Source organism: Sturnus vulgaris, chromosome 23 (genome assembly GCF_052056855.1).
Source record: "Sturnus vulgaris isolate bStuVul1 chromosome 23, bStuVul1.hap1, whole genome shotgun sequence".
Lineage (NCBI taxonomy): Eukaryota > Metazoa > Chordata > Aves > Passeriformes > Sturnidae > Sturnus > Sturnus vulgaris.
Genome location: NC_142265.1, coordinates 7,730,302 through 7,870,798, shown reverse-complemented (window position 1 = coordinate 7,870,798; position 140,497 = coordinate 7,730,302). Strand labels below are relative to the sequence as shown.

Here is a 140,497-nt window from a genome sequence, read left to right as displayed (position 1 = left end):
TGAGCCAGTCTTATTGGGTAACGAGAAGGCAAAGAGCAAAGGGAAGGGGTTTTTATGGCTCTGAGTAAAACATAAATCCATCTCAAATAAAAGATGTTTTTACCAAGCAAAAAAGATTCTCACAGCCAAACAAGAAAGCCAATGTTGCAAGTAAAGATCTCAGAATTTTCCACTGCAAGAAAACTGAAAAAACAACTTCTAGCTTAAACTGCAACATACTGACTTTTTGTGATTAAAAATTACTAACATGAATATGGTAATGTTAGTAGTTATGATGGCTATAAAGAATAGTAAAGTATTAATTGGCAATAAAAGGTAATAGGTAATAAAAAGTAATAAGCAATAAAAAGTATTAATTGGTTGTCATGCTTTAAAATGCTCTGCAGTGAAAAGTAAATAATGCATTGTAACCAGAACTGAAGTGGCTTCAGACAATCCCACAGCTGTGGCTAAAACAGCTGAGCTGTCACCCACCACCCGTGAATTCTGTATCATTTAAATACAATAAACACCATTTTAAAGAGCCACCTCTTTAAGGCCCTCGTTTCAGCTCTGACACACCTTGCCCACGTTGCCCTGCAGGACCATCAGGTGCAGCAGGCTCAGGCCGTTCTCCCTGCCCAGCTCCTGGGGCTCCTCGTGGCCGCCGGGCTCCCTGCACGGAGCAGGGACAGGAACCTCCTGCTTGTCCTTCCCTAAAGTCAGCAGCACACACAGAACGGGGCAGAAAGAGTGAAAAACTCCCAGAAGGGAGGGACAGTGATGCACCGTGGTTTTTTATTAATGGTATGTTTCGTTATTCCCCCAGTTAATGGTTTTGTTTAAAATTGTATTTTTTACTTTGTCAATTTATTCTGAATTACTTGTCAATTTTGCTTCGTGCCAGCTTCTTGCTTGGAATTTTTCTTTGGAAATTCCTTAAAACTCGACATCTTGTTAGTCCCTGTGACTCAGTTTTCTTTCTTACTTTTCTTATTGGACAATGCCTTTATAAAACTTATTCTTTACCCTTCCCCTTTACAAATTTGCTAAGCATTTGTACTTTCTCCTTGAAATTTCCCCATATTTAAGTTGTTGCACCTTTGCTGTTTTTGATTTTTGTTCTCTGTTCCCCGGATTCCCCAAAGTAATAAATCCTTTTTTTTTATTTCATGCAGAAGACTGCCCCCTCTTTCTTGCTTCCTTGGAACACAATTTGACAGTCAAAAGCCATGGAGCCATGGCTTGAGTCACACCTAAGGATTTTTGTTCTTGGAGGGTGACCCACTTTAGGCATGGGATGTAATGGCAAGGTGAGAACAGCTTTGGCTGTTGTGTCAGGAGAGCTTGTGACTCTTCATGGCATGACATGAAATAAAGTCATTTGAGAGATAGGGAATGTAAAATAATGAGAGATAAGGCATGTAAAATAACACCAGACATGCCTCTCTCTCTCACAGTACCTATTTCCTGAATAGCTCATTTCCCTTAACTTAAAATGTCACCCACACGGAAAACTCTATGAGCCACATCCTTCTACAACAAAATAAACAACTTTTATAGCATCCTCTTTTATAACTTCCCCTCCTTTAATTTTCAGTTCTAAAGCCAGTCCCCACTTACCCCCACTCCTGGTGTCTCTGGGGAAGGCGAACTCCTCTTTGTCACTCTTGGTTTTCAGAAAGGAGGAAAGAAAAAGGAATAAAACAAGGTGTTCATTTACATTCTGAAATGTTTGCACAAAGTCCTTTGCTGCTGCTCTGCAGCTTTGTGCCATCATTTGAGAGTTTTTCATCCAATCCTGTTTCTGTACCCAAAACTCAGCTAAGCCAGTCCTGACACAGCAGGAATGGGGGAGCCTGAAGACGATCTCTGGATATCCCTGAGCTGTTCCTCCTCGTGTTCATTTGCTCCCAAACACACACAGATTCTGCTTCCTGGCTGCACGGCAGCATCCCAAAATTATTTCCTTTGTTGTTTAGGGACCCCCAAGCCCCCATCTCTTCAGGCCTCTGGTTTCTTGCACAACTTGCCAAAACCCTCTAAATACCAGTAATTCCAGCTCCAATCTCTCCCTGTTTTCTAGGCATAATTACTCCACTAGCTGGGATTACATTGTGACTACCCAGAAGCCTGATTATTTTTTTTCTTAGCCAGAGAAACATGGGGATTTAAAACTTATTTTATTTTAGTTGTTCAAACGGAAACATCTTCAGTTTTGTGGCATGAACAGAGTCTGTGTTTGCGTGAGTTTCTTTCAGTGACTGAAGCCACCATGACAAACCTGAAAAGGGTTTTCCTCTCAGACTATTTATCATTTAGTGCATTTGTTAATGAATCTGCAAGTGTCTTATCCCCATAAATGAATTTCAGAGGCACAACCTGTGCAGACACCTGTGAAGGTGCTGAGGTGCACCTTTGGGAGGGGAAACAGCCTCAAGATCTGCTGAGATCTTGAACCAGGGGAATTTCCTGACTGGCCCAGGGGGGTTCTGCTGCAATAATAAGCAGATGGGACTTAGTCTGTAAATGCAGAAAGGCCATTCTTTATTCACATAACTCATTTTTATACAGGTTTTACAGACCTTGTGTTGAACTGCAATTAGCTAGTAGTTTTCTTGCTGGTAATTGGTATTTTACCTTTCCATTAAATCTCTCTATTCTTGGATTGTTTACATATTTTCTTCACTGGTTCTCATGGGACAGATTCATTGTTTATGCAGATGCAAACTTATTTTTCTCTCCAAGAATAGGTTGCTGTGTTAACAAACTTTTTATTCCTCTGATTCTTTCTTATGGGAACTTCCAAGCTAGCTGAGCTAGACTAGCAGGGCCTAAACCATCTTTTACAAGACTTGGATTTTATAATATCTCTACTTGTCTGCCACAGGGTTCTCCTCACCTGCTGGCTCCTGGAGATGGGTGGTTTGTGGGACATCTTCCTGACCAGGCGCTCGTTCTCCGGGTCCTGCACCAGGCTCTGGATCAGAGCCAGCAGCACATCTGTCTCCACAGGGATATCTGCCAGGGCAGAGCAGCTCGGCTGTGCCAGGCTGTGCCAGGCTGTGCCAGGCTCCAGAGCCAGGCTGGACCCACGTGGGAAGGGAGGGAAGAGGGATGGAGGGGATGTGTGACAGCAGAAAGGGCACCGAGCTGTTAAACCGCGGAGATGTGGCTGGGAAAACTGGGCACAAAACTGGGCACAAAACTGGGCACAAAACTGGGCACAAAACTGGGCACAAGCTTTTCCCCTGCTTGTCAACCCGTGGCTAATCCACAGCCCAGTCCCACCTGCAAAGCTTGGCCTCTGTTTGGGGTCCTGGTCCCAGCACCTCTTCATCAGGTCGAGCATCTGGTGGCACTCCCCGGGCCAGTCGTCCCTGACCAGCTCCAGCCCCGGCCTCTTCCCCGCTGCCACCTTCACGATGATGGCCATCATGTTGGCCCCTGGGAAAAACCAGCACACTCGGGGTGTTTTCCCTGGGAAAAGGGCTGGAATAAACGTTCCACAGGTGCAGGGTTTGTGTTTACCTGTGTAAGGTTTCTTCTGCATGAGGACCTCCCAGATGACGATCCCGAAGCTGCGGGAGAGGGGAGGCTGTGAGCACTTGGACATTAATTGCACTTACTGCTTCTGCCTCCTTGAGAAATGGGGACATCAGGAAGGAAGGTCTTCAGGAGGGAGGGATTTCATCCCCCAGGCCAAAAGGATCAGGCCTTATGATTCTGCCTCATAGATCTTCCCTAAGAGTGGGGTCACTGCCCTGCAAAGGGTCTGTGCAGTGAATGAGGGACTTGGAGCCTTTCCTGTCAAAGTCAGGCTCTCAGGGCCTTTTTTCCACTTTATTCCCAGTGGGGTTTAGTTCCTGTGGCTGTGCAAATCCTCCTTTCCCTCTTGCCTGTTACTCTGTGCTGTAAAGGCCAAGGAGCTGAGGAATTTCCAGACAGGGACATGGAGCTCTTGCTGCAAAGCTCCTTGCCCAAAAAGACTGTCCTGATTTAGGGCAAATTTAGGGAGAAAACCTCTAAAGGGGGATATTGATATTTAACACCAACAGAACAGACAACTGGGGATACAAGCATCATAAAGTCACCCTAAGACATTGACAAAAGCCAAGCTGAAATCTCTTCTCTGCCTGTTCCTGAGCAGGCTTCTGTTGACTGAGGCAAATAAGCCAATATTGGAATTGTTCTAAAATCAATCTCGGCAGCACTGGCTGTTCTGGGCTCTGATCTCACTGGTTTTTATAGGAACAGGTTGTGCTGGCACCTGGGGCAGTGCAGCCTGCAGGATTGGGATGATGATTATCCACAGAGAATCCCCCTCCCTCCCTCCCAGTCTCCACCAGTGAGGGGCACCCCAGTGTGTTCCCCACGTTCTACGAGGCAGAAAACCAAAATTTAAACAAACTGAGGCAGTGTTCCAGCCCCCCCTTGCTGCTGTCAGAGCCCGGGGACACCCCTGGGTCACCCTCACCTGTACACATCGTACTTGATCCCGGGGGGTTTGCTGTTCTGCAGGAACATTTCGGGGGGGATGTAGCTCAGGGTGCCCCTCAGAGCTGAGCTCTCGATGTACTGCATCCTGCTGGATTGCTCCATCCACTTGGACAGCCCAAAGTCAGAGATCTGCAAGCAGAAAGAGGAAAACTGTCCCAAAATGCTCACACTGGACATCCCCCATCCTTGGGGATCAGGGATAGGAGGAGGTGTGAGCAGCTAGAACTTGATAAAAGTTATCTTTATATATATCTTTAAAAGTTCCTGTGGCCACTGGGTCCAGCTGGAGCCTTAAATTCCCAGTGCTGGCCCGGACTCCCTGTCTGATCTTGAGAACAGTGTGTAATTTGCTCACCAGCTGCTTGTTAAACACCCCACAGGTGAATCTTTCATGGAGTGCTCCTGAAGAACCTGATTTTCTGGGATTCTGGACTCGTCTGGCAGAAATAACCTCCCTCTTATTTGACAAACACCAAACCCAGCAGTAAGGCCATACCTTGACGTGCATGTTCCCATCCAGGAGGACATTCCCTGGCTTCAGGTCCAGGTGCAGCAGAGGAGGGCTCATGCTGTGCAGGAAGTTCATGGCCAAGCCCATCTCATGGATCACCCGGAATTTCAGCTGCCAGGACATCCTGTGAGTGGGGAGGATTCTCTCCAAGGAGCCCCTGGCCATGTATTCCATCACAATCCCCAGGGGGCTGTTGCACACTCCATAGATGGTGACAATGTGCTGGAATTTGATTTTCTCCATCTTGCTTGCCTCCTCCATTAGACAGTTCATGCTGGTCCTGGAAAATTGAAAATAAGAAATAAAAAATACAGTGGGAGCAAGACATTTTATCAGTTGATTCACAGGCTCAGTAACTGTAGTAACTTTCTGAGCACTGCCTACCCCAGAAAGACTCATCCCAAATTCCCCCTTGAGCTGATGATAATGCTGCCACACAGTGACCTTTTGCAGACTAAAATCTGACATGGAAGCTGTTGTGACTTCTCAAAATGAGCTGAGGTTCATTTGGGCGAAATCAGGCACCACAGGGAAAGAGAGGAAAAACTTGCACTTATTTGAGTCCTTAGCAGTGATGACAGAGAGCCTGTGCTTGTCACACGGGTGAAATGGCTTTAAACTGCCACAGGGCAGGGCAGGGTGGGACACCGGGCTGGAATCCTTCCCTGGGAGGGGCTGGGATGGAATTCCCAGAGGCTGCCCCATCCCTGGAAGTGTCCAAGGCCAGCTTGGAGCAGCCTGGGACAGTGGAAGGTGCCCCTGGCTGCAGCAGGGATGGAATGAAATGAGCTTTAAGGCTCGTCCCCACCCACACCAGCCTGTGATCCCATGGAATTCCCAGCGTTTCCCTGGCAGCAGGATGCCAGGAGCAGGCACAGCCACGCCTTGGCACCTCCTGTGCCCGCAGCTCCTGGCCCTGGGCACGGTGACTCTGCTGCCAGGGGGGACCCGGGCACGTCTGCTCCTCCCTGCCAGCTCTGGCAGACCTGTTCCTCCAAATTCTCCCAAGTTTCACCTCTCCCGACCTGCTGAACGAGTCTGGGGTGCCCAGGGCGCTCAGGGAGCAGCCAAGCACCAAAATGCCAGCAGTGCCTTTAAAATTCACAGCCTGGGAACGGAGCTGAGCTGCCAGCAATTAGGTCGGGCCATTAATTGGTTTTAAATGGTTCAGCCAAGCAAAATCTTCTGCCAGACTTCCTCTAGCAGGCTCCTCACAGTGAGATCTACCCATGGGTTGAGGAATCTCAGGTATTTTACTGCAATTGATAAGAGACAGAAGTAAAACTGATTATTTGGCTCTTTTTTTCCCACCCAAATGAGAACAGAATGCAAATGTAATATCTGCAGAGCAAACTGAGGACAGTCACTGAACTCAGTTGTTGTCAGTAACAAGAAATCACACAAGAGTGAGATTTTCATCCAGGCAATATCCTCCCAAATTGAAAGAAATAAAATTTTAAATTAAATAACTCCATCAGCTCTGCTGTTTTCCCATCAGCTCTGCCTGTATTGGCTGTGTTAGCAGCAGTGGCTGTGATTACCTGGCCCTGCTCCATCTCCAGACACAAGGAGGGCACCAGAAGAGTCTGTGCAGGTGAGAGACAGAGCAAGGAGCAGAGAGGAGCTGCAGGTGCACCATGGAGAGGAAAGAGATGTCTGGAGGCTACGGGAGCAGGGCAGCAAAGCCAGCTGTCAATCCACACCTTTAAACCTGGTGATTTTGGTGATTAATTCAGTTTGATTGATACACATCAGCCCCCACGTCCAGTGGAAGCTGCAGAAAAGCCACCAGGCTGCTTTTATCCGTGTTTAATGTGCCGAGCCCCAGGTGTGAGCCCTGCTCCACTCCCCGTGTGCACATCCCCACGCGAGTCAGGGCAAGGCAGAAATCCAATCCCCCTCTCCCTTTGGGTACCCAGCCCTCAGCAGCAGCTCCTTCCCGCCGAGTTTTATCCCCAAACCCATCCAGCTGTGCTGCCCAGGGGTTTACCTGTCCGTGCTGGAGTCCTGCAGCAGGTACGGGGAGCACTTCACCGCATAGACCGTCCTCCACCTCCTGTGCTTCACCTGGTACACGTGGCCGAAGCCCCCGCTGGCCACTCGCAGCCACTCATCCTCGAAATCCTCCTTGCTGAACACGGTCAGGCTGCCCAGCTGCCTGGCACCCATGGCACAGCTGGCACAGCTCCTGCCGCTGCCTTGGAGCTGGGGAGGCACAGGAGCTCCTCCTGCCCTGCCCTGCCCTGCCCTGCCCTGCCCGGGGAGGTGGGGATTCACCTGGAGAGAGCCCTGGCAGCATCCAAGAGGTGGATCCTGAGTGTCAGCTCCCACAGGAGCTGCATGGCTCAGCTCCAGCCTGGGAATGTGGCTCTGCTGTCTCATATCCAGCAAAACCTCCAAGAATTCCCAAGGTGGTGCAAGGAGCTGCTCCGTGCTGAGGGTGGGATTCCTCACCTGAGGGGTCGGCACAGCCTGGGGGAAAGGGAGGTGGGGAAGTGGGGCAGGGTGATGCTCCAAGGGAGCAGAATGGTGCATGAGAGACGTGGAAAACATTCCAGAAAGAACAGAGGAAAAGAACCCCAGAAGTAGCTGGAAAGAAAGGTGGAAAACACTCCAGAAAGATAAAAAACTGAGTTAAAAAACTCCTAGAAGTAACTGGAAGGACAGGTGGAAAACACTCCAGAAAGATAAAAAACTGAGTTGAAAAACCCCCCAGAAGTAGCTGGAAGGACAGGAGGAAAACACTCCAGAAATAGGAAAAACTGAATTTAAAACCCCCTCAGACGTAACTGGAAGGACAGGTGGAAAACACTCCAGAAAGATTAAAGAACAAGAAAAACCCCCAACCAACCTGAACTTGCACAGGAGTGCATGAGCCTGAGAAAAAAACCTCAGCAGAAATACCAGAAATGTGGTAAACCAGAGCAGTTCCCTCAGGGATAAAATAAAATCTGCTGTCAAATCCCTGGGAATGGGTGTTTGGAGCAGCAAAGACTGGTCAGAGCAGTTCAACCCTCACCAGGAGCAGCACACACACCTTCAGCTGAAAAGGAGTTTAAAAACTCTTGTCTGAGCCTTGTGTTTTTAATGCCTCAGCTCTCTCTGGAGGTAGCTCGGTGTCAAATACAAGGTGGTGCAGATTTCCTCAGTGCTGCCACAATACAAATAATAATTAGCACTGCTGCAGGTTAATTGTCTCACTGCCAGTAAGCCTTGGACCTGGGATTTTTAGTTCTGTAGCAGAATCTTGAAGAAATCCTTGGAGGAAGCCTGAGCCAGGTGGAAATGTGAGTTACTCGTGATACACTGACGAGGGGCTCTGGCAGGGGATTCCCTTCTTTTCAGGAAAAAAGGAAAAAGAAAAAGGGAAAAAAGCCAACCAGGCTCTGCAGCCTTTTAGGGAGAATAAAACCCGGTTAGAAAGTGATTGTTGCCAATTCCCTGGCACTCCCCAGGAGCGATGCTCTGCTCCCCTCCTGCCAACACAATTCTGGAGCTGAGGACAAGGACAAGGGGCCCCATCTTAGGCACAGACCAGACACAAAGTGCGGTGCTCAGGTTTATTACAGAGCTCGGGAGGAGGGCAGGCACTGGGGGACACTCAGCCCACGGCTGCAGCTGCTGCTTCTCTCCCTCCCCAGCCCTTCCAGGTGCATTTCTGGGCCAGGAGCGTTGCAGCTCTGAGGGCAGGAGCAGCAGGAGGTGAGGAGTCCTGCTGGTCATTCCCAGCACAGGGGAATTAATTCTCTCTCATTATCCCTCCCCAGAGATGCTTTTCCTTGCTCATCTCAGGGGGTTGCAGCTCCCGAGGTCGCTCTGTTCTTCTCCACCGGCAGCAGGTCCTGGGCAGGATGGAGCAGCCCCAGCTCCTCTGGGGCAGGGGGATGTGGGGCTGGAGCCCCACTCTGTCCACAGCACCCCCCTGGCTGTCCTCCCACAGCCACCCCGAAACCCCAGTGTGCCCCAGGAGAGCCCTGGTTGTATCCCCCATCCTCTGGAGGCCTTTCCCCAGCACATTCCAGCAGATTCCAGTCTGCCACTGGAGTTCTCTGACCTTTAGTGGGGACTTGCTGGAGAAAACAGCAACAGGACCAAAGGGAAAGGAGGAAGGGACTTGGCTCCTCAGAGATGAGAAGAGCTGTAAAGCCGAGGGGAACATCTCTGGAGCTCTTGGGTCCTGTCCACGCTCCCAATTCCATCATTTCCCACCATTTCTCCCTGCTGGCAGGCCCTAGTGCACGGTGCTGTATTTCACCTGGCTCTGCTGCCCCCCGATCTCCTCTCTGCTGCCCCGGGCTGGGCTCTCAGCTCTGCTGTCCCTGGAGCACTACGAGGATTCCTTCTCTACCCTGCAGCTTGTGGGGTCGCTGATGCAGAAGGAAAGGAAGGAAGGCGAGGCAGGCTCGGAGCAGAGGTGGCATCTCCTGCTCCCTGGCTCAGCAGAAGCTCTACAGAAGCAAAGCAAATCCAGCTGCCTCTCTGGTGGCTGCGGGAGCTGCAGGAGCAGTTCAGCCGCTCGGGATCACAGCCCCTGGAATTCTCCAAGCTGGCCACAGCGGCTGGGCTTGGCTCTCAGCCGCTGGTGCAGCCACAGCCCCATGAAGGCAGTGCCCAGCACAGCACAGCCAGCGAGGGATGCCAGCAGGATGGGCAGCAGCGTGGCAGGACCAGCACCTGGGCACAGGGAGAGAGGGAATGGAGCAGTGAGAAATGTTCTTGGCACAAACGGATAAAGCCACAAGGAGTTCAAATGGTGCCAGTGAGTTTTGAGAAGTTGCTCGTGCTTTACCAGCTCAGTGTCACTCTTTTCTAATAGCTATAAACATTTTATTAACATTAACCAGCTTCTGTATTTCACCTATGAACGAACACCCCTGACTTATAGCCACCCTCATTCTGCTCCAAAATGCTGCAATTCTTTACACACAGAACATTCTGCCTCATTTTTCTCCCCTTTCCTCCTCCTAAAGCTTCAGCTCCTTCACAGGGTGCCTGTGGCTGTGTGTCCTGGCTGGAGCTCTGTTGGATGTGACACTGATTAACCCCCATGTCTGGGATTTAGGGAGGACAAAGCAAAGGTGAGGAGTTGTTGGGATATAATCTAATCAAGGAAGTTGTTAAAAATGTGCTGGTTTTCCTGCAGCAGGAAAAGCTGAGCAAAAACCTCTGCAAGAGAAACGAAACGAGGAGAGCCCCACCTTGCACTGGTTTGTACAGAAACCTGTTGTTCATCCTCCAAACGGGCCCGAGGGACACCAGGCTGTGCAGGTTCCCGTGGCTGCTCCTGTCACTGGGCTGGGGAAGGGGCTCCACACTTTCCAAGCAGCCCTGGGAAAGACATGGAAAACACCTGGGAGCGTCCTGAACAGAAGCTCCTGCCCCAGGGCCCTGCCTCTGCTCAGACTTTTCCACCTCTGCTGTCATTCCAAACCAGCACAAACGTGAATCTTTATTCCCTAATTTCCTTTTCTCAGGGATTACTGACTATTACCATTCCACAGCATTGACTCCTCTCCCAGACTTTAACCAGGCCATGGTGTGGGACTCTGGCAGCACCCAAACCCTGCTGGGTGGGAGCAGATCCCCCTCTGTACCTGCTCACAGCCCGGCTGGCCTGGCAGGCACACCCTCAGCTCGCAGTGCAGGTAAGCCACGGAGTGGTTCAGCATCTGGAACAGCTGGATGGAGAAGCTGGCGGCTCTGGAGCTGCCCCCCTGCAGCAGCTGGATGTGTCTGCACTCCAAGGGCAGCCTGGCAGGAACAAACAGCAAACAGCTCCAAATCCCAGCTCTCCCCGACCTGCTCTGCTGGCACAGCTCTGCACAAACCACACCACAGCCCTGCATCCTCATCTGAGACACAGGAAAATCCCAAAACATCAGCACTGCCAGCTGCACCTGCCCTGCTCACAGCAGCAGAGCTGTTTTGGGAGATTGGTTTTGCTGCAGCGTGCCAATCAACCCCTGACCTGCCAGGAACACACATTTCACACCTCAGCAGGTTTACAAACCCCGGGTAATGAATCCTCCCGTTCCCCTGGCCTCGGGCAGGCAGGTGAGATACTGAGATGGGAGTGTGGAGAACCCTGGCTGGGATGTGCTGGGACGTTCTGGGGTGTGCTGGGATGTTCCTCCCCAGCAGGAACAGAGTGCTGCACACCTGTGACAGCACCCAGGGGGGAGCAGGGTGGTTTATCTCCATAAATCCCCAAGGAAAGGAAAATTTTCCCCATTCCCACCTGTGGAAGAGGCAGCACTGGGCCCCCGCAGCCCCGGGGCTGGCAGAGGGGGTCACGCAGCACGAGTGGATCTGCAGCAGGGCCTGGCTGCTGTTGCTCTGCAGGGCCACCAGAGCCAAGAAGGTGTCCTGGGAAGGCTCTGGCCCGGGGATCCCGGGGGTTGTGTCCCCGGCACGGCTCAGGCTCAGCCGCACCGAGTGGTTCCCGGAGCCGCAGGAGTCGCGCACGACGGCGAGGCTGGGGGAAAAAAATGGGGAAAAAAGGGAATAAAATAGAACGCAGCCAGGCTGCAACGGCACCACCCAAAGCAGGGAGCCAGGGGTACTTGCCCGTCCAGCACGGGGACATCCGAGCGCAGCCCGCTCCTCTGCTGGGAGCCGCTCCGCAGGGCTCCGGGCTCCAGTGTCACCACTGTCCCCAGCGCTGTCCCCAAGGCTTCAGCTGCTCCGTCTGTCACCTCCCGGGTCCTGCCATCCTCCTCTGCCTCCTCCGTGCTCGGCAGCAGCCCCTGGGCTGGGGCAGTGCCCGCAGCATCCAGCCAGGAGATGCTCCCGGGGGTGATCCCGGGGGTGTTCCCGGGGCTCTCCGGGGCCAGGGGCACCGGGCTGAGGTCCCTGCCTGGGAACAGCTCAGGGCCATCGAGTGCGGGCTCATTAGTGCCAGGATTAACGAGCTCATTAGCGGCGCCAGGAGCTGCTGTGGGTGTGGGGGGCCGGGCAGCAGGGCCAGGGCTGGAGTGACCAGGGTCCAGTTCCATGGCATCCTCCTCCAGAGGGGGAAACACCTCCAGAAGGTGAGATATGTTCTCCAGAGGGTGGGATACATTCTCCAAACGATGGGATACATTCTCCAGAGGGTGGAACACCTCGTCCAGAGGGTGAGATACCTTCTCCAGAGAGTGGGATATGTTCTCCAGGGTGTGGGACACATCCAGAAGGTGGGATAGGTTCTTAAGAGGATTGAACATCTCCTCCAGAGGGTGGAACACCTCATCCAAAGGGTGGGATACGTTCTCCAAATGGTGGGACATCTTCTCCAAAGGGTGGGATACATCCAGAAGGTGGGATACGTTCTCCAGAGGGTGGAACATCTCATCCAAAGGGTGGGATAGGTTCTCCAAAGGGTGGAACACTTCATCCAGAGGGGAAGATATCTCCTCCAGAGTGGGGGACACCTCATCCAGAGGGTGGGATACATTCTCAAAAGGGTAGGATATCTTCTCCAGAGAGTGGGATACGTTCTCCAAATGGTGGGATACTTTCTCCAGAGGGTGGGATATGTTCTCTACAGGGTGAGATACTTTCTCCAAATGGTGGGACATCTTCTCCAAAGGGTGGGATACCTCATCCAGATGATGGGATACGTTTTCCAGAGGCTGGGATATGTTCTTCAGAGAGTGGGACACCTCATCCAGGGGGTGGGACATGTTCTCCACAGGGTGGGACACCTTCTCCAGCAGGAGCCTGGGTGACGCTGGCTGTGCAGCAGACACGGGTGCCTGAGTGAGCAGCTGCCTGCTGGGGGCTGCATCTCCTCCTGCTGCCCCCTCCCCATCCCCCAGCGCTGCAGGGAGTGTCCCTGAAGGCTCCAGCACCACATTTGGGTCAGGCTGCAGGGCTGGGGCTGGCAGGTGGAGCAGCTCTTCACCTTGGGGTGGAGCAGTGACACCGTCACCCCTGGCTGCAGGGACAGGAGTGCCCGCTGCTGCAGCCTGGGCACTGCCCTGGGTGGGTTTGGCATGTCCCAGGGCAGTGCCAGAGTTCGTGGACACAGCTGGCTGGGCTGGAGTGAAGCCCAGCTCAGCCCCCAGGGCTGCTGGGGGGTTCTGTGGTGTCCTGGAGCTGAACATCGCCCATGGAGACGTGCTGCTCCCCAGGGATTTACCAGCTCCTGTTTGTCCTGCCCTGGTGCTGGTTGTGGTTGGCCTCGTGCTTTGTCCCGTGCTGGCCTGGGACAGGAGTTCAGCAGGAGCTGGGGCAGGTGCAGGAGAGCTGGCAGAGATTCCTGCACGGGTCAGCACAGCCACGACCTCCCCAGAAATTGTCGTTTTCCTTTGGACGTGTGTGGCAGACGGAGCCTGCTGTGGCGCTGCTGTTGGTCTCTGTGTGGTTCTGAAGCGCTGAGGCACAGCGGGGCTGAGCTCCAGCTCCAGATGTTGGGTGAGACGAGGATTTCCAGCTGTGCTGGGCGTTTGAGCTGCTGTGGCAGGCACAGGGAGCCCAGACTGGGCTGGGCTGTGCTCATTCCTGGCTGGAAGCACGGCTGAGGATGGGCTGGGGACAGCTGGAGCTGGCAGCAGCTGGGTGCCTGGCAGCCTTGGAGGGCTGGGCTGCAGGGGCTGGGTGCTGGGCAGTGCCCTGGGCAGGGGTCTGGAAGGCAAACAGCCCGTGCAGGGGGCATGGGCTGGGCTGGGGGTGGCCACTGAGCCCACCTGCCCTGGGGTCCCTGTGCTGCTGCCAGGCTCTGGGGAGCCACGGGGCAGGAAAGGAGTTCCAGGTGAGGATTGTGGCCTTTCAGGGGTGAAATACAATTTGGGGGAAGGTTGGAGGCTCTGAGTGATCACCAGCTCTGGTGGCACAGGGGAGGTGCCAGGCTCTGCTGGCAGGGAAAGCAAAGCAGTGCCCGTGGCCTGCTGGGGATGGGGAGCAGGAATCTGCATCTCCTCGGGCAGCCTGGGCACGGTGGGCACTGTGGGGCTCACCCTGGGGTCCAGCTCATGGCCTGGGGCTGAGGTGACAGCTGGGGACAAGCCCCTGAGGGCTGTAGGAACAGGAGTAGCTGGCACTGGCTCCGAAATTCCTTTTGCTCTCTCTGCTTGGTGCTTGGGCACAGTGGACAGAGCAGTTCCAGGTCCCACAGACCTCCCCGTGGGATAAGAGGGACTGGTTTTCACTGGGACATCCTGGCTGCTGCCCGGTGTCCCCACACTCGTGGCCAGCTGGGCCACCCTGTGGTGGCCCTGAGGAGAGGGCTGTGCCCTGTCACTGGGCAGCAGGACAAACACTGGCCTGACCAGGACCACGCTGGAAGGGCTCAGGGGGAAGCTTGCAAGGTCCAGCGCTGAAGAATTGGGTGCTGCCAGGATTTGCTGGATGGAAAGCAGCCCCCCAATACTGGAATTTGGGAATTCTCTGGGGAGGGGGGAATCCTGCATGGGCTGCAGGCAGATCATGCCATCAGTGCTCTTCAGCACAAAGGACAGGTGTGGGGACGAGGGCAGCAGGGTCAGGGGGACACCTATGGCTGTGCTCAGGTTCCTGGCAGCTGCATCCAGGGACATCCTGAACTGGTGCACCAGAGCCTGGGCCAGGGGGGCTGGGAGCTCGCTGGGCACCCCTGGGGCAGGATGGGCTGTGCTGGAGCTGGGGAGGCTTCCCTGGGCAGGGGATGGGAGCAGGAGAGGAGCAGGAGCTCCCAAATTGGTGGGGCTGGGGGGGACAAGGCTGGGGAGGGGAACTGCCTGGTCCCTGTGTGCTCCAGAGGGGCTGGGGACAGGGCTGGCTGCTGGGGACAGGGCTGGGGAACCAGGCTTGGGTTTGGGGACAGGGCTGGCTGCTGGGGACAGTGAGAGAGAATAAATTTTGGGGACGGGGCTGGCTGTTAGGGACAGGGGAGGTGAATCAGTTTTGGGGACAGGGCTGGCGGCTGGGGACAGTGAGACAGAATAAATTTTGGGGACAGGGCTGGCTGCTGGGGACAATGCTGGAGATCCAGGTTTGCTCCTTCTCCCTGTGCTCACCTGTAGCATCCCAGCCAGGGCTCCTCGAGGCACAGGAGGGGCAGAAGTTCCTTGGAGCTGGGACCCAGAGCCAGGAGATGAGGATGAGGATGAGGAGGTCGGGGTGTGGAGGCCCATGGGCTGCACCCCAGCAGGAGCAGGAGCAGAGGCAGCAGGAGGCTGAAGCCGTGCTGGGAGAGAATCCCAGGGCTGGAGATCACCGTTCCCAAAGGTGGGCATTGCTGCAGGGAGGGCAGGTGCTGCTTCTCTGTGCTCTTTAGGAGCTGGGGAAGGTTTTAATGTGGAAATCCACGGCTGGATTGATGAGGATGAGCTGAGAGCAGGCTGTGGGCTCTCAGGGGAGAGAGATTTCCCAGGTGTCACTGTCACTGTCCAGGGAGCAGAATGTCCTTGCAGAGCCATTTCCTGGGAGCTCCTGTTGGTGTCTGGGGGAGAGTGTTTGGTGCAGTTGAGAGCCCTGTGCAGAGAGAGGGGCTGCTGCCCATCACTTGTGCCAGCCTGGAATGGAGATGGAAGGAATTCTTCAGGGGCTGGAGCTTCCATCAAGAATGAAGAATTTCCACTGCCTGGTGGGAGGGTGTGAGGGTCTTGCAGCCGGGCTGGGTGTCCAGAGCTGTTTGGTACAGCTGAGGTTGAATTTCTGCCTTTGCTGTCCGTGGTTTCCTGCTGCAGAGATGGAAGAGGGGAAAACTGAACGGGTCTGGCCTGTGTGGCTCTGGAATAGACTGAGCCAAGGTGCCCCGGAGCTGGCCGTGGTGGGATTGCAGAGGTTGTAACTCCTGGGTCCAAGCTGTGAGGGCTCCTCAGGTGGGCAGGTGTCCGCCCTGCCGCGGGGTCAGGCTGGGCTGCAGGGTTCCTTTTCCCGGTGGGAATCATTCCTGCTCTTCCCACAGAAATCCCAGCTCTGGGGGGAAATGCAGATGCTGCCATTTCTCTCCTTGGTGGAGGAAATCCGAGCGTTGGAGTCAGGAGAGAAGTTTTAGGGCTTGGCACCTCCCTGTGCTCGATGGCAGGAGGGGAAGACAGAGCTGTGAGCTGGGCAGGCTCCTGCTGTGTCCCTGCTCTGGGGAAGGGCTGGGGCAGCCCAGGGCTGAGAGCAGCCCCAGGAGCACCCTGTGGTTCTCTTTGCAGAGCCCGTGGTCCCCGTGTGGAGCTGCTCCAGAGCTGCCCAGGGGATGTGTGTCCATGCTGGGCTTTCCAGGCTGCTGCGTGCCCTGAGGCCCCGGGCAGCAGAGCTGATCTGTCTGAGGAGGCAGAGGCTGTTCCAGTGCTGGGATCAGCTCCTGGGCTCTGGGAATGGGAGGTGTCCTGGCCCCAGCCCCCCTGGGTGACGGGCACAGGGCTCAGGGCCAGCGTCCCACTGCCAGCACGGCCACTCCTGGAGGCACCTGGGAATGAGAACAGCCCTGGGATCAGCTGGGACCAGCCCTAAACTGCTCCAGCAGCACCTCAGGACAGCCCTAAACTGCTCCAGCAGCACCTCAGGACAGCTGAGCTGAGCAGGCACTGCCTGCCCCAGAGCCACACGGGAGCCCTGGCACTGCCAGTGCCATTCTCACTCCCTTTCCCATTCCCAATCCCAGTCCCATCCCCATCCCCATATTCCCATATTCCCACCCCCAGTCCCACTCCCATACTCCCATATTCCCATCCCCAACCCCATATTCCCATATTCCCATCCCCAGTCCCACATTCCCACCTTCCCATCCCCACTCCCATTCCCATCCCCTGCTGCTGACACTCGTGAGGACCCAAGGCCAGAGAGGATCCCCTGATCTCCACTGAAGATGCAGAGAGGGAACCCCTCAGGCTGGCCAGGGCCAGGCTGGGAGCTCTTCCACAGCAAAGATTAAAATAAAGCTGAGTGACAGAAATAAACCTCCCTCCCCTGTGCCCCAGTGCCAGCAGGAGGCTCCTGATCCCGACAGGGTGTCCAGGCAGGTTTGTTTTGACACAGAGCACAGAGAACACAGCAACTCCTCAAGCCCCCAGCAGCCACTTTGGCACTGCAAAAGGCAGACCCTTGCTTTAAAGGGTTATGCTTTTCTCCACACATTTCACTTTCTCTGTCTTCACAACAGAAGGTTGATGTTCCAAATTATACTTTCCACAAGCCACAGATTAAAATGGATTTTCCTCCCCCCAAAAAATTTTAGGCGTTTTTCCTCAGGCACCTGCCAGGAAAGAGAGGAATCTAAAAGCTTAAATGTTACACATTTAAATTGTGGTTTTCGACAAAGGCAAACCAGAGGTTTAGCAGCTGCACAAAACAAAGAAAATTACTGATTAAGTTGAAAATTCTCTGCCATTTCCCAAGTTTATCTTTCCTGAAGAGAATAACCTGCCTGAGGACACAGCACTGCTTCCACCAGCCCAGTTAATAATTTATGTGCCCTCCCAGGGATGCTCACAGGCACCCAGCGAGTGGAAAGCCAAGGCTGGAGCCCTGCTGGGAGTGACAGCAGCACACGCCCAGCACTGGCTTCACGCTGTCAGAAATATTCAGCTGTTCCCAAAGGAGAGGCAGCACAACGTGTGCCTGGAAAAGGGGATTCTGACCAAGCCTTCAGCAGCACCAGCTCCATCCTCAGGGCTGCTTGGAATGCCTCAGGAAAAGGGATTTTAAATTTGTTTTCTCCTAAAGAGAGAATATTTTCTAATATAAATATTTTCTTTGGGGACTGGGCAGCACAGCCCTGTCCTGATGAGGGGCCACTCACAATCCCCCAGATGAAACCATTCCACCCAAACCCTGGGCTGCACAACCAGGCAGAAGCTGCTCCTTCATCCCAGAGCTGCCCACACCCGAGGCTGATGGAACAACACCGAGAACAGAGCAGAGGAGGCAGAAAAGCAGATTTTTGGGACCAGAACACTCCAGACAAATCCAGACTCACCAGACAAATCCAACAGTCCAGCTGCCAGCAGGACAAAGATCCAGGGGAATTTTTCCTGCATCTCCTGAGCCATCCCAATGAAGAACATCCCACCTGGAGGCAGCTCCCTGAGGAGCCACTGCTGCCTCCAGCAATGGGATCGGGTGACTTTATAAGAGCTTAGGCCAGACACCAACCAATAACCTGTCCCAGGAAAAAAAACCCTGCACCAATTGGAATCAATGGGGTTTGAACAAAAGGACAAGAGTTGTGGTCAGGTGGATTTTACATCCAAAAGGTGGAAAATGTGACTGTGAACATGAGAGGGTGCTCGTGCAGCCCTGGGGAAGAGTCCAAAGCGTCCCTGGAGGGGCTTGGATGCACCCAGAGGAGGGAACAGAGCTGGGAGTGCCTCCTGCCAGGATCAGGGCTCAGGGCTGAGCTCCTGGCTCCCTGCAGCTTCCCCAGGGGCACACGGAGGTGTCAGGACAGGGCAGGGGAGGTGCTGAGCTCACACTGGGTATTAGGAGGCATTTTTCAGCCCTGGAGAGGTTTCCTGCAGAGGGGATGTTGTCCAATGCCCTGAACACACCCGGACTGCTGCTCAGCCCTGGAGTGCTCAGGCAGCTGGACTGGGTGCTGCTCTAGGACCTTTTTAACTGAAGTACTCTAAAATTTCGACTTTTTTACCAGTTTGTGCCAATAAAAACATCCACAGGGATCAGCCAGGGAGGAATGGAAACCACAGTGAAACAAACACAGAACCCAAACCTTCCAAAAAGCTCAGGAAGAGCTCAGAGGCTTCTGGGGCACGATCACAGCTACACCATTTTTTTTTTTTTAATAGCCATAAAGTCCCCAAATAACTGCAAATATTCCCCTGCAGGCACCCAGCAGGGATCTCTCAGTGGCAGGCACACAAACACCGAGCCAAAGCTGCAGGGGAGAACAGCCCAGGCTGTGTGAGGGCAGGGAACACCTGAGCAAGAGGCAGATAAAGCCCCGAGTGACAGCTGGGGACAGCAGGGACAGCCAGGGCTGGCTCCTGGGGACAACAATCACCCATTCTGCAGGCTGAGAAGGGAACTGAGCACTGAGGGGCTGTCAGGGGCCAGTGCCAGCCCAGCCCTGCCCTCACCTCCCTGCAGAACCAAGGTCAGGGCACTGCAGCTTTTCCCCCCCTCCCCGGGAAGGGAAATTCCTGGTGCTTGCAGAGCACCTGAACCCTCCAGGTGGGATTGGTCACCTGGCTGTAACCCCCACATCCCCCAGGTGGGTAAAGTGAGATGATCCACTGCATCCTTTCCATCCCAAAAGCTAAAGAAGCTCCAGGGGGAAGCTGGTTCAGCTGATCTTTGGAAAAAATTGGCAGCCCCTGCTCGGAGGGGACAAAGGTTCCCCACAGAACTGACACCCAGGTGTCAAGGAGAGGAGCTGAAGAAACATTTTAGAGTCAAACTGGGCTGGCCTGTGCTTATTCTTCATAGAAATATAATAAATTCCTCAGTTTCCTGTGTTCAAAACCAAGAAAAATAAAGCAAAGCTGCATTTATGGCCATTTATCAAATTTATGCTCATTACTAAAGCAAAGACAGCCTAATGCAAGGTGGGATTTTGGTTGGTAGCTGAAAATAAATTAATTTTTTCCTCCTGATATTGTTTCACTGGCTTCTGTGGGGGACCAAAACCACTCCAAAAAGCCACTGAAAAGTTGATGTGCTTTGAATTAATTTTATTAAAGCAAAGAAAACTCAACAGCAATTGAGGTGAAGGGCACTTGTGGAAGTTTCTGGAGAGTTCAGCTGCTCTGCACGTATTTCATGGAGGAGTTCAGGATGGCCAAGCCATTGAGCTTCCTCAGCTGCTGAATGTGCCTGGAGAGACAACAGGGGCATCAGGTGGCGACTAAAAATTCAAGTTTTAAGCTTTCACTGCTCTGCCCAAACTTTCAGGGGTGTCTAATGCTGCATCCAATAAATTCCTCTTAATATATTTCTAGATAATAACACAGAGTTAATACAGATACTCTTCATACAGAGATTCTAGATTATTATTATTATGTGAAAGGCACATAAGAAATAATGTTCTTCAAATAGGTGGCATTTCAGATTAACAAAACTAAGGAAATAAAGAGTTTCCTTTCTATCTCTGCTGTTTTAGACAAATCATTTCTCCCCACTGCTCATTTGGGATCTACAGATTTCCAACATCACTTCTGCTCTTCCAGCACAGGTCAATGAACTCCTTGAAAGATGTGGGGACAGAATTGACACCCCAGGAGCCCTAAAGCAGCACCTGGGGACAGAGGGAATTCTGGCTGGAAGAAGGAAACAGAATTCATGGAGCATTTCTACAAATTAACCGAATAATCCCAGATTTGACTTACACCAGCTGGTTTTTTTCAGGGATTACCACCTTGTAACAAAAAAAGAGGAATCTAAAGAGGGAGTTTTGAGGGTTTTGGGGCTTACCTCGGCTCGGCCACGCAGAGCCTGCCCAGGGCAATGGCCGAGTTGAGCTGCACTGAGGTTGTGTGAGCGTCTCCCCCAGCGTGCCCGAGCAGCAGCTGCACCACGCTGGAGCCCAGCAGGGCTGAGGCTGCCCCGGGCAGCTGCAGGCACTGGCTGAGGCACAGAGCTGCATTCCCCACCACCAGCTCATCCCCTGCCTCCAGCAGCTGCAGCAGCACCTGCAACCCTGGCAGGAAAGGGTGGGGACAAAAAAATTAAAAAATCTCTGTTAGGCACGCTCAGAGTTGCTCCAGCTCGGAGTTTGGTGCTGTTTTCACCAAAAAAAACCTTGGGGGAACAAGGGAATTTAATGGGAATTTCATGGCCATTTCAGCATCCAGGAGGTTGCCTCAGCTCCACTTGCCCAGGTGTCTCTGTCACAGAGAGCTGCGTGTGCCACGTTAAACCAGAAATGCTGCTGTGGAAAGAACAGCTGGGAAAAGGAACATTAAAAAAAAAAAAAACTCTTTTTGTCCATCCAGAGCTTCCAAAGCTGCTCAGCTCATGTGGGAGCTGCCCCTAAGGACGGCAGAGTTTTGGCTCTGACACCTGAAAGCAGCAGAAACATCTCAGGCCCCAGAATCCTCAACATTTAGAGATCACTGAACACTGCCTGGATAAAACACGGCCAAAACCCGTGAGGTTTCCCCTGGCAAGCAGAGCTGACAAAATAAGAATCAGTGACTTCTCACAGGTGAACACCCAGAGTTTTGGTGCAGAGAACGAGGGTGAAGTGATCTGCTGATGTGGGGCAGTGAGAGCTCTGTCTGCAGCTGACAGTGAGAGGGATCTGGGCTGCACAGGAGGGAGGTGAAGTTCTGAGAGGTTTTTCAAGAGAGGAAATCCTTGGGGTGCAGCTGAACTGCAGGCACTGACAGCTTGTGGACAGGTTCAGCCATTTCAATAAAATCTCTGTATTCTCTGTTTAGTTCCATTAGCTTTGATCTGGGCTGGCTTTTAGAGCAATCCAAGCAGGGCTGCAGCACAGAGCAGAGCAAACAGACCAGAAATACCCAAAAACTGCTCTGGGACCATTCCTCTGCCTCCAGCTCCAGCTGCTTTTAGTGCCAGGCCAATATTATCCCCATGGAGGAACAACCCCAGCCCCTGGAAATGCAAGTTTCACTTACTTTTATCCCACTTCAGCAGCTCTTCCTGAGCTCTCCTGCTGCTCTTGGTGCAGATGGAAAGGGTTTTTATGGCATATCTGCATGTGAGCTGTCCCCCAACCTAGGGGATTAAAGCAGAGGGAACAAACACAGCTCATCCAGAATATTCTGGGTACCAGGGGGACACTCAGGTGTTCCTCAGGCCTGAGCCCAAATATCAAATGAAAACCTTTATCAAAGGGCATTTATCTCAGGGTGAACACGGGCTGAGAATCACAGCAAACTCATTTAATTCCTGCCAGTAATGAACACACAGAATTCCCTGGATTTCTGCAGCCCAATCCTTTTCAAATCAACTCCCCTTGACAAGAGCCCAGTGCCACAGATTTTTTTTTTTCTAGACCAACATAATCCATACCTGCTGGACACAGATATACAGCAAAAAAATTAGAATAAGAATTAAAAAAAAATTAAAAGGCTTAAAATGAAGCTTGGGAGTGCAGTTACAATGGACAAGGATGCAGACACATCCTCCAGGGAAAGGAGGGGGAACACACAGAGTGTCTAGATTTGGACAATGCAGGCAGAAATAAAGAAATTTGGATTTACTTTCAAGAATTTGAGCATTTTCTTCACCACTCCTCCTTTCACCACTTCCTCCACTGCAGAGGGAGAGGCTGGCAGGACACGGCTCAGCACTCCAACAGCTCTCTGAGGGAAAAAAGGACAGAGAAGCAAAAAACAAATGTTTATTGGTGCAGGCAGCTTCATTATTCTGTTTCCTGCACAGTAAGACTGAAGTAATTAAAGTGCTAAAAGGAGAAATTCACAGAAATTAAGGAAATCTCAGAATTAAAGAACCTAACAAAGAACATCTTTAGGATGTGGCTTTTTCTCTTTCTTGGAAACTGAGCACAGGGAGAGATGAACCCAAACCGGGACCAGCACAACTCCCTGGGTGTTCATTCATTAAAAAAAATAAAATAAAATAAAAATACAAATTCCTGGTAGAGAGCAGCCCAGCAGTGCTGGCACTGAGAGAGGAAGAAGAGCTCAGAGGAGTTCCTGAGAGCCCCCGTGTGCCCCTGCCTGGAGGAGCTGCTCTCCCTGCAGCCCCAGCCCATGCCCAGGAGTTGTAATTCCCACACAAGAACTGCAAACAGCTCCTGGACACCCAGACTGCTCTTGCTCCTTTGCTTCTCCACTGATTTTTAAAGGGTTTCATATTGAAGTGGTTTGTAAGAGCTTCCATTAAGCAGATTTCAAGAGAACCTTGAAAACCTCTTGCATCAAACGATATAAAAATAAATATAGAAGTGGTCTATTATTTCTTTATTGCTATTAGGAATGTTTTAGGCTTCAAAGCCTCCTGCACAAGGCAGGAGTTTGCTCTGAAGAGCTCAGGAGAGCCAAGCCCAGCTTTTGTTGGTGACTTACTGTGACAATCTTTCCATCCTGATGGCTGAGCAGAGCCAGGCACCTGCCACTGATGGGCACAGCAAAGTCCTGGAAAACACGGGGAAAACATGGAAAAATAAAGGAGGGAAAACAGAGAGGGGGGGAAAAAACAAAGAGGGGAAACTCAGCTGCAGCTGGGGCAGAACTGAGCTCAAGGCCAAAGGAATGCCCTGGAGATCAGGGACCCCAGTGAGTTACCAGCCCTCCAGCACCCTGGGGGAATTAGGGAATTCTGCCTTGCTGCTGGAATCCTGAGTTTTGGGTAATTTCAGAATGTAACCAGGATCTCAGAACACGGCACAATTGGAGAGTGATTCCAAATAAAACATTTATACCACTATGGAAAGATAATTTATACACTTTGCACTGTTCTTTCCTCATAGCTGTTTATATATTGAAAGTGGTGGTTTTTTGTTTTTTGGTTTTTTTTTTTTTTTTTACTTTTCAGCCTACTTAAATTGTCAACTAGCCTTAAAAATAACCTGCAACACCGTAATTAATTTTTTTTTTTTTTAAATTCCCAGACGTTTCCTACCTGGATGGTGCCATTGGATTCGAGCAGCAGGTTCATCATCAGCCCCAGCACTGCAAACACACAGTGCTGGTAGCCAGGGCTGCTGGCATCAGGGCACCCCTCCTGTGTGACAGCAGGGCAGGCAAATCAGCTCCCAGGGCCAGCACAGCAAGAACAACTGGGGCAGGAAGAAGAACTTTCCCTTCTTCCAGGGGGGAGGAGAAGTTCTGGGGGAAGCAGAGCTGAGGACAGGCCCCTTTGGGACACAAATCCAAACGTGTCTGGCACCCAGGGCTGCACACCCCAAATTTGGGGTGTTGGAGGTGTTACAAAGATCCCTCCCCACCCCCTGAACCTGCAGATTTTGGGGCACAGCACAGCCTCACCTGGAAGGGGCCACTTTTAAGGGACACAGGTGAGGGTGGGCTGCCCCCAGAACCCCAAATGGAATGGAAGGGCTGCGGGGGGAGCAGATAAAATTGGGGGAGAGGGGCTGGGAATTGGGGGCTCCTTTACCAGCAGCTGCAGGCAGGCCTGCCAGCACTCCCTGCTCCGAGCCAGCTGTGCCCTCAGCCCCACATCTGCACACAGGCTGCCCAGCACAGCCACAGCACGGGCCAGGGCTGCCTGGTTCACCTGCCCGGCACACACCTGGCAACACAGCGAGGCAGAGTGAACACCAAACCAACAGCAAAGCCCCCGTGTGTGCCCCCCTCTGCCCAAGGCTCCTTTCCCTCTTTTCCACTGCGGGTTTTGGGCTTTAGGAGCTTTGGGAAAAGTGTGAACATTTCCTGCAGTCACTCCCTCCCTCCCTCCCTCCCTCCGGGCACGGAACAGCTGCTGCAGCTGGAATTCCAGCAGGGAATGTTCACAGAGAAGAGCCACAAACAACGGGGAAGTTCTGCAATCGTTGTCTGGCTGCTCGTTTGGGGAAATGGGAGGATTTTACTGCCCAGCTCTGCAGCAGAACCAATCTTCCCCCTCGCTCGGGACAGGTTTTAAAGTTGCTGTTTAAACCAACACTTTTTAAATCTGCTGTTGGAATAAAGGAAACCAAATTTTGTCCCAATGTCATCTCCTCACCCTGATCCCTCAGATTAGAAGGCAAAAATCACCATCCAAGACAGAACAGGGGATTAAAGTCACATCAAGAAGAGCAAAACCCAAAGCTGAAGGTGAAATTATCAGGGGGAATCTGCAGCCAAGGCTGGAGTTTGGACTGAATATTAAACTAGGGATTTGTAGGACAAAATATTGGAGCAAAAGAACATTTTCCTGACAAAAGTCAGTCTCTTACAACCATAGAGCAGACTCAGGACATGTTACAAAAAATAAACTGGAAATACAAAATCAGATCTTCCCTACCAGCAACTGGCTGAATAAAGGTAAAACATCTGTGGACAGCATTGCCCCACACTGGGTTTGGAACCTGTTGGGGGATAAAAACCCAAAGTCTGAGTCAGAAACCAGAGCTAAAAGCCCCCTCACAGCAAAGGTGCCCAACAGCCTGGCCCTGGCTCGTTTTGTACTCAAAGCACAACTGAGAGAAATGAATGAGGAATTTAAATTACCTTTTCTCCCCAATTAAGTCAGACAGGATGTTCATGGCACTGTCAGCCCTTGCATCAGTGCTCTTGACAAATGCCATCAAAATCTGCAGCCATCTGGTGTTAAAATAATAAAAAACAAAACAAAAATTGGTGTCAGCTTTGGTTTAATCATTAAAGATCAAAATTCTGGTTTGTAGGTTGTTGGTATTTCAAGGCACAGTTAAATCTGCCTTTTTAAAGCACCCTCTGAGATGTGGCTCATTCCTTGAACCTTTCCTCCCCAGGAAAAATGAACAATCTCTGCTGACCACCCAGGATTGCTCCAAACCAGTCCATGGATGTTTCTCAGCATAACTCTGGGAAGAAGCAGCAGGAAAATGAGACAAAGGCAATGGAATGGTGATTCTTTCCCCACTCAGTGAGCCGTGGCAACACTAAATAACCACAAATCCCAATTTTTCCATGAGGAGAGACTCTCAGCTGGAACCCAGGAGATTTCAGAGGCACCAGGGTGAGCTCTGCCTGAGTGCAACACTGGTTCAAAATCACAGCAACTGCTTTGTTTCAGACATCACAGCACATCCAGCTGTGACTTGTGCCAGGCCAGGCGTGGCCCCAGGTCACTGTCAGTGTCACTGTGTCCCCTCCAGGAGGTTCCCCTGGAGCTGGGGCAGCTCTGAGCACTGAGCTCAGCCTTCCAGGACGTTCTCCTGGGGTTGCTCACCTGCTCAGGTCCTGCCTGAGCAGCAGCCTCCGGCCACTCTCGTGCTCTGAGTAGAGAGAAATCAGTGCCAAGGTCTCCCTCTGGATGTGGGGTGTGCCAGAGCAGAGCAGCTCTGCCAGCTGGGCACTCACTCCGGGCTGGGCCAGCAGCAGACGCTGATTTTCTTCTGCAGAGAGAGAGAGAAAAATCTCACAGCAGTGTCACTCGCTGGCATCCTCATTTTATTGAATTTATTTTCAGCATGGATATTTTATTTGGCATCAGCTGAACCCCACAAGTGAACACAGACAGCAATATTCTGCATTTCCACTTTAGCACCCAACCCAGCCCGCTGCTCACCCACCTGGGTATTCCCTAAAAGCAGAGGCAGGTACCTGCCCAAGCACTACTGGTTGTTAACTCTAAAATAATTCAGCCTTCTCTTCTATAAAATCCTGTTTTCTGCTTGAAACAGAGAAAATTGTGCCAAGCTTTATTATCTTAAGAGCAGCAATAACCACAGGGAATTTACTTCCCACCCCTTGGGTGGATTTGAAACGCTCGGAGAGTGGAAATTTCATCCTGCATGCAGCCCCTCCTGTGACCTGCAAAACTGGGGTGACAAGCAGCCAGGTGCTGTGGCAGGGCCACATCAATCACGCAGGGCAGGGCTGAGTGAGGATTCCAGGGCTTTACCATTCCCAGCACAGGCAGCTTGCCACAGCAGGAGAAGGGAAACACACAGCTCCACCTCTGCAGGGCTTTTGCTCTCTGCACACAAGGCCCTGAAGGAGAAAAATCAGCTTGTGAGCAGAGCAAAGGATGGACCCAACCAGCAGGAAACACCCAGGGAATGAAAATCTGTGTGTGCTCCATCCCTCAGGTCTGTTTGCAGCCACCACCCAAAATCTGGATGAAGCCTAAAAGGTTTCAGTGCTGCAGGGCAGAGCTGAGCACCCAAACCCAAAGTGTGCCCAGTCACAGCACCAGGGGCTGCAGCCACAGCCTTCAGAGCTTCTTTCATATTCGGATTTTTTCTGCAGAGCTGCTCTCACCACAGGGATAGGATAACTGGCCAGACACAAAGAGCAATCCATGAATTCTCCTCCCTGCATCTAAGGGAGCACTGTTTGTGTCAGAGTCAGGTACAGGTCCCTCCATTCACTGAAATCCGGGCTTACATCCTCCTCTGATCAGTTCATCTGCATTTCAAGAGGTGATTCTGTTTCTTGCAAACAATATTGCCATTTCCCCAGGCTGGAATCCCCCTCTGGAGAGCTCTTACCCTCTGAGTGTCTCGTTCCTGAGGATACTGAAGCCATTGTTTGTCCTAAAGAATGTTTGCTCAGTGCCTGGAAGAGACAAACGGCTCAGGTGAGTGACAGCCAGGCAGGCTCCTGCTCTTCCTGCACAGTGCTAAAAGAAAAGGTCACTGCAGCAGCAGCTCCGGGGAAAAACATCACTGAAAATGGGGGAAAATTCAAGAATGAACGAAGTAGGAGTGGTTCTGAAACTGAAAATTGCTTTAATTCGTGGTGGTGTTGGCTTGAAGTGAAAGACAATTGAAGGCTGAAACACAAAATTGGCTTTAACAGAGAATTGCAAACATTTATAAACAATGAGACCCAAATCCCTGAGAACTCTCAGCAGCTCAGCCACGACATCAATCTGATCCTAAAAAATGCTGTCAACACCTCGTGGCCACGCTGAAATATCCAACATTGCCAGTTTTGTGTTTTAAACACAGGAACTTTTACTCTGGTCCTTTAAAAACTTCTCCCTTGCCCTCCTCTGCCTGGGTTACAGCTGCCAAAATTAAAACTTTTAATTAAAACTCACAACTGTTCACGACTTCTGCCAGCAGCCTGATGCCCCCAGTGTAGTAGAGGATGTCCTGGCCAGGGCTGCTGATCCTCTGCAGCAATTCCTGGATGGATGAAGCAGCGACATTCCCAGCCTGGGCTTCCCTCTCTGCTCTCTCCTCATCTCTCAGCCTCTTCTCCTCCAGGTTGGCCTCGTTCACACAATCTGGGAGGTCACAAGGAAACCAAAAGCGTGGCAGGGAAATTCTGTTCCACCTCCATCGGGAAAATCAGTGTGAAAATCTGTGTTTTTACCTTTAACCAGGTTTTCCTTTTGGGGATCAATCTGCAGCATCTTCTCATAGCACTGCCTGCACTTAAAGGGGAGAAGAGAAGGGCTCTCAATTTCAGCTGGAAACAAGAAAATGATACCAATGATATCCCCATCAGACCCCAAAAGTTTCCCACAGTCCTTAATAAATATGAAAAGTAAAATTTATGGAGACACGGATGTCAAAACTCTCAAAAAATTCAAATATTCTCAGTCCCTACTGGGCTTCAAATTAAAAGGAAATTTTCCAGTAAAAAGGAGCAAAAATTCAGAGTTGCAGTGAGAAAACAGCAACTGAGGCATGGCATGAAACTTTCTCCCTCTCACCCACCAAAGCTGAACAAAACATTGTCCCAAAGCCCCAAAATTCAGCCAGCTTACCTCAGGGAAGTGCTGCAGTGCCAGGTGAGCTTTCCCCATGAGGAAATAGGCTTTAAGGCAGTTTTTATTGCACTAAGTTCAAAAAAGAAATTATTATGGATTACGTGTTTAGAAAATTTTTTGCCTTTTAATATTTTTTTTTCCAGCGTTCTGATTAATAATTAGAGCTGGCCAAAGTAAAGATTAGGGAATTTATACAATTTCTTAGAGGTGTCTAAAGTTTTTATGCTGAATTATTGCCCCCAAGAAACACAAGCTTGAGGTGAGGGTGGAAAGCAGGGTTTCCAAAAGGTGATTATTTTCCTGCTCGTTTGAGTCAAAAATAAGGATTTCTGTAAATAATTCTGATTTTAGAGGGTTTTTTTTCCACTTGACAATTCTGGAAGTACCTTTAATGCCCACTCACAGTCACTGATGGCTTTCTCATACTCATGGAGCTTCAGGTAGGCCTGAAATAAACCCCCCAAAAAAATCCAGGCAGAAGAATTAGAATCTTTCAAACAATTTCTGCTGTACAAACACTGGCTAATTAAAAAGAATAAAACCAGGCTGCTGATTGTCCTGCCATTGATTTTGCAGGGTAATTTCCATTCTCAACTTGTCTGCCACCTCCCTGGATTTTCTGATTTAGAATCAATTGAATTGAATTCTACACACACACACACAGAGTGTACGAGGCAAACAGAGAATGCAAAGCAAATATTTCACTCTACAGTTATACAAGTGATTCCTGAAAAAGCATTAATTAAAAAAAGAAATTAAAAAATCAGAGTATTTAAATAAAACTGGGAATTGGGAACGATTTTCCTCCACTTGTTCTGAAGGGGTTCAGCACATCTGGAGGGTGTAACAAAATTCTGGGGTTTTATCCTGGCACAGCAACACAAAAAGCAGCCAGAAGTGGCTCCTTCCCTGCCACTGACCTGTGCCCTGTTTGTGTACAGCTCCTGCTTGTCCCTCAGCTTCTGCAGCCCCTGGGAGTACCTGTGGATGGCCAGGGCAAAGTCTCCTCTCCTGAAGGCTTCGTTCCCCTGCTCCTTCAGGGCTGCAGAGCATTGAGAGCATCAATCAGATGTGACCGAGCAAAGAGGGGGCCACGCTGGAACAGCCACCACAATTCCAGCCCAGCCACGACCCCCAGGCTTTCACTGCAACCATTCCCCTTCCAGAAGGAAAAATCGAGATTTTTCTCCGTGCCCAGCCCAAACCCGCAGCACCATGAGGAGGTGATGGATGTGTGGAAGCCCTGTCCCAGTGCTGGGGACGTTTTTGGGCTCAGACAAGCCCAGCTGTGCCCCCCTGGGTCCCTGACACTCATTTCTGCAGGCACCAGCCTCCGGTGCTTTCAGCCATCACCGTTTGCCAGCTGCTCATTCCTCCTCCTTCGCTGGGCTCGTTCCTTGGCATCCTTTTCCAAAGCTGCCAGGAAACCATCTTCCAGCCAGGAGAGTTGGTGGCATTTTAGAGAGGGGGGGAAAAAAAAAGCAAACTTCATTAAAATAGAGAAAGAGCAGCAATTCCTTGGGTATTTCTGAGTCATTTCTTAATAAAAGCGAATACTGAAGGGACATTTGAGCAATCAAAGTGGAAGGTGGCTGACAAGCTGTCACACACAAGGATGATGCCACCCCTGAGGATGTGCACACCTGCCTTGCTGCAGCTCCTCTGCAGGGGCAAACAAACAGGTTTGCTTTTAAATTCACAATAAAATGTGCTCAGATGAGCCAGAACACAACAAGGCTCCTGTGAAAAACACAGCCGTGCTGGCAAGACCCTGAGAGTGGTCCTAGATCTGACCGAATTTTGGTTAAAGACACCAAAAAAAGTCAGCTTGGACTGTGGCAGGGGTGGGATCAGGTCTGGCATGAACTCCATCCCTGCTAAACCTGGTTTTAGAGCTGTGACAGACCGTGAGGAGCACTGTCCTACCTGCATCCACTGCCTCTGCCTTCACCGAGCCCTGCAGAAACAGAAACACAGCACAAATATTTTGGGAAAAGCCACGGCAGCACAGGAAGGCTTGGCTGGGCTGTGCACAGCACCAGGGAATATCTGGCTGCATCTGAAATATCCAGGCTGACACACAGAACGAGCATCAGTTTGACATTTCAACAGAGCACGGCAAGGATTTGATAAATTCTGACGTTCCTGGAAAGTTTCCATTTGTGCCTTTAACGAGGCAAGAGCTGAACCGAGTCCAGCTTTAATTTCAGAGGGAAAAGCCCTTACAGAAGTGTTGATGAGTGTTCTGTTCAGCGTGGTCCTGCTCTCCTCCTCCTCCTCCCTGCTGGCTCCTTGCTCCTGGAGCCTTTTCTCTGTCTCAGCAATGGCTTTTTCCCTGACAGCCGAGTCCGGGGAACTCAGACCTTGCAGCAAATTGGCTAAAAAGGCAAAGAAAATCCCCCCCAAAAATATATATATATAGACACATGCAGATATATATACACTCACACACATATATACAATAGATATATATATATATATTCAATTATATATATATATTCAAACTCGGAAGCAACCAGGAGTTTGCTTTGAAGGCACCGCTGACCAGGATGGCTTTTGCCATAAAATCCCAGAATAGTTTGAGTTGGAAAAAAACCTTAAAACCCACCCAGCCCCATGGGCAGGGACGCCTCCCATGGACCAGGATGCTCCAAACCCCATCCAGCCCAGCGTGGCCTTGGGCACTTTATTTAAACAGAAATAAACTTTCACAGGGTGGATTTCCCGTCACTTTCAGCGGCCACCTGCAGCTTCTGTCGACATTACCGAAATAAACAGGAGGCTCTCAGCATCCCAAATTAAATCACGAGACTCTCAGAGCCTCCCCACGGCCCGGCTCACACCGAAACACGGAATAACCCGAGCCGGAGAGGGGCACAAAGGGGATTTTCCGATTTTCCGTCCATTTTCCGCCCGCCTTGCCCTCTGTCCCCTCCGGCACTCACTGACATCGTCCACACGGCGCAGGAAGCGCTGGAAATCCGCCTCTGTGTCCTCATCGCGCAGCATGGCCGGGGACAGCCAGGGGACAGCCAGGGGACAGCGAAGAGGGGACAGCGAGGAGGGGACAGCCAGGGTGGGGACACCGAGGGGACAGCGGCGCGGCCGGGGCCGGGCTCGAACCCGCGGCGCCGCCGTTGCCGGGGGGACGCGCCTGACGCAGCACGCGCGGGTGGCCGTTGCCATGCAAATGAAGGGGCGGGGATATGCAAATGACACTGGAGATTTGGCGGGAAAGCGGCAGGTGTCACCCGCGGGTTCCCGGTACAGAATCCCGGGATCGCTGCGGGTGCCGCGTCCGGCCCTTCCCGGGACACCAAACGTCCCTGCCAACGTTTAAACCTTCCCACGCGGAAATTCCCGCTGCTTGTCCTGATTTTTATGCCAGATTCGAGTTTTGGTTTTCTTTTAAGACCTCCCTGCAAGGTTTTGCGCATCTCGGAGAGGCGGCGGCGATGGAAGCGGGCGGCCACCGCAGGGAGCCAGAGCATCGCGGAGATTCGGGGATTCGGGGATTGGGGGATTCAGGGATTGGGGAATTCGGGGATTCAGGGATTGGGGGATTCGGGGATTGGGGGATTCGGGGATTGCCTTTCCCGGCACGTTCCGCACAGAGGGAAGCCGGCAGCACAAGGACAACCCTGCGGCGCTGGGGGTGAAGTTAAGAGGAGCCGACACCTCCGCTTCCACATCCCACCCCATCCCCGCGGGATGAAATCCTGAGTGCCAGGGAGGTGCTGAGCTCCATCCCTCCCACCCCCTTGGCTGTAGGAACAGCCAGGATCTCCCTTTTCCTCCCTCAGGAACCGAGCCCAAACAATTCCCTTCCCTCCCCTCACTGCCAGCAGTTCTGCCATCATCCCAAAGGGGTTTTTTTCCCCTCTAATGATGCTGTTCTCAGCCCAGTGTCCAATTAAAAACACCCCCTGGGGCAGTGGGATGCTCAGGAATTTGGGGTTTATTTGTTATCCCACAAAACCTGGGGAATAAAGCAGAGGGAAGAGACACATTTCATCTCTGAATACTTCAAAAATCACCTAAAATGATGCTCTGAAGCTCCTGCACGACATTCCTATACTGATAAAAGGCCACGTAATTGTGATTTCTAGAATAGATGGGAGAAAGAGGCAGCACAAAAATGTTCCTGCACCTCCCTCCAGCCCCCCTGCCCCACTCAGACTTACCCCAAATTCAGCCTGGGGGAAAAGGAGCCACACTCAGCCAAGGTGACACTGCCAGTCGGGTGCCATGGCCTTAACAGAGGGAGAGACGAGGGAAAAATTAAAATTAAATGGAAATTAAAAGGTCTGAGGGTTGAGAAAACGGCTGAAGACACATAAAGATCTAATAGAGGATCTGTCAGTGGTTTTGTCACTGAGCACAGCCCCAGCTCCAGGGGCAGGAAAATCCCTTTTCACTTCTCTGGGAGAAGGGGGAGGAAATTCCTGAGCTCCTCCAGGTCCCAGGGGGGCAGCAGGGACCCAGCAAAGGCAGGGCTCGGGTTCCATGCAGCCGGCACGATGCACAGGGACTGGGGGATTGAGGCACCTCAGAACCCAGACAGGGCAACCCCAGCACCCCCCTCCAACCCCAGCCAGGGACTCGGGCCAGGTGAAGCTGCCTCATTTGAAAGCACTTGGTGTTTTTGACATCAAATGGTCGGGGTGTGACTTTAAAAGCTCTTTTTCAACTAAGTGGAAACTCCTGTGTGAAAATAAACTCTGTTTTACCAGAATTTGTCCCCAAAATCCCCAGAGTAAAAAAATAAAATTAAAGTTGGGCATTTGGTCGATTATTAGCTAGAATTTAGAGAAAAAAAAATCAAGGCTTTAAAATGAATTAATTGAATCAATTAATTACATTCCAACCTCATTAAGTTCAGGCACCCAATTCAGGCTGGGCAGAGGTCACCTCTTAAACCCAACACTCCAGCCCCACTTTCCACAGCCAGGCAACACCAAAGTGCCTTTTTCTGGGGGGGAAAAAGTTTCACAGGAGCTGTGAAACTGCATTTTTGTGTTTGCTATCTCCAGGAAAGAAGTAAATAAATATAGAGGGACAAAGAAAAGAATTTTAAAGGGTTTTTAGTGCCACTCAGTTGGGATGAGGCAGCAGGACCAGGTAGAGCAGCTAAAGAAGGGCAGACTGCAGGCATCAACTTTTTTTTTTTTTTTTTTTTTTTTTTTTTTTTTTTTTTTGTCGTTTTTATTTGAACACAGTATTCTGACAGAATGCAAAGTCAAAATCCTCAGTTAGTATCAGTATTTACACCAGTGAGAATGGGGATAAAGGTGGAGTCGATGTTTCACTCGGTAAAAAGATTTTTTGTTTTTTTGTTTTTTTAACAAGATAGAAGGCCCCCAAAAGTAGGGAATGCTGGGGAAGGATGGCCATGGAGGGGCTGAGAACAACTATCAAAACAGCCTGGTGGTGAAAAATGTGGGGTCTGAAGGCTCCATAGAAAAGTGTGAACAGAAAAGCACTCTGGAAGCCGACGGGCGGGATGCACAATTGTCACCTGTACGAATGGCACAGCACGAGATGGCCCCGCTCCTGTGGCACTGGGGACGGGCACGGCGGGGCCACCGAGCCCAGGGCAGCCCCGGCAGGGCCACCAACCCCGGGGATGGGCACACAGAGCCACGGCAGTGTCACCAACCCCGGGGATGGACACACAGAGCCACGGCAGGGCCACCAACCCCGGGGATGGACACACAGAGCCACGGCAGGGCCACCAACCCCGGGGATGGGCACACAGAGCCACGGCAGGGCCACCAACCCCGGGGATGGACACACAGAGCCACGGCAGTGCCACCAACCCCGGGGATGGACACAGAGCCATGGCAGTGTCACCAACCCCGGGGATGGGCACACAGAGCCATGGCAGGGCCACCAACCCCGGGGATGGACACACAGAGCCATGGCAGTGCCACCAACCCCGGGGATGGACACAGAGCCACGGCAGTGTCACCAACCCCGGGGATGGACACACAGAGCCACGGCAGTGCCACCAACCCCGGGGATGGGCACACAGAGCCATGGCAGGGCCACCAACCCCGGGGATGGACACAGAGCCATGGCAGTGTCACCAACCCCGGGGATGGACACAGAGCCACGGCAGTGCCACCAACCCCGGGGATGGGCACACAGAGCCATGGCAGGGCCACCAACCCCGGGGATGGACACAGAGCCATGGCAGTGTCACCAACCCCGGGGATGGACACAGAGCCACGGCAGTGTCACCAACCCCGGGGATGGACACACAGAGCCACGGCAGTGCCACCAACCCCGGGGATGGGCACACAGAGCCACGGCAGTGCCACCAACCCCGGGGATGGACACAGAGCCATGGCAGTGTCACCAACCCCGGGGATGGACACACAGAGCCATGGCAGGGCCACCAACCCTGGGGATGGACACACAGAGCCATGGCAGGGCCACCAACCCTGGGGATGGACACACAGAGCCACGGCAGGGCCACCAACCCCGGGGATGGACACACAGAGCCACGGCAGTGTCACCAACCCTGGAGCAGCCACGGCAGTGCCACCAACCCCAGGCTGGTCCCTCTCCCAGGGGACAGGTGGAAGCTGTGAGGCTGCAGCTGCCTGGGAACGGGGCACTTGGAAATTGAGTATTAAATGTTTGCTGTAAAGCCACCCCAGCAGTGGGGAGGGGTCCCTGGGAGGGGTCGCTGGACAGAGCTCAGGGTTCCCTCCTGCCTCGCTCCATCCTCCCCAAACCTGAGCTGTGGGACAGAAAGGACCTTAAAGCCACCCCCAAAACTGTCCCTGTGTGCTGGGCTGGGCTCTGACCCCGTCACCTTTTGGGACAAAAACCAATCCAGGTGGGGCAGCCCCCCCCAGCTCCCAGCTGGCAGGTGCTGGTGGAGCTCCCTGGGCAGGGTTTTTTGGGAATGCTGTTGTTTCCTGCCAGCTGCTCAGCTTTGGGGTTACAGCACACACAGGTGACACAAACAGCCAGAACTGGGCACAAAAAGGGACAAACTGTGCTCACCCAGGGGGGTGGAGGCACCACTGCTGCAGCCACAGCTGAGTTGGTTCGATGGGTTCATTTCTTTGGGGAAAAGAAATGGGACCAAGAGCCCAATGTCCCCGGAGTTCAGGGGCACTGCTGTGACAGGTGTGAAACCCCCCGGGTTTGGGAACGAGGCCCCAATCCTGCCCCAAATCCGCCCAGGATGGGCAGGGGAGCCTCAGCCTGCACCTCCATCCCCCTCCCCGTGCACCCCAGGAGCTGAGGAAAACAAAATGCAAGAAACCCCACAGTTAGCAAATGACAAGGCCATTGTTTCTCACAGCTGGAGATGGAGTGATGCCACTGGAACATCTGCATTTCCCAAGGAATACATGGACACAGCCTCCACACCCCCTCATCCTTCAGAGTCACCTCGGGTTGCTTTTCTCATTTAAAGGCTTCTGCTCTTTGTAAGAGTTGTTCTCTTTCTTTTTCTTAAATTATTTTAATTCCTGAATGTTTATTTTTGTTTGTTTCTCAAATCTGAACTAGCGCTACACCTTCCACATCCAAACTATGTTGAAGCTTTTATTATTTCAATACTATGACAAAAAACACGGTTCACACTAAAATAGTCACGCACCCACAGTGCACAAGCTTGCAGATCTAAAGTAGAATTTAAAAAAAAAAACAAAAACAAAAAAACCCCAAAGAAAATAAAAGGGAAAATAAAATAAAATTTAAAAAAAAAAAAAGGAAATAATACCCAAAACCCCAACAGGAGGAACATCTCTATACAATGGGCTGGTCTCTCCCTACACTCTTCTGCCTTCCTTCTGCTCAAAGCTCCTTTTCACCCCCAAATCTCAGTGTTGCTCCATGATTCCTGATAACAAATCCCATTACTCCAAATCTGTGTTGCTCCATGATTCCTAATAATAAAACCCATTATTCCAAATCTGTGTTGCTCCATGATTCCTAATAATAAATCCCATTATTCCAAATCTCAGTGTTGTTCCATGATTCCTGATCATCAATCCCATTACTCAGCTCCCCCATCCAGAATTTAATTGGACCCAGGTTCTGCCCCAGCCCAGCCCTGCCCAGGGATGTCCCTGGCAGGAATTCCAGCCCCTGCTCCTGATTCCAGGGGTTGGACCAGGAGGGTCCCATGGGAGGGACCCCCAAGGATCTCCTGGTGGAGCTGGACCTGCAGGAAGGGTCTGGAATCTGCCCAGCACCTTTGGGGGAAAAAAAAAAAAATAAAAAAAATCTTTGCTTTTGGGGTTTTTTTAATAGGGTCAGAGGACATGGTATTTACTGAAATTGTTTTTTTTCTGAAATTGGTATTTGTCTGAAATTGGGATTTACTGAAATTGTTTTTTTCTGAAATTGGAATTTTCTGAAATTGGTGTTTACTGAAAGTGGTATTTTCTGAAATTGGAATTTACCAAAACTGGTATTTTCTAAAAGTGGAATTTGCTGAAATTGATATTTTCTGCAACTGGTATTTTCTGAAATTGGAATTTATTGAAACTGTTATTTTTTGAAAGTGGTATTTAGCAAAATTGGTATTTGCTGAAACTGGAATTTGCTGAAATTGGAATTTACTGCAATTGGGATTTTCTGCAACTGGAATTTCCTGCCCTGATCAGGAGGGATCCATTTGGTCACACCTGAGCCCAGACCAGCCCAAACTGTCCAACCTCCCTCGAGCTCCTCAGAGCCCTGGGAAGGTTCTGTGAAGGAAAGGGGAGAATGTCCTAAAAAAGCAGAGATGATATTTCTCTTATGCAGTCAGGCCCAGGTCCAGCAAGGGACTTCAAACTAAATTTAAGCACAGAAGGATTTTCTCCAGCAATTCCCTCACCCCAAATTCCTTCACCTTCCCCCAGGATTTGGGGATTGCTGGACAAAGCCCTTGACTGGTGGTGAGTGATTTAAACACCCCCACCCCCCAAAAAAACCCCAAACCAAACCCCAGCATCGCTTTTCTTCTTACTCCAGTAAGAAATAATAATAATAATAATAACAATAATAATAATAATAACAATAATTAAGAAAAGAGAAAAGGGGAAACGACTACTGTAAACATCCATGGTTGAAAATGTCTCCCTTTGCAAAGCAAGCATGCTGCTACCCTAGTGTCTACAGGACTGGATGGACTGAAAAAAAAATGAAAATAAAAATTAAAAAAAAAAAAAAAAAAAAAAGAAAGAAAGAAAAAAGGCAGCTATTTTACACATCCATTTCAACACAACAAAAGTTAAAAAAATATCTGTCAATTGTAAACACTGGAAAGAACCCAAGTTGGCAAAAAAAAAAGAAAAAAATTAAAAAAAATTTAAATTTGAACGTAGAATTGAAAAAGAAATGTAGAGTCTGAATACTGCAAATTGAAATACATCCCCCGAAGCTGCAATTTTGGCATTCTTCCTAAAAAACTGATAATAATAAACCCCAAATAAAAGTCTAACGTGGCGAGCAGGATTCAGTCACAAAGAGCTCGAGACACTTTGCATACTGACCAGATACAAGGTGAACAGAAATTATAACTTATTTATGAGGCTTTACATATTTCAAACTCGACTGAAAAGTATAAAAATAAATTGTGGACTTTGTTCTTTAAGCACCAGCCGTGCCCAGCAGCACAGTGGTTATCTCTGCTATACTAACAAAGGAAACAACAGGGTCTCTTTTCTTTTTTTTTTTTTTTGTCTTTTTTTTTTTTTGTGGTTTTTTTTATGTCTAGGACTACTTGATTTTGAGCTTCCCAACCACATTGCAACCAGCATTGCAATGTTTGCTTGTTTGAATACACACAGGGCCAGCTGAGCCCTGATTTGGTGACGGGTTTAACCCTGTTTTTAACATGTTTTACTTTTTAAAAGCAAGTGCACAACGAATAGAACCTTTCTAGAAATCTCAAAGAAACAAAAAAAAAACAACAGAAATCAAAACAAAAACAACAACAACAACAACAAAAAAAAAACAACAAAAAGAGAAGAAGAGGAAAAAAAAAAAAGAAAATAAAAGGAAATAAGAGACATTCCCTCCCTCCCCCCATTTATGCATTTTTCTGGTAGGTTGGTTTGTTTTTCTTTTTTAAAAAAAGGCAACAGACACTAGAGGAATGAGATGGGTGTGTGGGTTGTGATTTCAATGCTCGGGTGAAGGTTTCTGCCGTCCCCTCTGCCGCTGCTGATCATGCTTTGCTCTCGTTCTCGTTTGTTTGTGTGGCTTCGTTGGGCACCGTCTTCACTTCTGCCGGGGGGCTCTTCCTGTCCTGCACGGCGCCTTTGTCCTCTGCTGGCATTTTCCTGGGGAGAAGCACCAGAGGGACAGAGTTTAGAGACACAGAAACACAGCCTGGCCCGAGCCAGCCACGGGGAAAGAGTGTTTGCCTGGCAATAAATCGCTTTGGGGGAGCAAAACCTGCATTTCCTGATTGCAGGAATAGGGAAAACCGAGCTCAGCTCCCCCACCCTGGTTCATTTAATTCTGCATTAACTTTTTTTTTTTTTTTTTTTTTTTGGTTTTTCCTGCCCTGGCTTGGCTCAGGGTTCAGCTGCAAGGGTGCAAAAGGCAGCAGCAAGGAAAGCTCACACAGCTGCAGGATTTGGCTTCAGCACTCAAACTCCCTGATAATTTAGCAGCAATCCCATTTTTTTTTTTGTGTTCCTGCAGGAAGCCAGTCCTGAAACCCCCAGGCTGCTGGAGCAAAGGGGAACACAGAGGACAGGAATTCTGTCACAGACATTTTCACAAGAGGCCACCACCCTCAGAGGTGACAACTTCCAGCCCAGCCAACATCTGGGCTGCCAGAGCCCAACATCTGCAGCACAGCTGGGACCCTCCCCCTGCCCCCAGGTGCTGTTTGCTCTCTCCTGCCCAGCTCAGGGTGCTGCCCCAGCCTGGGGACAGCTGGGGACATTGCTGTCACCCTGCCCAGCCTGGCCCTGACACTGTCCTGAGGCTCCTGTGCCCTGCAGGAAATGGCATCTGGGGGTTGTGCTCACTGACCTCAGCACTCTTTACACCAAACTGGACTAATCCTGCTCTTCTTTACAAAGGAACAGCCCAGGGTAGCCAAAGCTGCCCAAAGGCCTGGAGAACACCACATTTCCCATCAATTCCCAGCTTCCTCTCCTCTGCCTCCCTGGCACAGCCTACTCCTGCTCTCCTGCTTGGCCCCTTCCAAGCCAAGCCCCGTGGGCTCTCAGGGGAGTTAGTTGGCTCAGGAAACAGTGACATTAGTCAAGAGAACACCCAACAGAGGACACAGCACGAGCACCAGGGCACGAGGGACACAGCACACAACCAACACAAGAGTAAAGGTGGCCGTACTCGGTCTTTGCGGGGGCAGAGCTGTCTGCAGCAGCAGCCTCGGGGGCTTGCCCAGCAGCCCCGCTGGCAGCAGGAGGAGTAGCAGTGCCAAGAGCTGCAAAAACATCCTTGGCAAGGTCAATGTCTGGTGGCTTGAAGGTCCCTTCGTCCATTTTTAAGTCCTCGTTCTGCGAGGGGTTGGCGGCGCTGCCCGAGGCAGCCTCGCTCTTCGCGTTGCTCGGGTTCTTGGGGTTCTCTGCTGGGCTCTTCACCGTGCTGGGCTCCTTCTCGGGGCTCTTGGCCACCTCCTGCTTGGGCTCCGAGGGAGCCGCAGGGCTCGTGAGGTTGGCGGGGCCGGGGGTGGCCGGCTTGCTCCCGGCTTTGGCGGCGTCGGCCGCGGCGGCGCTGGGGCTGAGCACGGCCTGCCCCGGCAGGACACTTGAAGATAAATTATTGGTGGCCGGAGCAGAGCTGGGGGTGTCGCTGAGATCAACCAGAGGGGCCACTCTGGGGGTGGAGGAGGGCGGCGGTGACGACACCGAGGTGGTGGCCGCGCCTTTGGCCGGGGTGGCCTGGCCGGTGGCCGCGGCGCTGGTGTCGGCGGTGGCCGCGGCCGGAGGGGCAATGCTGGAGGTCAGCGTGGTGGTCTCGCTGGTGGGGCTGTTCTGGGCAGTGGCAAAGGTTTCAGTGATAGTGTCAGAGTTAGTGGTGCCCGTGGTGACAGATGGCAGCATGTCCTCCACGGTGGCCGCGGTGTCGGCGGGGTGCCTGCGAGGGGGACACGGGGACGAGAGAGAGAGAGAGAGGGAGAAAGAGAGAGAGAAAGAGAGAGAGAAAGAGACAATGAAGCCCCCAAAGGACAGCAGGGAGAGGGGGCACAGAGGGAGAGTGAGGACAGCACACACAGGTGACACGGAGAGGGACTCAGGAGCAGAGACTGGCAGAGGTCACACATGCAAAGGGATGGGGTGGCTGAGGATCGTCAGGAAGAGGAAAAAAAGCCGAGAGGACGTGACCTGCAGGGATGGCTTGTTCACGTGCAGTGCTTGGGCTGAGGTAAATGGGATCCTGTCAGCTCACAGAGACTCTTCTCTCCTGGCCTAGCACTCTGCTCTCAGCCTCTCGGTCCTGACCTCTCCAGGCAGCCTCTGCCAGCTCCCTGAGCCTGCAGCCCTGTGCCACCTGCCACCAACACAACACGGCCCCAGCCCCTCACCTTGTCCTGTCCCAGTCCCCATCAAACCCCAATTCCTTTTCTCACAGGCACATGATTGCAGACTCAGGCCCCTGTCAGCTCTCAGCCTTGCTGTGACTCCACATCCAGGGCCAGCTCCTGGATCTCTCCCCACGGCTTCAGGCTCTCACCCAGCACTGCTGGGACACTCTTGCTGCCAGCTGGGGCTGATTCTGCTCTGGATCCTTTGCAGTGAGCCTGGGCAGTGCTGGATCTCCACACTGGCAGAGCCTTTCAGGAAACACTGCTTCCTTCCCCTTTCCCTTCCAGTGCTGGAAACAGCAACCACTGCAGCTTGAGAGGAGGCACTTCCTCACTGGCACGTGGAGATTTTACCTTTCTTCCTCTCTTCCTGCCCTAACTCGTGCTGCTGAGGGATTAGGGCAGCTGAGGGCAATGCAGTGACCCTGTGCTAGGGCTGCCTAAGGCCACATACTCTGGCTCTGTCAGCGGGGTGGTCTCGTTGGGCTCCGTGTGCTTCCCCCCATCGTGGTTGGGGGTCCTCTCCTCCTCGGTGCGCACCTCCACGATGGGCTCCTTCGACTCGTCCTTCCTGCAACGAGGGAATGGCACGGCCACTGATGGCTGCTCCTGCAAAAACAGCCTGCAAAGGGCACAGTGAGCACACACACGGGCTGAGGGGGAGCCAGGGCTCCCGGGGCCACTCCTGCTTCCAGCACTGCCCAGCACAGAGCTCCGGGTGCTACCAGAGCTGGGGTGACTGGGATGTCCAGCACTGGGATAATCAGTTTGTCCAGCACTGGGATGACTGGGATGCCTAGCACTGAGGTGTCCAGCACTGGGGTGTTCAGCACTGGGGTGACCAGGATGACCAGCACTGGGATGTCCAGAACTGGGATGATCAGGATGTCCAGTACTGAGATGTTCAGCACTGGGATGACTGGGATGTCCAGTACTGGGATGTCCAGGATGTTCAGCACTGGGATAATCAGTTTGTCCAGCACTGGGATGTTCAGCACTGGGATGATCAGGATGTTCAGCACTGGGATGACTGGGATGCCTAGCACTGAGGTGTCCAGCACTGGGATGATCAGGATGTCCAGTACTGAGATGTTCAGCACTGGGATGTCCAGGATGTTCAGCACACTGGGATGTCCAGCACACTGGGATGTCCAGCACTGGGACACCAATCCGATGGCCACCAACAGGAACAAGACAACAAACCAGGAGAACAACTCCACCAACACCTTCCTGCCAGCACCAACACCACCCCAGCCCCTGCCCAGGGCGACCAGGGCCCCCCAGCCCCCGAGGCAGCTCGTGGCCCGTGGGCTGGGCACACAGGGAGCAGGATTTGGGGGCAGTACTCACGAGAAGGCCGCCTTGCCCTCCTCCATGTCCTTGCCCTTGGCCCCAGGGCCGGATTTGCCGCACAGGTTGACGGCGATGCACATGAGCAGCCCACACTTGTTCAGGAAGTAGCAGGTGACATCCACGGCCACCAGCAGCGCCACGAAGACCACCACGAGGATGCCAATGATGGCAGCAGTGCCCAGGCCCGAGGTAGGGCTAGTGCTGGCTTCAGAGACCAAGGGAGAGAAGAAGAGAAGGTGTTCGGGTTAAAACCTGCGGGTTTAGGGCTCAGATTTGGCTGCATTTAAGTTGTTTTTTTTTTTGGGAAGCCCACCCTCTGCAGCAGCCCTGTGCAATAAGCAGTGCTTTGTCCTACAGACAATCTGCCTGAAAGCACGGATGGACCTGCTGGGGCTTTTCCCATCCCTGTTGGGATAAAGCCTGGGAAGCAAACAGCAGAATCCCCTCCTGCTGTGCACACACCCAGCAGGGCTCCTGCTTCCCTCCTCCTCCTCCTCCTCAAGAGGAAGGCCCAGTGTGGCTCTGGCACTGCCCAAGCCTGGCCCAAGGAGCAGAGGAAGTAAAGCCCAGACTTTTTCCTGAGGGGACACGAATCACTGGGCTGGGGAGACCCAGCTCATGGCTCCCCAGCCTCTCACTATCCCTAGAGCCCCAAACCCTTGGAATCTCTGCTCTGCAGAGCCTCCCAGCAGAGCCCCTTTATCCCCTCAGCCCCACTGCAGCTGACTTTGACAGGTGAGAAAACCGAAAACCCTTCCAGGGCTCCAGGCAGAGCCACGCCCTCTGCCACGCATTTGTTTGCTTAAAAACAGGAGGCACACAGGTGGTGGTTCATTTTGTGACCCCCGAGGTGGATCCAGGAATGCAGATTCCAGCTGTGAGGCACCTGACTGACACTGGGATCCCAAATCCAGCCCCTGGTCAGCAGAACATTGTCCCACAGCCCAGCCCCAGCCAGCAAGCTGCATAATTACATTAATTAATCACCCCCTGGTTCCTGCAGGGAGTGAGGAGGGCAGGGATTTTCCCTGTGCTGGTGTGTTCAGCACCCTTGTGTGGATGATCCAGTAATTAATGGGGCTGGGTCACACCCCCCACCCACACCCCCTTTTTCTGGGAAAGATCTGGGTGCCTCCAGAACTGGAATTTATCCCCTTCTGGAAAATTCCACTCACACCAAAATGCTGCTCTTTGCCTCCTCCCCACCACCCCAAATTCCTGCTGTGATAGGCAGGACCCCTCTGCTCCCCCCAGACCCCCAAGCAGAGCCCTGAGCAGGTGCCAACCTCCCCCCCTGCCCCTGCCCCTGCCCTGCTGCTCTGCCCCAGGAGGAGGAGGAGGAGGAGGAGGAGGAGGAGGATGGAGCTGGGGAGAACCAGGCCGAGCCTGCAGAGGAATGGCCCTGGTTTTGTGCTGTTCCAGGATTTCACACCTCAGACAAGGTCATTGCCTGCAATTTGGGTTTCTAGGCTGGTAAGGGAGCCCTGCAATTTGCAGGAGCTTTCGAACTTTTCCCATTCAGCTGTGGTTTCATAAATCCTAATTCATGGCATGAGTTGAAATTCCAGACCTTCCAGGGACTGGCAGTAAGGAAACACAATAGAAAAATCCTCCACGACCCCATGAGCTTGGGAGGCTCTTGGTGCTGCCTTTCTTTTTCTTTGTAAAGGAATTTTTGCTGTTCCTATAAAATGCAGGATTCATAGTGGAGATTATTCTTTTCACAGATTGTCCCATCTGATTAAATTAAACTGATCTACAAATACTTTCAAGAACCATTCCCTCCATCCTGTAGCTGGATTTATGTTGTACTTAATGAAATGAATATTTAGACATCCCTGAAGGGTTTGCTGGGGCCTAAAACAACTCTGTGTACAAAAGAAATGCATAAAGAAATGGGCTGTGGAGCAGCTGCTCACACTGTGTGTATGAAATAAATGTAATAAATTGATGTTGGACACTTCTGACCTGATCCTCATCCAACCCTTCCATTAATCCCCTTTAGCCATTCTCAGGACTAAGAGGAATAACATTTCCACGGCTTAAATAAGGAAACACAAACCATTGAAGAACTGCTGGAGTCCTTAATTCTAAAGAAGTGAAGAATTTATTAATTACAAATTATGGTTTCCAATGGAAAATGAGCTTCCTGCAAGACTGGCTTTTCTAATCCCCCTCATTTTACAGGAAAACCACCCAGCAGTTTTATTTTCTGTACAAAAACTGCCCTGGCACAGAGAGCTCAGCTGTGTCTTCCTAGGGGGGGGTCTCAGCTACAGAATTTCCAGGCACAGGCAGAGACAAAAAGGCTGGAGAGAAGCAGGTGGGACTCCAGACATTTCAGAGACCCTACAGGATTTGGCAAAAGAAAGAAGAACGGGCAGAACAAATAAAAATCCATTCTGTGCACCCAGAATCGAACTGCAGGGAGAAAAGCTCTGTGCTCCCAGTGGATGCCAACAGCTCCCATTTGCACACAGGTGGGAATTTCCTTTGCAGGAGGGAAGTTTTAGAGAGCTGCTCCCTCAGACACTCCCCAGCTCACCGTGGGGACAGGGACCCCTCTGTGCCAGTGTCCCCAGCCAGTGTCACCATCTGTGACAGCCTGGCCTGGGCCAGGGCACCGGGGACTGCCCAGAGCTGCACTGAATGGGAATATCAGGGGATCATAAAACCCCAGGATTTCAATCCCTTCCATTGCACCCCTGCCATGTGCAGGGACACCTCCCACTGTCCCAGGCTGCCCTAAACCCTGTCCAGCTCTGGGAATTCCATCCCAGCCCCTCCCCACCTTCACACGGAGGAATTCCTTGCCAGGATCCCCCCCTAACCCTGCACTCTGTCAGTCTGAAGCCATTCCCCCTTTTCCTGACCCTCCATCCCTTGGAAAAAATCCCTCTCCACTTTTCCTCTCAGGTCCTGCAAGGGGCAGTCAGGTCACCCTAAAGCTGCTCCTCTCCAGGCTGAACACACAGTGACCCCAAAATCCTCTTTCCTGCAGTGAATCAGACCCTGCCCAACTGCCCACCCCACTCCAGCAGCTCCCAGAGCCAGGAGAAGCTGCTTTAAAAACCTTTTCGATAAAACCTTTTAGGTAAAAACCTCCTTTTTATCCCCCAGAACTCTGGAGGAGACACCTGCAGCTGCTCCTGGTGGAGCAGGACGTTCCCAAACCTCCCTGCCCATGAAAATGTTCTGACAAACAACTCTGAGAAGGTGCAGGGACTTTACCGAACCCTGGGAATCCTGCAAGGCTCTGCAGCCCCTGTGCCACACACACACGGGAACTGCAGGTGCCTGTGCAGTGAAAATCCCAAAGTTTGAGCATCTCCTGCTTCCAGATGTGAACCTCTGCCTCCTCTCTGAGCCGGCTTCTCTAAAAAAATCCATTTAAATTTTATTTTGCTCACATCGAGACCTTGAACGTGACACCTCAAAGGTCTGACAGATCTCTGGTGTGTTACAAATCTGCACAAATTAGTGCTAAAAAAAACCCCCAGCTGTGCTCCTTATTTTATCCAACAGAAAGAAGCACTTCTTGTCCATGTTCCATGCTGGCTGGGTGCCTGATTGCTGGTGAGTTTGGGATTAATTTCAGCCACATTAATGATGTCTCAGCTGCTTGCCAGGGCTCTGCCACAGGGAATCCTCCCCTGCCCTAAACCCCTGGGACAGAACCCCCTCCACAGGTGCTGCTCTCTCTCCACACCACACCACGCAAAGTTAGAGAGAATTTTAATAACTGATGATTTTAAAGTGATGATTTTTAATTAATAACTGGTGATTCTGGCGAGAAAAGAGCCTCAGGCAGTGACCTCCCTCTGTGGGTAAGGGGAAACCCACAAAAAGCTGATCCCAGACCTACAGTGAACTCAATTAATCCAGTTAGAGGGGAAATCACACCATTTTTTAGTATCAGGATTATTTTGCTGCACTTCAGCTAACTCCAAAGCTCTAACAAAGTGTCTACATTCTACAACACTGGAAATGAGGGGGGGGTTTGTAAAAAAAAAAAAAAAAAAAGAAATCCACAGGCTTTGTGTGTGACACCTGCAGCAAGTTTTCATTTACAATGCAGACAGAAAAGTTTGGAACTCATAAAGAACTCATAAAGAACAAGGTCTGAACAAACACAGCAGAGCAGAAAAGGCAGAGTCAGACACGAGTGAGGGCAGGATTTTGTTTGTCCCTGGGAGAATTTTGTCAGGAAGATGAAAACCCACCCAGCTGAGAGGGTCTGAGACATCCTGGACAGACAATTCAAGGGAGAGACCCCTGATTTCAGCAGAGTTACCAGAGGGGATGGATTTCCTATCCCAATGGATTCCCTACCACAAAGAATTTGTTGGGGTTGTTGTGTTGGGTTTTTGGTGATTTTTTTTCATTGTGGTTTTGTGGGTTTTTTTTTAGGGTGGGGAGTTCTGGAGGGTTTTTTTTTTTGTTTTTCTTTTTAAAGAAGCAAAGCAAAAATCATCTGAATTTTATCCAAGGGAATTCCCAGGATTTGATAACAAAGATGCCCAAAGTTTAGCCCATGGATTAATCCTGTCACACACACACAGTTAACCAGGAACACCAGGAAGGATCAGTAACAATAATTCTGCTGCACTGGATCCAAGCTAAGATTTTCCTGTTAGAACAGCAAGGAAAGGGATCCCTGGAAACCCAGGGAGTGTCAGAGAAGCACTGGAAATTGCTGTGTCCATGGGGCTGTGCCTGCCCAGCTGCACTCCAGGGAGGCACAAAGGAAAAGCAGCAGTGCCCCCAGTGTGATCCCAGCAGATGTTTGCAGGCAGAGCAGCACAGCAGGAAAACTTTCCAAACATTGGAATCCACAGGCAAAAGCCCCCAGAGACATCTGGGCAATCAGCAGGATGGTCTCTGACAAATCTTCTCTTTCTTTTTTTACAGTCTGTGGGCCTGGGGTTGTGGATGGGGCCTCCTTTTGCACAAGATCAGCACCAGATGTGCAGAGAAATCAGTCAAAAGCAGGATCTTAAAGGCTTTCAACATTGCACCTTCCTTTGATGAAAACAGCAAGCAAACAACACCAAAAAAAAAAAAATCTTTCTTTACATCCATTTAAAAGGGCAAATTCATTACAAGTAACAAAAAAAAAACTGTTAAAGAGAAAAAACTTGGCTTAAACCTTTTTTCCTTGTTACAAAATACTGACTCTTTCAAATTAAACATTTTTTTTCAAGTGTTCTGTGTTTGTTTCTCTTTTTTTTTTTTTTTTTCTCTGAACTGACACGATCCTCTGAAGCAAAGTTATCTCCTTTCACACCTTGGTGGGACCCAGGCCTTCCCAAGCAAATATTGCTTTATTTGACTCTTTTTTTTGTTTGTTTTTTTTTTTTTTTTAAAGTTTCTAACAGAGCAAAAGCAGAGTCACTGCAGAAAGAAGCAATGAGACAAAGGAGGACGACGTTGATGGACTTCCCAAGGTCGCTGCAGGTGCCAGACAATGGTTCCCAGGAGGGGGGATATGGTTGTTTTAAAAAACAAATTTGGTGCATGTGGCAAGCGTGGATGTTCCCCGTGAGATCCAAGGTGACCATGGATGACAGACATAGGAAAGGAATTGGGGGAAAAGGGAGAGGGGAGGGAAAGAAAGGAAGAGAGGAAGAAAAAAAAGTAAGAAAAAGAGAGAGAGAGAGAGAGAGAGAGAAAGAGAGAGAGAAATAGATAAAAAAAATTAGGTCATAAATACAGAAAACATAAGAATCAAAGGTTTATTTAATCTTGTAAATTAAAATGGCTCAGGGTTCAAGGAGCAGCACATTCTCCACACAAGGGGCAGAAGCTCAGCAAAGCCCAAAGCTGCAGAGCAGGGTCCAAGGCAGGGTGGGAGGGGGTTGCAAGCAAATGAGATTAAAAATGATGGGAGAGAAGGGGCTCAGCGAGAGACAGGGAGATGGTGTCTGGACTTTGAGAGCACAAGGCTGCCCTTAACAGGGGAAAAAAAAAGGAAAACAAGAAAAGCTTTGGTGCAGCAGAGAATCCACCTGCCTGTCCAAGCCCTTCCCCAAAGCCTGGATAAAAAAAATCCACATTATCCTGAAGGAGCACCAAGGTCTCAGGAATCCTCTGACTCTGCCATTCAGCCTCCCACTGAATGGAACCACTCCAATGCCAGTGTGATTATTGTTATTATAATTATTATTACTGAAAACAACACCCTTCTCCTTCCAGCCTTCCTGCACAGGTGAGGGGAACAAAGGACTCCACACAAGAAATGCACATTTTCCTGCAGGGAACCCCTGGTTCTTGCTGTCAGGCACAGCAAAGCCTGCTCCAGCACTGCCTCTGACTCCTGCACAGCTCAAACTGGGATAAAAACACAGAAATGCCACGGAAACAACGAGGAAAGGAAAGGAAAGGAACACACAGAGCCTCTCCCCTGCTGCAGTTTGCCAATAAAACCTGTGGGGCAGAGGAAAAACCAACCTGGCCCTGGAAATATTTTCCCCAGAGTTTTCAGCCTGGGCACCAGGGAACACCTTGGAAAGCCAAAATGACAAAACCCCAGGGGGAAGAGTCACAAAGCCAGCAATGAGAATGTCCCTGCACAAGGACACAGCTGAATTCCAGCTCCTGGGGACCCTGCACACACAAAATCTGCTTTTCCAAGGACAGCATCTGAGTGGCAGCCTCAGACCCCGGCTCCTCCTGTGCTTCACACCAAGCTAAGCAAGGAATGACTGCAGAAAACTCAGAGAAGTTGGGCTCACAAACTGGTTTTTGCCTGGTTTTTTGAGGGTTCCTGCACGTGTTACATGGATGCAAAGGGCTCAGAGGGGTAGCAAGGATTAGAGATGTCGAAAGTGAGAATCACAGAGTGAGTTCATGAGTTACTGAGGGTCCTTCCACCCTAAACTGCACCAGTTCAAACACCCCCAGTGTCTCCTGTGCCCCATCTCCCTCCTCCTCACTGCCAGTCCCACTTTCCCAGCCCGGAGTCACCCACTGTGATGTGGCCCAGCCAAGGGGCACTGCAGCATCCCCACGGTCTGAGCCGTGTCCCTCGGCCACCAACGGGCACAGCCCAGCAGGGACTCCACTCTCACCTCTCAGGTGCCAAGAGAAAACACGAGGCAGAATGAAATCCAGTCAGCCCCTGCAGGATGGGCTGGCAGCACCGACCCTGGCTGGGCACGGAGGGCTTGACTCAGCATCCCTGGCTTTATTTAACCACCACAAATTCGATTTGCAGCCACTCCAGCAATCCCATCCTCAAGTTTTGGTTGCTTTGTGTGGGTTTCCCCCCTCCTTTTTTTTTTCAATGTCCATATGTAGAGAAGAAATCCTAACTGTCCTTTCAACAGATTGCCACCAACTGCTCAATTCCAGTTTCCCAGCTGAGAGTTCTGCTTGGTTTTTGCAGTAATCATCCTTATCCCTCACTTTATGAGCACACTAGTAAGTACAGTCTGTCTTAAGAGCTTCCAGCAGCATCCTAAAGCTTGTATTTTTTTTTTTTTCTAATGTCCTCCTCAACACTGAATCGTTGCTGTTTGAAAATTACTGTCATTTGGTAATTTGAATTGAAAAATGCTCAGAGAGAAATCTTCACTGCCTTCTCATCCAACTGCCAGCAAACTCCTGATGCCTTTATTCCTCCAAAGATGGACAAGCAAGCAGGGAGGGAGATTTGGGGAATCTGCCTGGGGAAAAGCATCACCCTGCACAGGAGAAGGGAAATCTGCCTAGGGAAAATCATCACCCTGCACACCTGAAGGACCTACCTGAGTTCAAAATCCCACTTTCTGCTCTCAGCAAGCTTCCCCTACCCCACACAAGGAGCCAACATTCCCCGGGAAGAGCCAGGCAGGGATTTGCCAAGGGGAGCACTCCCACATACCTGCCACAGGTATGCACACAGCCACAACCCTCAGCTTCACGGCAGGAGAGGTGGGGGGGGAACCAACCATGAGAGAATGGGCTTGAAGCAAGCGAGCTGTGGGGGTTACTGGGGCACATTAGGGCAGCTCGGTGGCATTAATGGGCAGCAGGACCCACGGAGGGGCACAGCAGCAGTACCTGGGATCACGGTGGGCTGTGCTGACGTGCGGAAGGCGTAGTGGGCAGGCTTGGACTTGCCCTGCTGGTTCTCGGCCACCACGTACACCTCGTAGTCAGCGTTCCAGTCCAGGGATTTCAGCATCACATGGTCGCTGCCCGAGGGCAGCCGGATCTCGGGCTTCCACTCCGAGGAGTGCTTCTGCAGGGAAGGGACAGCGACAGCACACCTTCAGTCTGAGCCCCAGGATTTGCCGTGTTCTGCATTAGGCTGTGACTCTGAACTCCATATCAAGTGTTACAAGGTCTCCTCCCCACAGCTCAGTCACACAAAACAATCCTTTCCCAACACCACTGCAGCTTCTGCCCCAAGAGTGCAAAACCCAGCAAACGGAGGAGAGCAAACTGGGAGGGTGGGACTGCAGAACCTGGAGCTGGAATTGGACAATGAACCCCAATGTGGAAATGGGTGAAGTTTACCTCAATGAACCCCAATATGGAAATGGGTGAAGTTAACCACAATGAACCCCAATTAACCCCAATATGGAAATGGGTGAAGTTTACCACAATTAACCCCAATGTGGAAATGGGTGAAGTTAACCACAATTAACTCCAATATGGAAATGGGTGAAGTTAACCACAATTAACTCCAATATGGAAATGGGTGAAGTTAACCACAATTAACTCCAATGTGGAAATGGGTGAAGTTTACCACAATTAACCACAATATGGAAAAAAGTGTGAAAACTCGTGACCCAGAGTTCACCTTGGGTGTATCCATGGCCAGGCTCTTGCACTGTCCAGGGTGAATCCTTTGAACATCTTTTTAATAAATCTCCACTTTATTCCTTTAACCCTGCCCAGCCTCTGTTCCAGGGAGCCTCTTGAGGCATCAGAGAGGGTCAGGGGCTCCCCAGCAGTGCTGTCACCCCACACAGACACCCCCAAAAGGTGTCACAGGATGGGGCCAGGCTCTGTTTGATGTCACAGCACCGGGAGCAGTGGCCAAGAACTAAAACAAAACAAGTTCCACCCCAATTTGAGGAAGAATTCCTCCCCAGGGAGGGTGGCAGAGCTCTGGGACAGGCACCCACGGAAGGTTTCCCTCTCTGGAGACACCCCAAGCCCGGACTGGGTGATCTCCAGAGCTCTCCAACCCCAGCTATTCTGGGATTCAGTGAAACCATCACAGGCTGTGGGGTGGAGAGGGTGAGAGCAGCCTCTCCCCTGCTCACAATCCTCTTTTCTGAGAACAAATCCCTTCCTCCTCTCATTTCCCCCACCACTAAACAATTTTCAGAGGGCAAAAGCTGCAAAACTCTGCACCTCTCCACCCTGCAGAAGTGCTCCTTTATATCTCAGCACATCAGAGTGAAACCACGAGAGTGACAGAGATTCCCGAGTTCAATCCCCGCCTCGCAGAGCCAGGGGAGCTGTGCCACACTTACAGCTTTGTACTTGATCAGGTAGTGCCTGATGGGCGAGCCACCATCGTCCTGCTTGATGACATTCACTTTGATGGAGTTGCCATCCTCTCCTATGTGACCTTCCAGCTTGGGGGCACTGGGTTCCCCTGCAACAACGGGGCATTCAGGGTTATTCGTGGGGGGAAAAAAAAAAAAAAAAAAAAGGCATTATCAAGGAAAAAGTGCTCAGAAAAATCAAAATAATATTATTTATTATACTCAGCTGACCCAGACACAGAGGACACCGTGTGTCTGAGGTAAATATTTGCCACACCCAAGTGCTTCTTGCATTTGAAACGCCAAATTTCCGTTTTTGCATGTGCTGGAATGGAGACAGAGTGAAAAAGATCCCTCCTCCCCCAAGAAAATCCCAAAGCAAGGAGCACTTCAGTGCTTTTGTTGTAAGAACTGCTGTGAAACGCCTGGCAAACACCCAAAATCTCTGTGGCTGCTCCTGTGGGATGGGATAAAAGAGCACCACGGGAAAGGACCTTGTGCCTCTCACACAGACCCAGGGCTGGAATCTGAATTTGTTTTTGGGGGGTTTGAGAGTGGCTGGACCATTTTAATGAATGTGAAAAGCCCTGAGCAGAACCCCAGAGCACATCCCCTCACCCAGCCTGCACTGCTGGAACTCCAGTGGGTCCTGGAGAGAAATTCAGAAATTCACTCCTGTGGAATAACCATTTTTAGGAGAAAAAAGCTCTCATTTCCCCAAGTGGGAATGTCCCTTCCTCCTGCAGGGAACACTGATTTACAACCCACAGCTCCCAAACCGCTTTTCCCACCCAGCTCCTCAATTCCTCCAGGCCACGGGAGGGTCCCAAGCCCACCCTGCACCTCTGCTAAAAAAGGCAAATACAGAAGGTCTGGGTCCAGATTTACACCCCCGGGTTTGTGTCCAGCACAGGAATTCCTGAGTGGCCACAGGAAGGTTCATCTTCCAACATCCTTCCAAAATTCATCTCCAGAAGGAATTTGAAGCCCTTTCCCCTCCCTTCCAAAGGAATATGAGCACAATTTTTTTGTGAAATACCAATGGGAAAACTGCAAGACTTGGGCTGAAACTGTGATTTAAGACGAATTCCCTGTTGTTGCACAGTTCCAAGAAGGGAATCAATCACACTCCAGGAGTGTGGGACACACACATTTGTGTTTAACACCACAGCAACTCCTCTGACTGATGTAAAGAGGCAACACTCCTTTCTTCCACGTTGTGTTTTGCTTTTCCAGGTTATGCTTTGCTTTTCCAAACCCTTTCCTCTGCCTTTATCCCACACCCCCTGGACGTTCCAGACGTGGATTCCACCCTGGGACAGCGTTCTCAGTGTACACTGAACATGAAAAGGTGACACGAGTGTGGTTTAAGGCACGAACGAACGGGAAAACTTCATCCTCACCTGTGCACATCGAACAGATCAGTTAAACCAACAGGGACGTTTTCCCCTCAATCCCAAAAGGCAAACACCAGCACAGAGCCCCTGCTGTGACTGGAGCTGCCTGGCAGGAGCTGTTGTGCAGTCACTGTCCTGGTTAATGATCCCCAGAGCCTGGTTCTGTCACCCTGTGCCCCGGAGCAGCTCCCAGGAGCAGCCAGGGCTGAATTTTCTCACTGTGTTGGTGGCACAGGGACACAAGAGCAGCATCTCCCCGGCCCTGCCCCACTCCCCCAGGCTGTTAGAGATCATCAGAAATGAGCACGCAGGTCTTGGAGTGCTCAGGGAACGCTGCACTGCCTGAATCTGACCTTTCATCTAACACAGGCTGCGTTTTCTTCCCCAGTGACTGAGCACCAGGACTAATAGGAACACCCTTTGAAAAGATGCTTATTCTTGATTTTTAAATGTCACAGATGCTGCTGTGCTTTACATGCAGCCGTTCCCAGGATTAATTACCTGCTCTGCTGAAACTTTTCTTCCTTTTCTTCACTTTGAATTATCTAATTTCTAGCTCCTGATTCACTCTTTCCTCCCCCAACAATTTAAAGTAATTTCTGGTTTGAGAAGCATTTCTCTTCAAAGAAAAGAACACTCCTAAATGCTGAAAACCAACAGGTGGAGCAGTGCAAGCCCCGGTAAAGCACAGTTTTCTCTCCAGAAATACATCTTTATTTCATTTATCTCAAGCAGGTGGATGCAATCCAGACACAAGAGCTGTAAAACGAAAACTGGGTTAGTGTGTCAAACAGAAAAGGAAGAAGTTTAGTGGGAAAAGTTTAGTCCAGCAGAATCAGCAACCCTACAATGAGTGAAAATGTGAGTGGCTGGAGAGAGAAGGTGGTGAGCAGGAGCTCAGGGAAGGACTCATGCTCAGACATGCAGGGGGCTGCAGGGCAGGGCAGGGCAGCAGCTCAGGGGTGGGTGCTCCATGCCAGGGCAGCAATCAGCCTGTCCCAGCCTCCTCACAGCCTTCCCCAGCCCTAAAAACCTTCAAGGACCCCACAGGGCTGCTGGGCTGGGCTGGGTGAGAGCCAGCAGCTCCACAGAGCCCAGATTTCCTGTGTTTAATTATCAAATCTCTGATTAAAATCCTCTCTGGGCAGCAGGGATGCAGGACCTTGTGCTGCTGAGGGACTGAGGCTGAGCCATGCTCCAAATTCCCTCCCAGGACACTCAGCACAGGAGAAAAGGCCCCGAATTTCAGGTGTTTTACCTGTGAGAGCTGTGCCTTCCCCAGCAGCCAGGGTTAGCTTGCAGGAAGCCTTTGCTGGGCTGGGAATCCAGGACAGCCCAAACCTGCAGTGCCCCTGCCAGGGGAGCTCAGCCAGCCCTCCCTGGGCTCCAAATGAGCCAGATCAAGCAAATCAAGAATTTTCTCCAGGCTCCCAAAGCTGCTGGTGGCAGGGGAGCTGAGGGCAGTGCTCTGAGCCATTACATTTCCAATTTATTCTTCAGTGAGGGCACACCAATCACCTGCTGCTGCAGGCAAGCAGGAAACCTTTCCTGGTGTCCTCTCAACACTTTGGATTCTATTCGGGGCTTCCTTGCCCTAACACTGGTCTGTTGGCTTTCAGGAATTCTTGTTTTCATTGTGTTTTTCAGAGGGTGCCACAAGCACCACGAGTGGGTGCAACTTGAGGCGGGGAGAAAAGAGAAAATGGAAAATCACTTTAAACTGAGCTTAAAAACCCTTGCAAGGAAAGGTCCTGCATCCTCCCTGCGCTCAGAGAGCAAAACTGGGAAATTCTGCAGCAGAGGAAGGAGGAAAGGGCTGATTTCTGCAATCTTTGAGCACCACATACACAGGACCAGACACCGGGGCAAAAACACAGAGAAAAGAACAGGCTGGGGCGGGGGTGCACACGGGGGGAGCAAACAGCAGCAGCAGAAAAAAGGAACAAAACCAGAACGTGCAGAAACGAGACAGCCACGTCTGTCCCCGTGCTGGAAAACTCCAGCAGAGAGGGCAGGGACAGGGACAGGGACACGGACAGGGCTCTTCTGTGCATGCAGTCATGTGGGGAGGTTACTGGTGTTAGTTTTGTTTTCCTGGCAAAGCCCAGCCTAAATCCTTTCCTGGGGGTGGTCCCACACCAAAAGGTGATTGCAGAACTCCCGGATTGTAAAAGCCAATTCCTCCCTGCTTCTCACAACTCCTCCTTTGGCTGGGGCAGCAGAAAAGCAGGAGCTTCCCTCCCTCCCCGCGCTGAGATTGTGCACAGAGTGAAGGTGTAAAAAAAAAAAAAATCACAGGAATTGTTCTTCACTACCCCACACTTTGCTGGAGGCTGATTCCACCTCCATCGAGAGCCGGGCTCAGTCATTTGCTTCTTGATTTGCAGGGGATGAGCGGCTCCCGTGGGCTGAGCTCGGCTCAGAGCCTTGCCAGGCTCCCAGGGAGGAGCGAGGGGTCTCTGATGAGAATTGTGAGAGCTGGGGCTCCCACCGTGAACCCTGTGTGTGCTGCTCCACAGCATTTACACGCAGGGTTTTATAACAGCATTTTATAGAGAGGGAGTATTTCATAACGCAGCTCTCATTCTAGCTCTGCTTAAGTTTTACTCACAATAAAATTATTTTTTAAATACTCCAAATAATCAGACTGCAGAGAATTCAGGATTATTTTGGAAGGCTACTGAACATGTACAGTGTGGATGTGTGCACATGTCTCTATATAAATGTGTATTTTATAGGGTCAAAATGCTGCTGAAGCAACAGAAGAGAGGGTGCCCCCAAAATCTGAGCCCTAATTTCCCATCAAATTCGGGTCTGAGAGACAAAAGGATTTTGGCCTTTGATGTTCATTCCACAGGTTTTTTAGCACCTTCCTAGTTCCTTGCTGGACTCTGAGAATGAAGAAGCAAATGACTGAGCCAAGGTGAATTTTTGTTTGGTTTTTTTTTTCCTGTTTTCCCCTCCAAGTTTTTTTCCAGCTCAAGGCAGAGAACTGAAGTCGAGTTCTTCCCATGCAGACAGTGATGAGCAACTCCTCCAAAAAAAGGCTCGGTGGGATTTTTTGGGTTTTTTTTTTTTTTTTGGTTTGGCTTTTTTTTTTTTTTTTTTTTTTTTTTTGGGGGGGGAAATTTGGAGATCCCAGAGGGGAATCCTCACCCCAAAAATCTAGGCAACCAATCAGAACAAAGTATTTTACCTTCTGTTCACCAGCGAGGACGACATCATCAGCACCATGCAAGCCACATGACAAATTCACATGATACGCACGCACATGAGTTTGGTTGAAAGGAAAGTGGAGGAGGTCACATGGAAAATACAAAAAAATTAAAAAACTGATGTAAACAATGGGCAAGGGAAAAAAAATCAACAACAGAATTACAGAGTAAATAAAAATAGGAGCAAAATTAAATTAGCCAGCATATATCAGAAACACTGGGGAGGGGACAGTAAAACTGCCTGGAAAATAAGAATATTAAACCACAGCAAGCACTGAGTTATGGCCTTGTGTTAGGCACAGCTGCATCACTGCTTAGTCATACAAAGAACAAAAGGGACAAAAGTCACTGTAGTGTGTGCCAGGACTGCTGGAGGAATCCACAAAACTGCTGGGGAGAAAAAGGGAATATTGTTATTGCAGGGGAGCCGAGGTGAAAGGGTCAAAAGCAGCCCCAAAGGAGGACAAACCCTGGCACCCCACACTGGGGTGTCCTCCCTGTGCAGCACAAACAGCAACCACTGCCAAAGAGAAAAACCTGCTCGGGTGACCTTCCCCGAGGTCACTTTTCCACCCAGGAGCTGGGGCTCGGTCGGGGTGGGTGACACCGAGGGTTGGGGGGTGCAGGGGGGGCTCTGCCAGCCTGGACAGGGGGTCCAGCAGCAGCAGCAGGGCCCAGGGAAGGCAGCAGAGATGGGGCAGTGCAGGGAATGAGGAGAAGGCAGCCTGGGGCAGAGCCCTGAGCCCAAATTCCCTTCCCAAATTCCCTTCCCAACTCGCATTTCTCACGCCTCTGTCTCATCCTAATGAGGCCACTCCAGTGCTCTGGTAGCTCCCTGTTAATTTGATGTGTAGAGAATTAAACCCTTCATCTTTTGGCTGCTTGTCTCTGACAAGATTAAGGACAGACCATTACCAGGGAAAACAACTGATGGCACAAAATGTAAAATCCATTTGTTCCAGCCGAGCTCTCAATCCATTCTCTTTAAACACAGGCTCACAGAACTCCTCGTGAACACGGGAGGGTTAAAAGAGTTACTGTGAGATTGCCTGGAAGGAAAATCCAAATGTCTTCTGCCCAGAAAGAAACATCTCCCAAACTCCACTGAGCTCAATATAACCTGAGATTTCAAACCAGGCAGGAGAGGCTGCCTGGAGGAACTTTAGGTAAAGATCGATAGCAGAGTTAGCAGCATAAATAGAATAAAATGGTTTGGGTTGGAAGGAACTTTAAAGATTATCCAGTCCTAGGCAGGGGCACTTTTCACTAGACCAGGCTGCTCCAAGCCCCGTCCAACCTGAAAAAAAAAATAAAATCCCTTTTTCAAGTGAGCTCAACCATTGCAAGGCAAAAACAGGTCCCAGAGTGGAGAGAGCTGCAAGAAAAACGTCAGAACTATTTCCTGGAAATTCCTAAAGCTCCTCCGTGCCTACTGACATCTCCCACGAGCTGATCCCACCGAGCCCAAAGCCCCAAAAGGCAGGGAGGAGAACCCTGCAGCCTCATTAATTCCCACCCGTGCCTCTGTGCAGCTCTCATTCCCTAATTGCTGCTGGTTCCATTGCCGGATCCCCCCGGGGGGAGCACAGATCACTCCCAGCAGCAGCAGGAATGAAATGATGCAGAGCTAGAGGAGCATCTGCCCCGTGCCACTGCCCTTTCCCCGCTGCTGAATTTCTCATTTTCACAGGCTGCAGCACAGCCCGGCATACAAATGTGGGCAGGATTTGCATAAACGGAGTGTACACACAAATCTGCTCCTGCTCAGAGCCTGAACTCAACGCAGGTGAAAAGGGAAATTCTCACCCTCCTCCTCCTCGCACATGTTTATCATTCATTAGCTCTTAGCATCTTTTCTGGGTAAAAAAAAAAAATCTTTTTTTTTTTTTTTTTTTAAAGAACAAAGTGTTCTGTAAAACATGAACCCAACGCTTTCCCTCCAAGGGAAGCTGTCTCCAGCCCACACACGAACAGCCACAAGGAGTCTCTGCCTGCTAAGGAATAAAGGATGATCAGACCCTGCCCAGCCCATCCTCCAAGGCTGATGGCAATGAAAAGGCCTCTTCAGCACCCCAGTGCATCAGGGATTGGGGTTTGCCACTTTAGAAATAAAAATCTGGCGCCTTAGAAATAAAAATTACTGCACAAGGAACACGCTGCTCGTGGCCACTGACAGGTAAAGGACATTTAAAGCCACCAAAATGGTGAAAGACCATGAAGCATGCCAGTAATAAATGCAGTATTAATGATAATTAATTATAAATTCCTTTGATTGGCCATACTCTCCTCTCCCTCCATCCCAACCCCCAAAATCATCCCACACTTCATGCTTTTAGTGCTTTCCATTCAGCAAACCATTCCTACAAACCTCAGGTAAATCCCTCCCTTACCTCACATTGCCACAAACACAATTATTATCACAAATCATGATTACAAATCACAATTAAGAGCACCCGGCTTTGCAGAGACCATCAGTTATTCAAAACACACACATGCAGCAGGGAAATCTGAATCTTCACTCAGGGGTTTTCCTCTCCCCTGACCACCCAGCCAACACAGGGGTCTGAACCAGTTCCCATCTCAGACACGGAGATTTTGGAAACATCAGGCTTTTTTTAAGGCAGGCAGGGTCCTGGGATCTCTCCTGCAGGACATTCTACCTCCTCACGGGCATCTTCTTCCAGCATCCAATAGCTCTGATTTTAACACGGATAATTTAAACTGTATCTCTCTATATTCAAAGCAAACAGAGCAAGGAGGGCAGCAAGAAAATTATTTAATCCACATCCCTTTGACAAAGGCAGCTTTAAAGCTAAAACGGGGAATGTGAAAGGAAAACATTCCTTTGGGAAAGGATAATTTTTTTGAAGGCGGGGGGGGTTTATTCCTCTTTCTCTCCCTCTCTGTCCTTTTTCCAAATCTTTTATTCCCATTTTGCAGCCCGTGCTGGGCAGAAGGAGGGCAGCAGTGGCACCATGCTGGGACCTGAACGTGCCAAGTGCACACACCAGGACAGGCAGCAGTGCCCAGGGCCAGGGAATTGCCGGATCCAGGGAATTGCCGGATCCAGGGCAGCAGCTCCCAGGTACTCACTCGGTGCCACGGAGCTCTGGGATGCAGAGGGAGCCGGGGCTGCCATGGAAACAAGGATGGACAGCACAGTCAGGGTGAGGCACTCCGGGCAATCAGGGGTGCAGTGCTTTTACTTGGCTAATTTCAGATTTTTTTTGGCTGATTTACATGCTTTTACTTTGCTAATTTCAGATTTTTTTTTTGTCTCATTTACGTGCTTTTACTTGGCTAATTTCAGATTTTTTTTTGCTAATTTACATGCTTTTAGTTTGCTAATTTCAGATTTTTTTGGCTGATCTACATGCTTTTAGTTTGCTAATTTCAGATTTTTTTTTTTTTTTGCTAATTTACCTGGTTAAATTGTTAGTGTATTTATTAGAAAATATGTTTTTTTGTGAGATAGGGTTAGGAGGAAGGTAAAGTAGGCTTAAACTTTAAAAGGTATAAAGGAAAACTTTATGGATAATTGAAACTAAAAGATAAAATAATAAGAATTAGAATAAAACGTTTAGAACACATTTCCTCTCCCCACACCTTCTTTTCTTTTAGACTGATAATGTATAGAAACAAATTAGTCAGTTGATTATCTCTAAATTAGTCTTTTTTCTAATTTACTTAGGGAATCTCTTTTGTCAGTTTTGAGACTTTTTAATAAGAAAACAGCTTTTTTGTGGCTTTAGTTTTTATGGATAATAGTTGCTTGGGAAATTTGTAATTGGGAGTTTGTGCACAAGCAGCACAACAAGGGGGAAGAGGCAGGGCTGGGGCTGCAGAAATCCTGTCCTGGCAGCCCCAGGGCACAGGGAATGCCCTGCCCTGAGCCTTTCTTCATCTTCTGAAGCCCCAAATCCCCATTTCTGCCTCCTCTTGGCCCCAGCCTGCCCATTAATGGAATATTTGGGAGTCCTGTGGGGGCAATTCCTGAGGAGAACGGAGCTCCTGCTTGTTCCCACCTCCCTGCACGACAGCCAGGAGCACGGGGAGAGGAGGAAAACAGGGCTAAGAACCCCAAAAAACGTGAACACCTCAGGAAATGAATGGGTTTGGAGAAAATCCTGCACACACGGTGCCAGCACTGCCAGGGCAGCAGGACAAGGAATGGCTTTGCTTCCCAAAATCCTGGCAAGATCCTGGCAGCAGGGACCCGAGCGGGGAGCTCTCTGTGAGCCCCCACAAAACCAAAAAAAAAAAGAATTCCCACCGCTGTGCCTCTGACAAAGGTAAACCAGACCCTGCAGAGCAGCTCCAGGGAGAGAGATTTTGGGGAGGAAAAAAAAAATAAAAATCCAGGGGAGCAGGAAAACATTGCAGGGGTGTTAGAGATGCAGAGCACTCGGGGAGGAGACCATGCAGAGCACACAGAAATCCCTCCTGCCATACTCACTGTCTGCTAAACGGGGCCCGGGGGCAGCAGAACTGGCTGAAGGAAGAGAAATCAGGTGAGAGAAAAAGGAGGGGAATCCTGGAAAATGCTGCCAAAAGCCAGGGGATGAGGAGGTTTGGAATGTGGGCGTGATTTCAGTGATGGTTTGTTGGCCTGGGGGGTTTGTGCACTGAGATATTTTGGGAGCAGCCCCGCACACGATCTCAGGGTTTGAAGCCAAAAATCTGAACGCTTTTGGTTCAAACTATCTCCCCCCCCAGGCCTTTGTTTGGCTTCAGATTTGTAAGGAAAAGGAAATGAAGAGAAGCAGCAAATGGTTAAAATGAAAATACAAAGCCAGGTCAACTCAGACACTCTCCCAACCTCCAGAATTCTCATCTGTGCCACTGTAATCCATAATTATCACTAATTACCTCATGGAGAGGCAGCCTAAGATAGACAGAAACTTCTTTTTCTTACTGAGGGAAATTAAATATATTAAAATGACTTCAGAATTATCCCAGCAGGCATTAAAAATTGTGTCAGGTTTTACATTCAGACAGAAACTTTAAAGAATAGGGCAAGGAAAACAAATGGCTTTGGTTAATCTGAGCTGTAAAATTCCTGAAACATCTCTGTGACCTTCAAATCACATTTGAGAGGACAAAAATCTTCCTGCTTGTGACTCTGCTCACAAAGAGGTGATTGGAATTCCAGCAGAGATGGAAAAAAAAGGCATTTTTGTGGTGCCATTTCCTCAGTCAGGATCCGAGCTGGATGATCCCAGCTGCCAAGCCTGGGAGGGCAGGATGGATTTGGAAATGAAAAATGGGTTCAAGGAGGAAGAAGTGGGACTCACCCCGCAGCTGGGGACACGGAGGGACTGACAGCCCATTGCCACATGAAAATTTTTAAAAAAATAATAATAAAAAAATCGTAAGATTCCAAAAGTTCTCCAGTCCAGAAGTGCTGGGATGCTCTGCAAAGCCACCTCACCTGTCCCCAGGTGATGGCCACACCTCTGGGGCTGCACCAGAGCTTTCCATGTTCTTTTTCCTCTCTCCTCAGCTGCCTTTTCCCCCTTTCCCTGCAGCACTGACGTGGATCCCAGCCCTGCTGTCCCTCTGCAGTTCCCGAGCCATTGCTGCTCCTGCAATGAACCATCCCACACTGCACCCATGTTCTGGGAATGCCTCCCTAACTCCAGCAATCTGCAGCCCTGCCTGTCCATCTGTCCATCCATCCTCCCCCTTCCTGCTCCAACAAATCCAAGCTTTTGCCCAGTGCAGTCTTGAAAGGGGAAACGGAGCGAGCGCGATTCAAAATTTGGGGTGAAAATAAAAATATTTTTTAAAATCTTCCCCTGTTTTCCACTTCAGGAATGTCCAAGAATGTGACAGCAGCTTCTTCCAGCTTGTCCTTGTGATCCTGGCAATAACAGCAGCTTCCCCACGAGGACGCAGGGATAAATGGAATCATGCTCAGTGGGATAAAGAGGTTTTTTTAGCTCCATTGATCAGTTTTGATTGGAAAGGCACGAAGCAATGGAGCCATCTCAATGTTTCACTCACAATTACACCAATCCATCCCATTCCTGACTCATTTTGCATGGGGAAGTGGGGAACATGCCATTATTTTTAAATTTAGTATGAGGTTCATTTATTTCTTCACACAATCTACACAAGTGCTGGAAGACTGTCCAGTGGTAAAAATCATTAATGAGAAGAGGGAAAAAAAAATTGAATGTTTTTTTTTCTTCAATTTTGTGCTTTCAAAATTGTGGAGATATTTAAAACTTTGAAGTTTTTGGTCGGCTCTGGTCTAAACCAGATCTGCAATTTAGCTGAACTGATTTCCCTGAATTATCTCAGTATCATTAAAATTGAACAATTTTTAATGGTTTCATAAATATGAAGCCTTCCACTACTCCACTCTGAGTCAACAAGCTAATTATTATTATTTATATTATTATTATTAGATAACCACTACATTAAATATTTCAACTGCATGCTGCAGAGCACAGACAAAGAGTTAACCCTAATTCTGTTCTAAAAAAGAGCAGAGTGGCTACTCCAGGGTCAGTGTTGTTAGGAAATGGACACTACCAGTTACTCCAATCCTAAAGCTCCTGAGAGGAAAAAGGCACTAAAAATTAAAAGCTGAAAGTTCTGGGTGTTAGAGGAACACTCTAAAAACACCAAGAGAGAGTGAAAGAAATGCAGAGAGAACTTACGTGGGTGAGGGATGCCTGCAGTTTATCCATGGATGGGACACAAAAACCAAATAAAAACACGGAGATAGACACACACACACAAAAAAAATAAATGTAGAAGATGAATAAATAAATAAATGAAGAGGAGATAAGAGAATATGGAGCTGGGAAATCACCATCCCAGGTGTGTCCTGCTCAGCAGGGACGGGCAGGTGACAAAGCTGAGCCTGGGCACAGCTCAGGGGGCTCCAGACATGCTTGGGATGGGCTGGGAACAGCAGAGAGAATTCCAGAAAGGGCTGGGAACAGCAGAGAGAATTCCAGAAAGGGCTGGGAACAGCAGCCCAGGGCTGAATGAGAGGGAATCCAGGGCAGGAGGAGAGGAAAGGACCACAGGAGAAGCAGCTCTTTGGGCACATCTCCCCTGCCCACTCCACTTTTTAATCCTTTTTCTCTCCTTCCCACCTCAAAGAGCTCCCTGGGACTGAATTCTTTCCTGGAACAGGAGCACAGTGCTGGGCCACAGCAGAGCAGAGCCTGAGGAATCCACGGGATCCCCTCCAGAGCTGCCATCAGAGCAGGATGTGCAGAACAGAGCAGCCCTCCCTCCCCTCACCTGCCAGCCCTGAGCTCAACACCTGCATGTGGGACACCGACCAGCCTGGTGACAGCGACATCACATCCCCTGCGACCAAAACCCTTCTCAGCTGCTTTTTCTCATTGAAATTCCCCCTCACACAGCCCCTTCTCTTCGGCAACACCGAGGCTGAACTGGAAACACCAACCACTGCAAACGGAACAACTCCTCTGCCTCCTCCCTTCAGAGACGATTTTTTTTCATTCTCAGCGAAATCCACTCCAACCCAAAACCACGGAGAAAACAGAGAGGCGTGTGAGAGAGAAGAGGGGAGATCCATGCATGGCAGAGGGGGCAGGAGAGGGGGCAGAGGGCACAGCAGCCTGGGCTGGGCTGTACTTACGAACTGGCTGCGTCTTGAACTCGGCGGGCACGCTGAGCTCCCCCACGCCCTTGCCATTGACTGCTGACAGCCTCACTGCATAGGTGGTCTCTGGCTTCAGCCCCGTGATGGTCACCATCCCCTCCACGTTGGCTGAGAGGGGAAAAAAAAAGAAAAAAAAGCAAAGAAAAGCTCAGGGTTCAAAGGAAGAAAGAAAGAAACTTTGTTTTTCCCCACGAAAGGAGAAAAGGGACGAATAAACCTGACTCTAGGTGGGATCACATCACTCCAGTGGGGAGCTAAAATAAGAATTTCAGCTCCACATGGGATTGGTGGTGGAAGATTCAGCTCTGGAGTGGAACTCTCCTTTTCACAGCCCTCCCCAAAGCAAAATTCTTTGGCTTTATTTGACTCCAAGATTGATTTTTTTGCAGCGGGCACTGCTATAGATCACTTCAACAAGACGGGTTTGCTGCTGGAATAGCAGAGTTTATTTTTCAGGGGTGACAGATGAGGGTTCAAAAACCTCCTGTGGGAAGCAGCAAGTGAAAACTATTATTCCAAGCACAGGGTTCTTCCCTTGCTCAGACACAGCTCAGAGCAAAGCTCATTTCCAGTTGAAAATTCCACAGCAAATGTTTAAAAACCTGTCTGGGGCCTCCAGCGTGAACCCTCCACCCTCCCTGGCTTTTCCCTACAGAAAAGTGAATTATTTTTTTGGTGCTGGTGGGGAAAGAACGAGGTGTTTGTGTTTTTTTTGTCTCTCCTACCTTCCTTGGCATCGTAGAGCCTGGTGTGCCAGTCCCCCTCGCCCAGGGCTCTCCACTCCGCCTTGTACCTGAGGATGGGCACCCCGCCCGTGGCCTCGGGCTCGTCGAACTCCACCTGGGCACTGCTGGAATAGGGCTCCACCCTGCCGATGGAGGGCGAGGACGGCGTGTCTGGGGACAAGGGACAGCAGCCAGTGAGACACAGCAGCTGGGGACAGAGCCTGGGGACAGCCAGCAGCTCCAGGCTTCGTGCAGCACACGACAAGGGTAGGGCTGGGGCTTGGAGAGTGTTTAGGCAGCTTTTAAAGATGTTAATTAGTGCACAGATCTTAATTTTGTCTCCTCTCCAAGAGGCTGGAGACTCCCGGTCCCTTCTCCAAAAGAAGAGAACCAGGGCAGGGCAGCAAAAGCATCCTGGGTGTCACTGTGTCCCCAGTGTCCCCCGCCCAGGGCACTGCAATGCAGAGCTCGAGCATTCCCGAATGTGCCTCTGGGGCAGCCCTGGAGCCCTCCAGGGGCTGGCACAGCTCTGAGGTTTTGGATCCTGCAGTGCAGCTGCTGCCAGGTGCTCACCTGGGGTGCACAAACCGAAGAGCAGAGCTCTGACAAAGTGAGCACGGAAAAGAACAAGAGCCTTGAGAAAGGAGGGAACAGAGATGCTGAGCAGCTCCCAGCCAGCAGGAAATCCATGAACGGCCTCTCTGGAGGCACCAGGTGCTCTCCTGCTACCCCAGCAGCACAAAGGAGCAAAGCAGGGCCCCTGTGTCCCCTGGTGCCACCCTGCCTGCTCACCTGCCTGCACCAGGATGAACTCGGAGGACTCCTGCCCGATGCGGTTCACAGCCGTGCAGTTGTAGTTCCCAAAGTCATTCTCCGAGTCCGGGGTCACCTGCGGGGGCAAGGAAGGCTCAGGCTGGGATCACAGAACCCTTTTCACTCTGCCAAGGCACCCTGAATTTAGCTGGGGAGAAGCTGCAAGCAAATCCAGCTGTTTGTGCTCCCAGGGCTGTGCATGGGCAGAGAACTGCAGTGGGCAAAGAGCAGAGGCAAGCAGGGGCTGTGTCTTCTGTTACCCGATTTTCTTTATCTTCCATTTCCTTGTTTCCTTTATCCTCTACGACCTGGTTTTGTCAAGAGTTTACATCCTATAAACACCACCCCAACTTCATTTCTACCGAGAGGACAAGACAGAATTCCTTCAGCACCAATTATTTGATGTCACTGAGCCCTCCTGGCCCTTGCTCACCTCCAGGTAACTTGCTGAGGGCGTGTTGTAGATCTTGATGTTGCTGTAGTTGGAGCTGGGGAGGAGCTGCCCATCCCGGAACCAGGAGATGACAGCACTGGGGTAGGCAAACACCTCGCAGGTGATGTTCACCTGGTTTCCTTCCCAGGTGTACACGGCCACGGGGCCCTGGAGCTTGGGGGCATCTGAAAGACACATTTGGGAAGGCAATTGGAGCCAGGCAAGCCCCCAGAGCAGCCTCACTGCAAGGATCCCTTTTGGCTGGAGCCCACCTGAATGCAGGAAAGGGAATCTAATATCGGACATGGGAACTGTCCTCTGTCCAGGGGGGTGGGGATGGCTTCTGCTGAAGGGCACGAGGAGAAAACCTGCTCAGCCCCAGAGCTGCTCCTGTGCAGCGTGGGAGGAGCAGGCAGAGGATGGACCTGGGAGATGATGCCACTAAAGGTGTTCTAGGGGAGAACTCGGACTCCAAACAAAAGGAGTGCAGCACATCCGTGGTGAGGTGCAAAGAGCCAGGCACAGAGAACACCCCAAACTCGCTCACCCCAGCTGCCTCCACACCCTCCCCTTCAGCCCCACACCCATCCCGGGCCACGGGGAGGGAAGAGGGAAGGAGCCGGCCCCGGGAACGGCTCCCCAGGGCACTCACACTGCACTTCCAGGTACATGGCCTGCGAGTCCTGGCCGATGGTGTTGCTGGCCGTGCACACGTACTCGCCCGCGTCCGTGTACTGGATGTCCTTGAGGGTGAGCGAGGAGACGCGAGCGTGGCTGCGCACCACGATCCGCCCGTCCAGCGTCTGCACAGAGCACAGCACGGTCACAGCCCGGCCCTGGGCCAGCACACGGGTGGCACAGCCCCTGCCCCGCCGCCCCTGCCTCGGCGGGAGCCCCCTCACCTGAGCGCAGGTGATGCCCCGGCACGCAGGGCTGGCTGCGGCGCCTCAGAGCGCTCGGGGCAAGGGGAAAACGTGACAGGGAGGACCCAAAGTAGCAGCTGCTATGTGAGAACAAAGTCGAGCTTCTCCCCAGAACGGGAGCTGCAGAGATCCAGCTCTGGTTAAAGAGTTTGGCCAGCATGCAAAGAGGAAAACGAAAAAAAAAAAAAAAAAAAAAAAAAGGAAACCTCCCCAACAGCTTCCACTCAGAATCCAGCCCTTCCTGTCCTCTCAGCAATACTGGTTTTATCTCAGTAACTGGTTTTATCCCAGTCCTCTCAGCAGTACTGGTTTTATCCCAGTAATTCTGGTTTTATCCCAGTCCTCTCAGCAGTACTGGTTTTATCCCAGTGTCCCTGCAATGGTTAAGGAAGAACAGATCCAGAGCTCAGAGCTGAACCAGGCAAAAAGGAAGCTCAGAGCTTTCACCTGAACGTGGCACACCGAGAGTGGGAAGTGCAGTGAAAAGGGCAAGAAAATCTCCAGAGACAGCCCCGCCTGGAGAAAATTCCAGAACCATTTCCCACACTCGAGGGAGTGTGGGGATGCACTGACAGAGAGAAGCAAGGAATGTAAAACCCACGGGGATTGCCAAGGCACTGCACCCACCCAGCCACCCCAGCCCACCCGCATTTCCTCTCCAGTTTGTCACCAAAGCCGCCCTAATCCATGAAAACACGAAGCCATGGGCTCCTCTCTCCCTCCTGGTGCTTCTGCCTCAGCTCCCTGCTCTCGTTCCTGATTTTGCAGCACAAACACGAGGGAGTCAATTTGGCACCCTCGTGGCTGTGCCTGCTGCTGCATCCTGCCACTCTCCAGGAGCATCTGTTTTCTTGGAAGGTACAGGACAAGTGCTGATAAATGAGTAAAACCCTGAGGATTTCCAACAGCCAAGTGCACAAAAAACCATCTCTGCTATCTCAGGTGCCAGACCTCTGGGCCTGAAGCCTCTCTCTGTGCTGAGAGAAAGTCTCAGGCCCCGAGGCTGACAAAGTTTCCACAAATAAATGTCTTTTGTCACTTCAGTTAGTGCCAGTATCAGTCCATGGGCACCAGGCCAGTTTCAAATGCACAAAAATAGAGTTTTCTGATGACACACAAACAACTATGTGTATTTTCCTCCTCTCTTCTTCCCTGCTGCAATCCCTGGCCAGTGCCATGAGCTCCAAACTCCATCCCCCTCTGCTGGGAACAGTCATTCCATGGGCACGTGGTGCTCTGGGCATCCTTTCCTAGAAGCTCCTGTGGTATCACACCACCAAAATCTGCTTTTACCTCACTCCCCTGGCTGAGTGCTCTGCTCTCCTTTTGTCTGGCTTTCCACTCCCCTCCAAACCCCAGCTCACTTCCAGCAGCGTCCATGGGTGCCAGGATTTCAGATCTGGGGGAATATTCTCAATATTCGTCTCTGTGACCTCCCCAGGAGAGTGTAAGGGACGGGACAGCAGTGCAGGATCACCACAGGTGATTCCAGAAAAGGCACCTGCACACCCAAATGTCTCCTGCCTTTCTCCCCCACTTCCTCAAGGTGCAACACCAAGGAGAGTCAGGAAATCGTGGCCAGTGATGATTTCATGAGCAGTGCAACTGATTCTGAAGATGAAGCTCTGGTTTTTTTAATGCAAAAAGGCATAAAGGAAGAAAAAGAGAGATCAGGAAAAACACTCTAAGGAAGAAAGCACATCACAAATTTTCTCTCTCCCTGCTGCAGCCCAGCAGGTGTTCTGGCTATTGGAGACAGGACAGGCAGGAATTTGGGAGCCAGATGTTGACATCTGTAACCCTTTTACTCAATCTCCCTGATTGCAAGGATCTGGGCTAACAAAATGCTGGGGAGAGCAGCTCAGGGCAGTGAATGACTCCTCAGAACAGAGCAGGATGTTCCCTATATTGCCAATTATTGCCATTTTTCCTGAGCTAATGCAGGTGCTGTCCCCCGAATTGTGGCCATGCCCTGGGGCACAGCCACTGTGATCACAGCTGGGCAAGAGCTCAGCAGCTCAGGCCCAAATAAAATGCATTTATTCCCCTTCCCTTCACCTTCTGGAGCTCTCAGGCCTGTCCCAAACAAGCACCCAGGAATAATTCTGCACAGTCCTGTCTCCTCCTCACCCACTGCCCACATCCTCCCAACCCCATGAAAATCCTGGCCCGGGCAGGAATTCCACTGAAGGAACATGAGGGGTCTCTCCCTGCTCTGTGCTTGCAGTGCACTGTTTGATATTTATATTTATGTTTATATTTATATTTATATTTATATTTAACTAAATCTTCCTAAGGCTGCACCCATTCCCAGTTACCAGCTCTGGGTGTGACTGAGGGTACCCCAAGAGGCTGCCAGGACTGATTTCACCCCCTCACCCCAAATTCCTTTAGTGAAAGTGAAATACTTAATGCCAAACATTCCCTGACCTTCATCCTGCTGCTGGAATCCACTGCTAAAAGCTCCCAAGCAACTTTAAAGCAATTTAAAAGCAATTTTAGAGAGATATCCTGCACCCCACTGGGGTATTTTAAGACACAGAGACAGTAAGAAATTTAGAGACAGCAAACTTAATAGTATTAGTGCTTGTATTAATCAAAAGCTGGAGAGAGAGAGCACAGAGGAAAACTGGGGGCAGGGAGGGGACAGCTGTGACAGGAATTCCTGTGAGTCCTGGAGAGATGCAGCCACTCAAATTCCAAATTCTCCAATGCAAACTGCCCTGAGCATCTGATGCCTCCACCTGCCACAATCCAACAGATTATTCTGCAGGAAGAATGGGCAGGATCTCCTCAGCCCCCCCATGGAACACAGCTGGGTGGTGCTCAAGTTCCAGCTTCACTTTGCTCAGTCTCTGGGATTTAAGATGGCTTTAAAATAATTTAGGGAAATCAGGGCCTCCACAAAGTTGATCCTAAAAATACAAATCCAAGTCACCCAGTTCTGACAGCTCATTTTGTTCTCTACCTGACCCCTGTTATTTGCTTGGGAACTTTCCTTCTGGTCCATTTTGAAGCAAGAGTGCTACAAATCAGCTGCATTATTATCATTATTATCATTGTTATTATTATTATTATTATTATTATTGAAGCACAGCACTGAATGTGAAATAAAATCAAACCCCATTTGCACCAACCCCAGTCCCTGCATTATCCCACCTCCCCCTCACTGACCCTTGCAGATCAAAGACAAATAAAAATAATTGAGCAATCTGGAGCATTTTCTGGAGAAATGCCCCTTGTGAAAGGTTTCTCTGCATTGACTTGGAAATGGAACATGATGCAGTTGTCCTTTAAAGAGAAGGTCAAACTGCCAGGGTGCCATGAGCAAACAGGTGAGTTGGCTGGAGCAGAGGAGGCTTTCCTGGGGAAAAATGCTTTTCCCAAAATACAGGTTGGTGTTAATTCTTCCCTCTCTGAAAGAGAGGATGATTCACTCTGGCAGCATAGGAAAAAATGGTGAAAACAGCATTTGACATTTGCTCTTAATTTTAATCACCTTTTCTTTAATTTTGAAGTGAGTTCCTCACTCCCAACACAGCTACTTTGCTCATCCAAAAAAAAAAAAAAAAAAAAAAAAAAAAGCATCACTACATGCCAAGCAATTTCTACCTCTAGAAGCTGCTTCTTTTATGTACTGGTATTTAACCGGGTCAGATTAATGCTCGTTTAGTTGGTTACTGCACTAGAGATTGGTTAATCTGTGATGCTTAGAAGAGAAACCAAAAACCAACAACCTAAGGAGTTTGCTAAAGGTCTGGTAATCTTATACCTCTTGTTTCTCGGGCCGGGTCCACGAAGCCTGGAGAGAACAGATATAGAACACAACAACAACAACAGAAAAAAAGCAATAAAAGTTTATCAAAGGTTGCTTTCAGGTACCAGTGTTTGCAGCACATTGAGCTGTGTGCACATGCAGGCTCCAAGCTGTACAGCTCCTGTGTGAGGGTGGGATCACAGCTTCCCTTCCCCATCAGCTGAGCTTGGCATTCACCATTCCACAGCCTCTAAATCGGCCTTTAAATGCCTAAACAAAGGCTGATGGCACCTCAAGACTGATTTATGACGTATCAGTGACTGTTTCCTTTGTCACAGCTCACCTTTCCTACAGCCAGTGCTCAGGAGTGACTCTGCCCACTGAACTGCAGAGTACAGACCTGGTGCCGTGCCCCTGGTCTGTCTGCCACCCCACCCCAATTAATTAACGCTGATTAAAGTGCTCGTCATGCATTTGGAGCCCTGGTCCCATGCAGGCTGTGCCCCAGGGCTGCAGAGGAGCCCCCAGCTCCAGCTCCCAGTGGTCAGGGATGGCAGCACCCGGCCCTGCTGGGCTGGGGACAGCCCCACAGCAGTGAAACATGCCCACACCTGGCATCAAAGCAAATATTTCCCACTCAGAGAAAGCCACCAGCAGCAGGGACCACGTTCCTGTGCCTCACAAGGAGCCAATTTGCTGCTTTCCATTTCCCCCCCCCCGGAACTGACACTTCAGGAATCTCCTGGTCTCTGTTATTTCCATTGATCCCCTTGAGTCGAGGAGTCAAAAATCACCTGCTAACACGAGAGCCAGGATGGCATCGCTGGCCGGGAGGCACAGTGACACTGTGGGGATGTCACAGCACACACGAGTGACAGGGATGGAGATGGAGGCTCGGGGAATGAGAACCAAGAACAGAGCTCTGCTGCCACGGGGCTCGCAGGGAACGCTGTGAGACTGAAAGAGCAACAGATGGGACACACAGCCTCGCCTGACAACGCCTCTGAGCAAAGCAAATGGTTCGGCTGGGACTGGAAACCTGAGCTGGAGCTCACCGAGCCCTGCAGGGGCTGGGACACCCCCAAGACCTGCCCATTCCTGGTGGATGTGCACAGGGTGCCTGAAAGCTGAACAATAATCCAGAATAATCCCTTGTTCAGTCCCAGTTATGTCCAGGGACCTCCCTTGTGAGTCCCCTGCCACTCCTGCTCTCTGCAGTGTCAGCACAGGGGACACTTTATATCCCTGGTGTCAACCTAAAGGAAGATGAAGGAGGAGAAAATCCCATTCCCAAAGCCTCAGAATTTGCTGTTTCCCTGCAATGGCCCTCGGGAGGGTGGGGAAAGAGGCAGAGGCACCTTCCCCATCCCAGACAATTCCAGACTGACTCTTCCTCACTGACACAGACCAGCCCCGTGCAGGGAATGAGGGGGGAATCCAAAGCCTGGTGCACCCCCAGATTCCTCAGTCATTAAAACTCACCCATTTGCTTTGGCTGCCAACAACACAGAGCTGGGAGAGGCTGCTGGGCAGCAACAGCAACCCAGAAAACGAGAGGAAGGATGGACTGGGCTGATTCACCTGGGACAGACACCTGGAATGGAGCCAAGCAGCTCAGATGCAGGCAGAAATCTGCATTTTCCTGCCTGAGGAACAGAGAGCCTTGAGGGGCAGCCCTGGGGGGAAAAGCCCAGTGCCAGCACAGGGTTAAACCGTGCCTGGGAGGCAGCAGGGAGAAATCAGAGCTGATCCCTTGCTCTGCTCTTTGACTCTTTGGGGAGAAGATGCTCCCTTTGTTCGTGCCCTCCGGGCAGTGGTGAGGGGCTGCAGATGTTCCCCTCCTGCCGGGTGACAAACCCAGCAATGTCCCCACTCCATGCAAGGGTGGCCGGGCACTCAGAGACTGGGACACCCCCAAAAATCTGCCAGGAGAAACAGCTGAACTAAAACTTCCTTTTTCTTCGGGGGTTTGGGTAGGTTTTCCAGAATGTTATGGGAGTTAAGGCATCTCTACATCTCTGAAATTCTACACTGAGGGATGATTACAAGAGCAAACATGAAGCAAGAGAGAAGCATCCAAGTAGCTGGATAATAGAAATATTCAAAAGTAGGCTTGATAATCCTTAAAATAGCACTGTTTGTCCTGCATCAAACACCATCCTCTCCCCTGTGCTGTCCCAGAGAAAGAAAGTGGAGAATGAACTGAATATATGCACTTGTAACAGAATATTTAATAGAATTAAATATTCCAATAGAATTTGTAGTAGAATATTTACAGAGCTATTCTGACCTCAGGATTTTCTGGACATCTGAAACGTTCACCTCAACTTAAGAGCACAAGAGAGAGAATGAGAAAAGTACAAGACAAACCAAAACAAAATGCACACACATACACACAAAATAATCCAGCCTAGAAAGTGCATGGGATATGATAAAATAATGTTTGCCCTGAAGGTTTGAACCAGCCCATGAACTCATGGCAGCACCTCAAACCTTGGCTTTTCCCCCATCTGAAAGTGTCAGAGTATGAACATTTCCCTTGCTACTGATCACCAACCTGAGAGCATCAAGCAGAGTCTCAAAAATCAGCAAAAATTAGTTAGCAGTTTTGCCACTGAGCTCTTGATGGTCTGACTGGGCTCTGGGGGAGGCTCTTCCAGCACTTGGTTTAGATTTTACATTCTCCTCCCTGCCCAGGCTCTGCCCATGGCTGAGATCCAAACTCCTGAGCAGCACTGGAGCCCTTGGCACCTCCCAGGGCTCTCCTAACAGACACAAACCCTTGAATAAATAACCTCCAATCCTGCCCAAACAGGTCCCCCAGTCAGGCTGCAGCTCCTGCAGGCACTGGAAACCTCTCCCTGAACATTGCAGGGATTCACAGCAGCCCTGGGATCCGAAAGATGCTAAGAAAGAACTGAAGCTGGAAAACTTTGGCACCCTGATTAATAAAGTTACACATGAACAACGTGGGGAGGGGCTGACGTCATGGGGGCAATTAAAAAAGCTCATTTAGGAGCTGCACTGCAGGACAGCAGCTGTGGGGACAAGTGACAGTGGACACCTCTGTTGCTGCAGGACTTTCAGAGTGTCACCTGCTGCCTCCACACTGAGCCAGAACCTCTGGCATGGCCAAGGCAGCTGAGCCCTGAAGCATCCTCTTATTAGGAGGTTATTAATTAGCAACAACTCCTCGCTCTTACTTCTGTCTTGGCATTCTCTGGCTCCAAATTCTGCCTCCTGATCATTTATGAAACATCTCCAGCACAGCACACATCCTAACCTCGACTAATTAAAGGAGCTGTCATCAATAACAACACCAGCACTCTTCTTTTTCAAGAAGGAAAAAAAACTGCTAATTATTTTTGCCTTTTAAGAACAAAATGGTATTGATGGCATCAACAAAACAGGTGAGCACAAAAGGCAGCCAGGCTTTTGTGCTTCAGGGATGTGCAGTGTCAGAGGAGGAGGAGGAATGAACAGGCTCATTTTGGATCCTGGAGAGGGATGGACAGCTCTGGCCTCAGGCTGCTCATTCCCACCTGCCAGAAGCTTCCTGCAACTGTAGGAACTCCTCTGGAGAGGGTTCAGGGTCTCTGCAATTTAATTCTCCCCGCAGTGAGTGCAGCAGGAATTACAGAATGTCTCCCCAGCTGTCCCAAGCCGAGGTGGCTCTTCACAGAAGGGACAGCGGGACCTCCACGTGCATCCACATGCAATTCCAGGCCAGGCACAGGCAGGGACGAGCTGTGCTGACCCCACCACCCCGGGGGGCCCCGGGAAGGGCTGTACCTTCTCCTCATTGCTGATGTTCCTCGTGGAGGTTCTCCAGGTGATGGAGGGGATGGGGTCCCCCGAGGCCTCGCAGGTCAGCGTGATCTGATCCTCCAGCTCCATGGCTGTCTTGTTCTCCACGTAGGTGATTTTGGGTTTGGCTGAGGAGGAGGAGAAGAAAAAGGAATTCTTGCTCAGGTGGGGCTCAGGGTGAAGCCTGTCTGGCACCAGCAGTACTGGGGAGAACTGGGACCATTAATGCCAGAGGGGGAAGGAACAGAGTGACTTTTACAAGAAGTAAAAGATCTCAAAATCCTCTCCTGCTCATTCCCACAGCTGAGGCTCCTGAGAGAGGACCCATTTAGGAATGCACAAATGCTCAGCTCCCTCTTCCACCTCCCTGGCCCAAACCAGCCCTTTGCTAAGCAGCTTTGTCAGGGGGCTGCACACCAGGAAGGGAGAATCCCATATTCCTGAATATTTCCAGATTCCTGGGAGGCAGGAAAGCTCCTGAAAAAAATATATTTGCCTTCACAAAAGAGCTGTAGGTTTGCTGATAAATGAAATTGGATATTGAAAGATGAAAGAAGCAATGGGGGAAAACCATGAATTCCATAAGAATTAAAACTTAAAAGGGAGGGTTGTACATGAGAGGGGAATCTCAGGTATCAGGGGTTCTGGGAACTCTGTGCCTCTCAAGTACCTCAGCCAATGGGGAAAGGGAGAGGGAAATTGGGATAAAAAGAGGGAAAAAAAAATTCGAGAGACCCCAGGGGAATGCCCCATGGCCTCTCCCTTTATTGGAATAAAATAACTTAATTGCAATAAAGGAGCAGGACTCCTCTGCCTCCTCTTTGCACATAAACCCCTGGTGTTTGTGGGTGATTTCCTGGCAGTTACCAAAGACTTTGAGGTGGATGGTGGCATCAGCCTCGCCAGCCTTGTTCTCAGCAATGCAGATGTACTCGGCCTCGTCAGCCTTGTCCACGTGCCGGATGAGCAGCTCGGAGCCATCGGAGCTCAGGCTGTACTTGTCCTCATCCTCCAGCTCCTCCACGGGCTCCCCATCCCTGGGGACACAGAGCACACCATCCCAGGCTGCTTCATGCAGTTGTTGCATCCCACTTATTGCTCTCCCCAGGGCTCCAGAGCTCGGCTTTTCCCTATTCCCCTATTCCCAACCTTTCCTGGCTCTTGGCAGCTGAAGCTCTCACCTCCTGGCACACCACAGAGCTGTAACCCCACCAAAGGTGGCTTCTTGCACACCAAGGCACCACTCCAAGCTGCCATCAGCTTTTCCACGTTAATTTGTGCTCTTAATTTTCACCAGAGGCTGCAGAATTCCAACAGCAGCGTCCCTGGAGAGTGAATCTGCCTGCCAGGGAAATGCTGGGAGGGGACACACTGGCCTGGCTGAACTCTGGGGAGCACTGAAGGAACTCCTTGGTCTGCTTTTCTTTATTAAACTGTTTTATCTCAACCAAGAGGATTTTCACCCTCCCTGGCTGGGCTCTGTGCTCCCTGCCCAACCCACAGCAGGAGGTGACTGCAGCCCCACGGTGAGGCCATTCTTGTGAGAAAAACCAACTCATCCCAGCCATTACATTCCCTTCCCTCCTCCAGCCTGGCTCTCCAGGCTTGGGGGGATCCAGCCCAGCCCAGCAGGACCCTGCACACGGCATCTTACTTTGTCCAGGTCACGGTGGGCTCGGGAAAGCCATCGGCATCACAGGCCAGGGTGACAGACTGGCTGAGGTTGGCAGTGGCATTCATGGTGCTCTGCCTGGCACGCACCGAGGGAGGCACTGCAAGAGGAGAAAGCCACTTAATCAACGGGCTTGAGGCATGTCCAGAGTCACCAGCACAGGGGACAAAGGGCAGCGGGTGGGGAGACACAGAAAAGCTCAGGGTGGTGGCCAAAACCACTGGTGAGTGCCACCAGGCTCAGCTCCTCTCTCTTAGCTCCAGGTTTCTCGATGTGTTTTATCCTGTGAACACCTGACAAACACTCACTGCACTCCGTGGACATTTTTATGGGGCACGGCAGAGGAAGAGGATGGTGAGAATGTGAGGCAGCACCTGGGCTGAGGTGCTGCTCTGAGCCCCAGCCCCTCACCGTTCACGATGACCTGGATGTCTTTGAAGTTGATCTCCCCGCGGGCCAGGATCCTCCCCTCACACCTGTAGGTGCCCTCATCCGTCTTCTTGATGCCCCTGATCTGCAGGTAGTTGTTGGACAGGACGATGAACCGCACTGCAAAGCACAAAAGGAACACGAGCTCACTCCTCTTCTCCTCTCCTCGCCCCTTCTGGGCTTGGGGGAATAAAATCTCCCTCCCCACCATGAAACGGAGCTGGATGTGCTTCTGCCAAGGAAGAAACGTGTGTGGAGAGCAGCCAGCTGCTGCTGCTGTGGGGGCTCGGGGAGATGAACACATCAATGCTCCCACAGACTCCTTTCCACTGAGCAGTCTGGGATTTATCCCTGCTGCCCAAGAGCTCCAGCCTCACCTGTGTGCCAGGTGTGGCAAACCTGCTCAGCTGCAGTCAGGGCCTCTGCCAGCCCCTCTGGACACGGCTGTCTGGAGCACTTGGGAAGAAAAGCAAAAGTTCCTGCAAGGAGCTTCCAGCCCCTTTTCCTCTCAAAGGCTGGAGGGTGTCACAACATCGAGCTTTTCTGTCTGATGGCACTTCTCTCATCTGTGTTTTCTTTTCCCCAGCATTCCCTGACAGATTCCAGTTCCAAAGCCTGATGGCCATTTCTGTGGGAACATCACTGACCTGCCACTGGCACACCACAGCAGCCGGGATAACTAAATTCACATCCCATGTGCCAGGCACAAACTGCTTCTCGTGGTGCCCACCAGCACTGTGTGTGTCAGGGGAAAGGACATCTGACCCCAGAATGGACAAAAGCCAAGCCCTTACCATCCTTTTTTAGGATGACATCCCTGCCTTTGTGCTTCCAGATGATGGTGGGGGGCAGTGAGCTGACCACGTCACACACGATCACAGCATCGTCCCCCTCCTTGAATTCCTGAGGGGTGGGAGCGTTCTTGAACATCAGCTTTTCTGGAAACAAGGAAAGGACAAGGTCACTGCAGCTTTCCAGCACACCTGGAGCTGTGCTCCTGCCTCCAGCCTGAGGGAAACAGGGAAACCCCCAAATCCCCAGGAATCTCCTTGTTCCCAGGGGAGGACAAAGGTCTGAGTGAAAGCCTACCATAACTACTGACATCACCATATTCATGTTACTATTCTCCAGTCACAAAAGGTTAGTGGGTTAAGCTTAAGCTAGAAGTTGTTTTTCACTTTTCTTGTAGTGGAAAATGTTGAAATCTTTCTCTCTACTTGCAACATTGGCTTTCTTGTTCGCCTGTGAAAATCTTTTTGCTTGGTAAAAACATCTTTTGTTTGAGGTGGATTTATCTTTTGCTCTGAGCCATAAAAACCCCTTCAACTCATTGCACTCTTTGCTTTCTAGTTCCCCAGTCAGACTGGCTCAGCAATTCTTTTCTTCTACATCAAAACTCGCTCTCATTTCTATTCCTTCTTCAGACTCTACATTCAAAGATCTTTCTGTTACACAATCATATCTGTGAGACCTTCCTGTCAAACCCTTCTCCTCCCCAGCACTCCTCCTTCCCCTGGGAAGGTAACAGACCCTGCCCCATCCAAGGAAGAAGCCTGGGAAGTGCTGCCTTACGGAAAATCTTGACGTTGACGGTGGCCTCAGAGTCGCCCTCCTCAGGGCTGCTGACCACACACTTGTAGATGCCAGCATCGTCGATGTTGGCGTTGTAGATGGTGAGGGTGGAGGAGAAGTCATCGTTCCGCACCACCGAGATGCGCTGCTGGTTCGGGCTCAGCCGCTCCCCGTTCGGGGAGAACCACGAGATGTCCTTGAACTTGGCCTCCCCTGCCACTGCGGGGCGAGAAAACAGCCTGGTGACACAGCCCAGATGTGCAGCGCTGACATAGCCAGATGTGCACCATTGACACAGCCAGCCCTGCAGCACTGACACAGCCAGATGTGCACCACTGACACACCCAGCTGTGCAGCAGTGACACAGCCAGATGTGCAGCGCTGACATAGCCAGATGTGCACCACTGACACACCCAGCCCTGCAGCACTGACACAGCCAGATGTGCAGCGCTGACACAGCCAGATGTGCATCAATGACACAGCCAGATGTGCAGCACTGACACACCCAAATGTGCACCATTGACACACCCAGCTGTGCAGCAGTGACACACCCAGATGTGCAGCGCTGACACAGCCAGATGTGCACCACTGACACACCCAGCCCTGCAGCACTGCCAGGCCCCACAGCAGCAGCACCATCCCAGCAGGATCTGTTTCATTTCTAATTAAATCCCCCCAGGTGCCCTCTGCCACCACACACCTTGACATAAGAAGAATTTGGATTCTCCAACGCTGATCTCCCCCTGGCTCGGAACGATGTCCACTTGGAGAGAGGCTGGGAAGGGAATGAGCACAGTTAGACCAGGGCTCTGGTCTCCAGCAAAAAAACCCTTTCCACCCTTACAATGTCCATGGAGCCCTTATTCAATTCACAGCCCAGGATAACACCTATTTCATGATCTGAGTTGCTGGTTTTAAACATCAGAAGAAGGTTTTAAACAGCAGAAGAAGGTTTTCAATACTCCAGGAAGGTTTTAAGCCACCAGAGGAAGGACAGCACCCCTGCCCTCCCCATTCCCAGTTACCAGCAGCCCCTCCCAGTGCACATCCACGCAGCCCCAGTGCCCTTTTCCCCCAGCAACATCCCTGCTTCCTTCTTCATTGCATAAATTATGACCCATTAGGCAGAAAATGTAATTGGATTCTGGCTCTCCTCCAGCTATAGCTTAATTCCATGGCAGATCTGTGGCCTAACAAGCCCGGTCAAGTTGAATTTGAGGACGCCAAAAATGGTTTTCTTTGGAAAACACCCTCTGTGTTTTCATGTAGTGCATGAAAATGTGAAAATCTCTCTCCCAGAGCAGCTAATTTTACCTCCAGACCACAGAGGCATTATTTCAGCTGCCAAGCACACCTGGGGTTATAAGAAACAGAAATGAAAACCTGGCTGCGTGTGCCAATGGCAACATTCCTTCAAGTGCTGGGGAAACAGATGGGGGGTCAGGCACGAAGTGGGGAGCTCCCACAGCTGAAGGAGCACTGCCTGCCCTCATTAGGAAAGGACAGGAATATCAGGATTTTCCGAGCACATTCCTTTAGCCAACAAGCACCCTGACACAGCACTTCTCTCCAGAAGAAGACTGGGAGCAATAATTGGAGCCAGGATAATCCCAGTGCACTTTCCTGGTTCTCCTGGCTAGAGTTCAGCAGGCTGTCCTGATAAATATTCCAGCCCAAAACACGGGGGAACAGCCCCAAACCCCAAAAACCAGCCAAGACCCAACTGGAAGCAGAGCTTGGGAGCTCTGAGTGCTCCAGTTCTGGCCATGGTCACACGGAGGGGGCTGCACGTCCTGCAGGGATTTCAGGAATTCAGGACATTAAAGCACCCCTGGACCTCCTGAGTCATGGAAAGGAGCTTTGGAAAAGCAACCCAAGGAAGGGATTCCAGAGCAGCCCTCAGCTGCTTCCTGCCAGTTGAGATCTAGCAGGAATCCTGCTCTTCTCCCCACGCTCTAAATGCAGCCCTGGCTCTCTGCTGGGAAGGCAGTGGCCCAGGCTGGGGCTGTTATTGCCTCTCCTTCCATCCTCAGGTGATTTCTGCTGCAGCCAGGAAGGAGAAACGCTCTGGGGAAATCACTGAACTCTCCATCAGCCCCAATTCAGCATCTGGGCTCTACCTCACAGCTTTTGTTACAATCACACAGCCAGGGAATATCTCACTGGAAATACAGGCAGGAGATCTGAGCCCAGGCAGCAACACCCAGCTCTCAGATTTTCCTGCTTTTTGGGTTTTTTTAAAGGCTCAGCTCCTTCTGTGCACTGAACTGCTGGGTGGATTTTCAAGAGAATGAAACCTGGAAACCACCCATGGGAAGGCAAAACTTTTAGAAATGAGAGAAAGAAGGAGATCCCTCCTTGAGTCAGTGCTCCCTCTGCAAAGTTACCACTAAATCCCATCACTGGTGGAATAAGGAACAGCATTTCTGCAAAGGTTGTGCAGAGGGGCAGCAATTCCTTCACTCACCATCAGCACAGCCCCTTCCCAGAGTGAAGGAGGCACAGGGGGAGCCCCCTGGGATTGTTCCTAACTCCAGAAAAGCACTTTTCAAACCCAGGAATTGCCATGAGACAGGAACTGTGACACCCAGGATGAAACAAATGAACTCCAGAGCAGCCTGCAGCGTGCCCAGCCCAGGACCAGGATGCTCAGTGGCCCGAGGCTGATCCCAAGAGCCAATTCCCTCCCTTTCCCATGGGGACTGGGAGCTCCCAGTGCTCACAAACACACCCAGGGGAGTTACTAAAGACACAAAGCTCAGAAATCCCAACATTTCCCTTCTGCCAGAGATGCTGAGGAGCAAAATTCTACCTGGCTTTTTTCCCCTGGTGGCTCTCTGGAGGATTTTGGACAGGCTGGGGAGCCCTGGTTTGCAAACACTTTGTCCTCCACATGCCTGGAGATGGAATTAGGGGACAAAAAGAGCCCAGTTGTGCTTGTCCAGCAGCTCCAGGCACAGAACCTGCAGCAGGAGGAAGCATCCCTGGCAGTGAGTCACTGCCAGCTCACCTGTCCTCATTTCACACCGGGACAGCTCAGCCCCGAGCAGCCTTGGTGGCATTTGTGCCATTGTCACCTGCACAAACGGGTCCCCAAGAACAATGGGCTGTGCCTGGGATGTCACCAACAATCCTCCCCACTCCTCAGCTCCACTGCTCAGCCTGTGATCACACCAACAAAGCCAGCACTGCTGATTTTAATCGCTGCTTAATCGTTAGTTTTGCTTTGCAGTTCAGGGAAATGGGGACTATTTTTTCCACTCTTCATTTAATAGACACTGCGAGCCCATTTGTATTCTGCTTCCAACTTCAAGCAATAAAGGCCTTTTTAGCATCACATAATAACTGCATTAAAAGGCCTCTTCATAATCACACAATAACACTTTTTATAGCTCTTCCCTCCCCCATATCTTTTATCTGCTTATAAAGTTCCCCAGCCCCCAAAAATGCTGAATAATTCCCCATTGATTAAAAAAATAAAAAAGAAAACAACAAATTTGCTAATGCAACTTCCTGTTCATCTGTAGTTCAATATAATTAGTTTTGCATCTCAACAAAAGAAATTAACTCAAATTAAGCTGTGATTTTGGTAATAGGCAGGGAGGCTGTGTCCCTGCTGGGCTAAGGCTGAGTTTTAAGCAGGAGGCTGTACCTGGGCAGTGCCACTGAAAAGTGGGGTAATTGTTGGGCACTGGCTCTGTGGCTGCCCAAACTGCAAAGGTGCCACACCAGGAACAGGAATTTGGATGCTCACACTGCTCTGGCTCCACAAAAGGAACGTCTGGGAGCACTAAATACACTCAGTTATGGATTTACTGGGGGTTCTATTCCCTCAGATAAATGGGAGTTCACCCTTCCCTTCCTAGAGAACCACTGCTCCTTTCCAGCCCCCATCACCTCAGCACTCACCCCAAAAGGTCCCAGTTGGGAAGGAAATAAGGACTGAAATCCTTCTGGCCCCAGCTCACTCCACCCTGGGGTCATCCCAGACTCGGATCCCCAGGGATGTGTCCACACTGCAGCTCCTGGCTCACCTCTGAAAGGCTAAACTCAGTTTTAAGACTCTCCCTGTGAGCCCAGGAGGAATCTGGATGGGCTCAGAACCCCTGTGCTCCTGTCACAGGTAACCCAGGTAACGATGCATTACTGCAACAAAGCCCAGAGAAAACCCAAAATCAAAAAAACCAAACCCATCAATGGATGAATTCAGCTGTGATTGAATCCTTGGCTCCATCCTCACAGGCTGCACCTTTAATTTCTAGCAATGACTCACCAATTAAACTCAATTCCAGAAATAAAAACCATCAGGGAAGAAATCTCTCCTGGATGAAATGGGCACAGCCCGTGGAGTAAGGGCGGGATTTGTAAAGCTCGTGAGCAGAGCAGATTATGGTGAAAGCCCTCGGGATTTAATACACAACAAAGGCTTAACGAGACAAAGACAAGGCTCCTGTACACGGTCACTTTATTAAAAATCCGCTGACTGCTCAGGAGGAGGAGGAGGCAGCAGCTGGGATTGATCCCAGCTGGGCTGCAGATCCAATTCCTCCCCCATCGCCATGGCAACCACTCCCTAAATCTGCCGGGAATCGAGGAGGGCATCGCCGGCTCCTCTGGGGAATGGCTCAGCACACAACGCCCCACACAGGGTCCCAAAGCCCCAAGGAAAGACAGCAAAGTGACCCTGCAAGAGAGGGATGCTCCTCATCCTGCATCCTCAGCAGGGAGCAGCCCCTGCCCTGCACCCCAACCCCAAATCCATAGGGGTCTGGGGAAGGACTGAGCCCAATCCTAAACCCAATCCCAAATCCAATCCCAAACCCAAATCCATAGGGGTTTGGGGAAGGACTCAGCCCAATCCCAAACCCAATCCCAAACCCAAATCTAATCCTAAATCCATAGGGGTCTGGGGAAGGACTGAGCCCAATCCTAAACACAAACCCAAATCCAATCCCAAACCAACAGAGGGGTCTGGGGAAGGACTCAGCCCAATCCCAAACCCAATCCCAAACTCACAGAGGGGGTATGGAGAAGGACTCAGCCCAATCCCAAACCCAATCCCAAACCCACAGAGGGGTCTGCAGAAGGACTCAGCCCAATCCCAAACCCAATCCCAAACCCACAGAGGGGTCTGCAGAAGGACTCAGCCCAATCCCAAACCCAATCCCAAACTCACAGGGGGGTTTGGGGAACAACTCAGCTCTGGTCCTGGGCAAAGCTCTGGCTCCAGCCACCCTTCTGTGTGCCCTGCCCACTTCAGGGGATGAAAATCCCCATTTCCAGTAGGACCTGGTGGATGCTGGGGTGGGAGAGGGGTAATTCACTCACTGCTGTGAAGAAACCAGACGCTGTTCACTTCCAAACCAAACATAATTCAAATTATTCTACCCAAAGAGCACAGTGAGGAACCTCTCTGCCCTGTGGGTCTCACCCAACACATCCTGCAAGGGACAGGGGGTGCCAAAAATCCACTCAAATCCCAGCCAAAATCCACGTGCACCCATCCAGCCCTGCCCTCCTGCACATCCCTGGGGAATATTTCCGAGTGCCAGGGGAAGATGTGCTTGGCCAAGCAGCTGAAATCAGGGCCCAGGCAGCTGTGGCAGCACAAAGACACAGGCAGGGAATTCAGAGAGGCTTCTCCTCTGCTTCATTTCAGTCAGGATTATTCTGTTCTGAACAAAGTGACATGTCCAAGCTGAGGCAGGGAATCTGTGCAGGGAAAAGGGAATAATTCCAATTATGTCCACGTTGTGACCCCATCCTTTCCATGTTCCAGATCTGCTCACAAGCAGATTTTAAATTTTAAATGACCACGAGGCACACCAAAAAGTGATACTATTAACTCCCTCTCCTACAGAAATTTATGAATCACAGTAAAACTTCCCAGACTTATCAGTATTTTTACATGGAGCACAATTTTATGCCTCTTTTGATGACATTCTTGATAAAAGCTCTTTATTGCTATGGATCATAAAACTAATAGTCCTATTTACCACAGCAAATATTTTCATTCACCTGAGGCAGGGTAAGCCAGGATGCTTTATGGAGCCATTAAATCAGAGTATGGACAATTTTAATTAAAAACCAAGCAAGTTACAATCTTCTGTGAAAGAGAAATCTGGGTGGGTGACACTGAGTTGTGGGGAGAACCTGGAGAAGACGAGCAAGACATCTTTGTTTTGTAAATTTGTAATTTTTCTTTTTTAAGGATTTGTGAAAGCTCAGGATCCAAGGCTAATGTTGCTGCAGCCAGTTAGTCCAGGCTGAGCAGCACAAACTGCATCCTGCAGGGAACACAGAATTATTGCATTTGTCAGGCAGGAGAGGCTGCAGGAGCTGCCTGGATTTCCTCAAGGGATGCAATCCCTGCTCCCTGCAAGCTCCATCCTCCCCCAGCCCATCCTCAGCACTTCAGAACTGATTGAAAACAATTCTCCCCCAGCCCTTTATAGGTGCTGGTTTAGTTCAGGGGATGTGTTTTCAGCACTGGTTAAAGCTGAACCAGCTGCAAAGCCTGAAATTCAGTGTTTGCTCCTCAGAAATCATAAAAAACTCCAGCAGAACTTTCACTGCAGGTTCACTCCAGGCAGGCACATCCCAGCTCCAGCACATTCATCCCATCCCACACTGCAGAATAATTCATCCCTCTGCCTATCACAGCTTCATACTGCAACTCTCAGGAGGAAAATAAACCTCTCTCTTCTATTCCAGTTAAAAGGAAGAGGAGAGAAAACATGGAATGTAGTTTTTTTCTCTTTTCTCTGTTCACAAAGAGGCTGTGGTTTAGAGGTGCTCTAAAAGGGAAGGGATTCTTAAATCTCTTAAATCCAGCTCCACCTTCCACTATCCCAGGCTGCTCCAAGCCCTGTCCAAGCTGGCCCTGGACACCTCCAGGAAAGGATTTATTCCCAACATCCCATCCAACCATACCCCCTGGCAGTGGGAAAACATCAAATATTCCACCTGCATTTCAGAGAGCTACAGCCTCTCGTGAGTTGTGGCTCACACAAGAGCTTTGGAGACACCACTGTAGATTTTAGTAGTTTAAATTCATATCTGGAACCGTCTTCTGCCAAGTGTAAAGTGTCAGAAATCAATAGTTTATTTAATGTGCCAATTAATCTTTCATAGCTGGTGGGACCTGGGAATTCTGTGGTAGCTGAGTATCACTGGATAGTTCAGACTGAGCTAAAATCACAGACTTAGCCTGACTCCTCTGTAAGAAACAGGAATTTCCAGTGCTGCCTCACACTAAGATGAAACAGCCTCGTTTTTCCTTGCTATGTGAGCTGACAAAGAAATTTCATTAATAAATTAATTGACATTAAAAACATGGGGAGGCTGCTTCACTGAACAAAGCCACATGGGGAGAGCAGAAGGCACAAGGAGGTGGAAGAACAAGAGCACATGGCAGTATTTACAATTTTTATGGGTTTTTGGACAAGCCTGCAGTGCTGATGAGGAAAAAAAAAACCTCAGTCCATGGCCAAAGCCTTGGCACAGGGTGGACCATGAAGATGTTTCTGGGAATTTGGGGGCTTGCTGAAAACATCAGTGACTCTGGAAATACCACTGGAGTTTGTGGGGAACTTTCCAAGTGTGTGTTAATTGCAAGACCTTTTGCAACACCACACTGAGAGAAGCTCCAGAATATCACCAGGACTATTAAAATAATGAACAGCATCCACTGAATAAAAACTGAAATATTATTACAATGACAACAGAAAGCAAAAGGCTGGGAAGAACAACATGCTAATACACTGCCCTATTTGCTCAGCAAGCAGAGGAACCAAAAATCCCTTCAGGCAAGAGAGAACTGAGCTTGTCTGCTGCTCTCCACTATTCCAACTCCCTGGCTGGCAGAATAAAGCCAAGGTAAAGGCAATAAATCAGAGCCCCCCCAATGCATAGAACAGGAAGAGTTTACACAACCCCGAATTTAGACATCATTTACAGCTCCAGAAGCTCAAAAAGAAGTGATGCCAAGGGAGAAACAAAAAGAATCTGAACCCAGCCAGGGTATCCAAAGGCCTCAAGCATCAGCTGCGACTGACAGGATAAACACTCCCAGATTGCCAGGAGCCAGGGAAAGGCTCCTGGAAACCCAGGGAGAATTCAGCCCAGCAAACACCACAAATTTAATCACTGCAACTCATAAGTTATGCAAGGCAGACAAAGAACGTTTCAGCTGAGCATTTGTGCCCCCAAATTTAAGAGAACTGTCAGGAGTTCAGCTCTGAACCTCTCCTGGTCTCTACAAGCAAGACACTCCTTGAAATAACTTACTCCTACTTGCAAGAATTTCCTCCAAGACTGGCAAGAATTTACTCCATGTAAGCACCAGAAGGAAACCTCCAGTGAACCCCAAACACAACTGGATTTTCACACCTCTCCTCATGCAATAAAATACAGGATAGAGGGAAAATTGAAGAAAAGGGAACCAGAGTCCTGCTGGGTGCTCGACGTGACACTGCTGTTGGAAAAGATCTCTGAAAAAACCCCAGTAAAATAAAGAAAGCACCCACAGAGATTCATCTTCACACAGATCCAAACACACAGGGCACAAATGTGGCTCAGAGCATTGGGTTTCTTTATTCCTTTCAGTGCCACGTTCTGATTTCCATCTCCCCAGAGCTTTGGTCTCTCTGGGTTTGACTGAAGTCAGAGCAGTGGCCTCAGGCCCCACGTGCCCAGCATGTTTAATTTATGCTGCACACAGAAAAACCCCATCCAAAGGAACCCTGCAGGAGGAGAAGAACGGGGGCAGGCTGTAAATGCAGAGAGCACAGCCTAAGCCACAGCTCAGCACTGCCATGACCAAGATGCTGCCTTGAATTAAGCCCAGGAAGGTTTTTAATCTGTGCTAAAACCACTGTGACTCCACCAAACAGAGGGACCAAAATGTGAGCTCCAATCTGTAACCCCAGGGAAGGAGCAGCAGCCTGGGCAAGCCACACACACCAACCCAGCACTTTGCTCTTCCCCCAGCTTTGCATTCTCCTGCATTCCCATTTTTCCTGTCTCCTCCAGAACTTCTCCTCACACGAGGGAAATACCAGAACTATTTGGTCCAAGTGCTGACAGAAAAAGCTTGAAAATAGTGGCACTACAATCAAGCAGAAAAAGCTAATGAAATCGAGTGTTAACCATGATTTTCAGAATATTGAGGTATAAATTAAAGATCAAAGGAAGGATTTCTCCAATGAAGTTTTTCTCCTTTAGGCTCCATGCAGAATGTCACCCCCCAGACCCTCATTTGGATGTAGAAATGCCCAACGCTGGGCACTGACAGTGCTGTCTGCAGACCCTGGTGCCTTTTACTGGGATGTGCCCCCTTTTACTGGGATGTGCTCCCTTTTATTGGGATGTGATCCCTTTTACTGGGATGTGATCCCTTCTATTGAGATGTGATCCCTTTCATTGGGATGTGCTCCCTTTTACTGGGATGTGCTCCCTTTTACTGGGATGTGCTCCCTTTTATTGAGATGTGCTCCCTTTTACTGGGATGTGCTCCCTTTTATTGGGATGTGCTCCCTTTTACTGGGATGTGCTCCCTTTTACTGGGATGTGCTCCCTTTTACTGGGATGTGATCCCTTTTACTGGGATGTGCTCCCTTTTACTGGAATGTGATCCCTTTTACTGGGATGTGATCCCTTTTACTGGGATGTGATCCCTTTTACTGGGATGTGATCCCTTTTACTGGGATGTGATCCCTTTCATTGAGATGTGATCCCATTTACTGGGATGTGATCCCTTTTACTGGGATGTGATCCCTTTTACTGGGATGTGCTCCCTTTTACTGGGATGTGCTCCCTGCACAGGCACTGCCCCCGGGGATCCCCCAGCCTGGAGCCCCAGCCAAGCCCTTCAGGACAGGGACTGTTGGCTTTGCACTTCAAAAAGCATTTTATACCGGGGCAGGGATGAGCCAGGGGCAATACCTGGGCTGCAGCCACGGGCAGGAGCAGCTCTGGAAATAGAAGCAGGCAAGGTTAATCCGTGGGATAATGAATATCCAGGGACAGAGTGCACCTGACCCCTACTTGCCGATGGCTGGGAGTTCTCCCCGGGCCCGGGGGATTTGTGTCTTCTGCAGCTGCCCTGGGGGCGGGCATCGCCTTTATTCTGCACGTGGATTTCCCGAATTCTGCCAACAACGGCGCCCCCAGGCACAGGCTGGGGCTGCTGGGCTCTCCTGGAGTTGGACTTGGTGATCTGAGTCCCTTCCAACTCAGGACACTCTGGGATGACTTTTGCCAAGGGTTACAAGTGCCAAAATCTCGAGATGACTTTGATGAGTTAACAGCAAAGCTCTCAGGTCCTCAGGTTTACTCCGTTTTCCTGGTATTTCCAATGTTTTAATTGGAATTGCAGTGTAAGAACCCTGGTTTCTCAGGTTTACCCAGTTTTTCTGGTGCTTCCAATTTTTAAATTGGAATTACAGTGTAAGAATCCTGGTTTCTCAAGTTTACCATGTCTTCCTGCTATTTCTAATGTTTTAATTGGAATTGCAGTGTAAGAACTACCCAGTGAAAGGGAGCAGGAAGGGAAGGAGATGCTCAGTGATCTGTGAGGGCAAAGACCTTTAAAGCACCTGAGGATTGCTGTGAATTCCTCCCCTCCCACACTCCCTGCTCCTCTCCAGGGTGTGGAATGACAGCACAAGAAGAGCAGCACTGCTCTGCAATACAGGAAACAGAAAACACGGGGCAGAAAAGGCAGCAGGAGGGACAGAAATGTCCCTGAGAGCAGCAGCAGAATGAAAACAGGCCCAGGATGACAAAGCCCAAAGGCAGCAGGGATCAGTGCTCAGAGGACAAAGCCCAGGGTCACCACATGGCCACAACTCCTGCAGCACCAAAATCCCTCCTGGAACCACCACCATTCATTGCTTTTTACTCCAAAACATCCCCTGGGGGCAGTAAGATGCACAACTGCATGTCCCAGGTACAATATCCTGCTTTCACCTCCACCACCCAGAGCCAATATTTGTTTTTTTTTTTTTTCCAGCCCTGAGTTTCCCAAACTCACCCAGACCCATGGCTATGCAAAGGACCAGGAACAGGAGGAAAAATGAACACAAAAATTAAACTCTCCCCATCATTTCAGGGCGAAAAAAAAGGAATTCGATCAGTACAAAACTTAATTTGGGACAATGCAACAAATGTGTGGACAGGCAGCATGAAACCAGCCATGGCAGAAGGTTCTGGATGGGAGGAAAATGCAATGCCTCCTTCCCAAAAATTCCCAATAAATAATAATAATTTGTGCTCCTCAGTATCTACAGTCATTTAATTATTTCCTTTTCTCACCATCTCTCAAAAATCAGAGGTCAGGATGTCCCTTTTCACTTGGCTATAAAAACCCTTCCCTATCAACACAGATCAGGGAGAAAAACCCCACACAAATCAAAACCTACTGAGTTTATTTGACTAAATGAACAGTAAAAGATAAATGCAGTTTTTCTGGTTTATAATTAAGAAAAAAAATACTGGTGGAAACTGGGGCAAATAAGGCCAGAAAGGACAAAGAACAGATCTAGGCTACAGCAGAAAATCTAGACAGGATGAGAAATGTCCCTGACATTCTTTCGTGGCAATAAAAGTGGAGAACTGAACATTTCTTATAGAAAAATAAAAAAAGGAAAAGATGTCTTCAGCCCTCCCTTCATCCCCTGCCCACCAAGCACGTGAAATAATCCTTTGTAACTGTCCATGAAAACTGGGATTCCTGCCAGTTTCCTGAATTACACATGGCTGGGGTTTTCTCCCTCCTAAACCAGATATTTTAAGGTCAGAAAGCACCACTCTGCTTATCTACTCCTTCAAAGGATCCAGAAAGGAATAAAAGGCAAAACCTGCCAGGAATGGTTTAGTTCAGCCCCAATATTCATTGTGGATAATCTGGATTTTGATAGATCAGGACAGCCAAGAAATTGCTTTTATTTCAGTGAAATTAAACCAAATTTCCTTGTGCCTACAAGTCAGACACAACACAAGATTCCAGTCCTGCCCTCTTTCACTCAAATTAAGTTCTCCAAAAATCCAAGCACAAACTCGTGCCATCCATTACACACACAGGGTAATTACCAGGAATTATCACTGCCCTCAAGTATTCTCCACTCTAATTCAGAAAAGGCTCGGACCCAGTCAGACAACACAAGGTTAATGGCCATGGAAGGGCAAAAAGGACTTTGTGTTCCCATTTTCCAGGATGCTTTATGAGGAAGAAAGGACTGGCATCAAAGCTACTTCAGCAAATGGAAAAGCAATATTCATTTTGTACTGCAAGCAACAGGTCTGAGATGCTCACTGCCATCAGAATGCCTGGAACACACCGAGGTCCACAAACTTCCAGCTCAACCTCCCACCCAAATAATCCCAGTTACAGCAGGGATTTTGTGTCAGAAAACCCGAAAAACTGACACGTGTTTTTCAGTCTTCCACTCAGTGACTTTCACAGGAAATCAAGGCAAAGCACAGCTTCAACTTCTTCCTGAAAACATCTCGTGATGTTAAATTGCAGCCCATCATTTCTGAACTCCCCAAGGGTGCAAACAGTCCCAGTAAACAAAGCTGCCCTGCCCTGTGCTTGGGTTTCTCAGGGTAAATCAGAATTTCCCCTGCAGAAGCAGGACAGGGATGCTGCACAAAAACCTGGATCCAGCTCAGGATATTCTGAAATTCTGGGGAGATGCAGGAAGGGAGGAGGGGAAGGAGGCAGCAGCCACCACTTTCTCCAAAATTTCTCTCCCTGCATTTTTCTCAGGAACAGATGGGGCCCCTGCCCAGCTCTGCCACTGCTATTTCTGCATCTCTGGGACAGATTTCTCCTGCCACTAACAACTGCTTGCTCTGCTGGAATGAAGACCACAGAGGGGCTGGGAAGCTCCCTCCCATCGTGCAGGGCTTTATTTTTGTGTTCCCGGATCCCACAATGAAATCCCATGAACGTGGCCCCTCCCCGGGAGGAAAAAGCAGCTCGGGCAGGCTGCGAGAAGCACGAACACAATGCAGACCAGAGAGGTAAAATAATCGGCATTCCTCATCCCAGAGTCACCGGCTGGGAAAGGAACACTTGTCCACTCATCCCAAATGGTTCCTGTTCTGCTTGGGTCAGTCCTAAACGAAAACCCAGCCCAGGAATTTCCAAAGCAGGAGGCAGAGCTGGCACTAACAGCAAATCCCCTCGTTTTGGGCATGGTGACCCCAAAAATGCCACAGCAGATTCCTGTGGAACGCTGGGAACAGATCAACATTTGCAACAGCAGGAAAAAAAAAAAAAAAAAAAAAAAGAAGGGGGAAAGCCCAACCCAAGGCAGCCGAGCTGGAATTCAGCACCACCTTCCCTGCTGGATGTGGGTTTGGGTTTGAAGCCTTTTCTTCCCTGTACCCACAGGGTGAGCATTCAATAAAAGCATCCCTGGAAGTGTGCAAGGCCAGGCTGGACAGGGTTTGGAGCACCCTGGGATAGGGGAAGGTGTCCCTGCCCGTGGGTTTTGGGGTCCCTTCCAGCCCAAACCATTCACCAATTCCATGATTTCCACCCCAGATTCGCAGGCTGCCAGCTCCCAGTCGTACAGACCCTCAGATGGAACGTACAAATGGGAAGGGAAATCCCTTTTAGGGTTATTTTCCACTTCTCACTCAGCATCAGGGTCTCCAACCTTGCTGCAGATGCCACTCACTGAGAGATCCCCAAGGATGATCCCTGCCCTGGGCACAGATCCATTTTTCTCCTTTAGGTTCCATCTCCACCCCCAGACCCTTTTTTAGATGCAAAGTGGACCTGAACACCTCATGGGTGGAGATTTTTGCATCCCAGCCCCCTTTATTGAGATGTGTTCCCTAATTCCCAGATAAAGGACAGAGCTGGATCTCAGGAAGAAGCTGTGCTGGATATTTTCCATACACACAAACCCTCGGAGCCTGCTCGTGCTGCCCCAACCCTGGCTCAGGTGTACAGCAATGTGGAAATGACCTGCACACCCAGGAGGAAATCAGGAAATGGCAAAATAAAAAAAAAGAGCTCTGGAGCAGGAGATGCAGTTTTGTTCTGAGGGTTTACAGATCATGTGCCCCAAATTCAAAGTGGTTACTGAAGTCCAGCCTCTTTCTTTTGAAATCATCGACCTTTTTAATATTCCCTCGTTTAGAATCTTTGCTCTTTCATCTCCAAGAAGAAAAGGCAGTGCGGGGAAATCTGCCAGGCTCAAAATAATTCCAGGTAACAACCCTGAGCACCGGCAAAGCACAGAGAAGGAATTCGCACAAAGGAGGTAAAACCAGGAAATTTCAATGAAAAACCTGCAAAGAATCTTCTGTGCCACCCCGGACTGATGATGGAGCAGCAAATAATTTCTCCAGCCGTGGGGCAGAGTGGGTCTCTGGTCTTGGTCCGTGCCCTTCCCTTCCCCAGGCACAACAAAGGCAATAAAACAGCTCAATTCCAGCCCGGATTAAAGCAGGGACTCAGGTACGGGAATAATCTGCCCCACAAGAGCAGCAAAGCTCCCTCATTGGGATGTTAATGAATGCAGCATCATTAACACCAAATGGCTGCTGCAGTTAAACACACAATCTTTGAACCCAGCCAAGCAAGTTAATGGTTGCATCAAACAACGAGGTCAACCCTTCCACTGCCCCAGTTATTAAAATGGGAATTCTTGTTGTTATAGGATGGCATTAAAAGGAATTTACTGGCGCTTTTATGTTTTACATTCACTCGTGCAGTGCTACAGTTATTCAAAGTATTTGGCACGCCGGGTTTGCAGCCACAAAGGGCGTTTTGTTTCTGCTGGAGAGAAGGACAAGGCAGACAAGGACGGATAAAAATCCGAGGAAGAAAAGGAGACAGAAGATGAGAGAGCAACGCAACTGCAGTGCCACATCCCGGGGAGCACCACGCTGAAAATGTGAGCGGAAAAACTTCCCGAAAACAAAAGGCAAGAGCGCAGGGAACGGGAGGATTTCAGTGCCAAGGGTAATTCCAGCCCTTTGCAGGGAGTCTGTGCTGCATGCCAAGAATAACAAACAGCACGGACATTTCCAGCACCCCTGTGCTGCTCTGTCCTGACCCACCACGCCACTGAAAATCGGCAAAAAAAAAAAAAATGCATTTTCATCTTCGATTTCACAGCTAATCTGGCTAAAGGCAGGATAAAACAATGTCACACTCCGGGCTGGGAGCTGCATCCAACATAATCACGATTAAAGGAAAGGAATCAATTCCTTTTTTTTTTTTCCCATTCCACTTTTGGCCTTTTTTTTTTTTTTTTTTTCCACAAGCAGCACTTTTCTTCTTGTCCTGAGCTGAATTTATATTTCCTGCAATAAAACAGCTCCCGGGAGAGGTGGAATTCCTCAAAGGCAGACTGATCAGTGCAGACAGTTACCAATTAACCAAGGTTTTAATGGAATCCCTATCACATTCCCACTGGGGAACTGCCCAGCCTTCCTCCTCCACCACCTGCCAGGGAAAAGGCAGATCCCACAGAAGGGAAGAAAAAAAAAAAAAATAAAAGGAAAAAAAAAAAAAAAAAAAAGGAAACTCCAAACCCCACCGGGCAGCTCTGACAGCCTCACTCTCCTTTACAACAACACAGAATATTTCAAGTGAGAAACACTCCTGGGCTTTCCACACAAAACACTTTTGGGAGAAATGCTGTGAGAGGAGGAGGTGGAAGAAGCCCCAGATTGTGATACCCCACAAAGCTCCTGCCAAATCCACCTAGGAAATCAGATTTTTTCTGCAAGGAGCCCAGCAGGATCCAATATGTGTTTTAGTTAACAAATCCTAGAGAATGAGCCAAATCTTGTGCTATGCTTGGTGCTTTTGGGCACCATCTGCATTGCAGGGTTTCTTCTGTGCTGTCCTAAAAAATATTATTTTTTTTTTGGTAGGGTTGTTTTCAGTAAAAAGAATGAGAATTGCATGCCCCTCTTGATTTAAACATCACCCTGAAAATATAAAAAATTTCTGGTTGCAAAGAGAAAAAAAATGTGAACGTGTTCTGTCTAACTTCCACCAGGATCTGTCCAAAATTACAGCAAAGAGCCAGGAACACCCCAAAAATGCTGCTGGGGAAGGATGGAGTGGGGGGAAGGAGCTGCAGGTCCCTTGTCTGGGTGGATAAAATCCCTGAAAATCCCTGCCATGGGAACAGGAATGGAGCTGGGACAAACAGCCTGAATTTGGGGATGAAAAATTATTATTTCCTAAGAATGCTGAGCAGCAAGCTGGGACAGAGTGTTCCCAAGCTGCCCCACTCTGTGCCCTCCTAAGAAAATCTGAAATAAATCTAAGCGTTGGTTAATTAAAATAAATAAATCTGTGCCCTTTCTTCACTGGATGAAAAGCCAGGGAGAGGGGGGAAAAAAAAAAAACTGCAAGAGGCAAAGCAAAGGCAGCCAGCCCTCACTGGGAAAAGCAGAACTCCAGCACCCATGGGAGGCACAAAAAAAAAAATTAAACATTTAAAATAAATTTTAAAAAATTTTTAAAAAAAATTTTAAAAGGAGGGAAAAATAAAAGGAAAAAAGGGGGAAAAAAAGCCAGGCTGGCTGCAAATGAGAGCACTCAGGTCACTGCAGTAAATCACAGCCCTTAATTTCATGTGAAAGGAGGGAATGTTAGACGACCACAGGACCCTCAAAGAGCCCTTTGTTAGGAGGGAGCCCTGTGCATAAATACATTTCAGAAGCCTGGAGAAAGGAGGCTTAGAAAGGAAAATGCCTCTGGATTTTTTGGCCTTATTTTATCACCTTTCAGAGGATAAAGAAGCTGAAAATCAAGAAGAGCTACAAGTGACAATTACCCTATTAGCACACACCAGGAACCATTTCGTTTGCACGATTTCAGCAGCAAAATCCTCCTCCAAAGGGCTCTGCTGCACCTTGGGAGCCACAGGAACTCAGGAGGAGCAGGAAAAAAAAAAGCAGGAATCGGGAATTTTCCATCCTTCATCATTCCTGCAGGTCCCACCATCACCAGGGACGTGGATCAACAGCTAAAATTCATTTTCCCACCTGATAAATGAGAATTAAAGGCTCCATCCTGCACCATCTTCTCCTGCTGGTTATTGTCTCCTCTCACCCTCAGATATCTCAGAGTGGATTTTACAGCACTGCAGATCCCACTGTGGGAATTCCCATGGGAATGTCGGTGCTGAACTGGGGAATGCCACCCAAAATCCTCTCCAGCGACTCCTCCATCCCCTGATCTCTGATCCCCAGCTCGGCTCAGGTGTGAGCAGGAGCTGATCCAAGTTGCAATTTCCCAGCCCTGCTCTCCAAGGAACCACTGAAACATCCCCGGAAAACGCTTCTAGGGCACAACAAAGCCAGGGGTTTTAGGAGGGAGCTGCGAGAAATTATTTCAAACCCCACGGCCAAATGGGACACCAGGAGAAAGTGGGGAGAGCATGAAAATAAAAGCTGTAAATTACAGCCAATTAATGGATGAAATTGAGGAGGAAACAATCTCCTGCAGGAGGATGATGTGTCAATAATTCTGCCCAAACCAGCAACGTGCTGTCTCCCCATTCCAAGGTGGAGTTGCATTTGAAATTTGGTCTTTTTTTTTTCCCTAAAAACACGTGGGGAAAAAAAAAAGTTTCTCAGAATGAACTCCCCTGTTCCCTGACACAACAGGCTGAGTCTGTAATTAAAGAGCCTGGGGAAGGATGCAGAACTTTTCCCAAACTGAGCCCCAGAGAGATCCTGGGAGCATCCTGCACTGGGCTGTGACTGGCCATGGAATCAGCTGGGAATGAAGCTTGGATTCCAGGGATTCCATGGACTCTGAGCTCCTTCCCACTTCTATTCCATGGACTCTGAGCTCCTTCCCAGCTTCTATTCCATGGACTCTGAGCTCCTTCCCAGCTTCTATTCCATGGACTCTGAGCTCCTTCCCAGATTCTATTCCATGGACTCTGAGCTCCTTCCCAGCTTCTATTCCATGGACTCTGAGCTCCTTCCCAGCTTTTATTCCATGGACTCTGAGCTCCTTCCCAGCTTCTATTCCATGGACTCTGAGCTCCTTCCCAGCTTTTATTCCATGGATTCCATGGACTCTGAGCTCCTTCCCACGCTGCAAATGTGTGCAACCCATCATGGATCAATCCCTCCCCCAAATCCAGTGCCAGAAGCCCTGGGCCTGTGTGATATGTGGGAATAAACACAATAAAAACCCTTGGAAAGGGCAAGGAACAAACGCAAGCACTGCCTCAGTGACTGAGCTGAGCACAGGGGACAAAGCAGGGAACAAACTGGAGCCTCCACAGTAATGAACACCTGCCCCCAGTCCATAAAAACAAAGCAGAAATCTCCATGTAAATAGCAGGCAGCTCCTGCAAACAAGAACTGGCACCAGCCCAGAGCCAAAACTGGGCTGTCAGTACGGAGCAAAATTTGGAACTCGGCTGAGGAGAAGCCTGGAACAAGTTTGTTATCATGCAATTAAAAGCACTGCTATTTTTTTTTTTTTTTTTTTTTTTTTAATTTCCTGTGCAGCAAATGCAGAAGTCCTGCTCGTTGCAGGATGGATGGATGGATGGATGGATGGATGGACAGGAACAGGGAGCAGCATCGAGCAGCAGGAGGAGACACAAGTCCATAGGGAATGGATTATACATGGCTTAAATGGCCTAATCCACTTTGCTTTCAACAGGTCCCACATAAACAAGGCTCCAGTGCATGTTAAATAAAAGCCCCATGAAATTTTAATGAAAAGCAATATGCAGTTACAGAAACTAATCTGCTAAATGGAATCATTTCATAAGTGGCAAATTCTGCGAGGCAAGAGGAGTCAGGAAATAACCTCATCTAATACCCAATATCAGAGAGCAGCGTGAAGATTGGCTTTGGGGGGAGCACCACGGCACAGGAGCCTCCTCCAGCCTCAATTATTGAAACCACAAAGCTGCTCTGAATTCTGCCTCACCCTGAGCAAAACCCTGCCCACCCTTGTGCTCCTCCTGTGATGCCTCAGCCTTGTTATTTTAAATATTCCCCTGAGGTTGGTGACAATTCCAGCAGGGCACTGGAGGTTCCTGTCACCCAAATCATGGCAGTGATGGGCAAGAGGAGCAGGAGCCACTCCCCAGTGCCAGGAGCAATCCTGTGCCTCAGCTCCCAGCACATCCCCATCATCGTGGAGATGAGCACACAGCAACAAAACCTCAGCAAGGAAAAGCAGATTTCCCTGCATCACACTCACCAGGCATTTCTAAATCCTCCTTTATTTTTTTTTTTTTTTTTAAAGGCCTGGGGGCCAGCACTATTGAAAGCCAACAGATGCAAGAATAGATTCTGCCATGAGGTAAAACAGGATTAGGAACAAACCCCTCAGCCTGCCTTGCTAAGGCTGGGTGCAGAGCAGCAGCACACAAACAGCATTTGGTGTCTGCACTGCTTCCCTCCACACACAGGGAGATCATCCCTCCCCCCTTGGGAAGGAGCTGAAAACCAACCTCACTGCTCCTCCAGGCAGCTGGGCTGATACAGGGATGGGAGGTGAGAACAGGGAAATGGTCTAAAACCATTATTATGGTTATTATAAAAACCATATAAAATATATAATATATAATATTATATATATTTATGGCACAGGTAAACCTCACCCCTTGGGAAGGAACTAAAAACCAACCTCACTGCTCCTCCAGGCAGCTGGGCTGATAAAGGGACATGGTCTAAAACCATTATTATGGTTATTATAATAACCATGTGTAATATATGTACTATAGTATCTATTACCTATTATATTATCTATTATAACAGTCATATATATGTTTTATAATCTATTATATATTTTCGATTATATTATCTATTATAATAACCATATAATATAGATATTGTAGTATATATTATATATTATGTTATCTGTTATATATTATATATTAAATATTATATAGTATATATTGTATATTATGTTATATATTATGTTATATATGTTATATGTTATATACTATATAGTATATAGTATATTTTATATGTTATATATTATATATTATATTTTCTATGTTATATATTATATTTTCTATGTTATATATTGTATTTTCTATGTTATATATTTATTACTATGCATCATATGCTATAACAACCACACATAATAAACCATTATTATTATTATGATTAAAACCAGATTCTCAGGGAGCTGTGGCACAGCTAAGCCCAGCTCATCCTTTGGGCTCTCAGACATTTGTGTCATCCATGGGCAGGAGCTGCTGTGACCATCCCAGTGTGCCTGAACAGCCATTCCTGGCCAGCAGTGGCCCCCTGAAGGCTGTCAGGTGTCCAGAGAGCTCTGCAGGAGCACCTGAAGGTGAGGAACTCCAATAGAGGCAATGAGTTCTGTGAGCAGCCCAGGCTGACACAGACAGAGCACAAAGGCTGTGAGCTGTGTGTGCTGCCCTGATCAGCTCCTGATCAATGCACTCATCAATCACACACCGGGGAGCCCTGCCAGCCCCAAAACACATCATTTCTGCCCTGTTCCCTCAATGGATCCAGCCCATTTTTCCTGCTATGGGGAGCACAGAACACACCTCAAATCCAGACCCTGCCTGCCCTTCTGTAATCACCTCCTGCAGATCAACCAGTAACAAAAAAATACCTGTTCTGTGTAAAAATATGTATTCATAAAAATACAAAATAAAAAGCAAGTTCAGATTTTTTTTATTGAAAATGACCACGAGTCTTTCCCTGGATAAAAAGGAGAGTTTTGCTCCACAGTCAGAGAGACTTTGGTGTTATTTAAATCTGTCTTCTCGAGGAAGGGGAAGACACGTTGTTCCCTGCCTCAATATCCACCCCGAAACTGAAATGCCACCACAAAACCCATTCACATATGCAGCCAGCCAAGCAGAAATATTACAGGGATGAGAGAGAGAGATGAGAAAAAAAAAAAAAAAAGATAAATTAGATTAGTCTTTTGTTCACTGTGTCATATCAGATTCTCTCGAAACAACTTGAAAAATGAATGTGTCAGGAAATTGGGGCTGCTTATCAACTCTGCAAACTGCAACACCAAAGCAAGCAGACAAACTCTGTATTTCCCCCCTCTAATGTGCAAGATAATTGCCATAAATCATATGTTTCATTCCTTAATTATTTTGAAAAGGGAACAGATGATAAAGAATGAAACACCAGGGGAAAAAAAAAAAAAAAAAAAGGAGCTGCAATAAAAATGAAGAGGGAAGGGGAAATGCTGTGCAGGAGTGATCCTACAGGGGCACTGCTGGTGGAATTTGAGTCCCTGCTCATTGATTAAAAATCAGGGCACCTTCCCCAACCCAGCTCACGTGTCCCACCACAAACATTTTCTATCTGAGCGTGGAGCTGTTCAAACCCAAAGCAGCTTTGGGTTGCTTTTAGGCCATTTTTTAGCATTCTTTCCCTTCAAAAGCAAATAATATATAGCTGGGTTTGTTTTCCAGTGAGTCCCATTCAAGAGTTCATCTCAGAATGCAGATTTCTACAGAGAAATGTCACAGCCAAGGATCCAACGCAGCCACTGACTCACAAAATACAATTTTTTGCAACACCAAAGCACTGAATATACATTCTATTATTTTAAAGTGTTATGCAGCTCTTGGGAGCAATCAAAAAAAAAAAAAAAAGGAGATGCAGTATGATTTATAATCCAGGAAGAAGGAAAATTCAAACTGAAATATGTTTGGGGACAAGAAGTGATACAATTTATTTATTTTCTATATTTTCTCTGTAGGGAATGAATATTCTAGCCATGAATGGGTCTCTTGTTGATTCTGGGGCATCACAAGGCACAAAGTGCAGCCAAATCCTGCCCTGAGCTCTGGGAGCTTCCACTGGAGAGGAACAACAAGGAAATGGCAAATTGTCTTTGTGGGACACTGCCACCTTCATTAGAGCCACAGCCACTAATTACAACCACGAGCACCCAAAGGGCTCCCTGCCAAGCAGATGTGCAAAGAATCCCCAACATTTTGGTTCTGGGAGGATGATGGGCAGGAGGAACTTGGTGAGAGTGACTTGGGAATTCCAGTTCCTCCAGAAATAGAAAATTAAAAAAATAAAAATAAAAATAAAAGTAAAAATAAAAATAAAAATTAAAAATAAAAAAAAAAAAATAAAAATAAAAATGTCAAAGGCTGAGAGTGGCAGGGAGTGACAGGTCAGCACTCCTTCACTCTCTGCCTGTGACACGCTGAATTAACAGGAAAATCTCATTACAGAAGAAAGAAAGAAAACACCTTTGGCACGATGCTGAATTAGGTAAGAGGAAAGAAACCAGCTGGCAATTCAAGTGGCATGGTAAAAAAGCTGTTTTAAACACAGCACAACCCCTGTGAGCCTTGCACACGCACACAGGGCACTATTTATAGCAATTAAAAATCAATCAGAAACACAAACAGTGGAATTCTTGCCCTGGGAACAGGCACATTCTGTTCCCTGCACAGAACCCTGCCTTCCTTCACAGCTCAGTGCTTGTTTTGTGGGCACAATTATCATTTTTAAACCACAATTTGCACGTCTGGCAGACTTTGGACACGCAGGGAAGCTCTGGGGCCTCCCCACACCTTGGGAACAAAAATGTTTTTTTTTCCAGGATTGTGCTGTCCCAACACAGAGCAGGGAAATCTGGTCCCAGGGACACCAGCTTGTCTGAGGGCTCACAAATGGCTCTGCATCAGGGAAAAATGGTAAAAATCAGCTGCCTGTCCAATTACAGCAATCCTGGAAGCCAAATGTGACCCCAAAATGCTGCAGGGAAAACCCCAGGGATTCCCAAGGACCCCCCAGCCTCCCCATTCCATCCAGATATTCCAGATCCTGTCAGTTATTTCAGAGTGTGCTCCCAAACCCCTCAACCACACAACTCCAAAAAAAGAAAAAAAGATCTATAAGGACAAGCTTTCCCACTCATGGAAAATTCTAGCAACATCACGTTATTGGGGGGGAAAAAATAATAAATCAAAATCCTCCCCCAATCAAGGATTCACAGGGATTGAAGCTGCTCACATCCAATGGGAACAGCCCCGTGTGCCTGGTTTGGAAAAGCCTTAAACCAAGGATTGTCTGCAGGAAAAGGTAATTTAAATGCAGGACAAACCCCTGGGTGCTCAGAAAACTCAATTTTGGGCTGAGCCTGCACGAAGATATTTGGATTTTCTGATGTGGTCACTGCTGAAGGAAGGATTGCCCTGGTGAGCACATCACTGAGGCACAGCCACTTCTCCTGCAGGAAAGAATCACTCCCAGCTCCCACACTCGGTGTTTTCCACACTGAGACCACCCAGAGAGGCTTGCAAGATTTTTTTTTTATTATTATTTTTTTTTTTTTTAAAGAACAGTTACTCGTTGTTCATCATTTCCCTCTGACTAGCGCTTCTCAAATCACCTCCTGCACCTCAGTAATGCTCAGTTTGTTGAGTTCCAGCCGGGTCTGCTCTCCCCACAGCTGTCACTGTTACACACTCATCTCACTCCTTTACCCAGGCCAGTCCCAGTGACATTCCAGCAAATAAAATTATCCTGAAGGCGACCCAAATTAAACCAAAATACTCAGGGCACCACACAACGGGCACAGAAGCGCTACCAAACCTTCCTGACACTGTGCAGCATCAAAATTCCCTTTAAACAAAGGGATTAGCTGCTGGATTTGGTGGATTGGATGCTCAGCACAGCTAATAATACCCGACATGGGGCAGGGATTGTCTTCTGTGTTATTCCCTGGATCTGGACATTCACTGTCCTCGGTTACAATGTAAAGATCTGCCCCAAAGTGTGTATTTTATAATTATCTTCAACAACTGTTAAACCAGCTGGGGCAGTGATCCTTATCTCTGTGGGGATACCTCCTGTAAATGGCCACGGAGTCCCAGGGCAGGGCTGATCAAATTCCATCATCCCATTGGGAGATGCTCCACCCAGGGGGAGGAGCCAAGCATTTCCTACCCAGATAAAAACTGAGGTTTGGAACAGCAGAGCAGCCTTTTCCCACTGGATCCCAGAGAACAAGAGCCAGAACTTTCTACAGGATCACTCCTTCAACAGGACCACTTCACCTGGACTGCCACCACCCTAACCAGGGGGGTGTCAGGCTGTGTTCTGACTCTGGCAGTGCTCTTTTCTCTTTTCTTTTCTTTTTTTTTTTTTTTTTATTTTTTCCCTATTCAGTTCTATTTCTGACTTGGAGTCTCTCACTGGTTTTGTTTTCAAACCAGTACATTCACTGACACATGCAACCTAGCTTCCCACACCCCGGCACCACCCCAAACCCTAAAATCATCCCCTGGCACCACCCCAAACCCTAAAATCATCCCATGGCATCTCGGTGACATCACGTGGCCCCGCCTACCCGGACATGTCACAACGCTGATGTCACGTGGCCCCGCCCCCAGCATAGTGACTCTCCCTGACGTCACGTGGCCCCGCCTACCCGACCACGTCACAGAAATAACTTCAGGCTGCTCTTCCACAAAGGTTTTAAAACTATGTGAACAATATTATTCACAGGTCTTAATAAATGTATTGGACGTCCAAGAAAAAAATATATTTTTTAATTTGTAAATAAAAAATATTAATAAATTTTAAATGTATCAGGATAAAACGGTTTATGGTGTACAAAAACAGACTTTGAGGGATGCCAGGAGCCCCCACATGGGACCAGCTGATCTCCACCTGCTCCTGGTTTAAGTTTAAACACAATTCCACTTTGATATACCTAAAATATCCCAAGGTTCAATGCAGAAACAGCCAAAACCACGACCTTGAACCAAACCTCACATCTGGGGACAGATGTGCCAGGTGAATTCACACAGCGAGGGGAAAAAGGATTTGGTGCCTAAGTCAGCGTGGTCAGGGAATCCAAACTGCAGCTGGAATCTGTCTGCGTGACAGAAAAGGATAAAAATCAAAGCTTGCTAATTGAATATTTGAAGGAAAAGATGAAAATGTTCTGTTATAAATTCTTCTTTACAGAAAGCAGAGCTGTAGGCACAGTTCTGCCTTCAATCCTGCAGCTGCACAGATAAAAATACCCACAGTAACCCAAGATAATTTCAACTCTGGAGTAGCATCTACGTAATTCACATCCAATCAACTCCTTCCTAAAATCAGCCCTGACTCATGAATGACGGGGATTTCAGTTTTAAGAAACATTTTCTTCCCCTGTGGGAAAAACACAAAGTGTTGTTTGCTCATCCTTGTTCAAAATTCTGCTTCAAGCATCACATAATGAAGCGGAAGCTTTGTATCACTAAAACACAAATTATTAAATATGTATTTGGATTTCTTTTTTTTTTTTTTCCTTTTTTTGTATCTGAAGAAAAAGCCAAACCCAAAGGACAATTCCCACAGAATCCAAGAACTCCAAACAGCACAAGCCAGCAATTGTCTGTGCAGGGAACAATGGATCTTTCCACGGGGTGAGCTCATTAAAAAATGCACTCTGGGACTCAGAGCTCACATGCAAGGTGATTTTTGTTATCAGCCAGCGCCTCTGGGGACATCCTCACCCCTGGCTTCATCACAACACACATAATGAGCTGCAATTACAGCGAGACACAATTGAAAATAAAGAAATAAATTCCAAATTGGTTCATGGCAAGGTGAACACAGTGAGTGACCTGCAAATTGTGTCAGAATATCTGAGTGAAATAATTTTTTTTTTTTTTACTGAAGCCCCACAGCAGAAACTCTTCTTTTCCTGGTCGTTACACCAATGTTTTGCACCACTTGAGTTCTCCTTTTAATCACCTGCACTATTTCCCCTACTCTCCCTCAAATTGCTGCAAACTGGGAAAAACAAAACCCGCAAAGTTTGGTAACAGATGGCACCAGAAATGTGGGATCTCCTACATGCCTGGAAGCAGGAATTCAGTCACTTCTGTCATTTAGTGAACAGCAACAAGAAACCCTCGGAGAAGGTGACTCACTGGGATCCTGACACAGAATTATGGGGGAAATAGAAATAAGAATGTACCTCTGAGTTTCAATGAGCCAGTTTTGGGGTGTGTGTGGAAAGAAATGGGAGATTTTAGGGGGAGGAGAGAAAGAAACATCTTTTAGTGTTATTTTACACCAAGCCTTAACCCAAACCACTGGGATGGTGCCTCTGTCACCCCATTCCCATCCCCATCCCTCTCAATTCCCTCTTCCTCACAAACACGAGGATCCACCACCTCTGCTTTTCTTGCTGGTTTTAAAGCACCTCACACTTTGCAAAAATTCAAATTTCCTCCACACAGACACCTCCTTCGCTGCACAAATCAGGAGGGGAATTTCTGGGTGTCCACTTCATAAAATACCCCAGGAAAACGTGGGCATGTTCTCCAGAAAAAAACAGACAGAAATAGATAAATCTCATTTGTGCACAAGAACTTCTGCAATCTCTCAGCTCTCTCCATCTACGCCAGAACTTTTCTCCCCCTTAATTACACTTTGCTCTGAATTAAGCTGGATTTTCCCCTCTTCAATGAGGACAATTTTCCCCTTCATCCTCATTTCTCTGCCAGCATTAAAATTCTGCTGCCTTCCAAGTGCATCCCTCCTAAAATCCTGACGTTCCAGTGATGGCATTTGTGAGCAATTTCCTGCCCGAGATTTTTACATCTCGTGTTGCCCCTCACGTCTTCCCCACTCCCAGAGCCCAGAAACAAAGAAAACAGCGAGGAAAAGCAGTTTGGAGCTGCAACAGTGATCCCATTGTCCTCCCGAGACATCAAAGTCCACGATGCAGCTGCTCCTAATGGGCACCAGAACAAGGAACACGCCCGGCTCTGATGGATTGGCAGTGGCACCGGGATTTAAAACGGGATTTTCTGATCCTGCAGCAGGAACCTGACGAGGATCAGGCAGGAGCTGCTTTTTTTCATGGGGAATCACTGAACTGGCATCTCCTTTTTTTATTTTTATTTTTCTTCCTCTTCCAGGCAACGCAGGAGCAAATCCAGGGATGAAATTCAGAGGTGATAGGTCCTGCTGTGATGGGAAACACAAAGGTAGAGCTACAGAGATCAGAATTAACACTCAGATGGTGAAAATACGCTAAAAATGAGACTGATGGATACAAGTGGTTGATGTAAAAAAGGGAATGCAGTGTTAATGCATGGATGTCCCTACTTATCACAGCCACTGTCCATGCCATGTTTGTTTTTTTAGTTAGAAGGGAGACCCAAACATTCCCTGAGCTGCAAGCAAAGCTGTAAATGGAAATCTCCCAGTCCAGCAGGTTTCTGCTGGGATTCCCCAGGCCCAGGGGATCCTTGGTGCCATCTCCTCCTGATGTTGTGAGCAGGTTTTTCCCCTGCAGAGGGAATCTCCTGTAACCCTGGACATGGAATAAATCTCTCAGCCAGCCCGGGCCAGGTGTCCCCAGGGAATTCAGGGGATTTAGGTTAAGCACCCATCTGTCCCGATTCCTTCCACTGCCTTCTCCAGGCTTTTTATTCTGCACAACAATCTCCAGCTCCAGCCACAAACCCTCGCTGCTGTTCCTGAACAATCCGTGTGCTTTAGGAACCTCTGCAGTGTCAGGAGAGCACGGGGCACACACCCAGAGGCCACTGAATTGCCCATTGGCAAAATCCTAATTCCCAAGTGCTCTTATCTGCACTCCACCCTCCCTAACCCACAGCCCCTTTCTTATCTTTTTTACAGAGTGAGAACTCCCTGGTGTGAAACTCGCTAAAGGCAAAAAAAAAAACCCCACCAAAACAAAGAAACAAGTTAATTAATTGCCCTCTTGAAAAAAAAAAAAAACCAAACCACAAACAAAGGCAAACTACAACACAAACATGTCACTGCTGCATGTCACACGTTCACTGCTCACTGATCCCCAGCCATTTATTCACCTGCTCGTTTTTAATTAGATGATTTTAGCTTTAACATCTCCACTTTCTGCACCAGATCGTTATACCCAACAGAGAGGTTCTTTCTACGCTAAAAAAATGCAAATGTGGGATGAAACCAAGGCGAACTCGCAAAGCTCATTGTACTTCTCAGCTCTTATTTTATTCCCATTTCTTCCATGCGTTTGCCACGTTCAGAGTGGATGCTTTGGGGAGTTTTTATCCATCTCAACAGCAGGAGTGGGAACACCACACAAGCTCCCTTCCAACAGCAAGGAATGACTTCATTGTTGTTTTCCTAAGCATGCAAAAATCCAAGGGGGGAAGGACATATGCAAAGCCTGCTCCCACAATCCTTTCCCTTGCAAATTCACAAGCAGAGTGCTTTCCATCTGTTTTACAAGAACGTCAGATAATAAATTACTATTCCACCTTCTGTGCTGGAAAACAGAGCAGCAAACAGTGCCTGGAGTCCCCCCACCAGCAGCACAAATCCAACAGCCCCAGCCATGCTCCACTGAATCTCCCATTTTTTGGGGATTTTACAATCAGATCTGTGAGATCCAAGGGACAGCAGGCAGCCCTGGGGACAGCCAGGCTGTTCCCAAGCACTGCCCGTGATCAATGCATTAATAATCCATTTATCCAGGAATATCAAAACTTCAGTAGGCAGCAAACAAGAGACAAACGTTCAGAAAAAGAAAAAAAAAAAAGGCAGCAGAGAAAAGTCAGGAAATAATGGAATTAGGAATGAATAATATATAAATCCTAGAATTAAATGGAACAGATATAAATCACAGAGTTAGGAAACAATGGCATTAGGAATTAATTCAAAGCCAGGACGCATCACCTAATACAGCCTCAGCAGGGGTTACAGCCATAAATTTATGTAAAAATTCATGATGTCAAAAAAAAAAAAAAAAAAAAAATATTTAGAAAAACCCAACACTGCCAATGTCACAGGAAGGATCCCACAGACTGCAGCGAGCTGTGCCTGAGACAGACACATCACTAATGATGAACTGCAGGCCACACCAACAACAGCAGGGAAAACCAAAAAGGAACCCTGGAGCAGACAGAGAATACCAGCCCAGCTGAGCTGTACTGAGCACACAAATGGCTGAAGGCAGATCTCCCAAACCAAACCAAACCAAATCAAATTTCAGGTTCCTGGGCTGCTGAACCCCTGCCAACATCTCCAGGCAGCTTTTGGAGAGGGGAAACACAAATTCCCCAGGGAATGCACAGAGCTGCAGAAACCCCACACACAGCCCCAAAAAGCACAGCTGCAGGAGCCAGCAGCAGCTCCAAAATGCTCAGTTCTGGAGTCACTGCTTTATTTATGAAAGGTTTCACCCCTCCAACCACAGCCAGGCAAGAAAAACATCTTCCCAGTGGAAAAGGCAGGCTGATCACCTGGGAAAACCACTGAATTCCAAACTCCTTGCAAGGAAAGAGCCAGGCTTTACTTCTGGGGGGGGGGGGGGAGGCAGAGCTGCACACTCTCTGTACAGGAACAACTTCTCTCGTGAGGAGTTAAAAACCAGATTAAAACACCCACGAGCGCTGGAGTCAAGCGAGGCCAAACTGCAGCACTGCTCACTCCCCCTCAGCTGCCAGGGGAAGGAGATGAGGGGAGGAAAAGGAGGTGGAACCCAGCCTTTAGTGCAGGGTTTATCCTCATGGAGCATCCTGAAGGCTGAGCAGAACCTCCCCTGCTCCCCACGAGCCCTGTGAGCATTTATTTGGTGGCACAGGGGACGCAGGGAAAAGCCAGCAGAGATGGAATTACAGATGCCTGGGATAAGTCTCTGCTCTTCCACACTCACAGAAGGTCCTGGGGAGAATTTGGACACCAAATTTTACCAAAAGAACTCTCGTGGCCATTTCTGCCCCCGGAGCTGGAATAATGAATTGTTTGCTCACAGGCAGAGCCCTGCAGCACCACCACACTGAAATCCCTCTGGTGTCAACCACAACTGGTACTGCGGGATTGTAACCCACCTGGAACACTCTTTTCTTATCAGAAATGTCAGAATTTTTATTTATCCTGCATTCTGTGATGGTCTGAGACACAATTATGGCAAACCCAGCTGCCTGCACCAACACTGGCCCAGCTTCTTCCTTCAACAACAGAGGATGTTCACACAGAAAGGATAAGAAAAACCAGGGATTTATTTAGAAATGTCTTCCCAGTGAATATTTAAAAGATATGCTCATGACTGGCCTACCCCATCCAAAATTCCACTGCAGAAGCAGGAGCTCACGAAGGAAACTATCAATGCACCCAGCAGCCAAACAGATAAATATTGAGCATCCTCATCACCTCCTTTATGGCTCCTGCTCAAAAAATCAAAGTCTCCCACTGCATCTGATGGTTTTTTATCAACAGCACAATAAATCAGTGCCATCTAGTGGAGTCCAAAATGTTAACCTGGACCACAGCTTCCAAATCTTACCTGTCCTGAATTTACAACTCTCCAAGAGCCTTCCCTGCAGTGCAGGCAGCTGATCCATCAAGGTGCACTTCAGCTCCCCTCACCTTCCCCAAACCTGCAGGAGCAGAGCACACCTCCAGCAGCAGCACAAACTCACCTGCAGAGCTCCTGAGAGTGCAGCCAAGAGCTCGGAAATACGGGCCAAAAATCAACAGAAACGTTCAGTACCGAGGGGAAAAAAAAAATGCCTGCACTGATTTATAGGGATTTTCCAGCATTATGGAACTAATAATGCATGAGGATGTTTAACACAGTGGTACCACCACATTCCCAATTAGCACTGCGGGATTCTGTATTTCTCTGGTTCAGCCCCTCTACCAGAGCACCAGGATCGTTTCACTGCTCTAGGAAAGGGAAATTTGTCCAAACAAAACAGGAGCACACGGCCCAGGCTCAGTCCAAGTCCCCTCCTTTGTGGAACTGAAATCCCAGGCTTTTAGATAAGCACAAAATGTGATTATTTCCCTTTCCATTGTTAAAATGCCATTTCTGCTTTTTGGGATTATAAAGAGTGCATCTCAAGCCTTAATGCAGTGTTCACACCCCATTATTAACAAAAAAAACCCCAAAATATGAGCTGCGAGTGAATTAATTGGCAATAGAATTGACCAACAAGATGTGGAGCAGATGCTGCAAGATCCCACCCCGAAGTCACAAAGTAATTCCTTTGAAGTGCAAGGACAGAATTGCACACCCTGTCTGCAACAAAAAAATCACCTTTTCCTCCCCAAACGCTGCCTCTGTGGGCTCCTACTTCAGCAACCCCCAGGAATTTTTAATTTACAATAACTCCCAATAATTCCCCAGCACTGCTGCTCCAGTGAAGAATCCTGGCTCCCCTTCACAAGGCTCCCACTTAAGCTCCAACGTGGGAATCTTTGGAAATTGCCATCAAACATGGAAATGCAGATACTCTGCAAGGCTTCTGCATCTGACGCAATGCCAGGCAGGGATATTTTTAGTTCTAATCCATTTAAAGTGCTAAATTCCACGGGAATCAGCAGCATTGCTTTCACTCACCACTCCAAAACTAAATTCCTCTGGTCCCACCACTCTCGCTGCAATCTTCAAGGAAAAGGAGATAAGAGAAGCCTTCAGCTGATAAGAAAATACCTTTATCTTTTGTTTCTGTGCTGCTTGGAGGTAATTCTGCATGTGCCATTAAATAATAAATCACTCCCAATAAATCCTGTGGACGCAGAGGACACTGCAGGAATCCATCAATAATGCAGGGCCTGAACACCCCAAAGCAGGAGTGTGGGATTTGCTATTTTTATCTGCAGGCTGCTTTGGATGGAGAGATTGAGGTTGATGAAAAACAACTCCTGGGAATTCACAGAAGCTTTGGAATAGGGAACTGCTCACCCCCAGAGCTGCCAGAGTGACTGCACCTACAAACAGAGCCTGAAAAAAAATCAGGGCTCAACACAACAAAAATGGTGCACAGTGGCTCTGTGGTTACATTTAAATCTAGATCCAGCCTCACAAAGCAAGAATTCCTCACTCATATAAAAATGGCTTCTTTTAAGCAAAATAATGGGGGTTTCAAAACTTGGCACTTTCACCTGCAGGTAATTGGCACATTCAGTGTTTTCTTTGGGGATTAACAGGTAAAAAAGGAGATGAAACAGGTTTTCAGGAACTGAAGAACACAGGTATTAAAAAGCAAAAAAAAAAGCTTTAATTTATTGGTATTAGATAGCACTAACAGAGATTGTCCTAAAGGACAGTTCTCCCATCTGCCACAAGGCATTATTTTCACATTAAAATAATGCAAACCCACAAGCTTGTGTATAAACCATTTATTTCTGCTATTGTTTCATCAGCAAACACCAACCACTGCCATTGATAAAAGCAGAAATACCTGAAGTGTGTTTGCCCAGAACACAAAAAAAAAAACCCCCAAGGCAAACACACTCCAGGGACTGCTCCTTTTCACCCTGAATATTCAATGGCTCCTCAGTAAAACCATGGAAAAAGCTGCTCCACAAAATGTGTGCTTTAAAAAAGAGCCCAATTCAAAGGCTTTGAAGTGCAGTTTTCTCCTGCAAGAGAGGCTGAGTGAAAAAAAAAAAAAAATAAAAAAAAATAATCTCAGGACTGGGTTTGCTCAATGCTCTGATGATGATGTTGAGGTTTGCTGGTTGCAAGAGAGGGAGATTTTTGTTCTGGCAACAGAAGCTGAGTGTGAAGCAGCACAAAATGTTGACAGATTGGTGAAAACCTTCCCAGAGCTCCCCTTCAGCAGAGCTGAGAGCACCCAGCAAGGAAAAGAACACTCTTCAGGGGAATTTGTTGTGAGGTTTTTTTTTTTCCCTCCCCACCCACAGCAAGCCATTAATGAGCAGCAGGTCACATTAATTGCAGTGTGAGCAGCAAGGCAGGGCCTGGGTGAGAAAAAAATAAATAAAAATTTTCTCTTTCAATTAAAATCCTTTTTTTTTTTTTTTTTTTCCACCGGGTGTAAGAAAGATCAGCAAAAGTCATTTATTTTTAAATAAGTGGCCCTTGTGTAGGTTTACACTGATCTTTACTCAAGCAGGAATTTGGAATTTTCATAGGGATCCCTCAGTACTTGTGAGGTGAGAAAAATTCCTGCCTGGATATTCCCTGGGACTGGATAAAAGCAGGATTTACCTCCTTGTGCCTGACACTGTGCAAAACCAAAATGCACACCAGCATGGCCACAAAAAAAACACCTTTTTCCTTTTTTTTGTTTTGTTTTGGCCAGGAATAAAAGCATCCTACCAAGAGAAATACCCATTTCTAGACAAAAACAACTTTTATTCTATTAAACAGAAATATTTCACAGTATTTCTTGCTCTGGAGCTAACAGTCATGCTAGCCTGAAGTGGGAAATTAAAACCACAAACAATCACTGCAGCACCACGTTATTTTTGTCCATGCAGCACAAACTACTCCAAGTTTGCTTGTATTTCATTAAAGATTCATTTTACAGAGAAATGGAGGAAAATGAGAGAGGAAAACAGCCAAAGCCCATCCCCCAAATAAAATACAATGGCAAAGCCAGAAGTGAATCAATGTGAAATTAAATCTCTGATGCTCTAGCTCTTTTTACAGCCAAAAAAAATTTAAAAAATTTAAAAAAAAAATTGTTCCAGGCTGTCTACAAGAAATAAACTGACACATTTTTATCCCCCTTTGTGTATTCCAGCTTCCCTCCCTTCATTCCCAGCCGGCAGGGAGAGCCTTCCCAGAGATCACGGGGGGATTAAAATGCAGGAGGATTTAGGGAGTGTGCAGCAATCCCTGGGTCTGCTCCCAGCCCTGCAGCACGCTGCACTTTGGGGGGATTATCTGCTGCAAACACAACTGCAGCAACCCCCAGCCCTGCTCTTTGCACTCCTGTAGCCTCACAAAAATTAAAGAAGTTCCTTGGCCAAGCAGCTCTTGGTTGTGTTTTACTAAAATGCCACGCACAAGTGTTAACAGAGTGAAAAATGCAAAATGAAGCCTTCAAATGTCATCATTGGGCAAAAATGAGGGGAAATTTTGCTCACTGGGTGCTGGGCTGCACGTGAACAAATCTTTAAAATAAGTTTTTAAATGGTTATTTTGAGGTTTTCAAAGCACACCCAGGTGGGCTCCAAGGGTTTTATCAGCACAGTGCCACAGCTTGCACACAATTAATATTAATGATATAAAATTAATATGAAGGCTTTGACTAAAGGGAAATGCCAACATTGGTTTGATTTCGTATTTCCTGCCACACTTCACTTCTCAATAGTGCAAGTGCAATGGGTTTTCTGTGGAATGGGGAGGGCAATAAATGGGAATTGCCTGGCATGGCTGGCTTGGGGCTTTCCATCTGTGCCACAGGAAAAGCTCTGCCACACCATGAAAATCCAGCCCAAAACATCCACACATCAACCCAACAACTCCCCCTAAAACACAGCAAAATGAACATTCAGCAGCAAAAACGCTCTGCCCTGTACTGATGCCTTAAGAGCATCACCGAATTGCACAAAAATCCCGACAAAAAATACCCTGCAAGGACGATTTGGAACCCAGAGAAGAACAAGGAACACGCCAGGAGCTGCACTCCTGTGACTCCAAATTCCACAGAGACCCCTCCAGGCTAAACCAGCCCAGGCTTTCTGAGCTCCCACTCCTGAAATTCACACCAAGAGGGAACTCTCTGCCACTTTTCAGTTTTGGTTTGGTTTTCTTTCTTGTGTTCTGCCAGTTTTTACAGAACAAAAAAAAAAAAAAAAAAAATCAAGTGTAAGAAAATGTGCCCAAGGAGTTGATAAAAGGAGGAAAAAGCAGAAGCAAAGAGACACCAAGGACTCCAGCAAACAGCTCAATAAAATTGATTAAACACAAACACAGGAGAACATCTCTGGATTGGGGGAGCACAGTGATATTGGTTGTCTGAAATGAAGTTTTTTTTTCCCTTCCAGCCAAAGCTTTTCCTCAGCACAAGCAGCACCACTTTTCACCTGTCCTCACAACAGGAGCTGGTGGTAAATCACAATTTGCAGCCCAATTACCCATTGTAATAAAACACAGTTCCCACTGTCTTGTACTAGAACGTGATATGTAAATCTCTATCTATTTTTTTATTTTAATTTTTTTATCTGCCCATTTTCTCCTTCAGAATACCAACCTGCCACCCACTGGAACATCTCCATTCTCACTGAAGTCCATGTTTCAATATCTAAAGGGGTTTTTTGAGATTTGTACAAAGAAATGAATCCAGAATCTCCCCTTTTCTGGAGAAAAGGATCCAGAATCTCCCCTTTTTCTGTGTTTTTTTTCTTTTTTTTCACACAGACACAGCTCAGTAACTCCCCACCCTGCCCCAGAGCAGCAGCTGAAGTTACCAAATAAAACCACACAGGAATGTTATTCCCAAACTCACCCAATCTGAGATTTTCCCCAATTTCTGAGATTCCCCAAATTTCCCCCAGGGATCAAAGCCTCGAGCTTGTCCTGCTGTGATCCCAAAAGCCAAACCCACAGAACATTTGGCCAATATTTTATTTTCCATCCCGACTGCCCCTGGAAGGCAGGGGGGGGGGGGTTCCACTGGGAATATTTGGGATGGCAGAGCAGGGCTGGCCTCGCCCAAACAACTGCCTGGATTCTGCTGCAATAAATGGAATAAATGGAATAAATGGAATAAATGGAATAAATGGAATAAACACCCTTTTGAGCACAACAATCCCGGTGCCTGCACAATGCAAATCAGAGCTGCTTTGAGAGGGTGATTAACATGCAGGGACAGGCAGAGGAATCACCACGGAGCATCCCCCAAGCCTGAGCTGCCCTCAATTACTGGGCTGTGCAATAATGCCACGAGTTCAAGCCCAATTTGCCAATATTGTGCAAACACCATCAAAAAAAAAAAAAAAAAGAGAACAAAACACCACCAAAAAAAACCCCAAAACACCACCATCAAAAAAAACCCAAAAAAACCAAAAAAAAGAAATACAAAAAAAAACCAAACCAAAATAAAAAAAAAACCCAAACAAACAAAAAACCCAAAAAACACCAAAATTAAACCAAACCAACAGAAAAAAAAAAAAAACAAAAAAAACCAAAAAAACCCCCAAAATAAACAACAAAAAAAAAAAAAAAAAACAAAAAAAAACCAGCAAACCCCAGCACTGCTCCTCCTTTATAGCACAGTGAAACCCAGCCCTGAATATCCCACATACAAAAGCCCTGAAAAAAAAAAATGGAATTGAAGTTTTTGAATTCTTAATGCACATCAATCTTCACTGTAAAAAGAACTGAATTTGGAACTTGCTGCAAAGAACTGCACTCTTTAAATAAATGTTTAGGGTTTTTTTTTTTCATAAAGCAATGGCATTTACAATCACACAGTTTGATTTCAGGGACAATTAACAAAATTCTGCAGGACAATATTGCAGCTGCAGTTAACATTTAAAGTATTTTTTTATACAGTTGCTTTTGGGACAAGAGATATTGAACATCTGGAAAAGCCCATTCAGATTTGGAGGCAACGATTTTCTGTTTCCATTGCCTAAAATCTTTCTCACTTTATTTCACCATTTATCACCTGCTCAACTCCACAGCTCAGCCAGGGCTCTCCTCTGGAAAGGACCTTGAATTTCAGGCATTGATTCAGACCAAACTTTGCCCCAAATGTTTTGCCTGCCTCATTTCTTCCTCTCAGCCTTTATTTCACACAAATTCCCCATCTCTGTACACAGATTTACACCCTCCCATTCATGGCTTTGGAGTCATATTTCAAATTAATCAATGTGGCAAATGATAATTAACCATAAACCAGCAACAAACTATTAACATTCTTGTTTATCTTCAAGATTCAAGGGTGATAAATACCATGAACATAAACAAAGTCAATTAAATATTCAAATAAGCTTCTGTTATAACTATTTTTATAGGAGTGGAGGTAGGAAATATCACAAAATAATTGGGGTTGGAAGGGAAAACTTGAGATTTTCCAGCCCAGGAGGTCACCAGGTGTGTTCTGAAGGTGCATGGATGGAGAATCCACAATCCCTCCACTCAGCCTGCTCCAGGATTCATCCAAAAACCACAAAAAAAAAGGGATTTTGGTGTCACTTCATACACCCAGAGAGGATTTGCTGTATTCCAGTTCCTTCTGCCACCAGGCAGTTCCTGGTTGTCTTCACTCCTTCCCAGCAGGAATTTCCACATCCACATCCCCTCGAGTTTTCTCCTCCCAGTCTCAGCTTCCTCTCACACCAAAGATGCTCCTCCAGTTCCTCTGCCAGACTCTCTGCAGTAAATCCAGATTTTTTTTTATTTTTTTTTTGCCACAGAATTGGACCCTGCACTCCAAATGTGGCCTCAGCAGTGAGGAGCAGGTGGATTTTCAGAAAATTAACCTGATTTTAATAACAAATTGTGGGAAGTACCTACCCTGATCTACCCAATGGCTGTAGCAGTCTTAAAAACTCAGCTATATTAAAAAAAAAAATCAGTATTTTTGTTCAAGACATGATGAGATTGACAGTTCTGGAACAATTAAAGCAGTCAAGAGTTGCTTTAAATGGGTTTTGTCCTGGCCAATAATGCCCTGGTGAAGTGATGCACGTTTGTTTTAACTCAAAACAAATCAAATGTGCTGCCCATTTTAAGAAATCGACCATTTCAAAGGATTTCCCAAATATTTTTCCCGTGTTATTCTGCCCAGGTTGCCCTGAACCAGGCAGCTCCCATTTCCCCACACTCTGCACGTGTCCTGTCACAAGATCTGGGATGGGAATTGAGGATGGACCAACCCCACCCCATCCCATTCCTGCCACAGCCCGAGGTGAATTTCCTTGCCCTGGGATGGCTCTGGAATGGCCTCTGTCCCCTCCCTGACCTGCTTTTCATCCTGAATTCACCTGGGGACACCCCGGCTCTGCCACACCTGGGCAGGGCACGAGCACAGAACCCGCAGGGAGCAAAATTCCAGAGCTGGAAATCTCCCCCATTTCCCAAGCCCAGCTCTATTTCTGCAGAGGGAAGGTGAGACATTCACCTTCAGGCACAAACATTTTAATTTTTTTTTATTTTTTTTTCTTGTACAAACCCAACACGGCTCCGTGACTTCTGCTGCAAGCACCAGATCTCCATCCTAATTATTATTATTAATTTTAAAGAACTCAGATAACTCCCCCTGCTCCTAAGCACAGCTCTCTGTGACTCTGCCCCACAGCTGCTGCTGCTGCTGAGGAATCTTAAAGCAATTTGCACTTGCTTTGCAGGATAAACCTCCCATTGTGTGCTGCTCCCCAAAAATCAGCTTTTCCGGCAGCTGCCTGCAGATCTGCAGCTCTCAGGGCTGTCACGTCCCACATTTGTCCAAGTCACAGTTTAGCTGAAGCACCTCCGGTATAAAAATTCTCGAGTCAAAAGCAACCTCAGGAGCCAAAGCTGCAACAGGGTCCGGGAAAGGAGGAAGTTTTCGGGTCGGGTATTTTAAAAGCCATCAGCCCAGCGTGTTTTTTCCATGGAATCACAGACACACCGAGCTTGGAAAAGCCCTCCAAGGACATCGAGCCCAAGCTGAGACCAACCCTGGGCACCTCAGGGATGGGGAATCCAAACCTCCCTGCTGATGTTTAACCCTTCCCATGGAGAAATTCCTCCCGAAATTGCTTCTCGTGGAACCAGAGAATCATTAAGGCTGGAAAAGACCTTGAAGATCCTCAGGTCTCCCTGACAAGTGTGCCCAGCCTGGCCTCAGGTTCCACACTGGCCACTTCCAGGGATGGTGACTCCATCCTGTAGCTGTCATTTTTCCTTGGCACGTCTGGAATCTGCAGGAATCACTGCCTGGAGAGGGATTACCTGCCTTCCCAGCAGTATATTGATATATAGAATATATATCTAGATATAAAATATATTTATAGATATTGAGATATATATATAGATATTGATATATAGATATTGATATATAAAGATATTGCTATATATAGAGAGATATTGATATATAAAGATATTGATATATAGAGATATTGATATATAGAGAGATATTGATATAGAGATATTGATATATAAAGATAGATATTGATATATAGAGATATTGATATATAGAGATAGTGATATATAAAGATATTGATATATAGAGAGATATTGATATATAAAGAGAGATATTGATATATATATATATAGATATTGATCTATATAGAACAAGTATCAATACAGGGAAGTGCTGGATTTTAAGCCATACATTTATTCCAATCTGAATTTTATCCCAGATTTTCACCCATTTTCCTCCATTCTCTGCACACTGCAGAGCCCAAAGCCCAAAGCCCAGCCCAAGCTGCCTGAGCCCATCCCAAAGGCAGGAGCAGGCGCTGCCATGTGGCTGCAGGGTCACTCCAAAAGACATTTTTCCTATGGAGCAGCTGCATTTCCCCACCAGGAACCACAATGGCCCTGCTGCCAAGCCCTGCTCATTTCCATCCCTGTGCACTGCCAGCCCTTTGCTCCATGCTAATGGCTTTTCCTAAACAAAAGGAGCCACAGCCAGCCCAGAGCTGACCTTCAGACTCCTCCTGTGATTTGGATGGCTCCAAATCTATTTGCCTGGTGGCTTTTTTATTGTTTTTGAGGGTTTTTTTTTCTTTTTTTGGTTTTTTTTTTTAATTATTTTTTTTGTTGTTGGGTTTTTTTGTGGATTTTTTTGGGCTTTTTTTTTTTTTTTTTTAGGTTTTTTTGGTTTTTTTGTTTTTTGGAGGGGAGTGTTGAGATGAAAAGCGACACAGTAATTCCTAACAAGAAAAAAAAAAAAAACCAAAAAAAACCCATGCGCAAAGGCACCGTGCAGGAGAGAGGAGCTGCCGGGAGCAGTAGTTCCCTGCCAGACACACCCTCAGCCGAGTTATTCCCATTCTCCCTGTTTATAAACATTCTGTTTCCTCGTCGTTTTCTAAACTCGATATTTACACGGCAGTCACTTAGCAATTCACACTTCCCATCCCTGGGAAGGGGCAGAATTGGGAAACAAACAAAAGAAATAATAATTTTCTTTTCAGTGCACCTAAAAAACCACTGCCATGGCAGCAGCAGATCCTCGAACCTTTCTCAGAATTCCCCGCACAAAATCCACGACAAAACTGCAAAGGGAACAGCTTCCCCCAGGCTGCTTACACAGGCGTTTGTGAAGTTCATAATACCCATTTTACGTGGAATAAACTGCAAAACCGATGCTGCCAAAAGCACCCCAGAAACCCACCAAAAAAAAAAAAAAAAAAAAAATTGAAAAAAAAATAAAACCAGGACCGTGCCTTTTTTTATTTCTTTTTTTTTTTGGTCACAGGTGTGTAAAATAATGAGAAAAGCCGCAGGATGGCCTTTGAAATGAGGAAATAAACTGTGCTTTGTCTCCTCCCGGAGCTGTCCCTCTGCTCCTCGCAGACTGATGGCAGCAGATGCAGGATCCCCTCCTCCTCCTCCTCCTCCTCCTCCTCCCCCAGCAATTGGTTCTGCTTCCCTGGCAGCCCATGGAGGAAATCCATGGCATCGCCCTCCCACCCCTAAACAAACAGGAAAAGCCCCCCCCCCAAAAAAAAAAAAATTAAAAAAAAAAAAAATCCCCGTGGCATTCTCGATCCACGAGGAAGCAGCGCTTGCACCCAAGGCAGAGCAGTCTCTCCTTAAAATACATTTCTGGAGAGGAGCCAAGAAAAGTGAAGGCACTTTCAGCCTGGAGAGCAGCCACGATGTTTAACACTTAAAAAACGGGTTTTCATTAAGTTACTCTCATGTTCAATGTCCTTAAAAAAAAAAAAACAAAACCTCTGACAAAACCCACACGCCACTAAAGACCCAAAACCGAAAAAAAACCAACCCAAAAGTCAAGCCTGGAATTTTCAAGTTCACGTGTCAAGGGGATAAAGTTGATACAAAATCCTCTCTATTCTTTAGGAAACCACAGTTCTCAGGATGTACATGAAAGGAGAGGAGCCATCTGCTCTGTCTATAAATCAGCTTCTAAATTATCAGAGAATGCTTTAATTTTACAGCAGACTAAATAAATCATCACTATCACAGGCCACGGGAATACACACAAAATGTGGAATTATTCTAAGAGACATAAAAGGCACGGGTTGGTTGTGAACCTACCCCACAGCTGTGCTCACACAACAGTTTCCTCAGGGATTCCTCACTGATAAATATCTCTCTCTCTTGTCTCCTCTTATATTAAAGCTTCAGCTTTTTTTAGCAGCACAATCATAAAATAAATAAAAATAAATAAAACACCCTCTTGCACTGACATCTCCACAGCTTTCAAAGCAAAATTCCTTCTCCCCCATCACAGACTGGTGAGCTCAGCTGGGAAAAAAAAAATGAAGGTACAAGACCAGAGCATCCTTTAGGGTGGAAAGCAGAGCTGGATGTGCTTGCTGCTGCTTTCACCATAAACACTGCTGCTGCTTTGTTCTAGCTTTTTAATATTTTATTTGGTTTTTGTGTTCTCCATTTTATGCTGATTTAACAGTTCCAGCTGTGCAGCTCCCTAGGCAGTCTCCATATTCATAATTATTATTATTGGATAAACATGTATTTGAGTGGGGCAACAGATGATATGCAGATAATTTTTCTTTTGCTCGCTCCCATTTATTTCCCCTGGAAAAAAAAAAAACAAAAAAAAAAACCACAAAAAACAAAAAAACCCCGAAACCAAGGCGGTTGACGGTGCCCTCGCAGAGCTGAGAAAGGCAGTGTGGATGTGTCAGGGAGGCGATGGCTGTGCCATCGCAGGGAGCAGCAGTCTGGCAGCTCAGCCCGGCTCAGGGCAGCGATGCGAGGGTGTGGCCCGGGAGGAGATGCTGGGCACGGCGGCACAACCCCCCCTGCACCGCACGGACCCTTTAATAATCGCTGCTATATTGGATTTTTAATAAAAGAGAGGCGGCTGCGGCTCAGGGCGGGCGCTGTGCTGATGTTAAACAGGTGGCTCGGGTTTGGCGGCAGCCTTGGGGACACTGGTGGCACTGGTCCACCGCGACAGCCACTGTCACCACGAGAGCACAGACAGCCCCAGCAGCGCTAATTGCTTAAGGAGATAAAAATTGCTTAAGGGAGGGGTGGTGGGTACGGAGCCAAGGCAGGGACGGAACACGGCAAGGACACAGCGACAGCTCCGGGCACCGCGGGGACACGGACACAGCACCGGGACACGAAACGCGGAGCCGAGAGGGGCTGGCAGCGGTGACAACTGCCAGGCGGCGATGGCACGGCCAGCCCGGGAGGTGCTGCGGGCAGGGATGGTCCCGAGGGACGGGGACAAGGGGATGGGGAGCACGGGATGGGACAGGGAGCGAACATCGCCCAGCGCGGATCCCGGTGCGCTCCCCGGGGAGCGCCGGCACGGACGGACGGACAGACGGACGGATGGATGGATGGATGGATAGCACAGGGATACATCCCGGTGGAGGGATGGATAACACAAGGATGAGGCTGGCAGGAGGGATGGAAGGCACAGGGATGCACCCCGGAGGAAGGATGGATAACACAGGGATGAGGCTGGCAGGAGGGATGGATCGCACAGGGATGCATCCCGCAGGACGGATGGATGCTATCGGGGCGGGGCCGGCGCAGGTGTGGCCGCTCCATCCCGCCGCTCCCAGCCCACCTGCCGCTCCCGAACCGGGGTGGCCACCGGTGGCTACCGAGCGGCCACGGCGGGGCCACCGCTCCGCCGCTCGCGCGCTCACAACGGCAGCGCCCCGCGCCCCTCCTTTTCTTTCTCTTTTTTTTTTTCCTTTTTCCTCCCCTCTCCCTCTCCCTCTCCTCCTCCTCCTCTCATTCTCGCACCGCTCCACGGCCATGGCATCGCTCCCTGCCGGGCCGGCGGAGGGCGGCGGCCGCCGGAGCATCCTCGGTGCGCACCGAGCCCGCCGCGGCACCGCATCCCCTGCGCGCCCATTGTCCGCGCTGCCCGCGCACCCGGGCACAGCGCAGCCCAGCCCGACCTCTCCTCCTCTTCCTCCTCATCCTCATCCTCCTCCTCCTCCTCCTCCTGCTGCCACCCCCGCGGCCGCTCGCCCCGCTCAGCGCGGGGTCCGCCCGACCCCATTGTTCAGAGCGCGCCCCCGCCCCGCCGCGCTCGGCCGTACCTGCGGCTCGCAGCAGGACGAAGGCGCAGGGCAGCACGGCGAGCGGCAGCAGCATCGCGCCCATGGAGGGGCTGGCAGGCCGGGCCGGGCCGGGCCGGGGCCGGAGGGCGCAGAGCGAGCCCTGAGCCGCTCCCGCTCGGCTGCGCTCGCTGCGCCCGGCGCGTCCCGGCGCCGCCGCGCTGACTGACAGCGACCGCAGCGCGCCGCGATCCCTGCGCGCCGCCCGCGCCGATCCCTCCGCCAGCGCAAATAGTGCCCGGCCCGCCGCTGGGGGGGGGGAAACCGAGAGGCTTTGTCTGTGGAATACACGGGAAAATGGATGGCGTGAGTGAACTGATGAGTGGGAATCGTCAGATTGTTGTTAGTTAGCATCGCGGTATTATTCATTATTATCATCGCATTATTAATATTATTGTTATTATTATTATCATTATCATTATCATTATCATTATCATTATCATTATTATTATTATATTAGCAGTAGTATATGTTATATATAGTACAATGTATATAGTATAATATATAGTATAATATATATAGTATAATATATATAGTATACGATATATAGTAAAATATATATAGTATAGTATATATAGTGTCATATATATAGTATCGTATATAGTATAATATATATAGTATTATATATAGTATAGTATATAGTGTAATATATATAGTTTATATATTTTATGCATTGTTATATATATCCCATTATTAGATTATATTAGACTGTTATCACATTATTATTATCATAGCATCATTATAAATTATCATCACTTTATATTATTATCATATATTAGATGTAGTATAATATATAGTACAGTAGAGCATATAGTATAATATATAGTATGTATATATTACATATATCACATAATTATATTATATTACATTAGATTAGGTTATATTAATTGTTGTCACATTAATAATGTCATAGCATCATTATTAATTGTTGTCACATTATCTTATATTATATTACATGTTATATATATTTATGTATGTTATATATATTTTATATAGCATATAAGTTTATATATATATGTATCTTTATATTCCATCTATATTTATATGGTATATACCTTTATATATGTTATATATATTTATACATGCTCTCTATATATTTATATTTATATATACTGCACCCCAGTGCAACAATCAGCCTGGAAAATGCCAAGTGTAATTGGATTTTTAATTTTTTGCAGGTCATGCCCATTCTGCAGCAGAAAGCCCTAAGAGTATGTGGGATAAAAACCTCAGGAAGAAGCGCCTCTTTATCCTGAAAATAATTCGCTGATTTCGACATATCAAATCTATTTTCTCTTATCATGAAGGGTACTGAGCTCACAGCAATTCTTACCCGAATTTACGAGATTCAACCTCCCTGAGCTGGGCCTGAAAAGAGGAACCCCAGAAGAGAACAAACCGGGGTTTCACATGTTCATCTGTTTTATTTTTTATTTATTTACGTGGGCAGATAGTGCCAGGACCAGGGGGATGTTTCAATGGAATATTGGGGAGGAATTCCTTCCCTGTGGGGGTGGCGAGCCCCACATTTTTATAAACTGAGAAATTTCCATGAAATCCCAGTCATGTTCTCCACAAAAACCAACAAAAAAACACTGGCAAAGCAGGAATATTCCTCCGTGCTGAACAATAATCTTGGAGACAAACATTCCATCCATTAGGGCAGCTCTTTATTCCCAAATGACATCCCCAAAAATTGCAAGAGAAGGATTTGTGAGGAGAGGAGAGTTCACACAAGCAGCCCGTGGGTGATTGTGTGCTGAGGGGGAGCCCTGGTTTGTGTTGGAGGCATCAGCAGATCTTTATTCCTATTTATTAAACAATATTTTAGTCCCCGATGTGAGGGTGGGGAAGGGGAAGAACTCACGTGGAATTGAGCAGAGGAAAAATCACCCCAAACTCCAGCTCGGGGAGGGGGCAGAATAAAGGAGAATCTGGAGACACCGTTTCAGAATTCCAGAAATGTGAGATTTCCTCTTAAAAATACTTGAACAGAGCAAAGACACCAAGTTTATAGCCTGAATTTAATCCTCCAAGTGATTTAAAAACAAAATCATGGATTTGATGATGAAAATCCGATGGAGACGAGTCCCAGGCATATCCAAATGGAATGAGGTGCTCCAAGTACATTACCTGACACATTTCCCTTTTTTTTTTGGCCATTAACAGAGGTTTATGGGCCGTGCCTGTGCATTTCTTTTTTGTTAATATATAAAATGAAAAGGGGAAAAAAAAAATCCCATCAATCAATAACTGAAGTGCAAGTTTCAGTTATTGACTTCACTGGGTACCTGGCATAAAAGTGAGCAGGAAATTTGAAGTTTTCTGCCACATTTAAAAGCAGCAGCAGTGGAATCTGTCAAATTAATTCCACTTCTGCTATGCAAATATAATAAAAGTGAATTTTAACTATACAGGCATCTCACAAATATTAGACCCAGATTTGTAAGCCACAAAGCAGAGCTTTCCCTTTTTTTGTAAGCTCTGGAAAAGGGGCATAATTAGGGAATGCACCTCAGAATTCCCCCTGGTCAGAGGGGGATTATCCCTCTGTTTATCCCTATTATTCCCTTATTAATTATCCCTATAATTCTGTGCTCTGCAGATGTTTATGGTGATGGATAACAGCACTATGCAAAATGACCTCAAATCAATATTCTTCACAGCCAGGCAATAAAAGCACAGATAGTCCCTTGAAACATCCCTCTCTTTGTCACAGATTATTTTTAAAAGTCTTAATATAGAAGAAAAGTAAGAGTATCTCCCTTTCCTTCTTTAGACAACGTGGCTCACAAAGATATTCCTGTGCCCTGGTGATGTCATAAACCAAAGGAATGAGGGTGAAGTCATCAGAATGGGAGAGGTGAAATTACAGCCCAGAAATTCAGAATCTGAGCACTCAAAAACACTTTGGTTCGTGTCCATACCTGGAGCCAGCTCCAAGCCTGGTCCTGGATTTCCCCTGGATTTCTCCTGGAGCTCTGCTTCCCACAAATTTGGGATAATTCCCTGGCCAGAGCTGGGAGAAGATGGATGTTAGTCATGGAAATATCCAGGGAAGGATCCATGGCCATGCTCTGTCACTCTGACTCACAGCTCACATGTCCTGCCAGGCCTGGAATCACCTGGCACTTGTGGGAATAAAGGGAATCTTCCATCTTGGAAGCTAAATTGTTCAATTTAATATTCATGCTTCCATGTAGAAAACCATCACACGCTGCCAGTGTGCAGTAAATGTCTCATTTTAATATTTTTAACCTAGCCAGTCAACTCTGGTGCTTCAGTTCAGAGGAGAAAAGGATTCTCAGCTGAGCAGAAATTAAGAGTACATGAGGATTAATTGGCTGTTCTCTTCCACTCTTCCCATGGTGTCACTGGTTTCTGTTTTAATTTAAAATACTGAAGGTATTTAAAGCACCTCCATCACCCAGTGCCTCTAAATAACAGACACATCAGCATCACTAATACCTGGCTATTTTGAAAGAACAGCTGTTGTAGCTGCTGTTTTTATTTATAATAATATGAATTCCCAGCCTCACCATCTCATCGTGTGCATTAATGCAAGTGTAAAACCAGTGTGTGCAAAATTAACACAGAAGAGACTAAAACAAGAGGCTGTCTCATGGTAGCAAGCAATAAAGGATTGTTTTAATTGAAAAAATCCATCCCTCAGTCTGCTTTGATTTAAAGAAAAAAAATATAATGTTGCAGCACATGTGAAAGTTCTGAGGAACCACATTCTCTGCACATGGAGCTGCACTGCCAGACCCACACTCAGCAGATTTATTCCAATTTATTCCACAGAACTGCCTCTAAAGCATCACTGACCAGTGGACTCACTTAGAAACTTAATGAAGGTTCCCCCATCCCCCAAAAGTAAAGAGCTAGCCAAAAAAAAAAAAGGCAAAAAAAAAAAAAAAAAGAGTAATTGGCAACTTTTTACTGCTCTCTTTCCTTACCACAGGAGCTCCTTGCCAGTCAAGGCTCCAGAAGAATCCACTGGAGCAGAATTTAAACTTTCCTCTTGCTGAGACACAACTCAACAGGATTATGCTGATTGCCCACAAGGCAGGCAGGTAGCAAGAGAAAAAGGAATAATTCCATTTTTAAATCAGCCCAGAGCAGAGCTGAATGTTTCCCCAACATATTTTTTTTTGGTTGTGACTGGATTTCAGGCACAGAAGAATAAAACTTGTAACAGAATCTCACTCTCTGATTCTGTGTTATGTCAGCCTCACATTTCTCCAAAAATATTGTGGAGAGGATAAAAATATGAGTAAAGGAGTGTTTCTATTTTTACATAATGGTCTTAAGATGGTGCTGAAATGCAGTGAGAAAGAAAAAGATCCTGGAAAATTCTTGCTGTTCAGGCAAAAATATTTTTTTTTTCTGGAACTGAATACATCCTCTGCTTTGTTACCAAAGCCTGGATGGAGGCTCTGGGATTTACAACATCCAGGTTGTTTTCAGGCAGCTTCCCAGGCACGTCTGGATGTTAAAATTCAGCCACGAAACCTTTGGGCACCACGTTTGGAATTTAATCTTTGCCATCACCAGTCTGGGGGCCCGAATTCACTCGTGGCCATCACCCCCAGACCCTGCTGCCCCTCCAGCCCTGACCACGATTTCCAGAGCTCTGTGTCACAGATCTATCCTTGACTTCTACAGCCAGTTCTTACTGCTGCTCCAACCCGAATTAAAGTGATTTTAAACGATTTCCTAAACACAAGATGCTGCTCCAGAGGCAGGTACTTGATGTGAAGCACCCAACAATAATAACGTGGTGGTTTTCACCCACACAGAAGGGTGGGGATGTCTGGGGTTGGCACAAACGCCACTCCAGCCACCCAGACGGGATCAGGAGAGCATCTTTAGTGTGGCTTCAGCTCTCTCCACACAAGTTTCATCTCAGCTGAGGGGTTTTGGGTGACAGATCAGCGGCTCTGTGCTGGCAGCAGCTCTGCCAGATGATGTAGGATGATGCATTTCTGTGGCAGATGTTTGCCATCTGCACAGCTGCTCCAGCCTCTCCTGGAGAAGGGCTGTGCTCGCCATGGAAGGGCAGGAAAACAACACAAACCCCTTTGCTGTCACTCGGGAGCCTCTTTGGAGCCGTTTTGGTCCCACTCAGGTGGGACATCCAGGGACAGACACCACGTTTGGCAGGCAGGGGAGGTCCCAAGGCCTGGGAGTTGAATGGATAAATCTGGAGACAAACACATCATCACCCCTAAACACAGCTCAGCTTGTGCAGCTCCCCTGCACTCCAGCAGCAGCCCTGGCAGATGCTGGAATGCAGCACATTCCTTTATTTCCCATTTCTCATTTCACAAAACTCGGTTTCCCCAAGCCCTCGTTGTTCTGTCTCCCCAATCTTGGTGCATTTTGACAGCTCAGGACACAGCCAGAGCAGCAAGACAAAGTCACCCTAGCTGAACACATCCAGCAATTTGATTTAGTGACGTGTCTTGTGCTCCCCTGAAGGAAACCTGTGGCCAAAAGGAAGCTTCAGCTTTCTGAAGTTTTCAGTTTTGTTTTTTTCTTTCGGTTTTTTCACCACTGATGATGGAAATGTGAGGGAAAAAAACCCAAAACAAAGGGGTGGAGGCTCAAAAAAACCTCCCTGAAGTGAGAAAGATTTTATAAACCAGCTTTCCAAAGCTTCAGCTTAAACCATGGAGCACAAGGCCAATCCTTGTGCAGTAGGATGGAAATAAATGCAAGAACAACAAAATATCCCTCTCCCTCATGCCCTTCTCCAAAAGCTCCATTACAATAATGGGAGTAATTAAAACCTAAGCTGTGATTTGTCCTTTCAAGTGTATTTAACGTTACAAAGCCTCTGGAACTGTAGGATCTTGCCCTTTTTATTCTTTTCCTTTTTTTCTGCCATTTCAAGGTTTATTTCTTGTTATTCCAGTTCCAGATTAGAAGGGATGTAAATATTTTCCTTGTCAAAGCCAAGCCGTTCTGCAAAGACGTTTTTTTTCTTTCGAATGAAAGTCATTGCCATTCCACAGCCCACACTCCCTTTGTATCTCCCTTTTATTTTTATATTTTTTTTTTTTTTTGAAGCCTAAAGCAGCCCCTTGGGCATGCTAACACTCAGCAGTGTATCAGAGGAAATGAGTCACGATTCCAAGGCTAATCAATATCCACAGAGCACTTCACTGCCAGCATGGCTGAGAGTCACATCCAGCCACAGCACCCTGGACACCACCTTTCCTTTTATAAACACTTAACAAAGCTGCTGCAATGAAGGAAACCCCTTTCAATATTTCAAATTCCCATCTTATGTGTCTGGCCAAGCTTCACTTCTAAAATAACCCCTCTACAAAAGACCCTTCTGACCCTGCAGGGAAAGGATTCTGTCCTGGTGTCAGGCTGGCATTTCCTATTTTTTGCCACCAAGATCAAAATATTCAGCAGAAGGAGCAGAACTGTTTATTTGTATTTATTTGTAAAATGCATCTTCCTGCAGGACACTTGTTGAACACTTCAACTGCATTTTTAAACTCTATGAAGTCCTTTTCTTCTGGGACTCTTCCTCCTCTCACTCTCCCTCAAGCTCTGTGTGATGTGTGTGAAGTCACTCACACCCTTGAAGATGGAAATGTGAGAAAAAACCCAAAACAAAGGGGTAAAGGCTCTAAAACCGCCCTGAAGTGAGAAATATTTTATAAACCAGAGTTTGTTTTCTACTGGTTTGGTTTTGGTCAAGGCTTTGCCAGCCTTGAAGACTTAAAATTGGGAGATCTTCATGAAAAAGAAAATCCTGCTTAATCACAGATTCATTTTCTGCCCACTGCCCCTGTTTATGATTTAACAGCACAGAAAAGATTACAAAAAATTCATCTTGGCACAAAGGGTGTGTGGTGTCACTGCTGGCACGATGCAATCTGCCAAATTGTGCTCTCCATATAAATCACAGAACAAATGGAGCAAATGAAAGGAAAATCCAACGGCAGGAGATTCTGTTTCATGTTCCTGGGTCGAGTTTCCAGTTCATTTAAGGGATGCACAGGGTCAGGTGTGGTGAGCTGGCATGGGGCACGTTTCTAGGGGGAGAATCACATTTTTGATCAGCCAGATGACAACGTTGTTCCCTGAGACTGCTGGGGGTGTTTTCCTCACTTTTTTTCTGACTTTATGAGGAAAAAATATAATTTTCAGCACTAACTTGTGGAATTTCTCCCTGGATTTTCAGTTTGATATCTGATTCATTTAAGCCCAAAGTACAACACACAAATTTTTTTTTTTTTTGTAGTGCAGCCCCAGGGTTGGCTTTGTGTTTTGTTATATTTTGGGGTTTTTTTTCATAACAATCTTTTGTACATCAAGACCTGGTTTCTGCATTCTTAGCTGAGGAGGAATTTTGTATTTCTGGCCTTTTTGGAGTAAAATCCCAGTTTCCAACTGGTGCTTACCCATGAATAGAGGCATCATTTTCCCTGCTGTCCCCCCAGCAGCACAAAGAGCCCTTGTGAGGGCAGAGCTGGACATAAACAACCCCATAAACAATCCCAGCTGGGGGATCCAACACATCCCTCCTGCAATGCTGATCCTGGAGCTGAGATCCCACTCGAGATCAAAGATTTTTTCCTAGAGGGGAAGGGGGAGAAGCCCTCGAGGTGTGGAGTTTGTGTTTGGGGTGGGCTGGGAAGGCCCTGGGAGCTGCAGCATCACCCCTGCCATGTGTGACATCACGGGGGCTTTAATGGCATTAATTGATGGCTGGGAAGGGAAGGGAAGGGAAGGGAAGGGAAGGGAAGGGAAGGGAAGGGAAGGGAAGGGAAGGGAAGGGAAGGGAAGGGAAGGGAAGGGAAGGGAAGGGAAGGGAAGGGAAGGGAAGGGAAGGGAAGGGAAGGGAAGGGAAGGGAAGGGAAGGGAAGGGAAGGGAAGGGAAGGGAAGGGAAGGGAAGGGAAGGGAAGGGCACACGGGGCTTGTGCTGCAGCAGGGGGACAGCAGGGACACAGATGGAGGCAGGAGATGGCATTGCCACCACTGCTGGGAGCTCTGCAGCCTGGGAAAGGCTCTCTCTCCTTCTGCTGTGAGCTCCAGCCTGGGGGAGCCCACAGCTCCAAACCCTCTGCTGCCAGTGGCAGGAGAGAATTCCCACTTCATCCTGTAAATTATAATAATTTATAATAATGTGTTCGCCCTGGTTTGTGGCAGGCAGGAGGTTGCAGTGTGGGCTCCCTGTGTCACTGCAGGATAAATCCCCCCCTCAGCCCAGTCCCAGGCACAGCCCCTGCAGTGGTGCTGATGCCTTTGGGGGCCACCCAAAAACAGAGGCCAGACAAAATTAAGAGGATAAAATCAAGAGAATAAAAAGCAGTTCTATTTATTGAATTATTCAGGTACATTTAGGGCAGACAAACCAAAATGGACAATGGGTCACGGGTTTGCACACTTTGATAAGTTTGGGCCATTTGCATTTTGGGGGTTCATCTTCCAATTCCAGCTCCAGGTAATGAAGTCATTTACCCCAAGTTTGCTCCCACTAAAATTCACTTTTGTTTCCATCTCTCAGGCCTGAGGCAGTGAGGTGTCCTTGATTGCCAGGCCTGGAGAGGAATTGTTGTGTGTGCCCCAAATGGGAGAGCAGCAGCTCACACTGGATATGGAGTTTAAACACTGAAGAACTGCAGGGTTACAAATGGATGAAAAACAGAAAAGCTAAAATCCTGACTATACAGCTGATCCTCAGGCACCAGAGGAGCCCCTGGCATTGGGTCCCCGGGTTCTGTGCAGGGAAGCAGAGTGGGATGAGGGGAGCAGCAAAGGCAGAGCTGCTGAACGAGCTGTGCCAGGGCTGGGAGCAAAACCCAGCTCTGATCTCTGCTGGGCAATTTCCACAGGGATTCCGTTCAGGATGCTCCAGATCTGTCTCCTGCCTTGTGCCAGCACTGCCTGACCACTGCATGAAAAAAACCAACCTCTTTTATTCCAAATTTCTGCACGTGCAGACCGTGCTGTGCTGCTCCAGGTGCACACAGAGCCGTGGTTCTCAGCACTGGCTTCTCAGTTCAGACTGGCAGCTTTAAGCCTCTTCAGAAGGAACAATTTCCATGGTCTCCTCACCATAATAATCATCATTCACTTTTATTTTCTGTGGTTACAGGTGGAAAAACCGTGGCTGGGGAGCTGAGGCAGTCGGATTGCAGAGGCTGAGCAGAGCTGCTGAGGGCTGGTGCTCCCCAATCCATCGCCTGCTGCCTTCTGCTGTGACCTTCTGCAGTTCTTCACAGTGCCCCAGCCTGTGAAACGTTCCCAGACTAATTAGCCAAAGTGTTTAATAAAGAACGGGGCTATTGCTGGTAATTTAGCATCTCATTTCTGATGTATGGCGTTGCTGCGTGTATTCCTGAAATCAGCCATTAATTCAGGCAACACATTTTCTGGCATTGGGAAGATAATGGCTCCCAATTTTCCTTGGTTTAACCTCCTGCAAATCTGCGAGACTTTCTGCAAGAATAATTTCCATTAGAACATTCCCTGACTGAGTTGTCTTATTTTCCAGAGAAACCAATAAAACTGAAATTCCCCCCCCAGCAGGGAATGGGCTCTGAGATGTGCAGGGTAACAGTGAAAAGCCCTAAACCGAGGGAAGGAGGGAGGTCTGATGAAGGTCATTTCTATTTTGCCATGGAAATCCATTTTTTTCCAAAGCCTCCTGGCAGGGAAGGGCAGCTGTGATTTGCACCATCAGGGTGGAATCCAGTTTCCTGCAGGGACCCAGGGCTCACCCATCACCCTTCCTGTGACATTCCTGCCATCCTGGTCCTACTGGGCTGCTTGCATTTGTCCCAAGAGAAGCTCAAAAGAAAGAAGAAAACGGAGACTTTAAATTTACAGCCCATTGTGTCCTTGTTGTTATCTGTGAGGGGAAAAAATATCCATTGAAATTTGGAGGTGGGAGATAAATAAATGCAATTATATTTCTGGATATCAGCAGCAAACTCCTGACAAAGTTCCAATGTTGTTTTGGTGCTGGGGATTAGCTGATAGTGTTTAAAAACAAGGCTGATATAAAGAAACCCTTAACTGACAAAACACAAACCTTCCTTTCCTGCTGCTGCCAAATGTTTAGGAATAAAGGGTGTAAACTGTGATTAGGAGGCAAAATATTTGGCTCAGAGCAGGTCTGAAATTTCCCAAAGACAGGGGTGAAAGTTGGAGTGTTTGAGTGTGAGTGGTGATTACGTCCTGGTCAGTAATTACAGCCTTTGAGCCTGACAAAACACTGAAATTCCATTAAATCCTCAGATTTAAGGTGGACTGGGCCACATTTCCCACCCTGTTCATCATCTGGAAGCACCTGCAGATTAGAAAAAAAAAAAAAAGATCCTTTCTTGAGGAAAACCCGCAGCACCACCTGGGCTCCGAGTTCTCTCAGAAGAGAGGCTTTTCTCCCCTTTTTTTATTTTTTTATTTTTTTTTTTACAGTGTTTGCGTTTCAGTTGTGGTTTCTTTTGATGAGTTCATTTGCCTTTGTGTGGTTTGTCTGATTGCGAGGCATTCCTCCACTGAAAGAACATAAATATTTACAGAGCACCCTCCATCAGAAATGTCTTTTGTAGCGAGATTCCAGCACTTACAGCCTGCGAGGAAAAACTTGCAATTAACTGCCACGGGTGCCTGGCATCTGCATCCAGGAGACAAATCCAATTTACTGGGTTTGATGGCACCAGCACTGGGGGTTTTCTCAGGAAAACGTGGAGCTCTCCTGTTTTTAAAAGGCAGTTCTGGCCTAAATTCCCGATTGAGCACGTTGTGTGATCAGGCAGTGAGAGGATACAGAAGTGAGGATATAAAAAAAGCTTTGATTCTGTTCCAAAGCTGGCAGCTGATGGGACAAAGGGAGCACCTGCAGGAGCCCATCCCTGGGGAATTACACACACATTTGGGAGAGAGCTCCAAAGCTGCAGCTCCTGCCACAACAAAAACCCCTGGGCTGGGGTGGCAGCAGCTCCATCCTCACTCAGCCCCTCCAGAGCCCAGCACAGCTCACACCAGGAGGGTTTTACAACCCCAAACCTGGCAGGGACAGGGGTGCACAACTCCCCCAGTGCCTCTCCAAATATCTCTTCTCCCCAACCCAAAGTATTGGCACTGGAAATTTTGGGTTTGGTGAAAATCCCCAGGGAAGGTTTGGAGTGTTCAAGGAAGGGCTGGGGGCAAGGTGGGGATTGGGCACAGCTTTGTGAAAAATGTTTATTTTTCCAGGAGATTTGAAAAGGTTTAATAAAAGATAATAAGAGACAAACAATAAAGCAAGAGGTTATGATGTCTGGCTGCTTGGTATTCAGTTAAGAGCACACTTGTTGTTTTGGAGACACTTCTTAAATTTATTAGTTTGTTGCATATTTATAGACTTATTATGTATTTTTAAACTTTTTAATGGGTTTTTTTCATATTTTAGGGACTGTTTTATATGGCTATTTTTTGAGTCTGTCTTTTTAGAGCATGTGTGTTTTTTGGCTGTGTTTTTAACTTTTTTTTAAATTTGTCTTAATTTGGGCTGTGGTCTTCAATTTTTATAGACAGTCGGTGTTGGTAAGTGGTTTATCAGTAGCAGGTGTCTTCACTGGCTGTTATTTAACTAAGTAAGTAGTTTATTTACTACAAAAATATTTTGTTAGCTCTAAAGAAAACCGTATCTTAAACACTATTTCAACATTACACATACAGCATCTATTTTAATATTTGCAAAAAGCCAATGCCATGATATGCATTTATAGCAGCTTGGACTGGGTGTCAGAGGGCTGTCCCAGCCTCGGTGCTTCCAGGGAATGGTGATGGTTGAAGCCAGCAGGGATGAAGGCTGCAGAGCAGTCACACCCCAGCACCATCCTCGCTGTTGCCATGGCAATGTGGCACTGGGCTCACGGCTAAAGTCCAGCTCAGCTGGGCTAAACCCGGCTTGGCTTTGCTCAGCCTGGGCTGCTCTGGGACCAGAGCCTGTGGGATGTGCTCTGAGGGGTGGCAGGAAGGGCATCCCTGGCTGGAGACACTTGCAGGGCATCCCTCCCCTCTCCGGGGGCATCCTGCACTCCCTGTCCCCGTAATTCATTCCTTGAAGTGGCACTCGAGAGCACATTCTGCTAATCCCGTTGTTTCTTTTGTTTGGCCAAGCAGGAAAATCCCAGCAGAATCTTTCCTCAGCGCCCCAGTGCTCGGCCACGGTTCTGTGCATTTCTCCATGGGATCCTCCACATTGGAGAAGAGCCCTGAGACCATCGGGTGCTCCCAGCACTGCCAGTGTCCCCAAATGCCACATCCACTCAAACCCCTGCAGGGATGGGGACCCCACAGTGCCCAGGCAGGCTGCTGACCCAAAGCACCCATTGGAAAATGTCCTCAGCTCTGCTGAGCACATTCCCTGCCTCTTTTCCTGAGGTTTTTCTCCTCGGGGAATGCTGTGGATGAGAAGTTTCCCTGCAGAGCACACGGATCTGACACGGATCCAGCAGGGAGGTGAAGTTCGGCTTCCCCACGTGGAGACAAACGTGGAACAGTGACCCAAAATTCCCCTCCTGGGATGAAACAAAACCATTTTGTGCCTCTGGTTTCTGGCTAACAGGCAGTGCCACTTCCCAGTGCTCCCTGGATCATGAAATGCCTGATTTCCACAGGCAGAGCTGCCCTTGCCGAGGTGGCCATGGCACAGCTGTCCTGACCCGTGACTCCCCGGGAGCAGAATTCCTCCTTCCCACAGTCCCTGACCACTGAACTGAGCTGGATTTGTGCCCTGCTCGTGGTCTGGCAATCCTGCAGGAGCTGCTGGGCTAACCCAGCCCACAGAGTTGCACAATCAATGAAGGAGAGATGAAAATATTGACAGGAAACCAGGCAGGATCTATCATAGGATCAGGGTTTGGGTTGGGTGGGAAGGGAACCAAAGCCCATCCTGTTCCAAACCCCTGTCAAGGCAGGGACACCTTCCAGTGTCCCAGCTGCTCCAGCCTGGCCCTGGACACTGCCAGGGATGGGACAATCACAGCTGCTCTGGGAAATCCATCCCAGGGCCTCTCTACCCTCACAGGGAAGGATTTTCCCCTAATAACATAAAAACATCTAATTACTGAATTGAAGAGAATTGACTCACAAAACTGAATGTTTAAAGGCCAAACCTTGAAATGCTTAAAAGTGGCAGTCAGGCACTGCCTGGTGTCACAGCCATGGCACAGTGCTCCGTGTCAGGGCACCAGTGTCACCAGTGGGAGCAGCAGAGGCTCTGCCAGCACTGCCCTGCTCTGTCACCTCTCTGCTCCCAATCGTCCCTTCCTTGCCTCGGCCGCAGCCTGTGGCTCCTGGACTGTGTCCTCTGGAGTGCCAAAATCAGCCCCAATCCCCTCCTGCCCCTGCTGCTGGCGGTGCAGGAAGCCTTTCCTGCACTTCCAAATGAAAATCCTGCTCAGGAGGCAGCAAGGGAGGCTGGCAGAGCCTCTGTCCTGCCTGGCCAGAGTTCAGACGTGGGGCTAAAGGAGAGCAGAGCCTGGCAGCAGCCATCGGGCTGAGTCCCAGTGACACACTGCTGCATCCTCGTGCTGCGAGCAGGGCTGCCTTCCCTCCTGCCAGCACCCTGCACATCCCTGTCCCTGCTCACTCTGCATCTCCTTCAGACTCTGCCCTGCATCCCCAGGCTCTGCAGTCTCCTTTCAGCCAGGACAGGAGAGGCTGAGTGGGACAAAGGGTCACAAACCCCCCCCGAGGAAATGCTCGGTGCTGGAGTCCAGCAGGAAGCTTGGAAAAGGCTGGGGGGAAAAAAAAAAAAGACAATTTTGTCCTTGCTGTCCACCCAGCTGGCCCAGCAGGGCAGAGAGGATCTGATATCGTGTGGGTGAGGAATGCATGGCCACGAAAACAAACACGGTCTGGTGATGAAAGCCCCTGAGAGGGACCCGCAGGGCTCTGGGAAGGGAAGTGGGAGCTGGCTCCTGCTCCTGGAGTGTGACCTGGAGCACATCCCAGCTCCTTTCTGTGCCTTTTCTCTCCGGCTGTCAAGTGGGACGCTGGCCCTGCCCGAGTTCCCAGGCAGGAGAAAGGCAGGCTCTGAGCTGGTTGCCATGTCCCAGCCCCTGGCAGGCAGAGCCTGTCCCCGGGACATGGGGACAGCCCTGGGCTCAGGGCAGGGACAGCAGGGAGCTGGGCACGGAGCAGGGACAGAGCCCCAGGGATGCCTTAAGGATGCCTTTAGTTTATCTTTCATATTTCTCACATTCTGTGCTGACTCGGACTCTGAACTTCACAGAAAGTGTCAGCGAGTTCTCACCATTTAGTTCACAATCCTTCTCCAGCCTCAGGCCCAAAACCCATAAACAACAGCAACTGAAGACAGCAAACCAGGAGGATGGGACTGCACAACCTGGAGCTGTAATTGGACAATTAACCTCGATATATAAATGGACCAAAACTTATAAAAGTGTGAAAACTCCTGATCCTGGGTGGAGCCATGGCCAGGCTCTTGTACTGCCCCAGGCGAATCCTTTGGATGTTTATTTCAATAAATATCAACTTTATTCCTCTAACTCTGTCCAGCTCTGCTCCAGGTCAGTCTCCCACGGGCCCCAGGAGGAGCTGGGTGCTTTTCCAGAGCTGGGATGGCAGTGCTGACCTAAAGCTGCTGGGGCAGTGTCACTGCTGCCAGCTCTGCTTTTGGGCTCCCACCCCAGGGCTACCAGAGGAGCAGCAGAAACTCTCAGAACACCCTGATGTCCTCGCAGGAAGCCTTCACAAAGCTTTTGAGAGCACCACCAGGGTGGTTTTGCCACAACAAGCTCCAAGCTCCTCCTGCCACGCCTGAGCTGCTCCCAAACACAACTGTGGGGAAGGAGAAGGGTTTGACAGGAAGGTCTCACAGATGTGTATCTGTACCAGAAAGATCTTTGAATGTAGAGTCTGAAGAAGGAATAGAAATGAGAGCAAGTTTTGATATAGAAGAAAAGAATTGCTGAGCCAGTCTGACTGGATAGCTAAGAAGCCAAAGAGTGAAATGAGTTGGAAGGGGCTTTTATGACTTAAAGGATAAATCCACCTCAAACAAAAAAATGTTTATATCAAGCAAAAAAGATTTTCACAGGCGAACAAGAAAGCCAATGTTGCAAGTAGAGAAAAGATCTCAGAATTTCCAACAGCAAGAAAACCGAGAAACAACTTCTAGCTTAAACTTAACCCACTAACCTTTTGTGATTGGAGAATAGTAACATGAATATGGTAATGTTAGTAGTTATGATAGGTAATAGTAAAGGCATTGATTGGTTGTTATGTATTAAAATAAAAGTCTAGAATGCATTGTAACCAGAGCTAGAGTGGTTTCAGACAAACCCACAGCTGAGGGTGACCATTGTAGGCTGAGCTCTTGTCACCCACACCCCGTGAATTGCTGAATCCTCTGGATACAACAAACAGCATTTTAAATAATAAATCAATTGCTGTATCCTCTGGATACAATAAACAGCCTGAAGTCCCTCATCCCTCCTTTCTTACACACACCTGCAGAGCAGCAGGCTCCCTCTGGAGCTGCAGGTGTGCCCAGGTGCTCTCAGGGCACTGCCAGCTCGTGCTGAGGTGTCCCTGTGCCCCAGGGAGTGTCTGGGGATCAGAGACAGCAACACAAAACACAAACCCCGGCAAGAGGCAGCGGGGGGATGAAAAGCTCCTGTGTTTTGGGGGCAGGAAAAGTGTCAGGGCTTGGGGGAGAGCAGAGTGGCTGATGTGGGGATGCAGAGCTGTCTGCAGGGTGGCACCTGAGCTGCAGCAGCCACGGAGGTGCCTGGGAGAGAGGAAAACCCTGCTGGGGAGAAATCCCTGCAGCTCCAAAGAGCCAGAGGCTCTCTACTGGCAAGAAATAAACTCAGAAACAAACAGCAGGACCCGCAGGGATGTGTGTGTGTGCCCCCCTCTGCACAATATTCCCAAAGCTGGAGGTGCCAAAATTACTGAGCTGGGAGAGGCTCAGCAGGGCCAAGCTTTGTAGGAAACAGCCGAGAAAGCAGCAGGAGCATCCCTGGAGAAGAGGGAGAGGTGGGAGTGCTCAGCCTTGGGGTGGGGACCCACTTAATCCTCCCCACCCTAAATGGTTCAAATATTTGACAAATGACTCCCCCACACCTTGTGGGCTTGGGCTGTTTCTCGTCTGGAGATGCTGGTTTGATAAAGGTTTATTTTCCTTGTCTGGCAGGGAGATTCCATGGGAAAACAGCCCAGCTGCCTCCTGCAAGCTGAGATGGGCACAAGGAATCCAAGCCCGGGACAGTCTGGGGGGCAGAGAGGAGCTTTTCTATTGGAAATGCTTTTTCTGGGCCCAAATCCTTGCTCTGCACCCACACATCCATCTCCTGGCTGGCAGTGATGTCCAATTTTCTGCATCCCTCCTGCCTGAGGAAGCAGCAGGCAGATCCTTGCCCTCTCCTTAGCTGTGTTTTATAGCATCAACACTCACCTCTCCATGGCTGTATTTTAATTGCCTCTTCCTCCACATGCTAAAAAGCTCACAGAACCCATTCAGGGAGATTAAAAAAAAAACAAAGGGCTGGCAATAAAACTGGTGTTTGCTAATTCTCCCTCGCAGAGACTCCTGGCCTGCAAGAACTCATCTCTCAGTGCAGGGAGGATTTGAAAGCATTCAGATCATGCACACCTTATCAGCTCGGGAAGTGATAAATAATAACAGCAATAATAATAATTTGCAATTACTTCCCAAAGTAATTGAGTTTTTTAAAGAGGAGCTCCGAGTGCCCTTCCTTGCTCCTGAAGAGGCTGTGACCCGGGCCCAGAGGGGCTGGCAGGATTTAATTGTGGCACTGGGTAATTGCTGTGATGTGGAGCAGGCTGGCAGGGCCAGCAGCACGTTTGTCTCGTGGGAGGTGACTTTTTACCTGTTCACGTCTCACCTTGGCTGGTTTGAAGCCCCATCCCCTACTCCAGGTAGGGGCCAGCAGTAAAATTGCCAATTTCCTGCCTTTTGAGAAGGAGCAAAGCAGGTGCTTTATTACTGACATTTAGGGGAGGATGTGGCCTCCCCCCTCCTTTGTTTTTCACTTTCCTGCTCAGCAGAGGAAGCAGAATTGGCCTCTGAGGCATTAAAACCAAAGAGATTTGATATCCAGGGCTGCAACTGCACCAAGAGCCACTGCTTGAACCCATCTTGAATTAAATTTGGGGGTTGGCTTCTGTACTGAGGCAGAAATGAGGGAGCCCTCTTCTCTTAGGAGATTGGATGGAGGTCTCTGACAGATTTAAGATCATTGACCTCCTCTTACATCTCAGTGTGGCTGCAGCAGAGACCAATCAATTCCGTTTTTATATGAAAACTGGCTTTGCATCTCTCTTTATTTGATTGCATTTCTCTACTAAAATGTAACGTATCAACCAGATAAAATGAAACACTTCTTTTACAGATGCCAAACTAAGGTTTCCATGCAGCCAAATCCCAGCCCATGGAAGATTGGGGATGTCTGGGGTAGAGGGTTCAAATATCAGTGCAAACGCTTTCCAGAGGTTTTCTAAAGATCTGAAATATAAAAATCAGCCTTAACTGCTCTGAATTTCTTTTTTCTCTCAGAAATGAGCACTTTTTTTCCCGGTGACTGCTGAATTTTCCCAGGTGAACAGGAGGAGCTGCTCCCTGTGTGTGTGGAACAGGACAAACTCCCCTCTCCCTTTTTCAACTTGAGCAGCTCCTCCCGTGCTGGTGGCTCAGCACTGAAGGATTGGGTGTGTTTGAAGTTTGACAGATTCTCCTGTGCCTGTGTTTTTCACTCCTGAGGAGAAGCTGGATGAGCTGCAGAGTGAATAATTCTTCCTCCCTTCAGAGCCTCGTGGAAGCTCCCAGCTGCCATCACACATTATTCCCTGGGTAGCACAAGGGTCCTGTCCATGGTGACTTCAGATATTTTTTTTTTTTTTTGAAACTGGGCTGCCAAAAATCGGGAAGGGGAAGAGACACGAGGAGTAATGTGAATATTCAACCCTTTCCTTAGCAGCATCACGGACCTTGGCAGGTTATCAGCTTGATAAATGTCATTTATAGATTGACAGACGATTACAGTTCATCCTCTGCACTCTGCTGACCCACAGCAGCTGAAAATTCAGGGCAGCTGTTCCTGCTGAGCCTTGCTCCCCTCTCTGCTCCCTCCACATCCTCATCACCCCTTTGCCTCCTTGCTCTTCCCAGGATTCTCCTTTCCCTGCTTTGTGGCCCACTTTGCAGCACTATTTTTGAGAGCAAACCCTTCTCCACTCCCACACTGGGATGGATTAAGAGCCTGTAATTGCTGCTGCTTTAAACTCCTCGTTAAGGAGCTGCCCAGAGCAGGTTTAATCAAGGCAGCAGCAGCTGCCTGCCTTGGGGAAGGCTCCGCTGGTGACAACAAGCAGTGGCAGCTGGGGACACATCCCTGCGACCTGGGGGCCTCTCAGGGCACAGCAGATGTGAAAACAACTCTGCTCCCCCTGGAACCCCTGCCCCACAGGAGCCCGAGCTGCTGCTGGGGTTTTTCCCCCGTGAGCAGAGCCCTGCCAGCATCACCCCAAGGGCTCCCCCAGGCTCTGCCAGGGCACAGCAGACTCCTCAGAGGAGGGAATTGGCCACAAACCCTCCCTCAGATTTCCCTGAAAAGAAGGGGGGAAAAAAAACAAAACAACAAAACCAACCCTTTAAAAGTTCTCATTCTAAATGTGCAGCTCTGAGAGGTTTGGAACCCTCCCACTTCTCACTTGTGCGCTGCCAGGCTGGGAAGGGGCAGTGGAACTGGCCCAGATTGCTGCATGGAGAGCCCTCAGCAGCATCCCCACACCCTCCCGGCCCTGTCCCCTCTGTGCCAGCCCCTGTCCCCTCCAGGGCCACAACCCCAGAGCCTGGGATCCAGCCCAGCTCTCCGTGGGGCTGTGCAGGGAAGGAGCAGAGCAGGACCTGAGGGGCAGCAGGGGGGGAGTGCTGTGCAAACTCTGAGTCTCTCTGGGACAGAATTCCTCCTGAATCAATCTCCGGGGCAGGGAGGGGGAGAAGGGAGAGCTCACTCCCCTTCCCCGATGATTTCTCCATCCCTTGTTTGATTCCCTCCCCTGCAAGGACTTTTTGGCAGCTGCAACCGGGATTTGTAACTTTAATTTTTGCTGGTTGCTGCTGCTCAGTGTCTGTCTCCAAAGCAACCCTCAATTTCTGTGTGGCTCCAAATCCAGGTCTCTTGGCCAGGAATCTCTGTTCCTTTCCTCTTGGAAGGGCACAAAATGAAGGAATTCCAAAGTCTTAGCTGTGGATGGAAATGTTGCTTTCACACAATTTGCAAATAAGGAACTCCTCACAGCGAGTCCAGAACATGGCAAATTTGGGAGCTGAGACAATCCCACATCTGAGGTATTGAATGTCCTGTTTAAAACCAGTGTCTGACTTCCAGCAGCTCTGAGCAGACTCCTCGAGCAGCATCTGTTATCTCACAGCCCCCAACAGGAGGATTCTCCTTTCCCTTGGGCAGGGGACACGGGCTGGGCTGGCTCCAGAGATCTGAGACCACCAAGCCACCTTCCCCTCACACAACAATCTGTTTCATTTGCTGTGAAGAATATTTAAGTAATAATGTTGGTTT

The 140,497-nt window shown here is 48.7% G+C and overlaps 4 protein-coding genes and 1 long non-coding RNA gene across 17 annotated transcripts in view; 1 reads left to right on the top strand and 4 right to left on the bottom strand.

Moving 5' to 3' along the window:
• The window catches only part of ANKK1 (ankyrin repeat and kinase domain containing 1), a 14,666-nt gene extending 6,258 nt beyond the window's left edge, over positions 1-8,408 (bottom strand). Inside the window, exons 1-8 of the mRNA XM_014884628.2 lie at positions 6,981-8,408; positions 4,976-5,270; positions 4,457-4,608; positions 3,511-3,560; positions 3,271-3,426; positions 2,882-3,000; positions 1,603-1,648; positions 562-695 (exon numbers count right to left, since the gene is read on the bottom strand). Coding sequence (XP_014740114.2) covers positions 562-695; positions 1,603-1,648; positions 2,882-3,000; positions 3,271-3,426; positions 3,511-3,560; positions 4,457-4,608; positions 4,976-5,270; positions 6,981-7,543 — 1,515 coding nt within the window. The 5' untranslated portion in view covers positions 7,544-8,408. The remainder of the gene's footprint in view (positions 1-561; positions 696-1,602; positions 1,649-2,881; positions 3,001-3,270; positions 3,427-3,510; positions 3,561-4,456; positions 4,609-4,975; positions 5,271-6,980) is intronic.
• A 128-nt stretch (positions 8,409-8,536) lies between these two features.
• Positions 8,537-16,042, bottom strand: LOC148221374 (uncharacterized). The gene is made up of 5 exons (XM_088177859.1): positions 11,558-16,042; positions 11,229-11,465; positions 10,585-10,741; positions 10,189-10,318; positions 8,537-9,664 (listed from the first exon to the last, which is right to left on the bottom strand). The coding sequence occupies exons 1-5, from the start codon at positions 15,895-15,897 to the stop codon at positions 9,513-9,515; spliced, it is 5,016 nt and encodes a 1,671-aa protein (XP_088033985.1). The 5' UTR covers positions 15,898-16,042; the 3' UTR covers positions 8,537-9,512.
• A 3,516-nt stretch (positions 16,043-19,558) lies between these two features.
• TTC12 (tetratricopeptide repeat domain 12) lies at positions 19,559-31,285 on the bottom strand. 3 transcript variants are annotated; one of them, XM_088177844.1, is made up of 22 exons: positions 31,267-31,285; positions 31,150-31,230; positions 30,431-30,582; positions 30,131-30,161; positions 29,558-29,635; positions 29,125-29,246; positions 28,591-28,650; positions 28,202-28,273; positions 27,805-27,865; positions 27,527-27,715; positions 26,973-27,039; positions 26,384-26,472; positions 25,709-25,874; positions 25,006-25,098; positions 24,800-24,863; positions 23,951-24,085; positions 23,456-23,557; positions 22,900-22,968; positions 22,072-22,173; positions 21,484-21,583; positions 20,315-20,540; positions 19,559-19,717 (listed from the first exon to the last, which is right to left on the bottom strand). In XM_088177844.1, exons 2-22 carry the CDS (start codon positions 31,211-31,213, stop codon positions 19,642-19,644), a joined length of 2,118 nt encoding a protein of 705 aa, XP_088033970.1. In that variant the 5' UTR covers positions 31,214-31,230; positions 31,267-31,285; the 3' UTR covers positions 19,559-19,641. The 3 variants fall into 3 exon arrangements, with proteins under 3 accessions (XP_088033970.1, XP_088033973.1, XP_088033972.1); XM_088177847.1 differs by lacking the exons at positions 23,456-23,557; positions 23,951-24,085; XM_088177846.1 differs by lacking the exons at positions 23,951-24,085; positions 31,267-31,285.
• Positions 31,286-35,667: 4,382 nt separating this feature from the next.
• NCAM1 (neural cell adhesion molecule 1) lies at positions 35,668-121,065 on the bottom strand. 10 transcript variants are annotated; one of them, XM_088177834.1, is made up of 21 exons: positions 120,887-121,065; positions 78,657-78,731; positions 77,957-78,175; positions 77,179-77,322; positions 76,367-76,504; positions 75,938-76,055; positions 75,151-75,320; positions 74,269-74,411; positions 70,492-70,521; positions 66,449-66,599; positions 65,797-65,981; positions 65,343-65,439; positions 64,551-64,721; positions 63,802-63,933; positions 62,843-62,857; positions 51,548-51,672; positions 50,121-50,301; positions 42,075-42,282; positions 41,179-41,295; positions 39,530-40,276; positions 35,668-38,502 (listed from the first exon to the last, which is right to left on the bottom strand). In XM_088177834.1, the coding sequence occupies exons 1-21, from the start codon at positions 120,948-120,950 to the stop codon at positions 38,388-38,390; spliced, it is 3,345 nt and encodes a 1,114-aa protein (XP_088033960.1). In that variant the 5' UTR covers positions 120,951-121,065; the 3' UTR covers positions 35,668-38,387. The 10 variants fall into 10 exon arrangements, with proteins under 10 accessions (XP_088033960.1, XP_088033964.1, XP_088033961.1 ...); XM_088177838.1 differs by lacking the exon at positions 39,530-40,276; XM_088177835.1 differs by lacking the exon at positions 62,843-62,857.
• Positions 121,066-121,115: 50 nt separating this feature from the next.
• LOC148221373 (uncharacterized) lies at positions 121,116-122,319 on the top strand. 2 transcript variants are annotated; one of them, XR_015808192.1, is made up of 2 exons: positions 121,116-121,210; positions 122,083-122,319. It is a non-coding gene; the product is annotated as an uncharacterized LOC148221373 (long non-coding RNA). The 2 variants fall into 2 exon arrangements; XR_015808191.1 differs by having other exon boundaries at positions 121,131-121,246.
• The last annotated feature ends 18,178 nt before the right edge of the window (positions 122,320-140,497 follow it).

Bases quoted from the DNA above. Each gene is read 5' to 3' on its own strand.
- LOC148221374 (XM_088177859.1), bottom strand. From the start codon at position 15,897: ATGGCAGCATCTGCATTTCCCCCCAGAGCTGGGATTTCTGTGGGAAGA. The intron at 10,742-11,228 runs GTGGGAATGGGG...TGTTCCTGCCAG, and splicing joins CAGTGCTGCCTCTTCCACAG to GCTGCCCTTGGAGTGCAGAC. The intron at 10,319-10,584 runs GTACAGAGGGGG...TGTCTTTCCCAG, and splicing joins GCCAGCCGGGCTGTGAGCAG to GGCTGCTTGGAAAGTGTGGA.
- TTC12 (XM_088177844.1), bottom strand. From the start codon at position 31,213: ATGCTGCGCGATGAGGACACAGAGGCGGATTTCCAGCGCTTCCTGCGC. The intron at 29,247-29,557 runs GTGATGGCTGAA...AATGCTCTGCAG, and splicing joins GAATGAGCAGCTGGCAAACG to CCCTGAAGGAGCAGGGGAAC. The intron at 22,174-22,899 runs GTAAGTCACCAA...TTTTTCCCTCAG, and splicing joins AGGATGGAAAGATTGTCACA to AGAGCTGTTGGAGTGCTGAG.
- NCAM1 (XM_088177834.1), bottom strand. From the start codon at position 120,950: ATGGGCGCGATGCTGCTGCCGCTCGCCGTGCTGCCCTGCGCCTTCGTC. The intron at 75,321-75,937 runs GTAAGATGCCGT...CTGTGTCCCCAG, and splicing joins CCCACCGTGACCTGGACAAA to GGATGGGGAGCCCGTGGAGG. The intron at 65,440-65,796 runs GTGAGCAAGGGC...TTGCCCCCGCAG, and splicing joins CCTCAGCAAGTTACCTGGAG to GTGACCCCGGACTCGGAGAA.